The sequence below is a fragment of the Gorilla gorilla genome, chromosome X (assembly GCF_029281585.2).
Source record: "Gorilla gorilla gorilla isolate KB3781 chromosome X, NHGRI_mGorGor1-v2.1_pri, whole genome shotgun sequence".
NCBI classification, from domain to species: Eukaryota; Metazoa; Chordata; class Mammalia; order Primates; family Hominidae; genus Gorilla; species Gorilla gorilla.
The window spans coordinates 83,174,155-83,318,333 of NC_073247.2; the positions used below are offsets into that span (position 1 = coordinate 83,174,155).

A 144,179-nucleotide genomic window follows, 5' to 3' on the forward strand; every position below is an offset into this window, starting at 1 on the left:
CTACCTCTCATTGAATCTGCTTTTTCTCAAGCACAAGCATCCAAGAGACAATATGTTGTACTAAATAACTTTTTTTGAGGCAGAGTCTCGCTCTGTTGCCCAGGCTGGAGTGTGGTGGTGCGATCTCAGTTCACTGCCAACCTCCATCTCTTGGGTTCAAGCGATTCTCTTGCCTCAGCCTCCCGAGTCGCTGGGATTACAGGCGCCCACCACCGCATCCGGCTAATTTTTGTATTTTCAGTAGAGACGGGGTTTCACCATGTTGGCTAGGCCGGTCTCAAACTCCTGACTTCAGGTGATCTGCCCGCCTGGACCTCCCAAAGTGCTGGGATTACAGGAGTGAGCCACCGTGCCCAGCCTATTTTTATTTTTTAAAAACTTTTGGCCGGGCGCGGTGGCTCACGCCTGTAATCCCAGCACTTTGGGAGGCCGAGGCGGGCGGATCACGAGGTCAGGAGATCGAGACCATCCTGGCTAACACAGTGAAACCCCGTCTCTACTAAAAAATACAAAAAAATTAGCCGGGCGTGGTGGCGGGCGCCTGTAGTCCCAGCTACGTGGGAGGCTGAGGCAGGAGAATGGCGTGAACCCGGGAGGCGGAGCTTGCAGTGAGCCGAGATCGCGCCACTGCACTCCAGCCTGGGTGACAGAGCGAGACTCCGTCTCAAAAAAAAAAAAAAAAACTTTTTATTTTACTGTTTGGACCGAACAATGTGAATATATGAAACCATGTTTTGAATCAAGAATGGTATCTTTCGGCCGGGCGCGGTGGCTCACGCCTGTAATCCCAGCACTTTGGGAGGCCGAGGCGGGCAGATCACGAGGTCAGAAGATCGAGACCATCCTGGCTAACACGGTGAAACCCCGTCTCTACTAAAAATACAAAAATTAGCCGGATGCGGTGGTGGGCGCCTGTAGTCCCAGCGACTCGGGAGGCTGAGGCAGGAGAATGGCATGAGCCCGGAGGTCGGAGGTTGCAGTGAACCGAGATCACGCCACTGCACTCCAGCCTGGGCAACAGAGCGAGACTCCATCTCAAAAAAAAAAAAAAAGAATGGTATCTTTAGGTTAGGTGTGGTGGCTCATACCTGTAATCCCAACACTTTGGGAGGCCAAGGCGGGAGGATTGCTTGGGCTCAGGAGTTCAAGACCACCCTGGGCTACAATAGTGAGACCCTGTCTCTACAAAAAAAAAAAAAAAAAAAGTTATCTTTTATATTTATGGGACCTGAAGTCTCCTTCCACATCCTACAAGCCTCTACCTTTATTCAGTCTGCTTTTCCTCAAGCACAAGCATCCAAGAGACAATATATCGTACTAAATAACTTTTTTTTTTTTTTGAGACAGAGTCTCGCTCTGTTGCCCAGGCTGGAGTACAGTAGCGTGATCTCGGCTCACTGCAACCTCCACCTCCCGGGTTCAAGCAATTCTCCAGCCTCAGGCTCCCAAGTAGCTGGGGCTACAGATGTGCGCCACCGTGTCGGCTAATTTTTTTGTATTTTTAGTAAAGATACGGTTTCACCGTGTTGGCCAGCTTGGTCTCAAACTCCTGACCTCAGGTGATCTGTCCGCCTCGGCCTCCCAAAGTGCTGGGATTACAGCCGTGAGCCACTGTGCGCGCTGCTACATAACTATCATAAACTACATTAAAAAGCATTCCAGGCTGGGCGCGGTGGCTCATGCCTGTAATCCCAGCACTTTGGGAGGCCAAGGCGGGTGGATCACCTGAGGTCAGGAGTTTGAGACCAGCCTGGTTAACATGGTGAAACCCCGTGTCTACTAAAAATACAAAAATTCGGGTGTGGTGGTATGCTCCTATAGTCCCAGCTACTCAAGAGGCTGAGACTGGAGAATCGCTTGAACCCGGGAGAAGGAGGTCGGCACTGCACTCCACCCTGGGCAACAGAGTGAGACTTTCTCAAAAAAAAAAATAAGAAAAAGAAAGAAAGAAAGATCATCCTTTCGCATTCTCCCAATATAACTGATTTAGGCAAGGGACATCAATGAATGCTAAAACCACACTGGGTGCAAGGTCAATGGGGAAAAGAATATTCAGAATTTATTCTGCAGAAGGATGGGCTCAGTACCAAAAGACCGAAAAAAAAAAAGAATATTCACACAATCTCTAAGTATCTGTGGATTACTTAGTAATTACACAGGGTTGTACCTTTGTGATGGAGCAATCTGGTGGTGACTACTTTATCAAGGTGATGAAATTTAGCATCACCAATACTAGGACAACACTGTATTTGACAGTGTACCTTCTGATAGCTGATAAAATATTTAACCTGGGCCGGGCGCGGAGGCTCACTCCTGTAATTTCCAGCACTTGAGGCGGGCGGATCACGAGGTCAGGAGTTCGAGATCAGTGTGGCCAATATGGTGAAACCCTGTCTCTACTAATCATACAAAAATTAGCCGGGGGTGGTGGCGCCGAGATCGCACCACAGCACTTTATCCTGGGAGACAGAGCAACAGACTCCGTCTCAAAAAAAAAAAAAAAAAAAAAAAGGGCCGGGCGTGTGGTGGCTCACGCCTGTAATCCCAGCATTTTGGGAGGCCGAGGTGGGCGGATCACGAGGTCAGGAAATCAAGACCATCCTGGCTAACACAGTGAAACCCCGTCTCCACCAAAAATACAAAAATTAGCCAGGCTTGGTGGCGGGCGCCTGTAATCCCAGATACTTGGGAGGCTGAAGCAGGAGAATGGTGTGAACCCAGGAGGTGGAGCTTGCAATGAGCCGAGATAGCACCACTGCACTCCACCCTGGGCAACAGAGCGAGACTACGTCTCAAAAAAAAAAAAAAAAAAGAGGAAACAAGAGAAATTCGGATCATGGAATGTTTTCAAGACAACTTGCCTGGATTCTTCCAAATATTTAGTGTCATGAAAAACAAACAAGAAGGCAGGTGGATTCTGGACTAAAGGAAGATGACCAAATACAATGCATGAAACGTGAATGGATCCTAGTATTGGAAAAAAGGGAGAATGAGGAAGAGTGCTATGATGTGGTAAAGAAATTATTTCAGTCTATATTATCATAATATGTGAAAAAAGCAAGGTGAAAGCCGGGGTGGTGGCTCATGGCTGTTAATCCCAGCACTTTGGGAGGCTGAAACGGGCAGATTGCTTGAGCCCAGAAGTCTGAGACCAGCCTGTGCAACATGACGAAACCCCGTAAAATGTTCCAACTAGGACAACTGGGGAAATTTAAGTGCGGACTCTTCCTTAAATAATATTGACTTACTTCCTAAAGTTGTGATAAAGGTACTTTGGTTCCATAGTTAAGATGCTTATTTTTAGGAGTGAAGAACAAGATGCCCATAAATGGTTTAGAAAAACAAAAATCCTAGCAAAATGTTAACCATTGTGAGTCTAGGTGAGGGGTCAGCTGTTCATTTTACTAAACTTTCACATTTTCCAAAATAAAACGTTGGGGAAACAAGTATTTTTTTTGAGGCGGGGTGGAGTGCAGTGGCCCGATCACAGGTCACTGCAGACTCCAACTCCTGGCTCCCACCTCAGACCCCCCCAACAGCTGGGACTACAGGCACTGGCCACCACATCTGGCTAATTTTTTTGATTTTGTGTACGGATGGAGTCTCGCTTTCTTGTCCAGGCTGGCCTCATACTCGTGGGCTCAAGCGATCCTCCCACCTCGGCCTCTCAAAGTGCTGGAATTACAGGCGTAAGCCACCGCGTCCGGTCAAAAAATCAATTTCTAGGGAAAAATGTCAACTCAAAACAAGTAACCTGCATAGCTGGGGAATGCCTGTATAATTTACGTCAAGTCTCTCCTTGGGACGGAGCGGTGAAATCGCACGCAGCACAATGACCGGCTCTTACCCTTACTTCCGGGTATTGTGGTACAGGAACCCGAGGTTGCCTGAGCGTAAGCCACGTGACCCAAGCAGCTCCTTCTGATTGGAGGAAGAGCCACTGCTCTAATTCGGTGCCGTGAGAAAGCTCGCGCGCGGAGCAGTGGGAGCGGGCGGGACTGAATATTTTCTTTGACCAACCGCTTTCCACATATCCATCCTCCTGATCCCGTAGCGTCGAATCAAAAGCCGTTAGTAAAGTAGTTACTTCTTTCTCTTAGGATAGCCGGTCTTTCCGGGTTTTTCCCCCCCCTCTTCCCCCTCCCCTCCCCCTCTGTATTGAGCTTCCGGTAGAGGCTGGTAGGGTAAGGGAGCTCAGTAAGTCACTTCTGGGCGACTGTTGTTTTATTTCCGGTCTATGGGACCCGACTGCGATTTGCTGCTGCGGACAGCAGCTACTATCACTGCTACCGCCATCATGTCAGACACGGACAGCGACGAAGATTCCGCTGGAGGCGGCCCATTTTCTTTAGCGGGTTTCCTTTTCGGCAACATCAATGGAGCCGGGCAGCTGGAGGGGGAAAGCGTCTTGGATGATGTGAGGGGGTGGGCGTGGGGGTAGGGCTGGGGGGGTGCGGCTAAGCAGAGGAAGGAGGTGCGGGGAGGAAAGGAGAGGGTGCTCAGGCAGCGAGAACAGGGCGCAGCTAACGCCGGGGAGGAGGATTCCGTCCTCATGGGTGCGGGAGCAACGTGGCGTGGGAGTGATCGTTCTGGGGGAGAGTGGGCAGAAGAGAGCGCGAGGCGAGCCCGAGGCCAGGGGCGCAGGGAATAGTGGCTTTGGAGCTAGCGCTCTGCCGACCAGACAGTAGGACACATGCTGGTTTCGCCTACTGAGATGGCTTCCCACCCATAACCTGCTTGGAGATTCTTGACACTGCCTGCCCCTCTGACATCGCTGCCCTGAGATGGCTCTATAGAGCCAGAGGACTGGACAGGACCTGCCCCCCGCTCGTTTGGTTCCGGCCTCAGGCTTAGGACAATGGGGTGTTCCTAGCACCCGGGCGGGCCTCCTGGTCCCAGTGCGCCTTTTAGGTGGTTCTCCCAGCGTCTTCACTGACTTCCGTGAAATAGTGTCCTGCGCCCTAGTGAAACTACCCTGCCTTCATTTAGGCCCGTTTTCTTGAGGAGTGAAGCTGTCGGCCGCTGTGGCCCTTCTTGTGCCGCAGGCGCATGCGAAACAGGGACCGAACGAGCCCCGCCTTGACGCCTCCAATCCCACTGATCCCCCTGCCTCGGCCCTCGTTCCGAGAACGACCGTTCCATTCATTCAGTCTTGGCAGTAGTTATTTGATTCGTCTTCTTTTGTAGTATTATACTTTAAAGCGTGGGCGATGCAGTTGGCTGTGGTGCTTTAATAAAGATCTGATCGATGCGGAGTTTGGTAGATGTATATTACAGTTCTTGAACGTGTTGCTTGTTTTGGCACACTGCACAGTCATTTTTCATGTGGATTTGTGACTTTGTCGTGGACCAGGGAAATAAGTCCTGTGGTGTGGGAGTCGTAGGTTTAGTTGTTATCTTCGACTCGTGCTGTCCCTTTTTCAGGAATGTAAGAAGCACTTGGCAGGCTTGGGGGCTTTGGGGCTGGGCAGCCTGATCACTGAACTGACGGCAAATGAAGAATTGACCGGGACTGACGGTGCCTTGGTAAATGATGAAGGTGAAGTCTGGGTTGTGGGGAGTAGGCGGGGGAGGAGGCTAGCCACCTACTATGTATGTACTTTTTTGTGTGTGTAAGACGGAGTTTCGCTCTGTCTCCGAGGTTGGAGTGCAGTGGGGCGATCTGGGCTGACTGCAACCTCCGCCACCCGGGTTCAAGCATTTCTCCTGTCTCAGCCTCCTGAGTAGCTGGGACTACAGGCACGCACCACCACGCCCGCCTAATTTTTGTATTTTTAGTAGAGACAGGGTTTCATCATATTGGTCAGACTGGTCTTGAACTCCTGACCTGAGGTGATCCGTCTGCCTTGGCCTCTCAAAGTGCTGGAATTACAGGCGTGAGCCACGGCATCTAGCCTGTACATGTACTTTTAAATGGGAATTATCTGAGGGAGTGAGGGTCGCTTACTGTTGTTGCGATTCTCCCTGCTTTTTCATAGGGTGGGTTAGGAGTACAGAAGATGCTGTGGACTATTCAGACATCAACGAGGTGGCAGAAGATGAAAGCCGAAGATACCAGCAGACGATGGGGAGCTTGCAGCCCCTTTGCCACTCAGGTGATTCTTTGGTGTATTGGCTTGAACATTCCAGTGCATTATCCTGCTGTATAGTCCAGTTTGGGCTCTGGTTTCCATACCCGCTGTCTGCCATTGTTTCTGCTCTCTATGCCTTTGCTTTGGCTCCTCCACTCCCTTTGTCAGGTCAGTTCCAAGTAGCTGCTATCTTTTTTTGTGTTCTGGCCAGTCTTAATTCATGTGGTTATTCCTCACACTGTTCAGTCATGAATTCTTAATGACAAGTAGCTTTCTTGTCACCTGGTATTTGAATACCTACAGGGTTTGTGAGATACACTTCAAAGTTGGAAACTATGAAACAAATTCAGTTTTTGCCCTTAAGGAATGGATAGTTCAAGAAGGATACAACGTCATACATAAACAATGAACTAAGGCAGGACGTGGTGGCTCACCAGATTACCTGAGGTCGGGAGCTTGAGACAGCCTGACTAATATGGAGAAATCCCGTTTACTAAAAATAAAAAATTAGCCAGGCGTGGTGGCGCATGACTGTAATCCCAGGTACTCGGGAGGCTGAGGCAGGAGAATTGCTTCAAACCGGCAGGTGGAGGTTGCAGTGAGCTGAGATCGTGCCACTGCACTCCAGCCTGGGCAGCAAGAGTGAGACACTCCGTCTCAAAAAACAAAAAAACAACCCAATAAAAAACAACTTTTTTTTTTTCCGAGACGGAGTGTCTCACTTTCTTGCCCAGGTTGGAGTGCGGTGACACGATCTCGGCTCACTGCAATCTCCACCTCCTGGTTTGAAGCAATTCTCCTGCCTGAGCCTCCCAAGTAGCTGGGACTACAGGGGCCCGCCACCAAGCCCGGCTGTTTTTTTGTATTTTTAGTAGAGACAGGGTTTCACCGTGTTAGCCAGGATGGTCTCGATATCCTGACCTTGTGATCCACCGGCCTCGGCCTCCCAAAGTGCTGGGATTACAGGCATGAGCCACCGTGCCTGGCCTAGGCAGTGTGTTTCAAAGATAGTGAAGTCCGCTGGGTGTGGTGGCTCAGGCCTGTAAACCCAGCACTTTGGGGGGCCCAGGTGGGCAGATCACGTGAGGCCAGGAGTTCGAGACCAGCCTAGGCAACATGGAGAAACCCCGTCTCTACTAAAAATAAAAAAATTAGCTGGACATGGTGTCGTGCGCCTGTAGTCGCAGCTACTCAGGAGGCTGAGGCGTGAGAATGGCTTGAACCCAGGAGGGGCAGGTTGCAGTGAGCCGAAATGATGCTGCTGCATTCCAGCCTGGGCGGCAAGAGCTAAATGCTGTCTCAAAAGATAATGAAGTCCATTTTCTGATCTTGAGAAGTTCAATTTAGTGGTCTGGAATCTAGAGGTATTGGTCCATAGTTCATTTTTGGCACTGCCCTGTTCTACCTCTCACTGCTTGAGACTCCCCCACCCCACCCCACCTGACAGAGTCTCTCTCTGTCACCAAGGCTGGAGTGCAGTGGTGCGATCTCAGCTCACTGCAACTTCCACCTACCGGGTTCAAGTGATTCTTCCACCTCAGCCTCCCCAGTAGCTGGGACTACAGGCGTGTGCCACCACTCCCGGCTAATTTTTTTTGTATGTTTAGTAGAGGTGAGGTTTCGCCATCTTGGCCAGGCTGGTCTCGAACTCCTGACCTCAGGTAATCCACCCACCTTTGCCTCCCAAAGTGTTGGGATTACGGGTGTGAGCCACCCCGCCCGGCCTGCTTGAAACTTTTATGTGAAGTTGCTCGTTATTTATTCATTGTCCACCTCTTCGAACTAGATTTCAGGCTGCTGATAAATGTAGATAAAACCTTGGTAAATACTTGAACTTAGTTTTTTCGGGACAGCTTATGGATTTGAGTGCTACTTATATGAAAAGAATTAACTGTGTTGCATATACAAAAAGTAACCCACGAAAAATAGAAGATATAAGCCCTGCCTTTAAGGATATTGTTATCTTGTGGGGAAGATGACGTGAACAAATGCAGAACAATTATTCATAGTAAGACAAACCACCCATGAGATCATGTTTCTGTATATAGAGTGTTACATTTAGTTTTGATGGGCTGCAAGAATAGGTAAGTCAATAGCTGTCATTTTTGAGCACCCTGACTGGGGGGAGATGGTGGCAGTTATTTTCAGTAGAAGTTATAATTTCCAGGTTTGTGTTTGTTGTCTTGACTAGGGATGGAAGGAAAAGGCTGGGAGTTTCCCTAGGTGAGTTTTATGAGCTAACTTCCTATAAAAGGAGGATGCTACATTTGATAGAATCTCAGTACTCTGGGATGCTCATTTCTAAGTTCTCTTGTCCTCTAGGGGTGCCTTCACCTATACCCTTAGTTTTTTCCTTCCTTGGCATTGGCTCCTTTGCATGGCTTGGTTTACAAGGGTGCTTCTTTGGAATAATTGGAAGTGGGTGTAGATTGCTAATAAAGCTTTCATGGAGGTGAATTTTGAGTAAAATTTTGAAAGTGAGGCAAGGTTTGGTGGAGAAGGAGCAGCAGGGGATTTTGGTTTGGAAACACGGCTTGTCTAAAGGTTTGGAGATATTTAGAAATAAGCAAGTAATGTGTGTGGAGGGGGAATTAGCCAGTAGGTTTTCTTGAAAGGAGTAGAAAACATGCTGCCAAATAGCAAGAACCAAGGATAGAGCAATTTCACAGTACCTTTATGTATGCATTACTTGGGATTTGATGACATAAGGAATTGCAAACCAACATAGACTGTTGAGTGAGAGGCAGGATGGTATAATGAAAAGAAAAGGACTTTGGAGTCAGTGTCCTAGGCTTAGAGTGTCATAGATTCACATTCCAACTCCATATTTAGTGTGACCCCGAGCAGGTTGCTGAACCTCTGAGGCTTGGATTTCTCATTTGTAATAATCCCCCAGTTTTCTTGTCTGTAGTAAAGGTGATAATATTCATACTTTTGTGAGAACTGAAGTTCATTATCACATGATGTAAAAGCACATAGTATAATATTATGGTAAATGCTCTGTAAATATTAGTTGGCTTTCCTTTTTTTCTTCTTTGCTAGTTTACTGTCTTAGAGGCTTCCCTTTCTGAGACTTCAGAAGAGTGATACTTGTCGCTCTGGGGTTTTGATTAGTAAAAGAGTGAATGTCACACCAACTTGCAGGCTGTTCTTGCAGGCTAGAGATGTAAAGTTATTAAGGTCCGAAGTAGGGTGACAGTTGTAGAAAATGATACCTAGGGTCAGGCTGGGCGTGGTGGCTCACGCCTGTAATCCCAGCACTTCGGGAGGCTGAGGTGGACGGATAACTTGAGGTCAGGAGTTCGAGTCCAGCCTGACCAACATGGTGAAATGCTGTCTGTACTAAAAATGCAGAAATTAGCTGGGTGTGTTGGCACACATCTGTAGTCCCAGCTACTCGGGAAGCTGAGGCAGGAGAATCGCTTGAACCCGGGAGGCAGAGGTTGCAGTGAGCTGAGATCATGCCATGGCACTCCAGCCTGGGTGACAAGAGCGAAACTCTGCCTCAAAAAAAAAAAAAAAAAAAAGATAGCTAGGGTCAAACTTAGAAGATACTGATAAAGTATCGTAGGACTTGGTTGCCTATAGTCCCAGCTACTCAGGAGGCTGTGGCGGGAAGATAACTTGAGCCCAGGAGTTGGAGGTTGCAGTGAGCTATTATTGAGCTTCTGTGCTCTAGCCTGGGCAACAGAGCAAGACCCCTGTCTCAAAAAAAAAAAAAAATACAGGGCTTGGTGAGTGAGGAATTGTGTTGGAAAGAGTGTAGGCTTTGTTGTTAAACCAGGCTTGCATTCTGATTTTGTCACTTAAAATTCAGTCTCTTCCGTATCTCAGGATAATTCCTGTTTTGAAGTGTTATTGGGAGGATTATACATAAAACAGCTAGAAATGCCTGGCACATAATGGAAGTTTAGTAATAGGAAGTTGCTATACTTACTTTTTTTTGTTTGTTTGTTTGAGACAGAGTCTCGCTCTGTCACCCAGGCTGGAGTGCAGTGGCGCGGTCTCAGCTCACTGCAAGCTCCGCCTCCCAGGTTCACGCCATTATCCGGCCTCAGTCTCCGGAGTAGCTGGGACTACAGGCACCCACCACCAGGCCAGGCTAGTTTTTTGTATTTTTAGTAGAGACGGGGTTTCACAGTGTTAGCCAGGGTGGTCTCGATCTCCTGACCTCGTGATCCACCCGCCTCAGCCTCCCAAAGTGCTGGGATTACAGGCGTGAGCCTCTGCGCCTGGCCACTTTTTTTTTTTTTTTTGAGACAGAATCTTACTGTGTTGCCCAGGCTGGAGTGCAGTGGCGCAATCTCGGTTCACTGTAACCTCTGCCTCCCCGGTTCAAGCATTTCTCCTGCCTCAGCCTCCTGAGTAGCTGGGACTACAGGCCCGTGCCACCTCTCCCAGCTAATTTTTTGAATTTTAGTGGAGACTGGGTTGCACCATGTTGCCTAGGCTGGTCTTGAACTCCTGAGCTCAGGCAATCCGCTCGCCTCAGCCTCCCAAAGTGCTGGGATTACAGGTGTGAGCCACCTCACTGGCCCTATACTTACTATTTGTAATGATCAATTGGATAAATGTATATTGGGGGTTACGAGATTGATGAAGGAGACAGTGGACTAAAGCCATAAGCTGGGAAAATGCATATGGATGTGATGTTGATAGGGAATTTAAAAGAGATAAAGGATATTTCAGTGTTTTATAAGGTACAGCTGTTAAATATCTGAGTAGAAAGTTTCCTTAGGAAGCAGAAGAGTTGTGGAGTTGTAGAGGAGGTAAATTAGGGCCGCATATGTAGATTTGGGTTTAATCTAGGTGAAGGTGATTCTTGAGAAAGGGAATAGGGAACGTATAGGGGAATAAAAGCAGAGTCTTTAGGACGAATTCTTGAGTGATGCCAATGGTTAAGGGGCAGTGAAAAGAGTAATAAAATGCAGATGACAAATAGAAAAAGTGTGTCATCTCTCGTTTGAGAGATGAAAGACCAGTCTTATGGGAAACTGACAGAGGGAGAAGATTCCCAAAGTGCTGGGATTACAGGTGCGAGCCACTGTGCCTGGCCCAGTATGAAAATTCTAAAAAAGATATGGTCAGGAAAGGAGCAAAGGTTTCAAGCAGCTCTTGGAAACGCTTTCATATGTTGTATGATTTTTTCTTTTCTTTCTTTCTTTTTTTTTTTTTTGAGACAGTTTCACTGTGTCGCCCAGGCTGGAGTGCAGTGGCGCAATCTCGGCTTACTGCAATCTTCACCTCCCGGTTCAAGTGCTTCTTGTGCCTCAGCCTCCCAAGTAGCTGGGATTACAGGCACATGCCACCACTCCTGGCTAGTTTTTGTATTTTTGACAGAGATGGGGTTTTGTCATGTTGGCCAGGCTGGTCTCTGAACTCCTGACCTCAGGTGATCTGCCCGCCTCAGCCTCCCAGAGTGCTGGCGTGAGCCACCATGCCCAGCCATCATATCTTGTGTGAGATATTATACATGTTATAGCAATTGACTTGCACCGTGATGTCATCTCTTTCTGAAGGCTAAAGCTACGTTTCAGATAGATATGTAAAATATTTTGAGGCATGGTCTTGCTCTGTCACACGATTACTGCTCATCAAAGCCTTGACCTCCCGGGCTCAAACTGTCTCCCGACCTCAGCCTCCTGAGTAGTTGGTATTACAGGCGTGTGCCACCACGCCTAGCTAATTTTTGTATTTTTTGTAGAGGTGGGGTTTCTCCATGTTGTTTAGGCTGGTCTTGAAATTCTGGGCTCAAGTGATCTGCCCATCTTGGCCTCCCAAAGTGCTGGGATTACAGGCGTGAGCCATCATGCCTGGCCCTCACCTTGCTTTTTTCACTTGTGTGTTCTTAAGGGATATGCATAGTGCTTCATGTGGTGCTTTAAATTATTGAGTGGCCCTGTAATCCCAGCACTTTGGGAGGCTGAGGCAGGTGGATCACGAGGTCAGGAGTTCGAGACCAGCCCGACCGACATGGAGAAACCCCGTCTCTACTAAAAATACAAAAATTAGCTGGGCGTGGTGGCACATGCCTGTAATCCCAGCTACTCAGGAGGCTGAGGCAGGAGAACTCGGGAGGCGGAGGTTGCAGTCAGCTGAGATTGCGCCGCTGCACTCCAGCCTGGGCGACAGAGCGAGACTCTGTCTCAAAAAAAAAAAAAAAAAAAAAATTGAGTGGCAAGGAAGCTTAAGGCGGTTGTATAATATTTTGGATATTGAGGAGATCACGTTCTTGGTTTTATTAGATTATGATGAAGATGACTATGATGCTGATTGTGAAGACATTGATTGCAAGTTGATGCCTCCTCCACCTCCACCCCCGGGACCAATGAAGAAGGATAAGGACCAGGATGCTATTACCGGTGGTAAGTAGAGATTGTCTACTTTTGTCTTAGGAGCAAGTTTTCATTCATAAGTCCAGGCTTGTGGCACACACACATAAGGGACAAACTTAAGCTTATATGAAAGGACAAAACTTCTAGAAATAATTCATACAATCGCAAATTTTAGTATTAAAGGGAAGTTTTACTTTTAAAACATTTGGCAACAGTATTTTAACATGTGCTCAAGAAATAGTAGTTTAGTCAGTGGTTCTCAAATCTGGCTACTGATCAGAATCACTTAGAGTCTTTAAAAAAAAAAACAAATACCTGACTTTCACCCCTTGAGCCTGATTCAGAAGATCTTGGGTAGAGTCCAGGAATTTAATTAAATTAATCACAATTTTTTTGAGAAAGAGTCTTGCTGTGTTGTGCAGGTTGGAGTGCAGTAGCACGATCTTGGCTCACTGCAACCTCCGCCTCCCAGGTTCAAGTGATTCTCGTGCCTCAGCCTCCAGAGTAGGGGCTAGAACTCCTGACCTTAAATGATCCGCTCACCTTGGTCTTCCAAAGTGCTGGGATTACAGGTGTGAGCCACTGCTCCCTGCCGAACCCGGGAATCTTAAAGAGTTTCTTAAGTAATTTATGATACAACTGATCTGTATACTGGTATTTGGAAACTACTTGTTTAGATGGCTTTATTTTAAATGAAGTGGTTAAATTAGGAAGGTGCCCTGGAATGTTGATAAATCAGATAGTGTCAACTACCAGATATTCAGAGATTTCAAAGGCTGGTAGAGTCTTCAGTGTTTATCTTACCTATTCCTATAACAGTAACTGTCCTAGGCTTGAAAACTGGGGAAGAGCAGTGTTTTTGACCTCCTGTATTTTGAGGCTTGTATTAACCTAAATTCTTCCTGTTGGAGTTTTAAGCCATTTCTTTTAACAGTCTGCTAAATGTCAGCTGTTAACTTTGTTTTATAGATCTTATTTATGCCAAAGAACCTTAATGTTGTCCCGTGGGCTTAAAAAAATTCTCCAGCTCATGAGTCTCTGAACTAGGACTACCTGAGTGGTATAAAGTATTACATAGTTTTGCTATTGGTCACAACATTGGTTACAATATTGGTTACTTAACAGAAAGTAGGGCCAGGTGTGGTGGCTCACACCTGTAATCCGAGCACTTTGGGAGGTGGAGGCAGATGATTTGAGGTCAGGAGTTCAAGACCAGACTGGCCAAGATGGTGAAACCCCATCTCTACTAAAAATGCAAAAATTTAGCCAGCTGTGGTGGTGCATGACTGTAATCTCAGCTACTCAGGAGGCTGAGGCAGGAGAATCACTTGAACCCGAGAGATAGAGGTTTCAGTGAGCTGAGATCTCACCACTGCACTCCAGCCTGTGCGACAGAGCAAGACTCTTGTCTCAAAAAAAAAAAAACAACAACAAAAAATCGGAAAGTAGTAAACGTAGTAATAGTGTTTGTTTTCTCATCACAACCCTAGGGTACCAGGTACGTGGTGAGTTGGGGGATGATGGGAGATAACGAGTTAGAATGAGTTTTCTGGGTTGCATACTAGTATTATGATTTGGGTGCTTGGGCCTGTATCTCCTGGCATTGAGCCATGTGTATAGCCTAAAGTGGGTGTTTGCGGAATTCGAGGAAATATGTTCACAGTTACATGCCAAAGGGGTTTCTCTTCCTTGTTGCAGTGTCTGAAAATGGAGAAGGCATCATTTTACCCTCCATCATTGCCCCTTCCTCTTTGGCCTCAGAGAAAGTGGACTTCAGTAGTTCCTCTGACTCAGAATCTGAGATGGGACCTCAGGAAGCAACACAGGCAGAATCTGAGGATGGAAAGCTGACCCTTCCATTGGCTGGGATTATGCAGCATGATGCCACCAAGCTGTTGCCAAGTGTCACAGAACTTTTTCCAGAATTTCGACCTGGAAAGGTACATTCTGTGGAGAATGCTCAGATTGCAAACCACTGACCTCTTCCAAATAATGAGTTTTGTTGTTAAGATGCTGAGTATGGAATGGGGTTTCCTTACTCAGTGACATATTATTGGCTACATAAGAGCTCTTCACACTGTATTAGGTCTTTTTTTTAAAGTTGTATGTATTGATAGTAAATGTGATTTATGCTGTTCTCATTGGAAATTTCTCTGTTATCTTAAAAGAACTAGCCCAAATTATTAAGGAACGCTTCTTTACTTTCTTAGACGTTACAAGTCTGAATGCGACACTCCTTTGTTTCTCCCCCACATTTGAAGAGATCTCTCAAGGGAGTTTTCAGGCCCAGATGCTGCTGTTTTCCCATCTGACTTTGAGTCTGTGTCATAGTAATGTATTCTGTGTTCTAGGTGTTACGCTTTCTACGTCTTTTTGGACCAGGGAAGAATGTCCCATCTGTTTGGCGGAGTGCTCGGAGAAAGAGGAAGAAGAAGCACCGTGAGCTGATACAGGAAGAGCAGATCCAGGAGGTGGAGTGCTCAGTAGAATCAGAAGTCAGCCAGAAGTCTTTGTGGAACTACGACTACGCTCCACCACCACCTCCAGAGCAGTGTCTCTCTGATGATGAAGTAGGCAAAATAGAGACCTGAGATTAAGGCTTATGAGAGGAACAAATGAATTCAATGAGTTCTCCCTAATTTATGTCTGAATTGTAAATAACACCATAGCAGATAGAATTCTGTGCTAATTTTCAATGAGTAATCATGGGTTCAATCTCAGTGGCTGCCCCTTCCCTATTGTAAAAGAAAAATGTTTGGTGGGGTAGGCGGGGATGAGAGGGGTAGATGGTGATATGCTGCTGAATAAGAAGGTTTGATTGATAGGCGGAATGTGCTATGATACATCTCCATTGTTTACATTCTAACTCCAGGTAAATCATCCTCAGTTTCTCTAAGTTCCCCTCCTGACTGTTAACTCTCTATAGCCTTAGGACATCTGGGATCAGGAAATTCTCCCTGCTCTACTTCTTTCTTCTGTTACAGATCACGATGATGGCTCCTGTGGAGTCCAAATTTTCCCAATCAACTGGAGATATAGATAAAGTGACAGATACCAAACCAAGAGTGGCTGAGTGGCGTTATGGGCCTGCCCGACTGTGGTATGATATGCTGGGTGTCCCTGAAGATGGCAGTGGGTTTGACTATGGCTTCAAACTGAGAAAGACAGAACATGAACCTGTGATAAAATCTAGAATGATAGAGGTGAGCAACACTGGTATGTAAGAAAGGAATCAATGTACTCAGGTCCTATTACTTTTACTAACTTTACTTTTTAATTGGGGAGATACTGGGTGGTAGGGTTTCTTTGGTGGGAGATTGAGGTGTCTCAGCCTTTTATTTGGTATGGTGTATCACCCTGGTAGCTAGGTCCTATTCTAAGGATTCTGTTTGTGAAATGAGTGCTGTGCCAGACTAGGAGTGGGAAGAGGCAAATATTCCTCCGTTATCAGGTGGTTGTTTCAAGTAAAGGACCACTTACAATGTGTCTGATGTATCTCTAATGTGGAATTTGGAGTGGAAACCTTGACCAGTGACCAATCAAGGATGTGTTTTTTCTTCCCTACTTACACAGGAATTTAGGAAACTTGAGGAAAACAATGGCACTGATCTTCTGGCTGATGAAAACTTCCTGATGGTGACACAGCTGCATTGGGAGGATGATATCATCTGGGATGGGGAGGATGTCAAACACAAAGGGACAAAACCTCAGCGTGCAAGCCTGGCAGGCTGGCTTCCTTCTAGCATGACTAGGAATGCGATGGCTTACAATGTTCAGCAAGGTGTGCTTCTGTGCCAGCTGTGTCTAGCAGATACTGCCCTTAATCTTAGTCACCATAAGTGGGCTCAGCTGTGATTTTTGTTTTTTTTTTTTGTTTTTTTTTTTTTGGTGAGACAGAGTTTCGCTCTTGTTGCCCAGGATGGAGTGCAGTGGTGCAGTCTCGGCTCACTGCAACCTCCGCCTCCCCAGTTCAAGCGGTTCTTCTGCCTCAGCCTCCGGAGTGGCTGGGATTACAGGCGTGCACCACGATGCCCGACTAATTTTTGTATTTTTAGTAGAGACGGGGTTTCTCCATGTTGGTCAGGCTGGTCTCGAACTCCCGACCTCAGGTGATCACCCACCTCGGCCTCCCAAAGTGCTGGGATTACAGGTGTGAGCCACCACGCCCGGCTGGCTGTGATGTTCTGAGCTGCCAAGAGATAGTGAAATTTTTAGGATCTGAGGCCTAATTCTAGTCCCTGTAATTTTTATTTTATTTTTATGCTCAACCTGGAGGGAGATAGTCCATGTAATTTTTTGCCCTGTTAAGAAGCTAGGCCAGACTCAGGTTTCTTAAAAACATATGATAAAGATCTTTTTTTTTTTTTTTTTTTTTTTTGAGACAGAGTCTTGCTTGCTCTGTTGCCTGGGCCGGAGTGTAGTGGCGCAATCTCAGCTCACTGCAATCTCTCCCTCCTGGGCTCAGGCGATTCTCCTGCCTCAGCCTCCCGAGTAGCTGGGATTACAGGCATGCGCCACCACGCCCAGCTAATTTTGTATTTTTAGTAGCGATGGGGTTTCTCCATGTTGGTCAGGCTGGTCTCGAACTCCCGACCTCAGGTGATCTACCTGCCTCAGCCTCCCAAAGTGCTGGGATTACAGGCATGAGCCACCATGCCTGGCCTGAAGTTAAAGATGTTTCTGAACTATAACAGTACTTTATAGTATATTTTTGTTCCCAAGTCCGTTTGTATTTAGAATTCTAGTTTCCTTTTTTTCTCCTTAAATAGGTTTTTTTTTTAAGGTATGCCATGATTAATGTAAAAAACTTTGAAAATACAGTATAGTGTTAAAGTCACTGGTAATCTATCTGGAGATTATCAACTGTTAAGTTTTGGTGTATTTTCAGTGTTCTGTGTGTGTATGTAGTTGAGCTCATTTCCGTATGTACAGTTTTGCATACTGTGCTTTTCACTTACTAAATATTTTTCTCTCTTTCATTTTTTATTTTTTATTGTTGAGACAGGGCCTCACTTTGTTGCCCAGACTGGTTTCAAACTCCTAGACTCAAGCGATCTTCCTGCCTTGGCCTCCCAAAGTGCTGAGATTACAAGCAAGAGCCACCCCACCCAGCCACATAAATATTTTTGTGTCATTTAGAGTTCTTTATAAAAATGTTTAATGACATGGGAAACTCGTTCATTTTATTTTAATTATTATTTTTTGTAGAGGTAGAGTCTTGCTGTTGTTGGTCAGGCTGGACTCCTGGGCTCAGGCGATCCTCCTGCCTCAGCCTCCCGAGTAGCCAAGACTTCAGGGGCATGCCACCACGTCTGGCTTGAGAAACTCATTTTAAATGGAAAGAAAGAAGATATGAAACAACATATATGATATCCTATTAGTGTAAATGAAAAAAAGCAGACTATATAAACATAGAAAGCTGGATTACTTTTATATTTTGGAGGAAAAACAAAATTTTTTCTTTTTTGAGACAAGAGTCTCTGTCGCCCAGGGTGGAATGCGTTGGCACGATCTTGGCTCACTGCAACATCTGCCTCCCAGGTTGAACTGATTCTTGTGCCTCAGCCTCCCGAGTAGCTGGGATTATAGGCGTGCACCGCTGTGCCCAGCTAATTTTTGTATTTTTAGTAGAGACGGGGTTTCACCAAGTTGGCCAGGCTGGTCTTGAACTCCTGACCTCAAGTGATCTGCCTGCCTTGGCCTCCCAAAATGCTGGGATTACAGGCGTGAGCCACCACACCCGGATACAAAAATGTCTGATTTTTAAAACCTAAGAAATAGGTTTTTTCCCTTCCATTCTGCCCACTTTATGGGTTATATATTATTATTACGAATGTTTCATAATTTACCGATAACATGTTGCATTTGTTAATACAATTTATTACCATTTTTTTTTGTTAGCATACTTTACCATATCGTTTATTATCATAATTTAACCAATTCCTTCTTAAACGTTTAGGCTATTTAAATTTCAACTATTATAAACAGTATTGCAGTGGACATTTTTGACTGCAACATTATTTTTATTTATTTATTTTTTGAGACAGAATTTCACTCTTGTTGCCCAGGTTGGAGTGCAATGGCACGATCTCAGCTCACTGCAATCTCTGCCTCCTGGGCTCAGGTGATTCTCCTGCCTCAGCCTCCCGAGTAGCTGGGATTACAGGCATGTGCCACCACACCCAGCTAATTTTTGTATTTTTTGTAAAGATGGGGTTTCTCCATGTTGGTCAGGTTGGTCTTGAACTCCTGACCTGAAGTGATCCACCTGCCTCGGCCTCCCAAAATGCTGTGATTACAGGTGTGAGCCACCGTGCTGAGCCTGCAACATTATTTTAAAGTGAGAAATACACTGTGTAGGTTCCTTTTCAGTGGACACAAGAGTAACTCCACTAACTCACTCTACTAACATGAGTAACTCTTTTTATCTTTGCCAGAATCTTGATTGAAAGGGGCATAAATGTTTTCTCTGTTACTATTTCCTCCTTGCACTTTGACTAGGTTTTGCAGCCACTCTTGATGATGACAAACCTTGGTACTCCATTTTTCCCATTGACAATGAGGATCTGGTATATGGACGCTGGGAGGACAATATCATTTGGGATGCTCAGGCCATGCCCCGGCTGTTGGAACCTCCTGTTTTGACACTTGATCCCAATGATGAGAACCTCATTTTGGGTATATTACTGGCAGAGGCCAGTGTTTCTTCTCCTTTGACAACTTGCTGTTAATGTCAACGGGCAGGAGGAAATCAGAAGGATTGGAGATGATTAGGACTAGAAACCTGTAGGTAGCGGCTTGAGAGAGCGAAGTTTTGGCTGTTAGTTTATATTATTTGTGTATATGCTTAGGGAACACTCAGGTAGGAATGTTGGAAAGTTGCAACTTGAGATGTCAAGAGCATAGTTTGTTCCGTTAGTGAATCATGGACTGGAAACTTCTAGGTAGCAGTTTGAGAGAGCAAAGTTGTGGCTGTTAGTTTTTATTATTTGTGTATTCCCTAGGGAAAACTCATGTAGGCCTATCGGAAAGTAGTACCTTTGAGATGTCAAGCGTGTAGTTCAGTTAGTGAATCATGTACTAGAAGTGATTTGGGATGGGATGAAAAGATACAGGTGTAGTTCAGTTAGTAAATCGTGGACTAGAAGTTATCTGGGGTGGGATGAAAGGTCTAGTTAAGACCTTCATTGGAACATCCATCACCTTAAAGAAGAAAACTGGATACTTGTCTGTAGGAAAGGTGAATCTTCAGGGAGAGCAACTCAAGTGATTTTTGTTTTATTCTCAGAAATTCCTGATGAGAAGGAAGAGGCCACCTCTAACTCCCCCTCCAAGGAGAGTAAGAAGGAATCATCTCTGAAGAAGAGTCGAATTCTCTTAGGGAAAACAGGAGTCATCAAGGAGGAACCACAGCAGGTGTGTGAAGAAAAAAGGAGCTTGGTGTTTAGAAGAACAAAGAAAGGTAATAGAGAAGGATAGTCTGACCGAGATTTGTTTGATTATCTATCATTAGAACATGTCTCAGCCAGAAGTGAAAGATCCATGGAATCTCTCCAATGATGAGTATTATTATCCCAAGCAACAGGGTCTTCGAGGCACCTTTGGAGGGAATATTATCCAGGTACAAATAGTGTCTTTTCTGTGTTAGAGGAGAACCCCATGGCTTTGTTCTGACGGAGGATATGGGAAAATCTTGCTTAGGATGGAATTAGCTAATTTTAACCCTTCTATTTCCTGTTTTAGCATTCAATTCCTGCTGTGGAATTACGGCAGCCCTTCTTTCCCACCCACATGGGGCCCATCAAACTCCGGCAGTTCCATCGCCCACCTCTGAAAAAGTACTCATTTGGTGCACTCTCTCAGCCAGGTCCCCACTCAGTCCAACCTTTGCTAAAGCACATCAAAAAAAAGGCCAAGGTATAATTGAATTCTGGTTAGAAAACAGCTATAAAGGATATTGGGGTATAAATTAAGGGACTGTACCAGGTATTAGATTGTATTAGGGAATTGGTTATTTTCTCAGATGTGATAGAATGTTATTTTGGTTATTTAGGAGAATGTCTTTATTGTTAGGTGATGCATGTGAAAATATTTAAAGGTGAGGTGTCAGAATGACTGCATCTTTCAAAAACTGTCCAGCAAAGTCTATAGAAAGATAAAGGTTTAAAAAAATGGCGAAATATAAACAGCGACGTGGGATAATAAGTGTTCATAGTACAGTCGTCCTTAGGTATCTCTGGGAGATTGGTTCTAGGACCTTCTCTGGATACCAAAATCTTTAGATGTTCCAGTTTCTGATAAAATAGCATAATATTTGCACATAACCTATGCACATCCTCTCCTATAGTTTAAATCACCTCTAGATTACTTATAATACCTACTCCAATGTGAATGCTACGTGAATAGTTGTTAACACTGTTATTGTTAAGGGAATAATGACAAGAAAAGTCTGTACCTGTTCAGCACAGATGCACTTGTATTTTCTGAATATTTTCTATCTATGGTTGGTTGAAATCACGGATGCAGAACCCATACATGGATATGGAGGGCCGACTGTACTATTCTTTGAACTTTACAGTATGTTTGAAAATTTTGATTATGAAATTGAAAAATAGGTAAAATCTTTTTGGTGTGTTTGTCTCAGATTGAACAACGTCATTGTGTGTAGTAGTGTCCTGTCAGGAGCTAGATGGTATTTTCTTTGTTCTGGACAGATGAGAGAACAAGAGAGGCAAGCTTCAGGTGGTGGAGAGATGTTTTTTATGCGCACACCTCAGGACCTCACAGGCAAAGATGGTGATCTTATTCTTGCAGAATATAGTGAGGAAAATGGACCCTTAATGATGCAGGTTGGCATGGCAACCAAGATAAAGAACTATTATAAACGGGTGAGTCTCTGCTCAGAAAAAATTTTTTTCCCATACATAATTCTGCTTATGCTTCCATAAACTTTTATGTACAAACTTTTTGTTATTAACATAGCTGTAGTGAGACAAACTGCAAACTTACATACAAATTTTTTGTTATTAACGTAGCTGTAGTTAGAGATCTACTGGTAATCTGTGAACATATACCATAAATTTCTTGGGAGAAAGGAGTGGTACCTTTTTTTGTAGTTATAACATGTTGAGCATCTCAAATCTCAAAATTCGAAATCAAAATCCAAAACTTTTTTTTTTTTTTTTTTTTGAGACTGAATCTTGCTCTTTTGCCAGGCTGGAGTGCAGTGGCATGATCTCCACTCACTGCAACCTCCACCTCCTGGGTTTGGGCAATTCTTCTGCCTCAGCCTCCTGAGTAGCTGGACTACAGGCGTGTGCCACCACACCCAGCTAATTTTTGTATTTTTAGTAGAGACAGGGTTTCACCATGTTGGCCAGGATGGTCTCGATCTCTTAACCTCGTGATCTGCCCGTCTTGGCCTTCCAAAGTGCTGAGATACAGGCATGAGCCACCATGCCCGGCCAATCCTAAACTTTTTGAGCACTGTGATGATACTCAAATGCTCATTGGAGCATTTTGGATTTCCAGATTTGGGATGCCCAACTGGTAAGTATAATGCAACTATTCCAAAATCCGAAACACTTCTGGTCACAAGCATTTTGGATGAGGGATACTCAACCTGTATTAGTAAAGTGCTATGGTCATATTGTGTAGGATTATTGATATATTCTAAATAACTGGGTCTTCTGTGTTCCTTATAGAAACCTGGAAAAGATCCTGGAGCACCAGATTGTAAATATGGGGAAACTGTTTACTGCCATACATCTCCTTTCCTGGGTTCTCTCCATCCTGGCCAATTGCTGCAAGTGAGGAATTCTTTCCTGTTTTTACTGTTAACTAAGGAAATTGATAAATGAGGAACCAGTCAGCTCAGAAAGAACTATTATAATTCTAGTTGATTGAGATGCTTTAATTTTAAGTACAAAGAAAATAAGTATAATCCAAAAATGTTTTAAAGAAATCTTTTTCTTAAAACTGGCTGTGAATTGTGTTATTCTCAGGCTAAATGTAAAATAGGTTTTTAAAAATACACACTGGTAAGTTCAGTAACATCTGTGAAGCATAAGGAAGTCAACCTAGGATGAATTTACTATAAATTTACTATAATTTATGAATATTTAATTTTTGTGTATAAAATTGATAACATTTTGATCACATTAGCTGTGGTTATTGTGAATGTTGAACCACACCTGAACTGTGCCATCTACAGTCCCCAGCCATAGTGAAATGCTTTTTTTTCCCCTCCTTTGTTCTAATGGGTGTAAAGAGGCTCTCTTGTAACAGCTTTTATATATTCAAGGGGGGAAGTATGATGGTCCACAAATGATGTGGAAAATCTCTAGCATTCTCCCATCTTGTTTTTTTTCTCCATTTCATTTCTCTTGGCAATCTTAACCATTTGTCCTACTCTTATACCTAGTTTATTCTACTGTTGTTGTTGTTTATTCTCCTAAAGCATCTGCAAAGCTCAGTTTTTTTCTTTATCCTTTACATTCATAGTCTATTGCTAACTAGATCTTTAGTATCATCTTTGTATTGTTCTTCTCCTTTCCCTGGAACTTTCTGTTGAGGTTTTCTACCAATTCAGCCTCTTCTTTTGTGGCTACTTTTGTAGTCTCTTAAAGATCTTTTTCTGGCCGAGCGTGGTAGCTCACGCCTGTTAATCCCAGCACTTTGGGAGGCTGAGGTGGGTGAATCACCTGAGGTCAGGAGTTCGAGACCAGTCTGACCAACATGGAGAAACTCTGCCTCTACTCAAAATACAAAATTAACCGGGCATGGTGGCACATGCCTGTAATCCCAGCTACTCGGGAGGCCGAGGCAGGAGAATCACTTGAACCCGGGAGGTGGAGGTTGCAGTGAGCCAAGATCGCGCCATTGCACTCCAGCCTGGGCAACAAGAGCGAAACTCCATCTCAAAAAAAAAAAAAAAAAGATCTTTTTCTGTATTCTTCTGTAATTCTTTTTCTGCCTGTATTTCACATTTAGAATTTTCTTTCCACACTCAGTGATGGTCTTCCCTCTTTCTGTCTACTCTTCTGATTTTCGGGGAAGGCTTTCCTTAGACTCAGGCTTCTTGTGACAGTTTATCCCTATCTTGCCTCTACTTAAACTAGCTCAAATGTTTCTGTTCAGCTGTCCTCTGTCCTACTGTCTTGTGTTTTCCTTTTGTTTTTTCCCAGCCTATTCTGTCTAGCACTCTTTCTACCTCATTGGTTGTTTTATGATTTATTTGTTTGGAGGCAGGGTCTGGCTCTGTGACCCAGGCTGGAGTGCAGTGGCACGATCTTGGCTCACTGCAACTTCTGCCTCTTGGGCTCAAGCCATCCTCCTACCTCAGCCTCCCAAGTAGATGGGACAACAGGTGCACGCCACCACATCCAGCTAATTATTGTATTTTCTGTAGAGATGGGGTTTTGTCATGTTGCCGAGGCTGGTCTTGAACTCCTGAGGTAAAGTGATCTACCTACCTCGGCCTCCCAAAATGCTGAGATTACAGGCATGAGTCACTGTGCCCGGCGTTGTTATATTTTTTAATTAGTTTAATAATTTATTCAACAAATGTTACTCTCACACGTTGTGTGTTGGGCTACACTGGGGTCTAGGGTAGTAGTATAGTACTTGGTACATTACTACCAGTGATTTTCATATGTAATCTTCATAGCAGTCCTGTGAGGTATAGGCATTTTTAAGTATCTCTGTTTTGTAGATGAGGAAAACTAAACTTAGACATGTTAAATAGCTTAAATAGACATGTTAAATCATATAGTTAATGGCAGAGCTAGCATCATCTGAATTCACATCCTGTATTTTCTACCCTACTGACTCTGAAAGATAGTGGATGAAAAATTGTTTAGTCACAGTTGATAATCCATATTTTAATTTATTTGTATTACTGGATAGACCTTAGATGGCGTAATTAAGATGGAGAGCAATAAGCTTGGTATTTCTCAGCAGTTGACTGAATTTCCTAGGGCTACTCTGTATATAATTTTTGTGTTTTTACTTTTGTTAGGCATTTGAGAACAACCTTTTTCGTGCTCCAATTTATCTTCATAAGATGCCAGAAACTGATTTCTTGATCATTCGGACAAGACAGGGTTACTATATTCGGGAATTAGTGGATATTTTTGTGGTTGGCCAGCAGTGTCCCTTGTTTGAAGTTCCTGGGCCTAACTCCAAAAGGGCCAATACGCATATTCGAGACTTTCTACAGGTAAGAATGGGAGGACAGGGAGGGGATTGGGTTGTATACAGAAAGGGTATGTTGGGGCCGGGCGTGGCGGCTCACGGCTGTAATCCCAGCACTTTGGGAGGCCGAGGCGAATGGATCACTTGAGGTCAGGAGTTCGAGACCAGCCTGACCATCATGGTGAAACCCTGTCTCTACTAAAAATACAAAAATTAGCTGGGCGTGGTGGCTCACGCCTGCGATCCCAGCACTTTGGAAGGCCGAGGTGGGCGGATCACCTGAGGTTGGGAGTTTGAGACCAGCCTGACCAACATGGAGAAACCCCGTCTCTACTAAAAATACAAAATTAGCCAGGCGTGGTGGCACATGCCTGTAATCCCAGCTACTCGGGAGGCTGAGGCAGGAGAATCGCTTGAACCCAGGAGGCGGAGGTTGCAGTGAGCTGAGATCACACCACTGCACTCCAGCCTGGGCAACAAGAGTGAAACTCAGTCTCAAAAAAAAAAAAAAAATTTAGCCAGGCATGGTGGCGCACGCCCATGGTCCCAGCTACTCTGGAGGCTGAGGCAGGAAAATCACTGGAGCCCGGGAGGCAGAGGTTGCAGTGAGCTGAGATCAAGGCACTGAACTCTACTCTGGGTGACAGAGCGAGACTCCGTCTCAGAAAAAGTAGGCTGTGTGGGTTTGGGAGCACATCAGGAAAGATGAAAATACATTAGAGCTTAGCAAAGGAAGAGGCCCTAGTGAGGACTTTTATCCTTTTCTTTGCCAAATAAAATACACTTGGTTTGTTGGGCAGGTTTTTATTTACCGCCTTTTCTGGAAAAGTAAAGATCGGCCACGGAGGATACGAATGGAAGATATAAAAAAAGCCTTTCCTTCCCATTCAGAAAGCAGCATCCGGAAGAGGCTAAAGCTCTGCGCTGACTTCAAACGCACAGGTCATCTGTTGTGACTAGTTATTTGTCTGCCTTTTTCCAAGAAAAGAATTTTGATGGCTTTGAGTTAAAGGATAAGCATATAGTTAATAAAATAGAAATTGATGGCTGTTGAAAGGAGGTAGCAGATCTTCTAACACTCTGGTTGCTTTTTTGAATTTGGCTGCCAGGAAGTTTAATGTGATTGTTGGATATCTTCTATGAGTTGTAGGAAACTTAGCAGCTGGGGTTTTCTTGGCCAGTCATGCCAACTGTGGCTAGGCCTGTTACAGTTTTGGTTTGCTGTCCCTGTTGCTGTCAATAAATATCAGGGCCTTTGGAATTCAGAATGGTCTCATTCTCTATGTATATGTCTTTTCCAGGGATGGACTCAAACTGGTGGGTGCTTAAGTCTGATTTTCGTTTACCAACGGAAGAAGAGATCAGAGCTATGGTGTCACCAGAGCAGTGCTGTGCTTATTATAGCATGATAGCTGCAGAGCAACGACTGAAGGTGAACACCTTCCTCTTAGACACCACTTATGCCTGTGGTTTTTTGTTTTTTTTTTTCTTCCCCCCAGAGAGATGAGAGAGAAGATTCTTTCTCTCACTGGCTTAGGGAGGATGGTTTACTAGATTATTACCAATTACTAAAAAGTTCAATTTGTATAAAGTACTTCTACGTTCATCAGTTCTGGAGAAAAACTACAATGTAGCTAAGTATCAGTGGGAAGGCATAATGAACTTTGGGCATATTGTTTTGCTTTGAAAATGGTGACTGGGTGACTTTAATCTCTTCTTTGCAAGATAAGCATATAAGCAGGGAAAGTACTTGTCAGCCTCTCAGGTAGGCAGAGATGATGATGGTGCTGAATGTGTGGTTTAGAGAAGCACAGAATTCTTATAAGGCCAAAAGAGAAGAGGTCCAGCTGAGGTGTGACAGCACAGCTCTGTCCCACTGAGTTAATGAGACTCAGGTATTGAGCATCTCTGTTCAGCTTGCTTATGGGCTGTAACTATCTGTATATCAGCTAGTAAGCTCCTTGGCGTGTTGTAATGTATCTTATAGCTTAAGGATGTGCCGTGGTGTTAGATATAGTGAAGACTTTATGGAATCCATCTATGCAAAATAGGCTTTGGTATTCTGTACTTGTATTCAGTAAAAAAAAAAAACTTGTGCTTTGTGTTTTTTAACTGACTGATTTATGCATGGATCTGTCCTCTTCCAGGATGCTGGCTATGGTGAGAAATCCTTTTTTGCTCCAGAAGAAGAAAATGAGGAAGATTTCCAGATGAAGATTGATGATGAAGTAAGGCTTTATACTAGTTTGTATTAGTCATTAATACATCTCATTTATCCTTTTAAAAGAGACAGCTTTATTGAGATAACATAAAATAAACTGTACACATTTAAAGTATACTGTTTGATGTTCTTGCTTTATTCATGCCAGAAAAAATGATGGCGATATATCAAATATTATATTTTATATGATATGGGTTTGTTTTTGTTTGTTTGTTTGTTTTGTTTTTTGACAGAATCTTGCTCTGTCACCCAGGCTGGAGTGCATTGGTGGCATGACCTCGACTCACTGCAACATTCACCTACCGGGGTTCCTGCGATTCTCGCGATTCTCCTGCCTCAGCCTCCCGAGTAGCTGAAATTACAGTTGCACGCCACCATGCCCAGCTAATTTTTTGTATTTTTAGTAGAGATGGGGTTTCACCATGTTGGCCAGACTGGTCTTGAGCTCCTGACCTCAAGTGATCCTCGTGCCTTGGCCTCCCAAAGGGCTGGGATTACAGGCATGAGCCACTGCACCTGGCAGGATTTTCATTTCTTCTAGAAAAAAGACTTTGACCTGATTTATAGGACTTCACATGATTTGGGCCTTGCATATTAATCTGACCTCCTTTCATCTCCTGTCACTGCCTGTCTTATATTCTAAGCTCCAACCATACCGAAGTTCATTCAGTTTCCTAAATTTATCTTCCCTTTCAGAATTTTTCAGTTGTTATGTCCTCTGCTGAGATATTTTTTCTCCACTCCTCTGCCATTTGACTCTTGTCTACAAGTTATTTTCTCTGGGAAGCTTTCCTGGACTTTTCCCCTCATTCCACCCTGGATTTCGATTGGATGATAATTCTCCTTTCATTATGTACATATAGTACCCCTTTACTTTTTTCTTCCCCAAGATAGGGTCTTGCTCTGTTCCCCAGGCTGTACCGTGGTGAGATCACAGCTCACTGTAGCCTTGAACTCCTGGGCTCAGGCAGTCCTATCTCAGCCTCCCGAGTAGCTGGGACAAGCACACACCACCACACCCAGCTAATAGTTTAAATTTTTTGTAGAAATGTCTCACGGCCGGGCGTGGTGGCTCATGCCTGTAATCCCAACACTTTGGGAGGCCGAGGCGGGCAGATCACCTGAGGTCAGGAGTTCGAGACCAGCCTGGCCAACATGGTGAAACCCTGACTCTACTAAAAATACAAAATGAGCCGGGCGTGGTGGTGTGCGCCTGTAATCCCAGCTACTTGGGAGGCTGAGGCAGGAGAATCACTTGAACCTGGGAGGTGGAGGTTGCAGGGAGCTGAGACCACACCATTGTAGTCCAGCCTGGACTAAAAGAACGAATCTCCATCTCAAAAAAAAAAAAAAAGAAAGAAATGGGATCTTACTGTGTTGCCCAGGCTGATTTTGAACTCCTAGGCTCAAACGATCGTCCTGCCTTGGCCTTCTAAAGTGTTGGGATGATAGGCATGAACCACTGTGCCTGGCCTCTACTTTCTTCCCATGGCACTGATCACATAGTACTTAACTTGGTTGGCTGTTTTTCCCTCACTAACTTGAGGTTCATGAAAAAGTAGTATGGAGTAGTGTGTAGTTGGTATTCAATAAATATTTGTTAAATGAATTAAGTGATTATAAAATGAAGCAGAAAATGAGGCCACACAGAGTGAGTAAAGAATCGTTGTACTACTCTCTTGAGGTTGGAATGAAAAATGAGTGGATATCTAAGAATTTCAGAAATTAAGAATTCTATTGAGGCCAGGCGCAGTGGCTCAGGCCTGTAATCATAGCATTTGGGGAGGCCAAGGTGGGAGGGTTACTTGAGGCCAAGGGTTCAAGACCAACCTGGACAACATAGTGAGACCCTGTCTCTAAAAAAGAAAAACAATTGTTTTTAAATTAAAAATAAAAAAAGAATTCTGTTGAATGGCTTTCCAGATTGAACCTTAGAGAATTGGCCATTTTCTTGCTAATCATATATACTCTTTTTTTTTTTTTTTTTTTTTTGAGACAGAGTCTCACTCTGTCTCCCAGGCTGGAGTGCAGTGGTGCAGTCTGCTGACTGCAACCTCTGCCTGCTGGGTTCAAGCCATTCTCGTGCCTCAGCCTTCTGAGTAGCTGGGACTATAGGTGTGCGCCACCACGCCTGGCTAATTTTTGTACTTTTAGTAGAGATGGGGTTTCACCATGTTGGCCAGGCTGGTCTTGAACTCCTGGCCTCGAGATCTGCCCGCCTCAGCCTCCCAGAGTGTTGGGATTACAGGTGTGAGTCACCACACCTGGCCTCATGTACTCCTGACTGGTCTGTGTGGGCAGGCACATTCACCCCTTGGCTTAATTCTTTAAGAATCTTGCAGGGGTTGGTAAACACTATTCAGGGTCCCAGGAGAGGACAGACCTTTTTGACCAAACCAGTGGCAGAAATAGAATGGACTTTGGTTTAGTGTCACTGGAAAAGGGGGCCAATGCTTTGAAAGCAAGCATGTCAACTATTTCGAGAAAATAGGTTTCATTCTAAAACAGCTGTTTGAGCAATTGGACAATCAAATGTAGTCATTAGTCTAATTTTGAGCATCATGAGGGTGAGGGAAACACTGTCCTTAAGAATGTTTATTGAAGCCCAAGGGATAAGGGGCTGAAGGGATACCACTGTTCTTTATTTTTCTCCTTATCCTGCCTGAGCTCTTGACCTCTATTTAATATCATGTTGTAAGTATTGTACCATAGGATAGAAGAGAACTGAGTACTAGGTAGCTATATTTAACTGTTGATTTTTGTGGACAGTTTAAGAGAGCATGAACCCACAAAAATTAAACATTAGAAAAAAAGAACATGAAAATAGTTTGTAATTATTCTACTCTTGTAGATATTGGCTAGACATAGAACAAATGTTTCCCACTGCCCTGAGAATCTTTTTCTTTATCTCAGGTTCGCACTGCCCCTTGGAACACCACAAGGGCCTTCATTGCTGCCATGAAGGGCAAGTGTCTGCTAGAGGTGACTGGGGTGGCAGATCCCACGGGGTGTGGTGAAGGATTCTCCTATGTGAAGATTCCAAACAAACCAACACAGCAGAAGGTGAGACTGTGTTTATTTCTAGAATGAGAAAGTCAAGGGAGAAAGAAATGGGTGAGTGGAGGACTTGGAATGTAGTTAAGGTAGCAGAATGACTTAGATGCCTACTTAAAAGGAATTCAGGTTTTTAGGAGTCTCACTTTTTTTTGTTTGAGGTAGGATGATAAAGAACCGCAGCCAGTGAAGAAGACAGTGACAGGAACAGATGCAGACCTTCGTCGCCTTTCCCTGAAAAATGCCAAGCAACTTCTACGTAAATTTGGTGTGCCTGAGGAAGAGGTGAGTGTGGAAGTGGAAAATTTAGAGTATACTAGGGGCTTTGTATAGAGTTGGAATTGCTAGGAGGCAGATGTAAAGAACTATCTGGGGAACTTTATTGTAGTGTATAGTAAGCTAAGTCTTAGATATTGTTTTAGGAGTTATCTTTCTATGTAATCTGCTTTGGGGTGATTTTTCTTTTTTGGTCTAACTGTGTACGTTGGCTTGTCCTTTGAAATCCCTGAATGATTTTTGTGTGTGTGTGTGTGTATATTTATATTTGTGTGTGGCTATTTGTCTCGTAGATTAAAAAGTTGTCCCGCTGGGAAGTGATTGATGTGGTGCGCACAATGTCAACAGAACAGGCTCGTTCTGGAGAGGGGCCCATGAGTAAATTTGCCCGTGGATCAAGGTTTTCTGTGGCTGAGCATCAAGAGCGTTACAAAGAGGAATGTCAGCGCATCTTTGACCTACAGAACAAGTGGGTCGTTTTTAGTGCTGCAGAAAATCCAAGCTGGAAAAGGGGAGGAGTTCCAGGCACTATTTCATAATAAAGAGGAGGTCACCTAAAAGTTTGACTACCTAGGTAGTCAGATATCTGACATGTCAGGGTAGTATATGTTTGTAATCCCACCACCAGATTACCTATTCCCTTCAACCCAACTTGGCAAAATTTTTGAACAGAAGGAGATGCTAGTCTTGTGTTCTAGGTTCCATGACAACTTTTATGGCCTACTTGGGCCTAACAAACAGCACAATGGTAGCAGGTGGCAGGTAGGGCTTTTTTCTAAAGGTTTAGTTGTGAGAGGATGTTAATACACTATTAAAAATGACCAGTGTGCTGATTTATTTATCAAGTTGTCTCCAGGAATTCTGAAAGAGTTACTATAATTTTTCAAACTTATCTTGTTGACCAAATGTCTAGGAAAACTTTGTAAAGCTTTTCTGTTAAGGGCCCCATGTCTTAGTGGATTTTGAGTATGCCTTTTTAAGGTTGATTTCCCAATTTTTTACTTTTGCCTGCAACCATATTTCTTTAGTTCTTTCTGCACATTGCTTTTTCTCTTTTTAGGGTTCTGTCATCAACTGAAGTCTTATCAACTGACACAGACAGCAGCTCAGCTGAAGATAGTGACTTTGAAGAAATGGGAAAGAACATTGAGAACATGTTGCAGAACAAGAAAACCAGCTCTCAGCTGTCACGTGAACGGGAGGAACAGGAGCGGAAGGAACTACAGCGAATGCTACTGGGTGAGGATCTTGGCTTCACAGACAGATAAAAAAGAGAAGGGTTAAAAAAGGAGCCTACGTAACTGCAGACTGTAATTGAGGGAGATCTGGAGGCAGAAGATGTAAGGGATGCATGTAGAAAAGTCTGTGAATGAAGTAGAAAGCTTTTTACAAACTGGACTCTAGGATTGTCTGTGGAGGACCAATTGCAGAGATGATGCCACTCCACTACTGCCTCTGTCTGTATCAGGTGCCTGGCCAAGCCTGGGCTATTAGTGCTGTACTTCAAATGAGCTTTTTGTGCATTTATCCTAGAGGGTAAGAGTTTTTAATACAGAATTTGTAAATGAATTTAGGGAGTTATCTTTGAAACTTCTGAAATTACATGTAAATATGTAAATGTGAATTTTATTATTTTTTTATTTTGGAGACAGGGTTTCATTCTGTCACCCAGGCTGGAGTGCACTGGTGTGATCTTAGCTTACTGCAGCCCCCGCCTCCCAGGCTCAAACGATCCTCCTGCCTCAGCCTCCTGAGTAGCTGGGACTATAGGTGCATGCCACCATGCCTGGCTAATTTTTGTATTTTGTATTCCTCCTGCCTCAGCCTCCTGAGTAGCTGGGACTATAGGTGCGTGCCACCATGTCTGGCTAATTTTTGTGTTTTGTAGAAAATGTTGCCCAGGATGGTCTCGAACTCCTGAGCTCAAAGTGATCCGCCTGCCTCAGCCTCCCAAAGTGTTGGCATTACAGGCGTGAGCCACTGCGCCTGGCCTTAAATGTGCATTTTCTGAGAACATTCATGGCTTTCAGAAGACCCTCAGAAGGAGTCTTAGACCATAAAAAGAGTTTTAAAATTGTAGAAATTGAGGGTGGGAATAATAAAGACCTGAATTGGGTTGGGATATGGAGGGCATTAAGGATGAAAATCAAGGCAACCTTAAGATTTCACTCTGGGATTACTAGAAAGATGTTGGTACCATTGATTAAAGTAGTGAATTTCAAGGTCTGACATGCTGGCTCATGCCTGTAATGCTAGCACTTCGGGAGGTCGAAGTGAGAGGATCACATGAGCCCCGGAGTTTGAGACCAGCCTGGGCAACATGGTGAAACCCTGTTTCTACAGAAAATACAAAAATCAGATGTGGTGGCAGGCACCTATAATTCCAGCTACTCGGGAGGCTGAGGTGGGAGGATTGCTTGAGCCTGGGAGGCAGAGGTTGCAGTGAGCTGAGATTGCGCCACTGCATTCCAGCCTGGGTGACAGGAAGTCTCAAAAGAAGTTAGGAAGGGAATGTGTAATATGTGGAGTTTGAGGTCCCTTTGACACCCTTGAAGTATACATGTTAAAGAGGCAGTTGAAAACTTGGATGTTGATACTGCGAGAGAGGTTAAAGGCTGATGATGAAGATTTATATGGCTTCTCAGTCACAGTAGTCTTCCCTTTGTTTCCTCTTTTCTGTAAAAGTTTTGTGTAATTTCATTGTTTTGGGTCCTTTGTAAAAATGTGATATAGCCCTTCCACCAATGTGGTCATCTATGTTTTCTAGTGTAGTCCTGGAACACAGTATCTATATCATTTGGGAATTAGAAGTGTGGAATCTCAGGCCTCACTCCACATCTACTAAATTAGAATCTACATTTGCAGCCGGGTGTGGTGGCTCACACCTGTAATCCCAGCACTTTGGGAGGCTGAGGCGGGTGGATCACCTGAGGTCAGGAGTTTAAAACCATCTTGGCCAACATGGTGAAACCCCATTTCTACAAAAATTAGCTGGGCATGATGGTGGGTGCCTGTAATCCCAGCTACTTGGGAGGCTGAGGCAGGAGAATCGCTTGAACCCGGGAAGCAGAGGTTGCAGTGAGCTGAGAGTACGTCATTGAACTTTACCCTGGGCGACAGAGTGAAACTCCGTCTCAAAAAAAAAAAAATAACCTACATTTGAACAAGATCCCCAGGTGATTCCTGTTCATATTAATGTTTGAGAAGCTTATGTTAGGCTTTAAGACTTGGAACTTGTTTTTTGTAGTGCCATTTTTCCCCCTGAGTTGCGTGCTTGGGTACTTTTTTTTTTTTTTTTTGAAACAGGACCTCATTCTGTTGCCCAGGCTGGAGGGCAGTGGTGCAACCATTACTTGTTTACTGCAGCCTCAACCTCCTGGGCTCAAGGGATCCTCCCACCTCAGCCTCCTGAGTAGCTGGGACCACAGGTGTGTACCACCACACCTGGCTAGTTAAATTTGTAGAGACAGTGTCTTCTTTGTTGACCAGGCTGGTCTCAAACTCCTGGGCTCAAGTGATCCTCCCACCTTAGCCTCCCCAAATGCTGGGATTATAGGCATGAGCCACTGTACTCGGCCTTGTGTGCTTTCATCTGTAATGTGATCATCACCCACTTCCTACATGGTCTTTTCTCTTGCACTGTTGTTCAGAGGAATCTGCTTCTCTATCTCCTATAGCAAACATGTAGTTCTTTGAGGTTCTTTCAGAACTTTTTGTACTTACAAAAGTTGGGAAATTAGCCAGGCGTGTGGCTTAGGCCTGTAATCCCAGCATGTTGGGAGGCCAAGGCTGGCCTATCTCTTGAGCCCAGGAGTTAGAGACCAGCCTAGGCAATGTGACAAGACCCCGTCTCTACAAAAATTTAGCTGGGTGTGGTGGTACACACCTGTAGTCCCAGCTACTCAGGAGGCTGAGCTGGGAGGATGGATTGAGCCTGGGAGGTGGAGGTTGCAGTGAGCCGAGATTGCGCCACTGTACTCCAGCCTGGGCAACAGAGCGAGAGAGATCCTGTCTCAAAAAAAAAAAAAAAAAAAAAAAAGTGGGGAAATTGGCAGTGCCTAAAATGAAGTCAGGAAAGGACAAATCAGCATATTCTTGGGGCTGATGATGACTTTGATGCTTTTTGTAGAACCATAGTTTTGTGGCATGTTGAGCTTTGATAGCTCCACTCAATCCCAAGAAAATGATCATTTGGGAGATAAGGGGAACGTTTGGAAATCTTTTCTACCTACCTTGCAGCAGCAGGCTCAGCAGCATCCGGAAACAATCACAGAGATGATGACACAGCTTCCGTGACTAGCCTTAACTCTTCTGCCACTGGACGCTGTCTCAAGATTTATCGCACGTTTCGAGATGAAGAGGGGAAAGAGTATGTTCGCTGTGAGACAGTCCGAAAACCAGCTGTCATTGATGCCTATGTGCGCATACGGACTACAAAAGATGAGGAATTCATGTGAGTTTGATTTACCACTTCCTTTTTTTTCTTTGAGGACAGAGTCTTGCTCTGCAGCCCAGGTGGAGTGCAGCGGCGTGATCTTGGCTCATTGCAACCTCCATCTCTCGGGTTCAAGTGATTCTCGTACCTCAACTTCCAGAGTAGCTGGGATTACAGACATGCACCACCATGCCCAGCTAATTTTTGTATTTTTGGTAGAGATGGGGTTTTGCCATGTTGACCAGGCTGGTGTTGAACTCCTGGGCTCTAGCAATCTGCCTGCCTCAGCCTCCCAAAGTGCTGGGATTACAGGCATGAACCACGGCACCTGGCCTGATTCACCACTTTCGAGTGTGATAGGGAGAATAGTAATAATGGTGGGGAATGGTGATTGGGGTGGGTGCTTGAATTTTAGTGACAGGATTCTTCACAGTTATTTCTAGAACTCTGCTGTAATTGAGAACTATCTTGCCTTTAGATTGGGTTTGAATAGAGCCAAATTACAGGGAAAATTCTATTTGGTATTTGCCACGAGATGAAGGCATGTCTTGTTCCATTTTGGTCCTTTGCATTTTGATTGGTTGGTTTGCAAAAATCTTAGAGATTACTGGCCGGGCACGGTGGCTCACGCCTGTAGTCCCAGCACTTGGGGAGGCTGAGGCGGGCGGATCACGAGGTCAGGAGTTCGAGACCAGCCTGACCAACATGGTGAAACCCTGTCTCTACTGAAAGTACAAAAATTAGCTGGGTGTGGTGGCACGCACCTGTAATCCCAGCTACTCAGGAGGCTGAGGCAGGAGACTCGCTTGAACCTGGGAGGCAGAAGCTGCAGTGAGCCAAGATCTCGCCACTGCACTCCAGCCTGGGCGACAGAGGGAGACTCCGTATCAAGAAAGAAAAAAAAAAAACCTTAGAGATTACTCAGGACTTATTCTAAGAGAGTTACCTCTGCAAATGGAGGGCTGACTAGGGAGGGAGATGGGAATGGCATGTAGCCCCTTTTATCTTAGCCTGGATGGATTACTTTAGTCCTGAGATGTTAGCTATCACAATAGTCTTCTTGGTTAAGGTTTGCTTATGGTCCTGTGATTTTTCTTCCTTTGCTGCTCACACTGTTCAGTCGAAAATTTGCCCTTTTTGATGAACAACATCGGGAAGAGATGCGAAAAGAACGGCGGAGGATTCAAGAGCAACTGAGGCGGCTTAAGCGGAACCAGGAAAAGGAGAAGCTTAAGGGTCCTCCTGAGAAGAAGCCCAAGAAAATGAAGGAGCGTCCTGACCTAAAAGTAAGTATAATGTGGTGTGATTACAGCTAACGGAGCAAAGGAAGAATGTATACCTTTTCCTTTAGCTTTTGATATCCTCCTTTACTGGGAATGAGGGAAGTATATTGTGGAAAGCTGGTTTGAATTGATGTGACTACTTGGGGGTGTTCTCAATACTAATGTGAGTGGTATTGACAATTCCACACCAAATCTGGTGCTATTGTTCTCTCTCTCTTTTTTTTAGACAGGGTCTGGCTCTGTTGCCCAGGCTGGAGCGCACTGGCATGATCTCGGCTCACTGCAGCCTCTGCCTCCTGGGCTCAAGCCATCCTCCTACCTCTGCTTCCCAAGTAGCTGGGACTACAGGCACGTGCCACCACACCCAGATAATTTTTGTATTTTTTGTAGAGACCGGGTTTTGCCATGTTGCCCAGGCTAGTCTCAAACTCCTGAGCTCAAGTGATCCTCCCACCTTGGCTTCCCAAAGTGCTGGGATTGCAGGCGTGAGCCACCATGCCCGGCTTGTCATTTATTCTTTTTTTTTTGAGACAGAGTCTCACTCTATTGCCCAGGCTGGAGTGCAATGGCGCGATCTCAGCTCATTGCAACCTCCGCCTCCCGGGTTCAAGCGATTTTCCTGCCAGAGCCTCTCGAATAGCTGGGATTACAGATGTCTGCCACCATGCCTGGCTAATTTTTTGTATTTTTAGTAGAGACGAGGTTTCACCATTTTGGCCAGGCTGGTCTCGAACTCCTGACCTGGTGATCTACCAGCCTCCACCTCCCAAAGTGCTGGGATTACAGGCATAAGCCACCACGCCTGGCTTGTTATTTATTCTTTTTTTTTTTTTTTGAGACAGTGTCTCACTGTGTTACCCAGGCTGGAGTGCAATGGCGCAATCTCAGCTCATTGCAACCTCCACCTCCTGGGTTCCAGCGATTCTTGCGCCTCAGCCTCCCAAGTAGCTGTGCTACCAGGCATGTGCTACCATGCCCAGCTAATTTTTTTTTTTGAGACGGAGTTTCGCTCTTGTTGCTCAGGCTGGAGTGCAGTGGCGCCATCTCAGCTCCCTGCAACCTCCACCTTCCCGTTTCAAGCGGCTCTCCTGCCTCAGCCTCCCGAGTAGCTGGGATTACAGGCACCTGCCACCACACCCAGCTAATTTTTGTATTTTTAGTAGAGATGGGGTTTCACCATGTTGGCCAGGCTGGACTTGAACTCCTGACCTCAGGTGATCTGCCCACCTCGGCCTCCCAAAGTGCTGGGATTACAGGCATGAGCCACCATGCCTGGCTTTATTCTTTATCTGAAATATTTTCTAGGAGTTGAGATAGGTTTGGTAGGTTTTTTTTTTTTTGTTTGGTTTTTTTAGAGACAGAGTCTTGCTTAATTGCTCAGGCTGGAGTGCAATGGTGTGATCTCCACTTACTGCAACCTCTGGCTTCCGGGTTGAAGAGATTTTCGTGCCTCAGCCTCCCGAGTAGCTGGGATTACAGGTGTGCACCACCATGCCTGGCTAATTTTTTGTATTTTTAGTAAAGACAGGGTTTTACTATGTTGGCCAGGCTAATCTCAAACTCCTGGCTTCAAGTGATCCTCCCACCTTGGCCTCCCAAAGTTCTGGGATTGCACGCATGAGCCACTGCTTTTGGCCCAAGTTTGGTAGGTTTTTTAACATGTACTTTCATGTCTCTTGTCTGTGTGTATATATTTTTAAATATGTACCTTTAAAATATTGTACATATTAAAAGAAGCAACAAAAGTAAAACATACAAGTTGTTTTCCATAACTTAGGATCACAGATACTACTGTGATTGTAATAAGCATCCTAAGATGAGGCAGTTGTGGTACAGTGGAAAGAGCCATGAGCTTGGAAATGGAAGATCTGAATTCAGGTTCTGTTTCTGCCATTTAATAGGTCTGTGACCTTAACCTCTCCAAACTTGTTTTCTCTAATATCAAATGATATGTCCACAGTGTTGTTGTATTAAATGATATAATTCAGGGGAAGCACTTTATAAACTATAAAATATTCAACAAATGAAACTGTTCTTAATGCATACTGAGGTCATTAAGTGTTTTAATGTTCCTTTTTGTATGTAGCATTAGATAAGTGTGATACAGTATTGGCCCCATTTTGCAGATGAAACTGAGGTCTAGGATACCAGAGCTACTCATTTGCAAAACTGAGATGGAGACTTGGTGTCATCGAACCTTTTTCTTGTTTTGACTAGAGAATGGGAATACACCCAGCAGGCTGATGATGCTGCTGAATGTAGATGGGCTTCCAACAGCTTGTTTCCTGCGTATTTAATATTTTCATAGTTTACAACTTAAATTGGGAGTGGAAATCTTCTCTGTATTCTTCTTACCTGATTTTTAAAGCAATGTTTAGTCTCTGGATTTATTTTTTTTCCATGTGTCATTTCCATACATGCAGTTTTGTCTAGTGGCTTCTGGTTGATCAGTGCATAACAATTCTATTAGAGCAAAAGTTCGGAAGCTGACTTTGTTTTTCCCGTCTTGTATGTACAGTTGAGCTTTGAACAACATAGGTTTGAACTGCATGGTTCCATTTATGCGTGGATCGTGGTACGTGGAACCTGTGTATATGGAGGGCTGGCTTTTTGTATATATGGGCTTCACTATGTGTGGATTTTGGTATACTTGGGGGTCCTGGAACCAATCCCCTGCATGTACTGAGGGACTTTATTTCTTACCTACTTATCTCTGATATGTGTTTCAGCCTACTTACCTCTGACGTGTTTGATACTTTTCCTTTTGCAGCTGAAATGTGGGGCATGTGGTGCCATTGGACACATGAGGACTAACAAATTCTGCCCCCTCTATTATCAAACAAATGCGCCACCTTCCAACCCTGTTGCCATGACAGAAGAACAGGAGGAGGAGTTGGAAAAGACAGTCATTCATAATGATAATGAAGAACTTATCAAGGTTGAAGGGACCAAAATTGTCTTGGGGAAACAGCTAATTGAGAGGTAAGAGATACCAGGCAGGAAGTGCTATGGGACAGATTTATTTGAGGTTGGTTATATTGGTGGCTGGCAGGGGTAGATGTGATGTGTTCTCTGAAGTGGAACTGAAGGAACAGGAATTTTGATGGCGTTTCCTCAGTTATTGTTGCCAGTAATGAAAATTATAGCGCTGATTAGGTTGTACCACTTGTTTTGGAGCATGCTGCCTAACTTCTGAGTCTGTTTCCTTAGTTACAAAATAAAACCACCTTTACCAGGATAGTTAAGAAGATAAAATGAGACAGACTACAAAGCATACAGTACAGTGCCTGACATATAGTAGATGTCAGTTATCTCTTTTTGTTCTACTTCTAGACACTTATAATATTTGCAAGGTCCCTAATCTTGTTGTGTTTTTTTTGAGACAAAGTGTTGCTCTGTTTTCCAGGCTGGAGTGCAGTGGCTCACTGCCACCTCTGCCTCCTGGGTTCAAGCAATTCTCATGCCTCAGCCTCCTGAGTAGCTGGGATTACAGGCACACGCCACCACGCCCGGCTAATTTTTGTATTTTTGTAGAGATGGGGTTTCGTTATGTTGGCCAGGCTGGACTCAAAACTCCTGACCTCAAGTGATCCGCCTGCCTAGGCCTCCCAGAGTGCTGGGATTACAGGCGTGCTGGGATTACCATGCCCGGCCTAATTTTTGTATTAGTAGAGACAGGGTTTCGCCATGCTGGTCTCAAACTCTTGTCCTCAAGTGATTCTCCCACCTCGGCCTCCCCAAGCGTTGGGATTACAGGCGTGAGCCATCACTCCCGGCCTCGTAGTGTTCTAATAAAGGACCATCCCAAAAGATGGATGAGACATAGAAACTGTGCTTATACTTGTGTCTTGCCCTCAGAGAGTTTAATAGATAATAAAATGGAGAAGTTGTAAAGTTCTTTCCCCTAACTTTTTAGTTTGAAAATGGCAAAACCTACAGAAAAGTTGAAAGAATATAATATATGATTCCTCTAAATTCACTAATTGTTAACATTTTGTCACATTTGCTTCATCTTTATATACCTAAAACTTTTTTTTCCTAAATCATTTGGAACTAAGTTGCAGGCATCATATTTCACTCCTAAGAAAGTTAACATTAATGTAATAATATATAATATTCAGATCTCATTTAGTCTTCCCCAGTTGTCTCAGTGTCTTTTATTGCTTCCGTCCCCAGTTCTGGATTCAATCCCAGTTCAAACATTAAATATATTTTGAATCTCTCTTAATCTAGAATGATTTTCCCTACCTTTTATGTTTTCCTTTTCTTTTCTTTTCTTTCTTTTTTTTTTGAGATAGAGTCTGGTTTTGTTACCCAGGCTGGAGTGCAGGGGCATGATCTCAGCTCACTGCAACCTGCGCCTCCCAGGTTTAAGTTATCCTCTCACCTCAGCATCCAGAGTAGTTGGGACTACAGGTGTGCAGTACCACACCTGGCTAATTTTTGTATTTTTTGTAGAGACAGGATTTTGCCATGTTGCCCAGGCTGGTCTCAATCTCCTGGGCTCAAGCAATCCTCCTGCCTCAGCTTCCCAAAGTGCTGTGACTACAGGCATCAGCCACTGCACCCAGCCCCATTTATGTTTTTCATGACATTGAGTTTTTTGAAGATTCCAGGCCAATTGCCTCAAAATATTCCATATTCTGGAATTGTCTGTTCTCTCATTGATCAGATTCCAATTAAATGTTGTTGGCAAGACATTTAATGTCATATTTAGGTGATATACTTACTGTACTATATCAGCAAGCACATAATGTCAGGTTTTCCCACTGTTTTGATCATCTTGTTAAAGTGGTGATCCTCAGATCCTATAATAAAGTATGTTTTTTCTTTGTAATTAACATGTTGATGAATATCCTGTTCCCTGACAATCTTTTAATAGTTTTAGCATCAGTTGATGACCATTGCTTTATTCAGTTATTTCAGTGGGGGTTCCAAAATGGTAATTTTTCTAATTCTAGCATTTCTTCAACATTAGCTAACATTTTTCTATAAAAAAGAGCTTTCTGCTCTCCCTTTCCAAGTATTACTATGGATTCTGAAATTCTTTCCTTTGGAAATTTAATGTTTTATGATTCCTTAACATAATTAATTTTGATGCTCACATAGTGTCCCAAATTTGACTCCCTCAAGCCAGATCCTGTGTTTTTTTTTTCTTTTTTTCTTTTTTAATGACCCTATAAATATTTGAGAACTTCCTTGCTTTCTGGCACAAGATGTTTTTGTGTTTTTTCTCGAGACAGAGTCTTGCTCCTTTGCCCAGGCTGGAGTGCGGTGGCGCAATCTCGGCTCACTGAAACCTTTGCCTCCCGGGTTCAAGGGATTCTCCTGTCTCAGCCTCCCGAGTAGCTGGGATTACAGACCTGTGCCACCACACCCAGCTAATTTTTGTGTTTTTAGTAGAGATGGGTTTTCACCATGTTGGCCAGGCTGGTCTTGAACTTCTGACCTCGTGATCTGCCCGCCTGGGCCTCCCAAAGTGCTGGGATTACAGGCGTGAGCCACCGCGCCCAGCCTTCTGGCACAAGATGTTAAAAGCTCTCTTTCAAATTTTCCTATCCTATATACCTAGAGTCGGCCATTTCTCCAAAAGCCCAGGTTCCTTTTTCTTTTTGAGACGGAGTCTTGCTCTGTCACCCAGGCTGGAGTGTGGCACACTGTAACGTCTGCCTCCCCGGTTCAAGCAGTTCTCCTGCCTCAGCCTCCCGAGTAACTGGCACTACAGGCACGTGCCACCTTGCCCTGCTAATTTTGTATTTTTAGTAGAGACAGGGTTTCTCCATGTTGGTCAGGCTGGTCTCGAACTCCCGACCTCAGGTGATCTGCCCGCCTCCACCTCCCAAAGTGCTGAGATTATAGACATGAGCTACCACGCTCAGCTGGTATACATATATTTTAAATTACAACTTTATACTGATACCTCCAATTTAGTTTATAGATCTTTTTTTCTCGTCTTCCCTTATTTCATATTTGTATCCATTCTCAAGAAATAACTTAATTTCTGTATGTATTTACTTAGAAATCAATATATTTATTGAGAAATTTGCTCTGTCCTATGATATGTACAAAATAGTTTCAGAATTACTATAATAATACCACTACCACCAACAAACCCATAAAGTAGGTTCAAGATGGTTTTCGTAGTTTATTTTTCTTGGACTACATGCCACTGAGGTATAGTTAGGTTATTCCAGACTTTTTTTTTTTTTTTTTTTTTTTTTTTTTGAGACAGAGTCTTGCTCTGTCGCCCAGGCTGGAGTGCAATGGCGCAATCCCAGCTCACTGCAACCTCCGCCTCCCAGGTTCAAGAGATTTTCTTGCCTCAGCCTCCCGAGTAGCTGGGATTACAGGTGCCCGCCACCATGCCCAGCTAAGTTTTTTGTATTTTTAATAGAGACGGGGCTTCACCAGGTTACCCAGGCTGGTCTCGAACCCCTGACCTCAGGTGATCCACCTGCCTTGGCCTCCCAAAGTGCTGGGATTACAGGCGTGAGCCACCACACCCGGCCTTCCAAACATATTTGAATCACTTCTTTTTTTGTGTGTAATTTAAGAAATCAATTTGATACAGTTACAGTCATTTATTTCTGTTTGTTTTCAGTTTTGGGTTCCTTTTCCCATCCTTGTTGATTTATTTTATATGCACAGGCTGGAGTGCAGTGGTGCAATCTCAGTTGACTACAACCTCTGCCTCCTGGGTTCAAGTGATTCTCCTGCCTTAGCCTCCCAAGTAGCTGGGACTACAGGCACGTGCTGCCACGCCAGGCTAATTTTTGTATTTTTAGTAGAGATGGGGTTTCACCATGTTGGTCAGGCTGGTCTCGAACTTCTGAGCTCAGGCAATCCGCCTGCCTGGGCCTTCCAAAGTGCTGAAATTACAGGCGTGAGCCACTACACCCAGTCTCCATCCTTGTTGGTTTAATTATTAATATCTGTAATAGTCATTGTTTTTTGAAACACATTAGAAGAGGAAGATGGGCCGGACGTGGTGGCTCATGCCTATAATCCCAGCACTTTGGGAGGCTGAGGTGGGAGGATCACTTGAGCTCAGGAGTTCGAGACCAGCTTAGGCAATATAGTGAGACCCTGTCTCTATTACTGAAAAAACAGTTTTTAAATTTAAAAAATGAAGAAGAAAAACTGTGATACCATGGTCCCTTATAGTGGAAAAGAAGAAGGTGAATGAGCTTTAATGATTGAGGGAATCCCAAACTAGTTTGTTTTCTGTTTTCAAACCAGTTTTTAATTTCTTGTTTCCATTCTGAACCTAGCCTTTTAACATTTAAGATAGAATGTTGGGGCTGGGTTCGATGGCTCACACCTGTAATCCCAGCACTTTGGGATGCCAAGGTGGGTGGATCACCTGAGGTCAGGAGTTCGAGACCCGCCTGACCAACAGGGTGAGACCCTGTCTCTACTAAAAATACAAAAATTAGCTGTGCGTGGTGGTGGGCTTCTGTAATCCCAGCTACTTGGGAGGCTGAGGCAGGAGAATCACTTGAACCTGGGAGGTGGAGGTTGCAGTGAGCTGACATTGCGCCATTGCACTCCAGCCTGGGTAACGAGCGAACTACATCTCAAAAAAAAAAAAAAAAAAAAAAAAAGATAGAATGTTGGAACTGGAAGGATTCTTAAAATTCTTTAGTCTGGTTTCCTTATCTTCCCAATAGGAAACTGAGGTAAAGTTGTGACTTGCCTGGTTATTTATTAACTTGGAGAGCCTATGAGGGCTTGCCTGATCTGAACCTTAGAAGGTGGATGTTTGGCCTTTGGTTTGGCTTTTTCCTCCCTAGGCTCATGCTTAGGTACCTTGGACTTTTTTTTAATTATAGTTGCTTTTTTTCCCCCGGGAACTAGAAATAGGGGCTGTATCTTACTAAAGTGTTTTGATTTTAGTGCGGATGAGGTTCGCAGAAAATCTCTGGTTCTCAAGTTTCCTAAACAGCAGCTTCCTCCAAAGAAGAAACGGCGAGTTGGAACCACTGTTCACTGTGACTATTTGAATGTGAGTATGTGCATTGCTTCCTTCTGATTAGGTAGGTTATCATTGATTCCCCAGCCCTGTATGCCACAGCTCTGACAGCCTTAGATTCTCCATTTGCCTTGCCCTGAGAATTATTTGTACTGTTCATTATAAGATTTCTAAAATATGTTTGTCTAGTTAGAGAAAGTGGATTTTTTTTTTTTTTTTTTTGAGACGGAATCTCACTCTGTCGCCCAGGCTGGAGTGCAGTGGCACAGTCTCGGCTCACTGCAACCTCCACCTCCCAGGTTCAAGCAATTCTCCTGCCCCAGCCTCCCAAGTAGCTGGGATTACAGGCGCACACCACCACACCCAGCTAATTTTTTAATTTTTAGTACAGATGGGGTTTTGCCTTATTGACCAGGCTGGTCTTGAACTCCTAACCTCAGGTAATCCACTCGCTTTGGCCTCCCAAAGTGCTGGGATTACAGTGAGCCACCGTGCTCGGCAGATTTTTTTTTTTTTTGAGACAGAGTCTCGCTCTGTTACCCTTTGCCTCCCAGGTTCAAGTGATCCTCCCACCTCAGCCTCCTGAGTAGTTCAGATTACAGGCACATGCCACCACACCCAGCTAATTTTTGTATTTTTAGTAGAGACGGGGCTTCACCATGTTGCCCAGGCTGGTGTTGAACTCTTGGCCTCAAGTGGTCCACCCACCTCAGCCTCCCAAAGTGCTGGGATTACAGGTGTGAGCTACTGTGCTTGGACAGAATGGATTTTTTTTGGTCTGAGGAAGCATTCTGATTTCACGTTTCTCCTTAGAGACCTCACAAGTCCATCCACCGGCGCCGCACAGACCCTATGGTGACCCTGTCATCCATCTTGGAGTCTATCATCAATGACATGAGAGATCTTCCAAATGTGAGTTCATTGCATTGGATATCTATAGTAGGGATGTCAAGGCCTTTTGTTCTGTCTGTGATTTCCAATAGAGGGCAGTAATCTGTAGATTTAGGTAACTGGAATGCCTAATTTTTAGGGAGTTTTTTTTGTTTGTTTGTTTTTTTAAGCAGTTTAGTAGAGGAAACAGACCTGCTCCATCTAGAAAGATTCCTTTCAGTGTTGATAGCCAGGTAGATAGGTAAGATGTGAGAGTCTTCAGGAATTGGCTCTGGCAAGTGTTATTTGCTGATGTATGGTTCTGGCCCTTGTTTGCAGACATACCCTTTCCACACTCCAGTCAATGCAAAGGTTGTAAAGGACTACTACAAAATCATCACTCGGCCAATGGACCTACAAACACTCCGCGAAAACGTGCGTAAACGCCTCTACCCATCTCGGGAAGAGTTCAGAGAGCATCTGGAGCTAATTGTGAAAAATAGTGCAACCTACAATGGTAAGAATCAAATGTTCCGTGATTGCAAAGGTCACTGTTCAGATCCTTATTCCTTACTGGCCCTAAATTCAGACAAGATTGGACTGAGAGGACTACAGTGTATTTGTGCATTCATTTGTGGGTATGAAAATCAGGTAATGTACATTTTCAGTCATTTAATAAATATCACTTCTTTTTTTTTAAGGGGGGGGTTGGAGTCTCACTCTGTCATCCAGGCTGGAGTGCAGTGGCGCAATCTTGGCTCCCTGCAACCTCCGCCTCTCGGTTCAAGCGATTCTCCTGCCTCAGCCTCCCGAGTAGCTGGGATTACAGGCGTGCGCCACCATGCCTGGCTAATTTTTGTATTTTTAGTAGAGACTGGGTTTCACCATGTTGGTCAGGCTTGTCTCTAACTCCTGACTTCGTCATCCACCCGCCTCAGCCTCCCAGGATTACAGGTTTGAGCCACTGCGCCCGGCCTAATGTCACTTCTTTTTATTCCCACTGTTTAATTCTTATATTCTTTGGAGAATTTGGAGTCTATTCGTTGCAATGAAACAGTTCCATGGAAAGTAATGGAAGACGTGGTCCTAGGTTAGTACAAAAGAGAGACATTCGGCTGGGCGCGGTGGCTCACGCCTGTAATCCCAGCACTTTGGGAGGCCAAGGCGGGCGGATCACAAAGTCAGGAGATTGAGACCATGGTGAAACCCCCATCTCTACTAAAAATACAAAAAGTTATCTGGGCGTAGTGGCGGGCGCCTGTAGTCCCAGCCACTCGGGAGGCTGAGGCAGGAGAATGGCGTGAATGCAGGAGGCGGAGCTTGTAGTGAGCTGAGATCGTGCCACTGCACTCCAGTCTGGGCAACACAGCAAGACTCCTTCTCAAAAAAAAAAAAAAAAAAGAGAGAGACGTTCAGTGTGGATGGAACCTGTGTAGAGTATGCACTTGTGACCATATTTGCTGTGTCTGAATCTTCGATTTGGTCTACAAATTTGTTAGAGCTGCTGTTACATGTTCACTTTGCTCAAAAGCTGAGAAGACAAAGAGGAAGAAATCTGTTTTGTTTTTTTTTTCCCTTGTGAGACAGGGTTTCACTCCTGTTGCCCAGTAGCCTCCTGAGTAGCTGGGACTACAGGTGCTTTCCATCACACCCTGTTAATTTTTGTACTTTTTTGGTAGAGGTGGGGTTTCGCCATGTTGCCCAGGCTGGTCTCAAACTCTTGAGCTCAACCGATCTTGCCCACCTCGGCCTCCCAAAGTGCTAGGATTACAGGCATGAGCCATTGCGCCTGGCCTGTTGCTGTGTCTTAAAAAGAGGAAACAGTATAGCTTCTGCATGTAAAGGATAAGGTTTTCTGGTTTCCATTTGCATCCTTGAGCACAGATTCACAGATATAAATGTAGGGATTCGGAGTACAGATAGAGTGTAAATCATGGCTCTGGCACTTACTAATTGAGTTACCATAGACAAGTTATTTAACTTCTCATACCCTCCTCAGTTTTCTCATCTGTAAACATGGGATAGTAGTACTACGTGAATTTTAAAACCTTTCACAGGCAGGCCCAACCCATTTATCTACTTTCCATCTCCAATAACTGGCTCCCATACCCACTATCGACCCCTGCCACACTCAGCATTATATTTCACAAAATATCCCTTATCATTTCTTCATGACTTTGCAGTCTTTGCTCTCTCAGTCTTTGCTCTCTTTCTGGGATGCCTTTCTTTCCTATATTTCCAGACCAACTCATATTACCTCTTTTTATTTTATTTTTTTTTGAGATGGAGTCTTGCTCTGTCGCCCAGGCTGGAGTGCAGTGGCGCCATCTTGTCTCACTGCAACTTCCTCCTCCCAGGTTCCAGTGATTTTCCTGCCTCAGCCTCCCGAGTAGCTGGGATCACAGGCGCCCACCACCACACCTGGCTAATTTTTGTGTTTTTAGTAGAGACGGGATTTCTCCATGTTGGCCAGGCTGGTCTTGAACTCCTGACCTTGTGATCCACCCACCTCGGCCTCCCAAAATGCTAGGATTACAGGCATGAACCACCGCGCCCGGCCGCATTCTTTTCTTTATTTCACCATAAGAAATCTTTAAAATGGATACTGTTATAACCCTCATTTTCCAGATGAACATACAGGCCTGTAGTGTTTAAGTAGCTTAAAAAAATTTATTTTTTTTAATGATGAGGTGGTGATGGGTTGATGTGTGCAGCAAACCACCATGGCACACGTTTACCTATGTAACAAATCTGCACATCCTGCACATGTACTAAAAAAAAAAAAAAAGAGGAAGATGACTTTACCTTTAGGGGCATTTCTTTTTTTTTTTTTTTTTTTTTTTTGAGACGGAGTCTTGCTCTTTGACCCAGGCTGGAGTGCAGTGGCGCTATCTTGGCTCACTGCAAGCTCCGCCTCTCAGGTTCATGCTATTCTGCTGCTTCAGCCTCCCGAGTAGCTGGGACTACAGGCGCCAGCCACCACGCCTGGCTAATTTTTTGTATTTTTAGTAGAGACAGGGTTTCACCGTGTTAGCCAGGATGGTCTCGATCTCCTGACCTCGTGATCCACTCGCCTCGGCCTCCCAAAGTGCTGGGATTACAGGCATGAGACACCGCACCTGGCCTTTTAGGGGCATTTCTAATCTACATTTGTGATTTTCTTTTTTTGGAGATGGAGTCTTGCTGTGTCGCCCAGGCTGGAATGCAGTGCTGCGATCTTGGTTCACTGCAACCTCTGTCTCCTGTGTTCAAGCGATTCTCCTGCCTCAGCCTCCTGAGTAACTGGGATTATAGGCATACACCACCACACCGGGCTAATTTTTTTATTTTTAGTAGAGATGAGGTTTTGCCATGTTGGCCAGGCTGGTCTCGGACTCCAGACTTCAGGTGATCTGCCCTCTTCAGCCTCCCAAAGTGCTGGGATTACAGGCGTGAGCCACTACACCCGGCTGATTTTCTCTTTTGAGACAGTCTCACTCTGTCACCCAGGCTGGAGGAGTGTGGTGGTACGATCTTGGCTCACTGCAACTTCCTCCTTTTCTGGGATTCAAGCGATTCTCCTGCCTCAGCCTCCGAAGTAGCTGGAACTATAGCTGCGCCCCACCACGCCTGGCTAATTTTTGTATTTTTAGTAGAGACAGGGTTTCACCATGTTGGCCAGGCTGGTCTTGAACTCCTGGCCTCAAGCGATTCACTGACCTTGGCTTTTCAAAGTGGCGGGATTACAGGCATGAGCCACCACTAGGCTTAGGCATGAGAATCACTTGAATCTGGGAGGTGGAGGTTGAAGTGAACCAAGATCGCACCATGGCACTCCAGCCTGTGTGAGAGAGCGAGACTCTGTCTCAAAAAAAAAAAAAAAAAAAAGATAAAGTAGAGATGTTAATCCAGTTATATCTAACGTCAGAGCCTGTACTCTTAACCACCATGCTCCATATACTGTTCTCCACTTTTTCACTTACTGTTTATGCCTCACAACCCTGCACTTGTCTTCTGCTGAAGTACCAGCTACATCCTAATTGCTGGATCCACTGGCCACCTTTCAGAAATAACCTTTTATTTAAACACCTTTATTGAAATATAATTCACATACCATGCAGTTTAACCATTTAAAGTGGTCAGGTTTTTTTTGTTTGTTTGTTTGTTTGAGATGGTGTTTCGCTTTTGTTGCCCAGGCTGGAATGCAATAGCGTGATCTCAGCTCACTGCAACCTCCACCTCCTGGGTTCAAGCGATTCTCCTGCCTCCCCCTCCCAAGTACCTGGGATTATAGGCATGCGCCACCACTCCCGGCTAATTTTGTATTTTTAGTAGAGACGGGGTTTCTCCATGTTGGTTGGGCTGGTCTTGAACTCCCGACCTCAGGTGATCTGCCTGCCTCGGCCTCCCAAAGTGCTGGGATTAAATCAGGCATGAGCCACCATGCCTGGCTGGCTAAAGTGGTCAGTTTTAACATGTCATCCATATTGTAACATGTATCAGTACTTCATTCCTGGGTTTTTTTTTTTTTTTTTTGAGACAGGTTCTCACTGTGTTTTCCAGGCTAGAGTACAGTGGTACAGTCATAGCTCACTGCAGCCTCACCCTCTCGGGCTCAAGGAATCCTCCCGTCTTAGCATCTCAAGTAGCTGGGACCACAGGCACATGCCACCATGCCTGGCTAATTTTTATTCTTTATTTTGTAGAGACAAGAGTCTCACTGTGTTGCCCAGGCTGGCCTCAAACTCCTGGGCTCAAGCGATCTTCCTGACTTGGCCTCCCAAAGTGCTGGGATTACAGGCATGAGCCATTGTACCCAACCTCATTTTTTTTTTTATCATGTAATACTCCATTGTATGGATGCCCCACATTTTGTCTGTCAATTGATGGACCTTTAGATTGTTTATAATTTTGGCTAATGCAAATAATGCATCTGTGAACATTTTGTGAACATTTTTGTACAGACTTGTGTGTGGACATTTGGGATTTTTTTTGTTTTGGAGACAGAGTCTTGCTCTGTCGCCCAGGCCGGAGTGCAGTGGCACGATCTCCTCTCACTGCAACCTCCACCTCCTGGGTTCAGGCGATTCTCCTGCCTCAGCCTGCCAAGTAGCTAGGACTATAGGCGCGTGCCACCACGCCTGGCTAATTTTTTGTATTTTAAGTAGAGACAGGGTTTCACTGTGTTAGCCAGGTTGGTCTTGATCTCCTGGCCTTGTGATCCACCCGCTTGGGCTTCCCAAAGTTCCGCGATTACAGGCGTGAACCACACATTTGCTTTTTTTAATTTTATTTTTTTTTATTTGTCAGGCAAGTAAGACAGTTAAGGGACACTTGTTTTTATTTCTCTTGGGTATATAAAGATCGAGCATCCCAAATCCAAAAACTTGACATGCTCCAAAATCTTAAACTTTTTGAATGCCTGCTTGATGCTCTAAGGAAATCCTCATTGGAGCATTTGGATTTCTAATTTTCGGATTAGGGATGTTCACATATTTGCAGATATTCCAAAATATTTCAGATTCTTAAAAAACCTGAAATCTGAAACACTTGCGGTCCCAAGCATTTCAGATAAGGGATACTCAGTCTGTACCTAGGAGCCGAATTGCTGAGTCCACATGGTAACTCTTATGTTTAATTAGCTTTTTGAGGAACTGCCAAACTGTTTGCCAGAGCAGCTGCACCATTTTGTAATCCCACCAGCAGTGTATAAGGGTTCCAGTTTCTTCACATCCTTATCAACACTTGTTATTGTCTATCTTTTTCCTTCTAACCATCCTAGTGGGTGTAAAGTGGTATTTCATTGTAATTTTGATTTGCATTTCCCTATTGACTAATGATGCTGAAAATTTTTGCATATGGTTAGAAATACCATTCTTGAACTTTTGTGCATTTGCCACTATTGACCACTTTTTCCTCCTTGATACTGTCTTCTCCCTTTTCCAGAAATACTTTCTTGAATCATTTCCTTGCCTTTTCATTCTCATTACTTCAGCCATAATATATCTGTTAACATCACTGTCTCCAGCCCCATACCTCTCTTCAGGGCTCCATACCTGTGCTTCCAGTTGTCTGCCAGACATGTCCATTTTTCATTGCCCAACTGGCAACTTATTGTCTGATTGTCTATCTAGTTGTACATCCTAGAAATCATAGTCATAATTTATTCCATCTTCACTTCCCCACACTCATAGATAACCAAGTCCCATAAATTGGAAATTCTAAGTTGCCAGTGGAAAAACAAATAACAAAGATACTGGTCTGGGGTTAGGAGAGTGTTCGCAGTCATCATACTCCTTTTGGCCAGCAGTGTCCCACGTGTTCAGGCTAATGATTTGCCCATCCACAGATGTCTGGACGCTATAGTTGTCAAAGACAGTGGGGGGATATACTCCTCAGGAAAGACATTTGTTGTATAACTGATGAGGAGGCAGGTTTTACCTATAGCCTCATCTCCTACAACCACACATTTGATTGTCTGCATTCTTCCCTTGTAGTCCTATGTACAAGAGAGACAGAAAGAATATTCAGAGATGCTTGGTTAATGTAGGGAGCTATTCTAAACATTTCTCTCTGAGGAGAGGATGAGGAAGATAAGATGCCCCCCACACTCTCTATACCCTTAATGCCATACAAGAGTCAGCTACAAAGGGTTGTATAAGTCAAGAGTTCTTACCCTGGAGTCTGTGGACTACTAGAGGATGGGCTTCAGTAGGTCCTAGAAGCCTCTTCTGAAGTTGTGTACAATACTATGTATATGTGCATAAGTGAATTTTTCTGGAAAGAAGGTCCAGAGCTGTCACCAGTATCTCACAGAAGGCTTTTTAATCTTTGGGTGAGCTCAAAAAGATTAAAAACCATTCATCCACATAGGTATTTGTGTTACACTGTTATCATAAGGTCTGGATCTACTGTATCAAAGGTACTAAAATATTGTAGGTGCACAATAAATGGTTAGTAATTTTTAAAAATTATCATAGAAGGTTTCCAGGGTTGAATCAAGAAACATGGCTGTCACTTTGGGTCTCTGGCTATAGAGCCAGCAGAGGAACCTCCATTCCTGAAAAACAGAGACATCACAATACTGCAGAGAAAGGCAGACAAGTCACACTCAGCTAGAGAAATGGTTAAGAGGGCTAGGCGCGGTGGCTCACGCCTGTATTCCCAGCGCTTTAGGAGGCGGAGGCGGGCAGATCACCTGAGGTCAGGAGTTCGAGGCCGGCCTGGCCAACATGGCAAAACCCCATCTCTACTAAAAATACAAAAATTAGCCATACGCGGTGGCACATACCTGTAATTCCAGCTACTCAGGAGGCTGAGGCAGGAGAATCGCTTGAGCCCAGGAGGCAGAGGTTGCACTGAGCCAAGGTCACGCCATTGCATTCCAGCCTGGGTGACAGAGCAAGACTCTTGTCTCAAAAAAAAAAAAGAAAGAAAAAAGAAATGGTTAAGAGTCTGGGCTCTGAAGTCAGGAGGCAAAACCCAGTTCTCCCTCTAATCTTTGTGAACTTGGGAAAGTTTTGTCGTTTTTTGTTTTTTGTTTTTTGGCAGAGTCTTGCTCTGTCACCCGGGCTAGAGTGCAGGGGTGCATCTCAGCTTACTGCAGCCTCTGCCTCCTGGGTTCAAACGATTTTTGTGCCTCAGCCTCCCGAGTAGCTGGAATTATAGGCATGCGCCACCACGCCCAGCTAATTTTTGCGTTTTTAGTAGAGACAGGGTTTCACCGTGTTGACCAGGCTGATCTTGAACTCCTAGCCTCAAGTGATCCACCCGCCTCTGCCTCTCAAAGTGCTGGGATCACAGGCATGAGCCACCGCACCCAGCCAGAGAAAATTTTTAACCTGAGGGTTAAATGAAAGAAGGTATGCGTAGTACTTATTAGTCTCTCTCACATAGCCAGTACTCATTAAGTGTTAGAAGCTACTATGTCTTCTTAATAATTCTACTATTCTACTACTGGAGAAGGCTAAAATTCTGTAATATGGTTACAATGCTAGATAAACCAGGAGTCTCATCCCCTTCAACCTTATGTGAGTAAAACTACAGGTCTTAATGCCACCATACTCATCCATTTCTTCATGAATCAGTATTTCACAGTAAATGATATGGCAGAGATGATCTCCAAGAAGCTTGTTTATTATGAGTTCCTATATTTATACCCCCATATTAATACCCCATCAATGCCTTGCCCTCAATTTAGGTCCCGAAGTACTCTACTTTCTGTAGGTTCTTAACTACTGCCCTAATTTCAGACCTAATTCTTATAGCAGTACCTTCTTTAAGTGTCAGAGCACAGAGGAAAGGGCATTAAATAATCATATATATTTGGTTACAGAAAAAAAATTGAGAATCAATTTATTTCTCACCTTGAGGATTTGGGGAAATAGATACATCGCCCATTCTGTTGTCTCATTAGCTAAGGTCTACATTAGGCCCATATCATAGGCAAAAACAAACACAACACCTCATTTTGGTCAGAATAAAGAAAAGTGAGCTGGGTATGTGGCTCATGCCTGTAATCCCAGCATTTTGGGAGGCTGAGGTGGGAGGATTCCTTGAGCTCAGAAGTTTGAGGCCAGCCTGGGCAATATAGTGAGACTTCGTCTCACTAAAAATAAAAAAAATTAGCCAGGCGTGGTGGCACGTACCTGTCTGTAGTCCCAGCTACTTGGGATGCTGAGGTGGGAGGATTGCTTGAGCCTGGGAGATCGAGGCTGCAGTGAGCTATGATCACACCATTGGACTCCAGCCTGGATGACAGATGGAGACCCTGTCTCAGAAAAAAAAAAAAGAAGAAAAGTGGCTTTCAGAGTACGCTTTCCACAAGCCCACTAGGGGTTGCTCTCTGCCCACACAGAGCCAATTCTGAGTGGCGAGGCCTCTCACCTAGAAGTCTTCTTTAGCACAGGTTCCACAGCTAAAATAAGTCCAGAGCATAATTTAACTCTGGTAGGAAACCACCCCAGGGTATTCACTGACCATCAGCCGGTTCTTTTTCCATCTAGGAATAGGCATAAGGATCAAACACACAAGGTCGATAGAAAAGGGGCACAGTCATCACCACCTTCCTCGAGAATAGCCTTCTTTGACTTTCCTGATCTGGATAAATGTATTTCCCCTCTGAATTCCTACAACAATTACTGTCTGTGCAACTCATTTTCCCAACTTCCTCTAGGTATCATCCAGTGTCCAACACCTCTGCTCAAAGTGACTGCTTCCAGAACAACAGTGCAACTTAGGCAGTTGCTGAACCAGAGTAAAACTCTTAGGGACAGGCCGGGCACGGTGGCTCACGCCTGTAATCCCAGCAGTTTGGGAAGCTGAGGAGGGCAGATCACTTGAAGTCAGGAGTTCAAGACCAGCCTGGCCAACACTCCAACCTGAGTGACAGAGCCAGACCCTGTCTCAAAAAAAAAAAATTCATATTGAAACTTAATGCCCAAATGTGGCAGTATTGAGAGGTGGAGTTTTCAAAAAGTGACTGGATCTTGAGGACCCTGTCCTCATGAATGAATTAATCCATTCATGGATTAATAGATTAATGGGTTAATATGGGAGTGGAACTAGTGGCTTCATAAGAAGAGGAAAAGGGACCTGAGCAAGCAGCTCAGCCCCCTCACCATGGGATTCTCTGAGCCACCTCGGGACTCTGCAGAGTTTCCACTAGCAAAAAGGCTCTTACTAATTGTGGCCCCTCAACCATGGACTGCTCAGCCTCCATAATTATAAGAAATTTCTTGTTTTTTGTTTTTTGTTTTTGAGACAGAGTCTCACTCTGTTGCCCAGGCTGGAGTACAGTGGCATGATCACAGCGTAATGCAGTCTCAGTATCCCTGGGCTTGATGATTCTCCCACCTCAGCCTCCCGAGTAGCTGGGACCACAGGTGTGCTTCAGCACACCCAACTAGTTTTTGTATTTTTTTTTCTTGTAGAGACAGGGTTTCGTCACATTGCCCAGGCTGGTCTCGAACTCCTGGGCTCAAGCGATCTGTCCACCTCAGCATCCCAAAGTGCTGGGATTACAGGCGTGAGCAACCACCCCCGGCCCCAGTAAGCAGATTCAGTTGTTGTAAAACAACTTATAGCATACTGTGTTGTGCTGTCAGCAGTAAATGCATTTATGATGTTTTCCACTCATTATGTGTTTATTGGGATGTAACCCTATCGTAAGTCAAGGAGCAGCTGTATCTCATATGCAGCTCCTCCATAATTCATGGCAACCAATATATTCCTCTATTTATACTAATACTCTTTTTAAAAAAAATTATGGAAATTGTTAGACACATACAGAAATAAAAGAGGAAGTAAACTTCAGTGCTATTCAGTCAGTTCAACACTTTGTTAGCATATGGTCAATCTAGTATATATTTTCAGCTTTTGTATCATTTCATCCATAAATACTTAAAGCATTTATACTCGGTCTTGCAATAATTTATTTTCAAGTCATTTCTTTGACTAGACCAGCAACTATCTTTATTTTTTTGTTCTATTTTTTGAGATGGGGTCTCACTCTGTCACCTAGGCTGGAGTGCAGTGGCACAATCTTGGCTCACTGCAGCCTTGACCTCCTGGGCCGAAGCAATCCTCCTGTGTCAGCCTGCCGAGTAGCTGGGACTACAGGTGCATGCCATCACATCCAGCTAATTTTTGAATTTTTTTTTGTAGAGGTGAGGTCTTACTATGTTGCCCAGGCTGGTCTCAAACTCCTAGGCTGAAGCAATCCTCCTGCCTCAGTCTCACAAAGTGTTGAGATTACAGGCGTGAGCCACTGTGTCTGGCCTAAGCCAATAAGTCTCATAGGCAGGAAGTCTGTCTTATTTTTCCTTATATTCCCATCATTGAACACATTGTACACAGTCATTAAACATTTGTTAAATGAATAAACAAGTGAATGCTGAATTAAATAATAAGTGAGAATAGAACTGACGTTTTGGCTCTGGGGAGCACTAACACAAAAGGATAGACAGAGGAATACAATCTAGCAAAGGATATGTAAAAGAAGTAATTGGAATTACTTGCTAGATGAAAATATTTTAGCTGCTTTATGATGAGCTTAAATTAGGGCATTCATAAGTAGGGAGTGTAGGAGATAGGTCAGATAGTTCAAGGATTTTCTGAAGCTTCTGATAGGGATCAGTATGGAGATTTTTTTTTTTTTTTTTTTTTTTGAGATGGAGTTTCACTCTTGTTGCCCAGGCTGGGGTGCAATGGCACAGTCTTGGCTCACGCAACCTCCACCTCCCGGGTTCAAGTGATTCTCCTGCCTCAGCTTCCTGAGTAGCTGGGATTACAGGCATGCGCCACCATACCCAGCTAATTTTGTATTTTTAGTAGAGACGGGGTTTCTCCATGTTGGTCAGGCTGGTCTTGAGCTCCCAACCTCAGGTGATCCGCCTGCCTCGGCCTCCCAAAGTGCTAGGATTACAGGCGTGAGCCACCACGCCCAGCCCAGAGATTCTTTTTTAACACAGGCTTGTATTAACCCGATGTTATTAGAACACCACAAACCGTAAATCCTACAAACAAAAATTGCAATCACAAATTTTATATGTTAAGTGTGGGAAAATTACAAGTCACCCATCGGTCTCTTTAGGCATTCTTTTTCTTTTTATTGTATTTTCAAAAACAACTTTATTCATCGCACGTATTAAAAAAAAATTCCCACCCCTGGAAATGAGCTAAAAAAGTAAACAAAATCCACCTCCCACCTCCCTGTTCCCACTTCCTCCAATTCCCTCCAAATAAAAGGGAAAAAAGGCAAAGGGAAAAAAAACTGAAAAACAAAAACACCCCTAAACCCCCAAAATCAAGGTAGTGCATTTCCCCAGGGAGAAGGGGAATTTACACTGGAGCTGCTGGGGGAGGAACGGAGATCTTCCGGCTACAGAAACCTGCAAAGAAAGACACTCAAAACAGAAAAAGAAACACAAAAGGAAACAAAATAGATCACCAGGCAATCTGGAGGGGCAGGGAGCCGGAGAAGAGGGGTGGGGTGGGTGGTAGACCTGACTGGACAGGAGCTGGCAGGAGAGGACTGTGAAAGGTGAGAAGACGGAGGGAAGAACAGTTTGGTGTCCTTCCAGAGCCCTGGCTAAAAAATAAAAAAACCTCCTACCACCCACGCCCACCTACCCTTCAGCAGCCCCCAGAGGGGTGAAATGGGGCAGGGAAACATGGGGAGCAGCTTGTTAGTTGAGACGTGTCCATGGCGAATCCCCAGAGTGAATAAGCAGCCTCCTGCCCCACTCCCTGGGCCTTCCCCTGCTCCCTAAAGCAGGTCCCTCCTCAGCAGTTAGTTATGGGATTCTCCCCCCCCTTCCACAGTATATCTTTTTAAAAAAATACTTTTTTCCCATCAAGGTCATCTTCTGTTTTTTGTTTGTATTTTTTTTAATTCTTTTTTTTTTTTTTCCCCTTCTGTCCTCTTTTTTTCTTCTCTCTCCTCCTCATACTTTTTTTAGTAAGGGGAGTACCATGATGTCGCTCTAGCCTGGCCTCTGTAGACGTGACCCCGGGGCCTGCTGTTAAAACCACTGTGGAATCGAGAGAGGGAACTGTTGTAGTTGGTGGTCCGGGCACGGTAGCGGGCTCGTGGAAAACCCCGATCTGTTGTGCTGATTCCTGGTCTGTTGGTTCATTTTGGGATCACCTTGATTTGCCTTCCTCTAAATAGGGAGTCATCTAAGGCCAGGGAAGTCCTCACTGACTCTTTGTCTGAGAACTCTATATATGCAAACCCTTTGGGATGGCCACTAAATTTGTCACAGAGTATGGTAACACAGTTGACTAAACCACAGCCATGAAAGTGAGCTTCCAGCTCTTCTGCTGTTGCACCATAGTCAACATTGCCAACATAGACGGAACGGGCATCGGCCTCCATCTTCTCCTCGATGACATGATCATTGGGCCAGCATTTCCTGGAGGTGGACTCATACTCATCTGCTTCTCTACCTCGATCTGTAGCTCCTTTAGCTTCTCAGCTTCTTCCTCCATCTCCCTAACTCGAGCTTTGATAGCTTCCAGCTCCGGATCCTCAATGGCGCTGTCTTCCGGGTCACCCTCGACCAGTCATGGCTCCTCCTCCTCCTCTTGGCTGCCAGGGGCTCCCGAACCAGGCCCGGAGCTCCCGTGGGGGTAGGGGGCGCAAGGCCAGGGCGGCTCCTCTTCAGGCTTGGGCTCCGGCTCGGGGTCCAGTGGCAGCTCCTCAGGCTCCAGTTCCTCAGACTCCAGGCCGTTCCCGTAGTCCCCTACCCCCCCCCCCCCCGGGGCCCCCTCCCCGGCCTCCCTACCGGCCCCAGGCACAAGATGGTGCCACCGCCCTGACCCGGAGGCCCGACCGCCTGCAGCCCCAGCCGCCTGCTGCCGCCTGCTCACTCTTTAGGCATTCTTAAAGAAATTATTGCTCCCTTTCCATAGTATTATGTTTGAGGTATTAAAAGCAGCAGTAGTACTACTGTGTGTAGATACACACAAATTAAGGAAAGAGTTAAAGTTAGTTTATTCATTCATATTGTGTAACTGCTATGTTTTAGGTGCTGGAAAATGGACGTAAGTCTGGTATATCTGTCTACCCCATCAGTTAGCCTGGTGCCTGACACATTTTAGGTTCTTAAGTAAGTGCATTAAAAGGATAAAGAAGTGTTGGCAGCTTTTGCCTCCCATTATTAATGGTTTCATCTCTTTCTGTTCCTCTACAGGGCCAAAACACTCATTGACTCAGATCTCTCAATCCATGCTGGATCTCTGTGATGAAAAACTCAAAGAGGTAAGACAGAATGAGAGAAAGGCAGTGGAATTTGAAGGTGGGGGTGGGATATCAGGGTTTAGGAAGTAGGGAATTTAACAGAAGGAAAAATATATGCGGGAGTAGCAGATCTTTAGTATATGTGAAGGCTGGAAGGGACTTATAGAACTCATAGGCCAGTCCCTTTTGTAGATGGAAAAACTGGGCCCGTAGAAGGAAAGTATTTGCTCTGGACATCTTGACTATTAACAAAGTTAGAATTAAGATCCAGCACCTACATAACTCATTAGAAAGGGCAAAGGAAAGTGAGTTTCCAGGAAGTCAGCTGTAGCTAAGAGACCAGTCAATGTTTTAGGAAGAATTTTCATTTTTTCTTCATATTTTTAACCAACGAAGCAGCAAGTGCTAGAAGTTTTAATTTTTAAATGATAATCTATCTATATTCCCTCTTCTTACTGAAAACAATTAATGGTACTTTATAAACCTACAAAAGTGTAAGTGTGAAGTAGACATTTCACAAAAGAGGACAACTAGCCAGTAAACATGGAAAGATTCTCAACTTGATTGATTATTGAGGAGACGCAAATTTAAACCACGATGTCACTACATACCCACTGCAAAGGCTAAAATTAAAAAGACTGACAATACTAAATGTTGATGAGGATTTGGAGCAATAGGAATACAAACTTTTTCCTACTAGAGTCTAAAATGAATTTATTGGGTTAGGTCCCATTACGCAAAAGTCACTAATGAGTAATAATGTTTAGTGTTTTCAGCAGTAGTTTTACAGCAAAAACAGAGAGCATGATCTTAAAGCCTAAATTGCTAAAGATGTTTTTTTGTGTGTGTGGGGAGCTATGATGTTGACACTCAGGGAAGTATAAATTTTGGTGAACCAGAAGAATAGAATGTAGAGTACCTAAAGAAGTTGTTGACACATCCTTTTTGACCCTTTTACTGGAATTTTTTTTTTTTTTTTTGAGACAGGGTCTGGCTCTGTCACCTGGGCTGGAGTGCAGTGGGATGACCTTGGCTCACTGCAGCCTCCGCCTCCTGGGTTCAAGTGATTCTTGTGCCTTGGCCTCCCAAGTAGCTGGGACCACAGGCGTGTGCCACCACGCCCAGCTAATTTTTTTTTTTTTTTTTTTGTATTCTTAGTAGAGATGGGGTTTTGCCATGTTGGCCAGGCTGGTCTCGAGTTCCTGGCCTCATATGATCCACCTGCTCGGCCTCCCAGATTGCTGGGATTACAGGTGTGAGCCACTGTGCCCAGCCTTGGAATATCATTTATCTTGACTTTTTGTCATTCCGTAGGCAATTCAAAGTTACACCTTCTGGGGCAAGGGTAATAGATAGCTAGCTGAACCTTAAATTATCCTTAATTTATTTTTTATTTATTTATTTTTTTGAGATAGAGCTTCGCTCTGTCCACTCAGGCTGGAGTGCAGTGGTGCAATCTCGGCTTACTGCAAGCTCCACCTCCCAGATTCACGCCATTCTCCTGCCTCAGCCTCCTGAGTAGCTGGGACTATAGGTGCCCGCCACCACGCCCAGCTAGTTTTTTTTTGTATTTTTAGTAGAGACGGGGTTTCACCGTGTTAGCCAGGATGGTCTTGATCTCTTGACCTCGTGATCCGCCCGCCTCAGCCTCCCAAAGTGCTGGGATTACAGGCGTGAGCCACCACGCCCGGCAAATTGTCCTTAACTTTTCTATGGTGATCACACCTTAGGGAAACCTCTGTCTTGGCTTTGCTTTGTTTAATTTCAGAAAGAAGACAAATTAGCTCGCTTAGAGAAAGCTATCAACCCCTTGCTGGATGATGATGACCAAGTGGCGTTTTCTTTCATTCTGGACAACATTGTCACCCAGAAAATGATGGCAGTTCCAGATGTAAGCTGTCTCTGTGCCAAATACTGTGAGGATCGTGCAGGGGAAAGGAAAAATGTTTAGGGTGTACATGTGTGTGTATTTTGGAGAGTCTGAGTGGTGGTGTATGTCAGTTGTGACTGGTATGTGATTTTAAATATTGACCTTTTTGCTATATGGGTACATTATCTTTTTTTTTTAAGAGTACATTATCATTGAAATCAAAGAGGCCAGGAATCTTTGGATGTAGGGAGGTTTTTGCTTCCTGTTGTTGACATTCAGTATATGAGTGCTCCTGAACAGCTCTGTAGAGAGAGGATGCTAGCGAATGTGAGGCTTTTGATTTAGAGGTGCTTCTAAGCAAATGATGCTTTGATAATTAGACACCGTTGGTTGTCTTTTATTTCATTTTTATATTGTTATAGTGATCCTCCCCAGGAATTCTCAACAGAGTTTCCTTTTGTACTATAGGAATGTGTTCTGTGTGTGTAATGCTATAAAACTTCTGGATGGGACTAGGGAATAAGGAATTTTAATTATGACTATACAGCAAGTGTTTTTATCCTATCATGGCATAGAAATCCTTAAAGGAGTCTATGAACCCCTTACATTATAAACAGAAGTTTTGTATAATTATGTGTTTTTCTAGGAAAAGAGTCCATAGCTTTTTTTAGGAATATTTGTAACCCAACAAAGGTGGTGAAATTCTCATATGAAGAGTGGTTTCCATTTAATTTCTTATGCTTTCTATTTACTAGTCTTGGCCATTTCATCACCCAGTTAATAAGAAATTTGTTCCAGATTATTACAAAGTGATTGTCAATCCAATGGATTTAGAGACCATACGTAAGGTGAGTGAGTGATTTGATCTAAATGCCTTTTTGTAATCAAGTGACTGTGTGTGTGTGTATCTGAGTGCCTGATTCTTTTCATCACAGAACATCTCCAAGCACAAGTATCAGAGTCGGGAGAGCTTTCTAGATGATGTAAACCTTATTCTGGCCAACAGTGTTAAGTATAATGGTGGGTATTTCTCTTTATTTTTTTTCCATGAATCCGTCCATCTTCTATCCATCTAACATTACTTAGCATTATTAAAAAAATTTTTTTTGAGACAGGATCTTGCTCTGTTACCCAGGCTGGATGCTGTGGTGTGATCATAGTTCACTGAACCAGGCACACGCCACTGTGCCAGGCTCTTTTTTTTTTTTTTTTTTTTTTTTTTTTTTGGTAGAGACAGGGTTTTACTATTTTGCCCAGGCTGAGCTCAAGCAATCCTCCCACCTCGGCTTCCCAAAATGCTGGGATTACAGGTGTGAGCCAACACGCCTAACCAGTATTATTAAAATTTATGTGCGTAAAGCAACCTTGAGCAGTGATAGCAGAATCAATTGAGCGACCTAGTCTTTTTATTTATTTATTTATTTTGAGATGGAGTTTCACTCTTGTTGCCCAGGCAGGAGTGCAATGGCACGATCTGGGCTCACTGCAACCTCCACCTCTCCCAGGTTCAAGCAATTTTCTTGCCTCAGCCTCCTGAGTAGCTGGGATTGCAGGTGCCTGCCACCATGCCCAGCTAATTTTTGTATTTTTAGTAGAAACGGTTTCACTATGTTGGCCAGGCTGGTCTCGAATTCCTGACCTCAGGTGATCCACCTGCCTCAGCCTCCCAAAGTGCTGGGATTACAGGCGTGAGCCACTGCTCCCAGCCAGTCTTTTTTTTTAAAGCAAGCATATATTTTAGTGTGTATGTTCTATAAAGATTGCTATTAGCCGTTAATGATGAAAAAGTAGTATACGCTTACTTTTGGAATCTTGGAAAGCACAGAAAAATGAGGTGAGAATAAAAATCAAATGAATTTTTATCCATTTGGGCTCTGAGCTATCACTGCTTTTTCCTGGAATGTGAAAACTCACTTATGTCCCAGGCCCTTACATGGAGCTTAGGGAAATGGGTAGCTATAGACCATGGTGAGCTTCCTTGGTGCATGGAGTTTTGCTCAGTACATGAGTTGATTGAATAACATATGCCAGGCCCTGTGCTAGCTGCTTAATCTACTGATAAGAAAGACAGTCACTGTCCTCAAGTAATTCACAATCCAGTTGGCAGAAAGAGACAATTAAAATGCAGCTTGGAACCAGGCACGGTGGCTCATACCTGTAATCTCAACACTTTGGTAGGTTGAGGTGGGAGGATTGCTTGAGGCCAGGAGTTTGAGACCAGCCTGGGCACACATAGCAAGACCTTCCTTGTCTGTATAAAAAACTTATAAACAAAAGCTTAGTTAGGTGTGGTGGTGAGTGCCTGAAGTCTTAGATATTTGGGAGGCTAAGGCAAGAGGATCACTTGAACTCAGGATTTCAAGACTGCAGTGAGCTATGATCACGCCCCTGCACTACATCCTGGGCAACAGCAAGACCCTGTCTCTATAAATAAATAAAATAAATAAGTAAAGTGCAGCTTGACAAGAGCTATAATAGAAGTATGTGCAGATTGCATCAGACGAGAGCAAGGAGTAACCTGAGAGTTAGGGAAGGCTTGATAAACGAGCTAATATAGTTCAGTTTTTAATGACTCAATTTTTAAACATTGAGTACTTACATGTGCTGGCACTGATAGATGTTACTAATATCAAATTAGATATGGTCTCTGCCCCAAGTTAGTTTAGTTGGAGAAACAGAAAAGAAAAATTATAGTGCTTAAATTTTATTACTATAAGCATGCACAGAGTGTCACAGGACAGTATATCTAAATTAGAGTGGGGCTGGGTGTGGTAGCTCACACCTGTAATCCTAGTACCTTGGGAGGCCAAGGGGGGCGGATCATTTGAGCTCAGGAGTGCAAGACCAGCCTGGGCAACATAGTGAGACCCCATCTCAAAAAAAAAAGAGTGGGGTTAGAGGAAGCTTTCTGGAAGAGGGTTTTCTTTTTTCTTTTTCTTTTTTGTAAATAGAGATGGGGGTCTTGCTGTGTTGCCCAGTCTGGTCTGGAACTCCAGGGCTCAAGCCATCCTCCCATCTTGGCCTCCCAAAGTGTTAGGATTACAGGCATGAGCCACCACACCCATCCAGAAGAGAGTTTTCTTAAGCTGAGTTCTGAAAGATCAGTGGTGTTTACTTGGCAAAGAATGTGGAGGAGAAAATGTTCTAGGGTAGAGAGAACAGCGATATGTAAAGGCACAGAGGCCTGAAATTGCATGATAGGTTTAAGAAACAGGCTGGGTGTGGTGGATCACGCCTGTAATCCCAGCGCTTTGGGAGGCCGAGGCCGGCGGATCACCTGAAGTCGGGAGTTTGAGACCAGGCTGACCAACATGGAGAAACCCCGTCTCTACTAAAAGTACAAAATTAGCTGGGCATGGTGGTGCATGCCTGTGATCCCAGCTAGTCGGGAGGCTGAGGCAGGAGAATCGCTTGTACCCTGGAGGCGGAGGTTGCAGGGAGCCGAGATGCCGCCATTGCACTCCAGCCTGGGCAACAAGAGTGAAACTCCATCTCAAAAAAAAAAAAAAAAAAAGACAGTGTTGGGCTTGCAGTTCAAGTGTACATACTGGTAAATAACTGTTTTGAGAGGCAGGCAAGAGTCAAATCATAGAGGATTTTGTGTGCTATACTTGAGTTTGTACTTGATCCTAAATGGGAAAACATTGAAGGAATGAAGCAGGGAAACAATTTCTTATAATTCCTTAAGCAAATAGAAGAGGGAGCTAGGGACGTTTGAGAGAATTATCTGGCGTACTGAGGTTCTCAACTAAGAATCCACATGATTATAAAACTTTTCTCCTGTAATTTTTAGCAGTAAGTAGTACGGCTGTTAAGTTTGTCAGAAGGGGCAGAGAACTGGAGAGAAAAGGTGAAGGATTGGACAGTCAGAAAGACTGATGAAGAAATAAGCATTCTGGGCAGAGAACACAATGTTCTCAATATCATGGAAGAATGAAAGAGCAGGGCAAGTTCAGGGAACTATACGTAACTAGAACATGCATATATCGTTAAGGAGATGAGATTTTCATTTTTGTTCATTCTGGTTTGGGTTGAAAGAATGTACTTTCTCAGTTTGCTGTACTTATTACACATTGGAAACTGGAGAGTGGAAATGTCCCTTGTTGGGTCAATTATCCATTATTGTTTCATGAAAACACCTAATCACCCAGAATTCTGGCAGTGGAAGTGTTGGTAAGCTCACAGATGTCTAAAAAAGACTATGTATAGCAAGTGATAAGCAGGAGTGTTACAGAAAGGTACTTGACCTGGTGATGGCTGACTTAGGACATAGGGCAGACTTAACAAGGAGCTTATGTAAAACAGTAAGAAAAACCCAGAAGATACTAATAAAAAAGTAAGCAGAGGGCAGATGGACAAATCACAAAAGAGAAAAATTAAATAGCTAACAAACATGAATAAATATTCTGTTGCACTAGTAATCCAAGAAATGCAATTGGGCCAGGCGTGGTGGCTCATGCCTGTAATCCCAGCACTTTGGGAGGCTGAGGCAGATAGATCACCTTAGGTCAGGAGTTTGAGATCAGCCTGGCCAAGATGGTGAAATCCCATCTTTCCTAAAAATACAAAAATTAGCCGGGCGTGGAGGCGGGTGCCTGTAATCCCAGCTACTCAGGAGGCTGAGGCATGAGAATTGCTTGAACCTGGGAGGTAGAGGTTGCGGTGAGCCGAGATAGTGCCACTGCACTCCAGCCTGGGTGATAGAGTGAGACTTAGTCTAAGAAGGAAGAAAAAAAAAAAAAAAAGCAATTGAAAGAAAGAGATACTTTTTTTAAAACCTATTAGATTAGCTCAATTTTTTTTTTTTTTTTGAGATGGAGTCTTGCTCTGTCGCCCAGGCTAGAGTGCAGTGGCGCGATCTTGGCTCACTGCACCCTCCGCCTCCCGGGTTCAAGCAATTCTCCTGCCTCAGCCTCCCGAGTAGCTGAGATTACAGGCTCCCGCCACCGTGCCTGGCTAATTTTTGTATTTTTAGTAGAGATGGGGTTTCACCATCTTGGCCAGGCTGGTCTTGAACTTCTGACTTTGTGAGCCACTGCACCTGGCCAACTCAATTTTTTAGTAGACATAATGGTAGTGAGACAGGTGCTCTCACGTATTGCTGTTGGCAGTATAAAATTGTGTGAGATTTCTGGAAAGCTATTTGGCAACATTGAGAGACAAATAAATTGTTGAGTGAACAGACTTTATTGTCAAGTAGACTTGGATTTGAACATTGGCCCCACCACTTAATAGCAATGTGACTTTGAGCAAATAACTTAGTCTCTGCTTCTCCTATCTGTAAAATAAGAATAATAGTACCCCCCTTCAAGAGGGTTGTTGTGAGGATTAAATAAAATAGTGCATGTAAGTACTTACCATGTGGTAAGATTATAATCCTAATCAGAGATGTAGTCAAAGGTATTCATGATATTGTTAATTAATATTAGCAAGGATTTATTTAACCTGAATAGTTGACATAAAGGGGATGATGTTATAGTGCCATCTGTATAATTAATTATTAGGTACAGATTTACCTAATAAGCTCTTTTTTGGAAAACTTAATGACCAAAAAATGCTCACAATGTTAAGTGAGAAAAGCAGAGCGCAAAGATGTTTATTTTATCTCAGTCATGCTTTTTTAAAAAAGATGTATATACGTACAAAAAAGGCTGGAAGGAAACACACCAGAGTGATAATAGTGGTTATTTCTGTGACATGGGGTTAGGATTGTCTTTGTTTTCATCTTTTATATGTTTTCCGTGGTTTTTCCTCATATAGGAAGCAGGGAGGCCGGGCGCGGTGGCTCACGCCTGTAATCCCAGCACTTTGGGAGGCTGAGGTGGGCGGATCACAAGGTCAGGAGATCGAAACCATTCTGGCTAACACAGTGAAACCCCGTCTCTACTAAAAATACAAAAAATTAGCCGGGCGTGGTGGCGGGCGCCTGTAGTCCCGCCTACTCGGGAGGCTGAGGCAGGAGAATGGTGTGAACCTGGGAGGCGGAGCTTGCAGTGAGCCGAGATCGCGTCACTGCACTCCAGCCTGGGCGACAGAGCAAGACTCTGTCTCAAAAAAAAAAAAAAGCAGAAGGAAGCAGGAAACTCTCCTAAGAAGAAGTGACTTTTGAACTGAGTTTTGAAGAATGATGATGATAATAACTACTTATTGAGCACCTACTGTGCCAAAGAAATAGTCAAGTGGAAAATGGTGGGGGAGAAGTTCCTGGCAGATAGCACAAATGCAAAAGTAGATGAAGGTGTCTTGGATAGGGAAGTGCTGGTAGTTAAATATGACTAGGATGCATGGTGGAATTACGTTTGGTAGTGAGATACGAGATTTTAAAGGTAGAGGGGCCAAATCATGAAACGCCTAGTATGTTACACCAAACCTTTAGAAGGAGAAAGGGACATATCAGGTACTAGTACCTGAATGTATCATTCTGAAACCCATCTGAAGAATGGATTGGAGGAGGAGAATAAGATAGAGACCAGTAAAGAAACTATTGACAGCATTCCCAGTTAAAAATACTGACGGCCTGAACTAAGGTCAGTATCAATAAGAGTAAAAAAATGAAGATGGGGTGTAGAGATACTTAGGAGGTAGAATTGATATTTCATAAATGGCTAGAAGTTGGGGGCACGGGTAAAGGATGGAGATTTTAAGATGGTATCAAGCACTCATGCTCTTGGTGGAAACATAAATTAGTACAAACGTTTTAGAGGACTATAAATGTTCATTTCCATTGGCTAAGAAACTTCACTTCTAGGAACTACAGAAGTTTATAAATATGGTACATGTACAAATGTTCTTTGCAGCATTGCTTGTAATTGCAAAAACATGGAGCATTCTAAATATCCAACAATAGGAAATTGTTTAAAAAATGGCACATCTAGGCCGGGCACGGTGGCTCACGCCTGTAATCCCAGCACTTTGGGAGGCTGAGGTGGGCGGATCACGAGGTCAGGAGATTGAGATCATCCTGGCTAACACAGGTGAAACCCCGTCTCTACTAAAAATGTAAAAAATGAGCCGGGCGTGGTGGCGAGCACCTGTAGTCCCAGCTACTGGGGAGGCTGAGGCAGGAGAATGGCGGGAGGAACCCGGGAGGCCGAGCTTGCTGTGAGCCGAGATCGTGCTACTGCACTCCAGCCTGGGCAACAGAGCGAGACTCCGTCTCACAAAATAAAAAAAAAAGGCACATCTATATGATGAAATACTGCTAAGCTATCAAAATGGTAGACTTAGCTAACAAATTAGGTGTATCTGTATATGCTCATATGAAAAGATATTCAAATTGCATTATTGAGAACCATATTACTCAACAGTATTTAAAAAAGGGGGTCACAAATTTGGATTCTATGGACAGGTAATATAAATGAGTGAAATGGGCTATGTTGTGGGGGCCAATGAACTGGTGAGCACGTATCCCATCTAGGAGTCAGTCACTATTTAGCTCAGTTGTTGCCATGGAATTGAATTACCAAAGGGAGAAATGGAGAATAGTTTTTACTTTAGACTTGTTTGTACTTAGGTATTTGAGTTTTTTAGTGAGCACATAGTACTTTTGAAATTAAGATAAATTTCCATTTTTGGAAGGATGGATAAATCAAATGACCTCCAAAATTCTGACTTGGGCAACAGGTGGTGCCATTGACTAATATGGGAAATACAGGAAGAGTGGTTTGGAGAAAAGATAGCAGAGTTCAACTTGCTATGTTGTATTGGGGTGGGACATCTAAGTGAAGACTTTTAATAGGTAGTTAGCTGTGTACAGGTCCAAAGCTCAGAAGATTTTTTTTTTTTTTTTTGAGACAGAGTCTTGCTCTGTCGCCCAGGCTGGAGTGCAGTGGTGCGATCTCAGCCCATGGCAACCTTCGCCGCCCAGGTTCAAGTGATTTGCCTGCCTCAGCCTCCCAAGTAGCTGGGATTACAGGCACATGTCACCACACCCAGCTAATTTTTGTATTTTTAGCAGAGACGGGGTTTCACCGTGTTGGCCAGGCTGGTCTCAAACTCCTGACCTCAAATGCTCCACCTCGGCCTCCCAAAGTGCTGGGATTATAGGCGTGAGCTTTTGCACCTGGCCTCAGAAGAGAATTTATACTGTAAATATGGTTACTTTTCAGATTATCAGCATATAAAAATATAAGTAGATGAGCTCAAACAGGGAGTAGGGTACATTCCTTGAACCCTCTGATGTTGTATGTAAAATATGATTGTATATTTTACTGAGTAGAAAGACCATAGATTTTATCAGATTGTCAAAGTGTGTGACCCCAAAAAACATAAGAGTCACTGTTTAGAGGATGTGGGATAAGAATAGACCTGACAAATTCCAATATTTAAGATAACAGGTGAGGCCCGGGATGGTGGCTCACGCCTGTAATCCCAGCACTTTGGGAGGCCGAGGCTGGTGGATCATGAGGTCAAGAGATCGAGACCATCCTGGCCAACATAGTGAAACGCTGCCTCTATTAAAAATACAAAATTAAATTAAATTAAAAATACAAAAAATTAGCTGGGCATGGTGGCCCGGTGGACCGGTAGTCCCAGCTACTCCGGAGGCTGAGGCAGGAGAATCACTTGAACCCGGGAGGTGGAGGTTGCAGTGAGCCGAGATTGCACCGCTGTACTCCAGCCTGGCAACAGAGTGAGACTCCGTCTCAAAAAAAAAAAAAAAAAAAAAATGAAGGAGTGGCCAGAATGAAAGAAGAAAAACTAGGAGAGAATAATATACTGCAAACCAAGAGAAGAGGACTTCAAAGAGGGAAAATTACCAACAGGTCAGGTGTTAGAGAGAAGACCAAAGAGGATGGTTATTAGAAGTTATTAGAGGATGGTTATTGAAGTGGTAGGATAAAAAGCCAGACTGTAGGGGTTATGAATGAATGGGAAGTAAGAAAGTAGAGATTGAGAGTTGATTGTGAAGGGAGGAAGGAAGTAGACAATATGTTGAGGGGATGAAGGCAGTTGGGCAGAGGAGAACTTCGTATAGGTCAAAGGAGAAGAAAATTAAGGATATGAAATGCCTATGGAGGTGGGAAGATAGACATTGAGAAAGTTTCTGCCTAAGTAACATCTTATTTCTCTGTAAAGTAGGAAACAGCATATTTTTTTGCTGAGATTAAAGTGGGAGAAGGAATTTGAAGAAAAATATCAATAAGCGAATTATTTTTGTGGGAAATTGGAAAAGGAGCTGATTTAGGGACATTTCAGAAGAACGCTGTTGAGCAACTTTTGAAGGTCCAGCTGAAGATGGAGACTTTTTTTTTTTTTGGCAGTATCAGTTGGCACAGTTCTGTAATTTTTGTCAGTGCTCATCAAATCAAGTTAGGAAACTGAGAAGGCAGGTGATAAAATTGATTCAGGATTGAGATTTTGTTTTGTGGATGTGCTGGAAAGATTGGGAATTGAGGGTATTAGCAAAAAAAAAAAATTATTGAAGTTCGGGCATCTCAAACCTTGTCACTCTTTAGTGATGCTTTATTGCAGAGGACTGTGACTATATAGTCTCCAGTTTGGGGGAATATCTCAGAGCAGCTCCACAAAAGCTTGAAATTTCTTTGGCAATTTGTGTTTTATCTTAAAAATGTGTGCAAATTTTCCGTTAGGCTTATCTGTACTTTAACTTCCTTCAAATTTCTTACCAAATTACTTTATATCCCCTCTCCAATCTTCAAGTAAAATTGCTGATTCAGGAAGTTATACAACAATGATCCCATAGCTTAGTTTGGTATATTCTTCTGCATTACCTTAGTTTTTAAAACATGGGGCTGATTATACATTAAAGTAATGCCAGGAGAGGCTTAATATGTTGAGAGATAGAAATTAATGGGCCTGGCAGTTTTCTTGAAGTAAGAGAAAGAATGAAAAAACTGGACAGATACAAGGCTGTGATAAGAAAGTAGAATATTTGGAGTTGAAAGTTCCAGAGGTGAAGCAGTTTTCAGTAGATAGCATTCTGGGTATAGCCATGGATGTGTTTGGCTGGAGCAAAGGTGCAAACTATTGGCACAAAGATTTGCAGGGATTTGGATAGGTTGTACATGTGAACAATAAAGTAACTCACTATGATGGGAGAGATTTGGAGCCGAGAGAATGATTGTGCCAGGTGCATAAGTCTTTGTGAATGAGAATCAGTTAATAATGGTGACCAAAGGTGAAGAACACAGATTTCAAACTCAAGTGTCCTGCAGGGGCCAGGCAAGTAATGTGAATGACTAAGGTGGGCTAGGTGGGATTTTGCTAAACTAGAAAAGTGCATATTCCATCTAAAGCAGCATGTCCTTCTTCTGATTGTTGTCCTAAGGAAATGAGTATCCAGTGTTGCTAGATAACTGAGTTTTTCAAGAGAAGCTGAAAATCTGGACTTTTTATGTGACATTTCTCAAATTTTTATGTATTTGCAAAGAGTTTAAATATTTTTTTACTCCTTTGGCCAAATAAAAACATCTATCTGCAGGCCAAATCTGGCTCCAAGTCTTCAACCTCTGGCATAGTAAAAAACAGGCCTTAGAGTAGGAGAGATTTTTTTTTTCTCCCCAAGAAGAAGTAAATAATGTCTGGGTAGTAGCAGTGGACAGCCTAGAAGGCTGACTTTCCCCCCTCCTTAACCAGTGGATGAGAGTATAGGAAACTTCTGAATAGGGCTATAAGGGTTAGTGGTGCCATGTGATATGAAATGGTGACATCTAGAAAGACACCATAAAGACATTGAGGAGTGAAAGGCACATGAAATATTTCCTACTATCAGGTGATATACACGAAATAATATTTCTGTTTAAAACGTTGTTGGTTCAGCCAAATATGATCCTGCCTCTGTTTTTAATTAATAGTAACAAAGTCCAGGCTGGGTGCAGCGGCTCACTCCTGTAATCCTAATGCTTTGGGAGGCCAAGGCAGGAGGATCTCTTGAGGCCAGAAGTTCAAGATCAGCCCTGGCAAGAGACCCTGTCTCTCAAAAAATTTTTTAAATTAGCTGGGCATGGCAGTGTGTGCCTGTTGCTGAGCCTGTCTCAAAAAACAAAAAATAAAAATAGTAACAGAGTCCATGTGGACTTTATTCTCTACTTTAAAATTTTTATTTTGTAAAATTTTGTTAGTATTAAAGTTAATCTAAATTAGTAGAATGATATCTCTAGTTAACATTATTTTGACTCTATATTCAGATCCTTCACACATAATATACTGCATATGAGCATATTTCTGTAACATTTTACACTGACTTCTTTGACTTACCCTTTATTAGTCACGTATTTAGCCCGTGAACTATATTGTATATAGCCAGAATACTTAGCACTAAGATTAGGGTCATTAGGCAAAAACCAGAAGATAAGTAACACTCCATATAAAACACATCTGGACATAAACAGCATGTATCAGAGGAATTAGTCTTGTCCTTAAGTGATGACAGTGGACTGGACGCTAATTATAGAGTTATGCCATTGTACCTTCCAGCTGCCACGTAAGTACTAGATCAGTCTCAGAACCTCTGTTCATGTTTAAATAGCATTTGAAAAGAACATTAATAATCAGGAAAGCCCACAACTTTAAGTGGTTGGAGTTATTTGCACCAGTCCCAAAAGGACCGCAACAGTTAAAGGAGAGAGTCATACAGATAAGTCCCTTCTGAAAAATACAACCCAAACTTTTTGCCAGACTTAACAAAATTGGCAGAGGCCTTACTACTTAATGTTTAGTTAAATTTGAAATGAGCTACATAATCTGTGGCTATATCACCCTAAATGTGCCTGATCTCATTTGAAATGAGCTACATAGTCTGAACCAATAGGTGATGCTGAGCTAGTCATGATGAGATTCCTCTTTCCCAAAGATTTCATAGCAAGTTTCTCCTCTAGTGCTCTTAAAACCAAAATCAACTCCAGTAAGAAGCCATCTTTGGGATGGACATAGGTAGAACATGTGTCATGAAACCTGAGAGCCCGAAGTTTTAGAATGCTCAGTTGGACCCCACAATCTAGATATAAATTTACAAAGAAAAACTGAGAAATCTCCCCTTGTCCCCAACTTTTGAGTATCTCCCAACCTTTTGTGGGCTCTGATAGTTGTTCAGGTTATAGGACCTTTGCCTGACATTCTGGAGTCTCATCCTATGCCTGTGCAGCTTAGTAGTTATTCAGCCAAAGACTAAACGGAGCCCTTGCAGATCTTGTTATTTTTCTATGGAGCACCCTCTTCTCCAGTTGTGCCTTGCAATTTCCAGCTGTCTTAACCTCCTCAGACTCCAATATGTCTCCACAGCTCAGGAAGACTGCTGTAATTGGCTTGCCTTCAGCAGAAAGCCAGGGACAATTGTAGGGCTCACTTCATTTCCCTTTCCTTCTTACAAGGATCACACAATCTTATACTACTAGTTGCTCAGTGTCTGAAAACAGTTGTTTCATTTTTTTTTTTCTAGTTTTCTGGTTATAGTAGGAGGACTAATCCAATAGCATTTATTCTATTATGCCCAGAATGTCTTTTAATGTTTAGTTTTATGGTATTTCTGACATACGGAAACTTCATATGCATACATTTGTATTTATCAGTCTTTTCCTATATGATTCTTATTTTTGGTATTATAACTGTTCAAAAGATCTTCCCTACCCCCAAGATAGCAAACCATATTTTCTTCTAATACATACAATATTTTAAATATTTAAATGTTTATCTACTTTTTAGAATAAAATCTTAAGTAGAAGGTAAATATTTAACTTTCTTTCCCAAATGACTAGCCAAAGTGCCCAAGTCCCATTTATGGAACAGTCTAACCTTTCCTACTAATTGAAATGCTACCTCCTTTTTTTTTTTTTTTTTTTTTTTTTGAAACAAGGTCTTGCTCTGTTGCCCAGGCTGGAGTGCAGTAGTGTGATCATGGGTCATTGCAGCCTCCACCTCCTGGGCTCAAGCTATCCTCCCACCTCAGCCTCCCAAGAAGCTGGGACTACAGGCACACATCTCCAAGCCCGGCTAATTTTTTTTTTTTTTTTGAGACAGAGTCTTGCTCTGTCACCCAGGCTGGAGTGCAGTGGCGCGATCTCGGCTCACTGCAAGCTCCACCTCCCAGTTTCATGCCATTCTCCTGCCTCAGCCTCCCGAGTAGCTGGGACTACAGGCGACCGCCACCACGCCCGGCTAATTTTTTATATTTTTAGTAGAGACGGGGTTTCACTATGTTAGCCAGGATGGTCTCTATCTCCTGACCTCGTGATCCGCCTGCCTCGGCTTCCCAAAGTGTTTACAGGCATGAGCCACCGCGCCTGGCCTAATTTTTGTGTTTTTTTGTAGAGATGGGGTTTCACCATGTTGCCCAGGCTGGTCTTGGACTCATGGGCTCAAATGGTCCACCTGCCTCAACCTCCTTAAGTGCTGGGATTACAGGCATAAGCCAATGCACCTGGCCAAAATGCTACCTTTATAATATACTAAATTCTTATATATTCTTGAACCTATTTGAGAGCTTTCTATTCTGCTTCATTGATCTATTTGTCTAGTCTGGTGCTATTATCACCAGATAATTGTTTTATCACAAAGGCTTTAAAATTTTAAATTCCTTGACTGTGCTTGCCTAATTATCCTAAATAAACTCTAAGGTCATTTTTGTTAGATTCTACCTTGTCCTCGAATAAATAAACATGATTGAGACCTTATTTAATTTATAGATTAATTTGGAGAAACTGTATATCTTTATAATTCTCCATTTTTCCACCTGGGAGCTTATGTTTCTTCATTTATTCACATTTTCTTTTATGTCCCCCAATAATGGCTTCTAGTTTTCTTCATACAGTTTCTAGGCATGTTTTGTTTGATTTATTTAATTTTATAGTTTTTGTTGCTTTTGAATTTCTCATTGTCGAGTTTATTCCTAGGTAATTTAAAAGTTTTTATTTTGTTTATTTATTTTTCATTGTCGATATTCAACATAAAATTTAAAAGCTTTGCTGCCATTGTGCTTGTGCTCTTTTTTTCCTAACTGGTTATTAAGTCTAAAGGTTTCAATTTGAAGAATATGAATAGATGATTCAGTATTGTTCATAGGTTAAATATAATGCTTAAAGTATTTCCATAATACTAGTTTCTAAGTCTTTGTTATGAGGGTACTACTCTGTAAGTTTGGCCACTCATGAATAATAAGGGTCTTTTTTTTCCATCAGTGATTGGGACCCAAGGTATAAGTATTTCTGACCAGGCTTGGTGGCTCACAACAGTAATCCCAGCACTTTGGGAGGCCGAGGCAGGTGGATCACTTGAGGCCAGGAGTTCAAGACCAGCCTGGCCAACATGGCGAAACCCCATCTCTACTAAAAATACAAAAATTAGCCGGGACTGGTGCTGGTGGCACGCACCTGGAGCTGAGATCGTGCCACTGTACCCCAGCCTGGGCGACAGAATGAGACTCTGTCTCCAAAAAAAACAAAAAGAAAAAGAGAAATATTTCCATATGAAAGTTAAGTCCTTCATGTCATTGAAGAGAAGAAAAACTTCCCCCAATCCTGCTTGGGTCTCTTGCTGCCATCTTGTCTCTTTCTCTTTCCGTACAGACTTTTTTATTATGGTAAAATATACATAATATAAAAATTTGTCATTTTAACTATTTTTTTTTTGAGACGGAGTCTCATTCTGTTTCCTAGGCTGGAGTGCAGTGGCGCGATCTTGGCTTACTGCAACCTCCGCTTCGTGGGTTCAAACGTTTCTCCTGCCTCAGCCTCCAGAGTAGCTGGGATTACAGGCGTGCACCACCACGCCCGGGTAATTTTTGTATTTTTAGTAGAGACGGGGTTTCACCATGTTGGCCAGGCTGGTCTCAAACTCCTGACCTCAGGTGATCCACCTCCCCTCAGCCTTCCAAAGTGCTGGGATTACAGGTATGAGCCATCATGCCCAGCCGTCATTTTAACTATTTTTAAGTGTACAAATCAGTGGCATTAAGTTCAATCTCAGTGTAGTGCAACCATTACCACTGTGTATTTCCAGAACTTTCTTATTATTCCAAACAGAAACTCTATACCCCTTACATGGTAACTCCCCTTCTTCCCAGCTCCTGGTAACCTCTATTCTAGTTTCTCTCTCTATGAAATTGCCTATTCTAGGTATGTCATATAAGTAAATCATACATTATATACAATATTCTTCCTTTTGTGTCTGGTTTGTTTTACTTACCATGTTTTCAAGGTTCATCCATGTTATAGCATGTATCAGAGTTTCATTCTTTTTTATGACAGCCAGACTTCTTTTATGAATATGTAACGTCTCTCACTATTTTCTTTGTCTTCCAGTAATGCCTCGCTTAGCTTTAAGCTGGCTTCCTCCCTATCCAGTCTACCAAGTAAACAGGATCACATAGTTATCAGATATAGTGGGCACTTTTCTGTCCTTATCTTGACCTCACCCTAGTATTTGACATCATTGACCATTCTTTCCTCACAACGGTATTGTGATTGGCTTCCATGACAATTTTTAGCTCTGGCCGGGGGAGGCCGAGGTGGGTGGATCACCTGAGGTCAGGAGTTCGAGACCAGCCTGGCCAACATGGTGAAACCCCGTCTTCACTAAAAATACAAAAAAATTAGCCAGGCGTGGTGGCATGTGATATGAGAATGCACTCAGCGTTCTTGGGAGGCTGAGGCAGGAGAATCACTTGAACCTGGGAGGCAGAGGTTGCAGTGAGCCAAGATCATGACACGGCACTTCAGCCTGGGTGACAGAGCAAGACTCCAAAAATAAAAAAGCCGTTATTTTCCTCCCACCTCTTAAACTATTTCTTTTTAAACTATTTCTTTTTAATCTCCTTTGCTGAATGTTCTGCCCACTCCTGTAACTTCAGTTGCCACCTCTTTCCTGATGACTCTATTGTAGACAAAGCCACTTGCCAAACATTTCCTCTTGGATGTCTCAATGGAACTTAAAACATACCTCAAGCTGAATGTATTATTGTTTCCTCCTATCCTTCTTTATTCCAACTTTCTCCCTCTCTCCTTCTTTACTTGAATCACTCATTTACAATTTCCAATCTGGGTTTAATGGGGCATTAACATTACCCAGTAGCTACGTCTAGGAAACTCTTTTTTTTAATTCTTCACTTTGAATAAGTTCCAACATCCAGTATGTCACTAAAGTTCACATTACATTTTGCCTAGTCGCCTGGTGAATGTCCCAGCCTTTACATTTATCTCCTTCTAACCTATCATCTACATTTCTGTCAGGTAGACCTTTTAAAAAACAAAAAAGCAAAATCTCTTATAAAAAGATCAAATAATCTAGAAATATATAAAATTAAAAGTTAAAGCCTCTGCCTGCCCTCCCACTGCTGTCTCCCATATTTTCATTTCCCCAGAGATAACAGCTTGGTCTATAGTCTTAGGTACTTTTTTCTATGCTTAGACAAAACGTGTTTACTTATTACGCTGCTCTCAGCACACTACCTATAGGGTAGCCCTGTTCCGCAAGAGCAGTCAAAAAGAAAATTACATGTAGGTTTTCAAGTTTTTGTTTTATTCTGTAATTTGCTCTTTTTTGCTCATGAATGTATTCTGATCCTTTTTATTTTGAGATAATTATAGATTCAGGAAGTTGGAAGAAATGGTACAGAGTCCTGTGGGCTTCTCACTCAGCTTCCTTCAATGGCGATATCTTACATAGCTGTACTTCAATATCAAAACCAGGAAATTTATATTGGTACATTACTTTTAAATAAATTACAAAACTTAGTTTTCACCATTTTAAAAATCTATTAATTTGTGCATGTGTGCAATTTCGTGCCATATATATGTTCCTGTAACCACCACCACAATCAAGACTTAGAACTGTTACCATAAAGGAACTCCCTGTTCTTTGTATCTGCACCCCCCACACACACACGCCCACCACCACACCCACCACTGTTCCTGTTCCACTTATCCGTTCTCCATCTCTCTAGTTTTGACATTTGAGCATGTTATATAAATGGAATAGTATAATATGTAACCATTTGAGATTGACTTTTTTCGCAAAGCATAATTCCCTTGAGGTCCATCTAAATTGTTGTATCAGTAGTTCATTTTTTAAATTGTTGAGTGTTCCATTGTGTGGTTGTACCAGCATTTGTTCAAACATTTACTCATTGAAGGACATTCAGATTTTCACTATTTTGCCATTGTGAGTAAAGCTGCTGTGAGCAATCATAGACAGGGTTTTGGATGAGTTTAATTTTTCATTTCTTTGGGATAAATGCCCAAGAATAGAATGGTATATGTTTAGTTTTACAAGACACGGCACTATTTCATTTTTTTTTCCACATCAGATGTGGAAAAAAAATGTACTGGCATTGTAATAAGGCTTGAGGGAGGCACATCTCACACATGAACGTGAAAACCCAATGTCGTCACACTTACGTCATCATAAGCTTATGAACTACAAAAAGATTGTGCCACACTTTTGGAGTGTCTGTACCATTTTACATTCCCACCAGCAATGTATGTGATCCAGTTTCTCTGCAGCATTCACTATTACCACTTTTTAAAATTTTAGCTTTTCTTCTATTGTGATTTTACTTGGCATTTTTCTTTTTTTAAATTAAAAACATTTTCTTGCTCTTGGTCTTAAAATTATTTCCTCACATACATTGTGTTTTTCTAATGGCTAATGATGTTGGGCATCTTTTCATGTGCCATCTGTGTCTTCTCCTCCTCCCTTCTTCTTTCTCCTTCTTTCTCCCTTCTTCCTTCTTTCTTCTTCTTGTTATCTTTGCTCACTGCAACCTCCACTTCCTGGGTTCAAGCAATTCTTGTGCCTCAGCCTCCTGAGTAGCAGGGATTACAGGCACGCAACATCATGCCCAGCTAATTTTTGTATTTTTAATAGAGACAGGGTTTCATGATGTTGGCCAGGTTGGTCTCGAACTCCTGGCTTCAAGTGATCCTCCCACCTCAGCCTCCCAAAGCCATGGTGCCAAGCCCCGTCTGTATATTTTCTTTGGTGAAGTGACTGTTCATTTCTTTGGCCCAGTTTTTTTTTTCTTTATTTTTATTGTTTGGAATTCAGTGCAAATTTTATTAGACTACAAAAACATATCATAGTTATTTTAGATATATGAAGTCATAAAAGCTATGATTTTTGAAAAACAGCATAAGAAATTTTTTTAATTTGTTATATAAATAAATTAACTTTAGTGTGTTAAGGATTCAATGATACAGTTTTTAAATTTTTTAAATTGACAGCAATTATACATATTCTTGAGGGCACATAATTATATTTCCATACATATAATTTATAGTTATCAGATCAGGGTAATTAGCACATCCACCATCTCAAATGTTTATCATTTCTTTGTGTTGAGAATGTGCAATATCCTTCTAGCTATTTGAAACTATATATTGTATTATTATTAACTATAGTCATTCTATGGCGCTATAGAACACTAGAACTTATTTCTCCTATCTAGCTATAATTTTGTATCTTTTTTTTTTCTAGGGTACATGTGCACAACGTGCAGGTTTGTTAAATATGTATACATGTGCCATGTTGGTGTGCTGCACCCATTAACTTGTCATTTACATTAGATATTTCTCCTAATGCTATCCCTCCCCCAGCCCCCCACCCCACAACAGGCCCCAGTATGTGATGTTCCCCACCTTGTGTCCAGGTGTTCTCATTGATCAATTCCCACCTATGAGTGAGAACATGTGGTGTTTGGTTTTCTGTCCTTGTGATAGTTTGCTCAGAATGATGGTTTCCAGCTTCATCCATGTCCCTACAAAGGACATGAACTCATCCTTTTTTATGGCTGCATAGTATTCCGTGGTGTATATGTGCCACATTTTCTTAATCCAGTCTATCATTGATGGACATTTGGGTTGGTTCCAAGTCTTTGCTATTGTGAATAGTGCCGCAATAAACATATGTGTGCATGTGTCTTTATAGCAGCATGATTTATAATCCTTTGAGTACCCAGTAATGGGATGGCTGGGTCAAATGGTATTTCTAGTTCTAGATCCTTGAGGAATCACCACACTGTCTTCCACAGTGATTGAACTGGTTTACATTCCCACCAACAGTGTAAAAGTGTTCCTGTTTCTCCACATCCTCTCCAGCACCTGTTGTTTCCTGACTTCTTAACGATTGCCATTCTAACTGGTATGAGATAGTATCTCATTGTGGTTTTGATTTGCATTTCTCTGATGGCCAGTGATGATGAGCATTTTTTCATGTGTTTGTTGGCTGCATGAATTTCTTCTTTTGAAAGTGTCCATATCATTTGCCCACTTTTTGATGGGGTTGTTTGATTTTTTCTTGTAAATGTAAGTTTTTTGTAGATTCTGGATAGTAGCTCTTTGTCAGATGGGTAGATTGCAAAAATTTTCTCCCATTCTGTAGGTTGCCTGTTCACTCTGATGGTAGTTTCTTTTGCTGTGCAGAAGCTCTTAAGTTTAATTAGATCTCATTTGTCAATTTTGGCTTTTGTTGCCATTGGTTTTGGTGTTTTAGTCATGAAGTCCTTGCCCATGCCTATGTCCTGAATGGTATTGCCTAGGTTTTCTTCTAGGGTTTTTATGGTTTTAGGTCTAACATTTAAGTCTTTAATCCATCTTGAATTAATTTTTGTATAAGGTGTAAGGAAGGGATCCAGTTTCAGCTTTCTACATATGGCTAGACAGTTTTCCCAGCACCATTTATTAAATTAGGGAATCCTTTCCCCATTTCTTGTTTTTGTCAGGTTTGTCAAAGGTCAAATGGTTGTAGATGTGTGGTATTATTTCTGAGGCCTCTGTTCTGTTCCATTGGTCTGTATCTTTTGGTACCAGTACCATGCTGTTTTGGTTACTGTAGCCTTGTATTATAGTTTGAGGTCAGGTAGCATGATGCCTCCAGCTTTGTTCTCTTGGCTTAGGATTGTCTTGGCAATGTGGGCTCTTTTTTGGTTCCATATGAACTTCGAAGTAGTTTTTTCCAATTCTGTGAAGAAAGTCATTGGTAGCTTGATGAGGATGGCATTGAATCTGTAAATTACCTTGGGCAGTATGGCCATTTTCACGATATTGATTCTTCCTATCCATGAGCATGGAATCTTCTTCCATTTGTTTGTGTCCTCTTTTATTTCCTTGAGCAGTGGTTTGTAGTTCTCCTTGAAGAGGTCCTTCACATCGCTTGTAAGTTGGATTCCTAGGTATTTTATTATCTTTGTAGTAATTGTGAATGGGAGTTCACTCATGATTTGGCTCTCTGTTTGTCTGTTATTGGTGTATAGGAATGCTTGTGATTTTTGCACATTGATTTTTATATCCTGAGACTTTGCTGAAGTTGCTTATCAGCTTAAGGAGATTTTGGGCTGAGATGATGGGGTTTTCTAGATATACAATCATGTCATCTGCAAACAGGGACAATTTGGCTTCCTCTTTTCCTAACCAAATATCCTTTATTTCTTTCTCTTGCCTGAGTGCCCTGTCTTTGGCCTAGTTTTAATTGTGTGTTTTTTTGTTTGTTTTGTTTTGTTTTGTTTTTGAGACAGAGTCTCACACTGTCACCCAGGCTGAGCGCGATCTCAGCTCACTGCAGTCTCTGCCTCCCAGGTTCAAGTGATCCTCCTGCTGCGGCCTCCTGAGAATCTGGGATTATAGGCGTCCGCCCCAATGCCCGGCTAATTTTTTTGTATTTTTAGTAGAGACGGGGTTTCACCATGTTGGCCAGGCTGGTTTCGAATGCCTGAATTCCAGTGATCTGCCTGCCTCAGCCTCCCAAAGTGTTGAGATTACAGGCCATGACCCACCACGCCCAGCCTGTGTTTTCTTTTTGAGACGGAGTCTTGCTCTGTCGCCCAGGCTGGAGTACAGTGGCGCAGTCTCGGCTCACTGTAACCTTCACCTCCCGGGTTTGAGTGATTTTCCTGCCTCAGCCTCCCAAGTAGCTGGGATTACAGGCGCCTGCTATTACGCCTGGCTAATTTTTGTATTTTTAGTAGAGACGGGGTCTTGCCATGTTGGCCAGACTGGTCTCGAACTTCTGACCTCAAGTGATCTGCCTTCCTCAGCCTCCCAAAGTGTTAGGACTACAGTCGTGAGCCACCTCGCTCAGCCTGTTTTCTTAATGGGTTTTGAGGGTTGTTTATATATTCTAGGTACAAGACCTTTATTACATATATGATTTGCAGAGATTTTCTCCCCAGTCTGTGCCTTACTTTTTCAGTCCCTTAATAGTATCTTTCAGGCTAGGCACAGTGGCTCACACCTGTAATCCCAGTGCTTTCAGAGGCCAAGGTGGGAAGACTGCTTGAACCCAGCAGTTTGAGACCAGCCTACGCAATATAGTGAGATCCCATCTCTACAAAAAATTTTTAAAATTTGTGTTTGGTGGTGCATGCCCGTAGTCCCAGCTACTCGGGAGGCTGAGATGGGAGGATTGCTTGAGCCCGGGAGGTCAAGGCTTTGGTCAAGGCTGACCCAGGAGGTCAAGGCGAAGTACTGGGATTACAGGTGTTTGAGTCCCCAGGTGTGGCCAGTGTTTGTATCTCTCTCTCTTTTTTTTTCTTTTTTTGAGACAAGGAGTCTCCGCTGTGTCACCCAGGCTGGAACAGCTCACTGCCAGCTCCGCCTCCCGAGTTCATGCCATTCTCCTGCCTCAGCCTCCTGAGTAGCTGGGACTACAGTTGCCCGCCACCACACCTGGCTGATTTTTTCTATTTTTAGTAGAGATGGGATCACCATAGCCAGGATGGTCTCGATCTCCTGACCTCGTGATCTGCCCGCCTCAGCCTCCCAATGTGCTGGGATTACAGGCATGAGCCACTGCGCCCAGCCCAGTGTTTGTATCTCTTTAAGAAGTCGGCAGAGCAAGACGGGTGGGTTGCTTCAGGTCAGGAGTTTGAGACCAGCCTGGTCAACATGGTGAAACCCGTCTCTACTAAAAATACAAAAAAAAAATTAGGTGGGTGTGGTGGTGCACATTTGTAATCCTAGCTACTCAGGAGGCTGAGGCACGAGAATTGGTTGAACCTGGGAGGTGGAGGTTGCGGTGAGTTGAGATCACGTCACTGCACTCCAACCTGGACGACAGAGTGAGACTCATCTCAAAAAAAAAAAAAAAAAAAGTCTTTCCCAGTTCAGATCACAAAGGTTTTCTCTTATGTTTTTTCCTAAAATTTTACAGTTGTAGCCTTTTACACTTAAGTCCATGATCCGTTGTTAATTACTTTTTGTGCACAGTTTGAAGTTTAGGTTGAAGTACTTTTTTTGCCTATGGATGTCCAGTTTTTCGTCATTTATTGAAAAAACTGTCCTTCCTCCATTGAATTGCCCTGTATGTACACCTTTATCAAAAATCAGTTGAGTGTGTTGGCTTATTTCTAGAAGTCTTACTATTAGGTAGAGTGATTCCTCTCACTCTTTTTCAAAACTGTTTTATTTTCTAGTTCTTTTACCATTCCACTAAATTTAGAAGGGGCTTGTCTATATGTACAAAAACATCTTACTGGGATTTGGGTAAGAATTGTGTTAAAACCCATAGATCAATTTGGAGAGAATTGACATATTTACTGATTCTCTTTTCATGTTAGTACATATAGATTTCTACATTCTTTTAAACTTATTTCTTAGCATGGATGTATGTATCATAATTTATTTAACCATTCTCCTATTGATAGGCATTTAAAGTATTTCCATAATGCTGGCTTGCAGACAGTTGTTCACTATTTTTTTTTTTTTTTTTTTTTTTGAGACCAAGTCTCTGTCACCCAGGTTGGAGTGTGGTGGCATGATCTCGGCTCACTGTAACCTCTGCCTCCCGGATTGAAGCGATTCTTGTGCCTCAGCCTCCCAAATAACTGGGATTACAGGTGTGCATCACCATGCCTGGCCAATTTTTGTATTTTTAGTAGAGATGGGGTTTCCCCATGTTTCCCAGGCTGGTCCCGAACTCCTGACCTCAGGTGACCCACCTGCCTCAGGCTCCCAAAGTGCTGGGATTACAGGTGTGAGCCACTGTGCCCGGCCTAGTTGTTCACTATTTTATATTTTATTGATGTGTGCTTGTGCAAAATTTCTGTAGGAAATCTTGATATTTTGAAATTGTGTTCCAAAAGGCTATACCTGTTTGTAGTCAAAATAACAGTGAAGGAAAATATCTGTTTCCCTACAACCTCTTTAACGCTGGGAATAATCAATGCTTTAAAAATTATTCCTGTAAAATTAAAGTATATAACTTAAAATTTTATAAAAATTACATACATGTTCATTGAAGAAATGAAACAGCATAGAATTGTATAAAGTGAAAAGGAAAAATCTTGTTCTTCCCTTCCTACCATCCCATTAGTAGCCAGTATTAGATTTGGTGTGAAGTATTATAAATTTTACTGTATAGGAAAAGGTGTTTTGAGGTGTTTTCTAGTTGTAGAGATAATGAGGATATATTTTTAGCCAAAGCTATCTGTTCATTTATATATTTTTAAGTTGCTAAATGGAATGGTGTTTCATTTTTGAGAAAAAAAAAAAAATTTTTCAGGGTCTTTGGGCTTTTCATCAAATAGGCCCTTGACCAGTGAGATTTATTACCCCAGTTCCCTCTGGATGGTTTCTGCCTTCTTGAATTTCTAGTTTAGATTCTGAGTGAGATTATGTCACTTTGGTTTAAGAGACTGAACCTCTTAATCTTGGAAACTAAACATCCTAATTTACATTTGATCCTCATTCTACATAAGGTAAGGAGCCTAGCTATACTGTGAAAGATTAGATTCACTTCTCTTTAATTTTCACTTGTTTTGGATCTAGTTTGAAGATAAATATCTAAGAATTGCAAAGTCAGAGCTCATCTCTTTGGGATCTGGACTATGTGTAGTTGCATTTAGTAATTCTAATTTCTTTAGGAATTTAGTATGCAGATTTTTCTTTTTATATCTGGCACTGATCTTTTTTTTTTAACTTTCTACTTCTACTGAGCTTTTATTTTTTAATTTTAATGGTTCACATTGGAACAAATGCATATCCTCACACCATCCACTGTCAAGATAATAATTTATGCTGTTTTGACAGAGTACTCATTTTCTTAGGGAGGAATTATTTTTAGTATTTGTGGAAGAGTTCTCAAGGGAAACATGAGCCTAGGAGTGATCACAAATCCCCTCTTCTCCTTGGTGCCCAGGGGTGCTTGCCAACTTGACTGGTGTTTTTCTCTGAATCTTTTCAGAAAGTTAGCAGCAATAGGTTGGGCGTGGTGGCTCACGCCTGTAATCCCAGCACTTTGGGAGGCCGAGGCAGGTAGATCACTGGAGGTCAGGAGTTCGAGACCAGCCTGGCCAACATCGTGAAACTCTGTCTCTGCTAAAAAATTAGATGGGTGTGGTGGTGCACACCTGTAATTCCAGCTACTTGGGGAGGCTGAGGCAGGAGAAGTACTTGAACCTGGGAGACGGAGGTTGCAGTGAGCAGAGATCGCGCCACTGTACTCCAGCCTGGGTGACAGAGCGAGACACTGTGTCAAAAAAAAAAAAATAGCAATAATGCTTGCTTTCCCCCCTTACTGGAACCATGAAGCTTGTGACTTGCGTTTCTTCTCACACCACCATACAGAAGGAAATTAACTTATAAACCAGAAAAGGAATTTTCTTGGTGGAATATCAACTTTCCAAAGCTGTCATTGGCATTATCTCTATTTAAGGACATTAGAATTCGAATTGTATGTGATTCTGTAGACCCTACCGCTCCTTATTTGGTATGAGGCAAAGTATAAATAAATAACGTTTCTCCAACGTGACATGTAGAGTTGCTTCAGCCATGATTTAACAAGAAGAGAAAAAGCAAAATATACTCAGAAAAAACATTCCTTTTCATGAGTGGGTAGCTTATTCTTACAGTGACAAGTCACAGATTATCTTTCATTCATTTTGGTGTCATTCTAGAAATTCTTTATAACTGAATTCTAGTTTTCTGTGTAGTAACCCTTTAGGGACTGGGAATTGGAGTTCAATTCTGTTTAATCTTCTTCCCAGCCCCCCTACAGTAGCTTCAGCACCTTTACTATTCCTGTAGAGGCTCTATTGTCTTTGTCTCTTTACTTGGATTCCTCATTTCTTCCTAAGCTACAAAACCTATAGCTGATCATCCTACTTTTAGTAAGCTCCTGATTGCTCCAGAATGTAGAACGATATTTTTAGATTTTTGGAGATGGTTATGGATCTCTTTGAAAATCCGATGAAAAACTAAGGCTGTTCTGCTCTCAAAAATGTATATTACATACAGAATTTTGTTTATAGTTCTAAGGGATTCATAGCTCTGTCTCTCATAAGAACTCCTGGTATAGGTAGGGATAAGAAAACATCACAGTGGATATTTTTATCCACAATTTAACAGTGGTTTGCCAGTTCCACCAGCATATTTCATTAGAAAGACTTAAATGCTCCTTTGCTTATAATAGTGTAATAGAGTCTAATAGCTGAAGCTCTTGTAACTATTGAGAACATGGACTGTCTAAAACTGACACAAACAGCTAATATCAAACACATAAGTGTATCAGCTATGCAAGTAAGTGTGGGGTTTTTTTTTTTTTAATATTCTAGAGGTATTAGTGGATATTTCTTTTTCTTTTTCTTTTTCTTTTTTTTTTTTTTTTTTTTGAGATGGAGTTTCGCTCTTGTTGCCCAGGCTAGAGTACAATGGTGTGATCTCGGCTCACCACAACCTCTGCCTCCTGGGTTCAAGTGATTCTCCTGCCTCAGCCTCCCGAGTAGCTGGGACTACAGGCATGTGCCACCACGCCTGGCTAATTTGTATTTTTATTTATTTTTTTGTTTTGTTTTGAGAGCTCTTGTTGCCCAGGCTGGAGTGCAATGGCGCGATCTCGGCTCACCGCAACCTCTGCCTCCCGGGTTCAAGCAATTCTCCTGCCTCAGCCTCCCGAGTAGCTGGGATTACAGGCATGTGCCACCACGCCTGGCTAATTTTGTACTTTTAGCAGAGACGGGGTTTCTCCATGTTGGTCAGGCTGGTCTCGAACTCCCAATCTCAGGTGATCCGTCCACCTGGGCCTCCCAAAGTGCTGGAATTACAGGCGTGAGCCACCGTGCCTGGCCTAATTTTGTATTTTTAGTAGAGACGGGGTTTCTCCATGTTGGTCAGGCTGGTCTCAAACTCCTGACCTCAGGTGATTGCCTGCTTCAGCCTCCAAAAGTGCTGGGATTACAGGCATGAGCCACTGCGCCCAGCCATTAGTGGATATTTCTTAGAGTGATGTGTTGCAAAGAAAATGGGTAAGGAAGAGGTCCCATTTTCAAAATGGATTGAAGTAAGAAACTTCATGAATGTATAAAACTAATTTTTCCTTGTATTATAAAGTGAGGGAATTGAGATATTGAGAGGTTGGTTCATGTTTAAGTTTCGAAACTAAAGTAGAATAAAGGCTGAATTCCTAATTTATAGGCTGGGGTTTTAGCCATGAGGCAGGTCCCTATAGGTAGAAGAGCCTATACTGTAAGGAACTACCGTTGTACAGGCTTGGTGAAGGAGGCCTGTAACCTGTATGCAGCCTATTTTCTCCAGCAACATTTCTGTTTTCTTTTTTTGTTTTTTTGAGATGGAGTCTTGCTGTGTCACTGAGGCTGGAGTGCAGTGGCGTGATCATGGCTCACTGCAGCCTCAACCTCCTGGGCTCAACTGATCCCCTCGCCTCAGCCTCCTGAGTAGCTGGGACTACAGGTGCACACCACAACGCCCAGCTAATTTTTACGTTATTTGTATAGACAGAGTTTCGCCATATTTCCCAGGCTGGTCTTGAACTCCTGAGCTCAAGTGATCATCCTGCCCAGCCTCCCAAAGTGCTGGGATTACAGGCATGAGCCACCACACCCGGCTCTAAATATCTTGACAATTGACTTTTCTTTTTTGTTTGTGTTTGGCACAGGCAGTTTCTGTGAGGATACAACTTTATTTTACATATTTTAAAGAATAAATGACCTATACTTGTAAGACGTTTTACCTGGAAGAGACTTTTTTTTTTTTGAGACAGAGTCTTGCTCTGTCACCCAGGCTGGAGTGCAGTGGCATGATCTTGCCTCACTGCAACCTCTGCCTCCCGGGTTCAAGTGATTCTCATGCCTCAGCCACCCGAGTAGCTGGGATTACAGGCATGCACCACCATGCCCAGCTAATTTTTATATTATTAGTAGAGACGGGGTTTGGCCATGCTGGCCAGGCTGGTCTCGAACTTCTGGCCTCAAGTGATCTCTCCACCTCGGCCTCCCAAAGTGCTGAGATTACAGGCTTGAGCCATTGCGCCTGGCCTGTGGTATATTTTTTATCCTTTATATCCTGATAAAACAGTAGGTTCAATTTAGGGATCACCTCTTGTGAAGGCTTTCTTAATTCCTCTTCCCCTCTTACCTCCCAGAATCAGCCACTTCCTTCTTTGTGCCACTATTTTTCCATTGCATTATATTGCCCTATTTGTTTACAGTCTATCTCACTGTACTAGACTATAAACTTCTTGAGGATATGACCTGTATCTCACTCATTTCTATCATCTCCAATGCCTGGCACACAAAAAGTATTAAGAAAATGTCTTATGAATAAATAAGTGAATGATCAGTATATTAAAAGAACATTTTAAGTATTTAAGGCAGGGACTGAAAACTCAAATGCCTTCAGCGTCTAGGCAGAAGATAAGCAGACCTGGGAGGGACTTTGATAACCTGGAGAACACATACTTTATCTAAGAGGAACAGCTGCTACTCAGCCCCAGCCCATTGGTGCCTTGTGGGAATGCTGACCCTGTCTTGGCCACATCTTTAAATTTTCTAAAAGAAGCCAGACAATTTAGGTTTTTATGTGAAATCTCCCAGCTGTTAAATGTTATCAACTAAGTTTTTTTCAAAAAAGCCTTCTATTGAAATATAACTTAGATACAGAAAAGTGTTTTATGTATTATGGGTATATAGCTTAATCCATTTTTACAAACTGAACTAATTTTTTATGTGAGCCAAACAAAACTACAAGCCACCAGTTTGCAACTTGTAACTAAGGCCATATGGGGACCCATATAGTTAAGAATCATCTTATAGGTAAAAATGTCTTAAGGAGACACATCAGCCAAATGCAATGTATGGACCTTTCTTGGGTTATGATTCAAAGAAATAAATGTAAAAGAGTGTTTATAAAGTAATTTGGGAAATTTGACTCTTGGCTGGCTATTTGATAATATTAAAGAATTATTGTTCATTATTTTAGATGTGATATAGTTGGTTTGTTTTTAGAGCAGCTTTAGTTCATGGCAAAATTGAGCAGAAGTTACAGAGAGTTCCCATATACTCCCTGCCCTCACATACATACAGCCTCCTCAGTTATCAACATCTTGCACCAGGCTGGGCGTTGTGGCTCACGCCTGTAATCCCAGCACTTTGGGAAGCCAAGGTGAGAGGATCTCTTTAGGCCAGGAGTTCAAGACCAGCCTGTGCAACATAGTGAGACCCCCCCGCCCACCCCCAATCTCTACAAACAAAGAAAAATGGGCATGGTGGTGCATGCCTGCACCCAGGAGTTCAGGGCTGCAGTGAGCCATGATCATGTCACTGCATTCCAGCCTGGGTGACGTAGCGAAACTCTGTCTCAAAATAAAAACAACAGCCTGCACCAGAGTGTTATATTAATTGTGTTAGTTGGTGAACCTATATTGACATATCATTATCACCCCAAGTCCATGGTTCATTCTTGGTGGTGGTATACATTGTATGGGTTTTGAAAAATGTATAATGACATGTATCCACCATTATATTATCAGACATAATTGTTTATTAAAAGCATCCTTAGGATGGGCACAGTGGCTCATGTCTGTAATCCCAGCACTTGGGGAGGCTGAGGGGGGCGGATCACTTAAGGCCAGGAGTTCAAGAGCAGCCTGGCCAACATGGTGAAACCTAGCAACACATACTGAACAATTTTTAGAGGAAAATTGTTATGATGCTGGAATTTGCTTCAAAACAATTTGAGAAGAGTCTGAAAATTGAAGTAAATGAAACAAGATTGACTGTGTGTTAATCATTGAACCTGGCTAGTGAGTACATGGGAGTTCATTATGTTAGTGTTGTATTGGATATGTTTGGAATTTTCTGCCTCTGAAAGTAGAACAAGAGTCCAAGTTAAAGCTGAGGCATGGTTTTTCTAGGTCTAGGATAATGGGACACACTGCTGATGACAGAATGTAAAATTCTGGAACAAGTCTGCAAAGATAATGGCACTTTCTTATTTTATTTATAGGACCTGAGAGTCAGTATACTAAGACTGCCCAGGAGATTGTGAACGTCTGTTACCAGACATTGACTGAGGTAGGTGGTAAAGATGGAGGTCCTAAGCCTGGGCAACATAAGGAGACCCCATCTTTACAAAAAAAGATTTAAAAATTAGTGGGGTCTGGTGGTACACATGCGTGTGGTCCCAGCTACTTGTCTGAGGTAGGAGAATCATTTGAGCCTGGGAGGTCAAGGCTGCAGTGAGTCATGACCATATCTCTGCATTCCAGCCTGGGCAACAGCAAAACCCTGTCTCAAAAAATAAAAGAGGTCCCCTTGGGATCTAGCTTTTTGAAATCCTGTTCCCTTGAATGAGGAGCTTTCCCTGATTATCCTATTTTAAAATGTGGTATTCCCTACCCCCCAACTCCGCATCCCCTATTTCCTTCCCTGCTTAATTTATTTTGATTATTATCTGTGTCCTGCCACTAGAATATAAGCTCCATGAAGATAGATATTTTTGTCTTTTGTTTACTTTTGTATCCCCAGTACTTAAAATACATGTTGAATGAATTTATTTTCTTTGTTTCTCAGTATGATGAACATTTGACTCAACTTGAGAAGGATATTTGTACTGCTAAAGAAGCAGCTTTGGAGGAAGCAGAATTAGAAAGCCTGGACCCAATGACCCCAGGGCCCTACACGCCTCAGGTGAGTCTGAGGACTAAGTACTTCCTCATATAGTTTTCTTATTGGTTTGGGAAATTGGGAGCATGTTAACAAATCCGTTTACTGAGATACCATTCTTCTCTGTCCTTCCTCTTCATATGCCTTTCGTGTGCTTTCTTGTCTTCTCAAAGGCTAAGGTGAGTGAGGGCCATGGGTCTTGGTGGCCTTGAATCCAGAAAAGGCAGCTGTGGGATGAATGAATGGGGTGGGGCCTTAGTTGTTTAGGCAGTGTTTGGGAATATCAGATCCCTGACCCAGCCATCCTCTGGGTCTCGGGAATTTTCTTGTCCATGAATTCTGGGACTCTAGAACATCCCTAGAGTGTAGACTTCTCAGTTACAGACATGGGCATATTGTTCCTGTGCCTTACAGACACTTGATTACTCATTCCCTCAGAGATATCTCAGTGTAGCTCAGAAGTCACCCAGTTTCCTGGATTGACTCCTAGTAAATGAAGAAAGGTAGTATTAATAATGTTCTTAAGTGTTCATGTCAAAAGAATGAGAGAGCAGGATAAATAAGAAATTTTTAGTCTTCCTGGTCTAACTGAACCCTTGAAATACACTGAGTATATTTCCTCCATACTGTACTCTTAGAGGGTTGGCATATTTGAAGAATAGGACTTAACAGAATATCACTGGTGCTTGGTTTCTGTATTGGAGGCACTGTGGTAGGGTGGAAAGTACATAAGAATTGACATAAAGCAGGCCTGGGTTTGAGTCTTAGTTCTCCTGCTGTCTAGCTTTGTAATCTTGGAAAGTTAACCTCTCTCACTTAGTTTCCTTTTCTGAAATCTTTTCAAGATTGTTGTAAACATTAAATGAATTAATTTAATTTGCCTGACACATCTTTATCTGTTCTCTGAGACTCTTTCAAATTTAATCAAATATTTTAATGCAGAACTCTGCCAATTCCCACAGGAAAATTTTTTTTCATTCTATCCAGGTTTCCCTCTGAACTGATAATGCAACCTATGTGACCTCTGTTGGATTGTTGCTGTCTCTGTATCTCGTTCATGCACTATCCCTATCTATCTTTTACTCTGTCTTTCATCTCACAACCTAGGTTACTGAGGGGCCAGGTATAAAAGAACCCTCAGATACTTCTTCAAGGTCCAGAACAAGGAAAGGCTCTTGGAGTGTGTGGGCAGATTGGGTCAAGGGGGCTTGGGTGAGTGATGTTGCCCAGGAAGGCCCTATTTGCTAATAGGCTCACAGCTTCCACAAGGTACTTTCTGGTAAGTTAAAGCCTGGGTATTAGCCATCATTCCCCAGGAGAGTCTAGCCATTGAATGGCACATGGTTTGCTCATTTCTAGGGCAGCCTAAGCCTAGTCCTTTGGTGAGTCAAAGCCTTAGACCCCAAAGTCACCTTCCTTTCTTCACTACGTCTCCCAGACTACCTCAAATGGCTAAGGACAACCTGTTAGCTATTTCTCTCTTGAGCATTAGCTGTCGTTTGGTGCAATTAGAGGGTTTCCTGTGAAGAGTAGGATTAGATAGTACTGCTTCATTATTCCAGTTCACCTTTTCATCATTCCCTTCACTCACAAACAGTTTAAGATAGTAACCAACTCATTATCTCTTAACCTGAGGAAGGTGTACATGAGTGACTGTCCTTACTTTACTTACATTACTACTCTCAAACTCAAATGTTATTAGAGTGTGTTTGCAAAAGTGTAACCTGCCTTAATACAATTTTGGTTGTAAGAAGCATGATAGTAATCATACCTTTCAACTTCTAAATGGTGGTGGTCAATAATGTATTTTCTTTTTTTTTTTTTTTTTTGAGACCGAGTTTTGCTCTTGTCACCCAGGCTGGAGTGCAATGGCGCAATCTCGGCTCACCGCAACCTTCGCCTCCCGGGTTCAAGTGATTCTCCTGCCTCAGCCTCCCGAGTAGCTGGTTTTACAGGCATGGGCCATTACGCCTGGCTAATTTTGTATTTTTAGTAGAGACAGGGTTTCTCCATGTTGGTCAGGCTGGTCTCGAACTCCCGACCTCAGGCCCACCTCGGCCTCCCAAAGTGCTGGGATTACAGGCGTGAGCCACCGCGCCCAGCCCAATAATGTATTTTCACTCAACTATTTCCACCTAACTTGGATTGCATCATCTGTTCAGCTTAACACCTTATCTAAAACTGTTGACTTTGCAGTTTTCTGCACTGTGCCGTAGGGTTTTGCAGAAATTTCATCCCCTTATTTTTCCTTTCTTCTGTTCCACATTGATTTACCTGCTCTGTAATGCTTTGAATTTTGTTTTGCCTCTGTTTCTCCAAAACCCTCTTCTGAATCAGTTTTGTTTCCTTTTTTAAAAAACACAATGTAACACATATCTGTTTTATCTGTTGATAAAAGTAACATGTTCGTTAGAGAAAACTGGAAAATAAAAACAAGAAATAAGTTACCTGTTGTAATCACTTCCACCACTCAGAAGCAACATCAACCAGTGTGAATATTTTTATTTCTTTCATATCTGTAGCGTATGTATTTGTGTTTATAGACACACTTTTAAAATGAAATTGATCAATATGGTTTTGTGTCTTAACTCTTTTCACTTTACATTATTTTGTGAGCACTTTATCTAGTCCTTCTTGCCCTCCTGTCACTGAATAGTCCATTTGCTGAATCCCTGTTCTTTCCAGGGTAGAAAACAGGGAAGGGATCTATAATATATTGAGTACCAGGCATGGGTAAGGAACTTACACATCTCTTAATTCTCACAACAACCCTGTGAGCTAGACATTATCATCCATGTTTTATAGTTGAGTTAATCAAGGCTTAGAGATGTTAAATAATTTGTTACTCACTAGCAAGTGTTGGGGCCAGGACTCAAACCCAGGACATTTTACTCCAAGGCCTATGATTTTTCACCATGCCATTTTGCTTCGTAGCATCCTCTGATGGGCTCATAAACTATCAAAGCATTCTATGCTCTTGTTGGAATTGAAATTCCTTTATCTCATTTCCTCTTAGATGTCTCCAAATCAAGCAATCAAAATAGCACTGATATGAAGCCTTGGGCCTAAAAACTGAAAGACAAGGCTTAGAAAAAAACTAGGTTATTGACCAGAAAGGCTGTTAGGACATAAAATTGTCCCATAGCTTTGGTGCATTTCTGCTTCAGGCTTCTGATTACGTGCATCAGGCACCTGTCTACTAGAATAGGCAACATTTATAAGAGTCCCAAAAACTTGTCTGTAAAGCTGTGTCAAACTATGTTTCTCTTTAACTGAATTGCTCTGCATGATCTTTTTCTCCAGTAAATGCCTTAAAGGGGAGTTACCTGTATTTATTTTCCCTTTCCTAGATAGAAGCTAAGTTGTATGTTTTGTGCCACAGCCTCCTGATTTGTATGATACCAACACATCCCTCAGTATGTCTCGAGATGCCTCTGTATTTCAAGATGAGAGCAATATGTCTGTCTTGGATATTCCCACTGCCACTCCAGAAAAGCAGGTAACACAGGTAGGATGTTCTTTTTCTGTTTATAAGATTGGTATTGTGCCTGCAGGTGGGGCTAGGGGAATGGTGATGGTGATGGTGATATGTGATATATGTCAAGAATGACTGGGCCCTTTGGCCCTGGGAATGAAAGCTTAGAAATGGGATTTCAAGTTGGGATGGCAGCAGGTCGTGTGACTGGTGTTATATTCTCTCTGTCCCCATGGGTAGAGTCAGGCACAGCAGAACTTCAGGGAAGACACAAGTATGAAAAAAGGGTGTGAAGCATCAGAGTAGCCTGACGGGTGACTAGAGCGACCAACTGCACTCAGACAGTTCAAAATAATTGGCCTACTTTATGTGTATTATAATTTAAATTAAAATTATTTATAAAATTAAATTTTAAAAATTGGCCTTTTCTAGAGGTATCAGAAATATCTACAGCTTTTCTACAGCTCTTCTCAGTCAGGGTTCCACTGGAAAGTGTAAAACCCAGGAGGGTTTTTCTATCCCAAAGAGTTCAACACAAGCTATAAGGAAAGTTTGGGTTAGAAAGGAAGAGTCTCTTTGTAATAATACAGTAAGAGTAGACTAAGAGCCTTTCCTGTTCTTTGGGTTTTTTTACTCTGGCTGTGATTTCCAAAGAATGGGGGAAAATGCGCATGCCTTGAGCTGTCTAAACAGCCCCCACTAGCAGTGGGATTGGCTGGGATATCAGGGAGGAGCATCCACCCTGGGTGAGAGCCCTTGGTTAACTCCTCCTACAGGCACGTCCCTCAATGATGTGCTATTTGTGTTCCTTACTCAGATGCGCCAGGGCCGAGGTAGGCTGGGCGAGGAAGACTCTGATGTAGATATTGAAGGGTATGATGATGAGGAGGAGGATGGGAAACCTAAGACTCCAGCCCCAGTGAGTATGCTTATAGAAAGCTTATGGTTACGTTATTCCCTTATATGATAGGAGCCCCATCAGTACAGGCCAGGCCAAATCCTAAGATGATATCAGGGGGTCTCCTTAGTGAGCCCCAATCTGACTTTAATCCTTGGGACCAACTAAACAGTCTATCCACCAAAAATAATTACTTCTTGTGAGGCAGCAAGTGGAGGGATGGGCGGCGCGGGGAGGGGGGGTGTGCCTGGTGGTGGCTTCTGGTCTCTTACTTGGTCAGTTGATAGGACTTTGACCCCCAACTGGTCTCATTCAGGAAGGTGAAGATGGAGATGGTGATCTTGCAGATGAAGAGGAAGGAACTGTACAACAGCCTCAAGCCAGTGTCCTGTATGAGGATTTGCTTATGTCTGAAGGAGAAGATGATGAGGAAGATGCTGGGAGTGATGAAGAAGGAGACAATCCTTTCTCTGGTAGGCCTCCACCATTGCTTCTATTCCTTTATAACTCACTACAGCACCCTCAGGACTGGACTGGATAGGCGCTCTTGGCCACATATGCTTTTATTGGAAGCTGCCTCTTTTATTGAATTCCTATTAATAGACCTGAGAGTACTGAGCACTCAGGCGTAGGATGATCATATTCATTAGCAGGAGGTACAAAAGACAACAGTGGAAAAGACAGTGCCTAAGTAACAGCTTTGATCTGGATACTTGTTAAAGGCTGGGCACAGTGGCTCATGCCTGTAATCCCAGCACTTTGGGAAGCCAAGGTAGGAGGAACACTTGAGACCAGGAGTTTGAGACCAGCCTAGGCAACATAGCGAGACCCTGTCTCTACAAAAAGTAAATAAATAAAAATTAGCTGGGTGTGGTGGCGAGTGCTTGTAGTTCTAGTTAGGAGGCTGAGGCAGGAGGATCGCTTGAGCCCAGGACTTCAAGGCTGTAGTGAGCCATGATCATACCATTGCACTACAGCCTAGGCAACATAGTGAGACTCTGTCTCCAAAGAAAAAGAAAAAAAGATGAGAACAGAATGATCAAGTGTTATATGTGGCAACAGGGAAGGAAAATTAAGAAAAATCCTGTTTGGGGATATTTTGTGGATTAATGGCAATGGCCGAGGAAAAGTATGGGAGTAGATGGTAGAAAAAATACAGATAGGTTGGCATGAGATGGAAAAGGAAATTGTTATTTGGATTCAGATTCTAAACTACAAACCTTGCTGCTGTTGACCCTAGGCAGTTATAAGAGGCATTTGAGGAGAGGCGTATAGGCCAGATACCTGTGTAGATGTGTGAGAGTTACTAGTTTGGGAAGATCAAGCCAAAGATCAAGTTAAATCTGTCAAGCTTAACTCTTGATGACCCAGAATCTGTCTCTTTTTACAGCTATCCAGCTGAGTGAAAGTGGAAGTGACTCTGATGTGGGATCTGGTGGAATAAGACCCAAACAACCCCGCATGCTTCAGGAGAACACAAGGATGGACATGGAAAATGAAGAAAGCATGATGTCCTATGAGGGAGACGGTGGGGAGGCTTCCCATGGTTTGGAGGATAGCAACATCAGGTAATCGGCAGCAACATGCTACAGGGCTGTGGCATCAGTGCCCAGCTATGATGTTGAGGGGCCCAACATCAGATTACTTTTCATCCATCAAACATTTCCTGGGCACCTACTAGGGCCAGGCACCTGTGCTAGGCCCTGGGGATACACAGAGGAGCAAAACATATCCTGCCCTTGAGGAGCCCACAGCCTAGTGGAAAAGACTGACACAAACAAATTATTACAAATACAATGTGATAAGTGCTATAGCGTAAGTAAGACAAAGTGCCAAGGCACCACTGAGAAGGGAGTGTCTCAGTCTGCTTGGAGTTATCAGGGAAAGTTTCACAGACAAGGGAACATTTGAATTGGGCCTTAAAAGATTAATAGGAGTTTACTAAGTAGGTACTATGGCAGGGGTGGGGAGAACTTTATAGGTGGAACAATGTGTTCAAAGACACAGAAGTAGAACACAAAGTATGTTCCAGAGCAAATGGAAGTTGTTGGGGAGTTGAGGCTCCAGAAGTGTAGCAAGGGGGATTATATTGTGAAGGACTTTAAAAGGCATGCTAAGACCTTTGGACCTTAACCTGCAGGTAATAGGAGTCATCAGTTTAAGGAAAAGGAAGTAACATCAAGTTTGTATAACTTAGAACAATGTGGGACAGATGATGAGGATATCAACAGGGACTTGTCAGGAGTGGGGAAAATAAAGGGACATAAAGAGGTAAGGAGGTTAGATGAATAATGAATGGAGATGTCTGGTAGAGGAAAGAGGAAGAATACATATTAGATGGGGCAGGAAAGGAGGAAAAAATGGATTTGGATTTGGCTTTGGACAAGTTAAATTTAATGTATCTATGATACATCTAACCAGCAAGCAGATAATATGCAATAACATTGTAAACAAATTAAAATTTTTTACTTCAGCAAATATTTATCGTAAGTACAAAAACAACTAAGATATGGTCCCTTCCTTCAAGGAGATCAGTCTAGTAGGAAACCTAAAACAGGTAAAACAGGCAAAACAGGCAATCATAGTGTAATATGAAAAGTGCTATGCTAGGCAACCGCAGGGTTTTTCTAGGACTTGGGTAGAGGTGGGGAGGGAGGAGAGCTGGCTAGAGAAGGAAATTGAGCCTAATATGAATAGGAATTAGCTAAATGAATAAGAAAGCAATGGGCATTCCAGAGACTAGGAAGAGCCTATATGAAGACACAGGCATGAAACACTTTACAGGCATGAAACGCTTTCAGAGAACACACGTAGCTCAGTGTGACTGGAGATTTTTTGATTGATCCATGTAAGATCTATAATTCATGTGATAGAAATGACTTAAAGAGGTAGGTAAATACCAAATCATGAAGGGCCTGAAAGTTCTGGGCAGTCATTGAATGAGAATAGTATGACCAGATTTACATTTTAGAAAGATTGTCCTGTGCCCCAAAAGAAAAATGGGCAAAGGCATGAACTAATTTACAAAAGAAATGTAAATGGCCAATATATCATATGAAAAAATAACTTCCAGCTGGGCGCGGTGGCTCATGCCTATAATCCCAGCACTCTGGGAGGCCGAGGCAGGCAGATCACAAGGTCAAGAGATCTAGACCATCCTGGCCAACATGGTGAAACCCTGTCTCTACTAAAAATACAAAAATTAGCTGGGCCTGGTCACACCTGTAGTCCCAGCTACTCAGGAGGCTGAGGCAGGAGAATCGCTTGAACCCAGGAGGCAGAGGTTGCAGTGAGCCGAGATCGTGCCACTGTACTCCGTCCAGCCTGGCGACAGAGCAAGACTCAGTCTCAAAATGATAATAATAATAATAACAACAACAATAGTAACTCCCCTAATAAAGAAACGCAGTAAAACCATGAAGTGCAATTTTTTTACCTATCATATTGGTGATTAAAGTGAATGATAATGCCTAGTGTTTGGAAAGGCTGTGAGGAAAAAGACATTCTCAAACTACTGGTGGTAATGTCGATTGATAAAAATGGGGTGGTTTGGAGAGAGGCTTATTTATTTATCATCATAAATAAAAACATTTAAAAACATGCATCCCCTTTGGCCCAAAAAATGCACATCTAGGAAATTATTTTATGGGAATAATTAACACACCATCAAGATGTTTGTGTAAGGATGTTTTATGACAGCATTGTTTCTAATAGTGGAATAATTGGAGACAGCTTAAATGTCCTAGTGAGAGACTGTTAAGTCATGTTACAGCCATGTGTGGAATACCATGTAGCTATTAAAATTATGCTATAGACGTTATGTTTATTGACATGGAAAGATGTTCATTATAATCATTAGTGAAGAGGGCAGATTTCCTGGAGAGTATGTAGAGTATCCCAATTTTGTAAATTAAAAAAAATGTTTAAGCATCTAAAGTTCACAAAAAATTTTGGAAGGTAATATACCAAAAGATTATCTCTGGATGATGGAGTTATTGATTTTTTAAAAATTTTTTCTGGTGTATATTCTAATTTTTTTAACCAGTGAACGTGCATTACTTGTGTGATTTTTTTTTTTCAAGTAAAATTAAGAATAAACAAACAAACAAAAAAATAAAGAGCACTCTGGCAGAAGTGTGAAGAAGTAATTGGAGGAGAGCAAGACTGGCGGCATGACGACTTATTTCAGTAGTGCAGGCCAGAGATAACAAAGGACTAAGTCAAGGCAGGCAGAGTAGGGATGGAAGGGAGGGGATAGAGACAAGATATATTGAAGAGAGAATCTTCAGGACTATTGACTAATTGGATACTGTAAGTGGTAGATGAAACCATGAGGCTGTCAGAGCATTTATGGTCATGTAAGATGGCAGTGTGTTGTTCAGGTGTAAGGGAGTTTCTTCCATTCAGGTTCTTGTGTATATGACGTTGGCAAGTTGATGTTTTTGAACAGGGTCATTTTTCTCTCAGGGACATGTAGAATAGTCCAGAACCAGTCACTTTAGTGTCCAGGGGAGGTGAGATGGGCTGATCCTTTGGTGGCACTGAGAATGGGAATGGTCAGGTAGAGGATGGTGTCCGAGCTTGAGAGATGACATGTTTCTCTTCTCAGTTATGGGAGCTATGAGGAGCCTGATCCCAAGTCGAACACCCAAGACACAAGCTTCAGCAGCATCGGTGGGTATGAGGTATCAGAGGAGGAAGAAGATGAGGAGGAGGAAGAGCAGCGCTCTGGGCCGAGCGTACTAAGCCAGGTCCACCTGTCAGAGGACGAGGAGGACAGTGAGGATTTCCACTCCATTGCTGGGGACAGTGACTTGGACTCTGATGAATGAGGCTTCCTTTGGGCCTCCTTGGTCAGCCTTCCCTGTTCTCCAGCCTAGGTGGTTCACCTTTCCCCAATTTGTTCATATTTGTACAGTATCTGATCCTGAAATCATGAAATTAACTAACACCTGAGCCTTTTTAAAAGTAGTAAGTAAATGATAATAAATCACCTCTCCTAATCTTCCTGGGGCAATGTCACCCTTTGATTTAAAACAAAGCAACCCCCTTTCCCCTACCACTACGAAAAAGAGCAAGCTCATTTTTCCGTGTCCTCCTTTATTTAACTCCATTTATTGCTTTTGGTATAATTTTTCCCTGGGGAAGGAGGGGAAATTATGAAAGAACTAGTAACTTTATGTCCTCTTGATGTATTAGGAAATTTCCGGCCGGGCGTGGTGGCTCACACCTGTAATCTCAGCACTCTGGGAGGCCGAGGCGGGCAGATCACCTGAGGTCAGAAGTTTCAGACCAGCTTGGCCAACCTCATCTCTACTAAAATACAAAAATACAAAATTAGCCAGGTGTGGTGGCGTATGCCTGTTAATCCTAGCTACTCGGGAGGCTGAGGCAGGAGAATTACTTGAACCCGGGAGGCAGAGGTTGCAGTGAGTGGAGGTCACGCCACTGCACTCCAGCCTGGGCGAAAGAGTGAGATTCAGTCTCAAAAACAAACAAACAAAAAAAAATTTCCAAGCATGGTATCATCTCACTTTTCTAATTTACAGGCTGGAGCAGATGAGAGCCCTCCTGCTGGGACAGAGAATTGGGTTCTAGTGGACTCTGTGCTACACTTAAACCTGTGAGACAAACCGCCCATTATTTTATTATTTAATTATGCAATGCCTAGTTCCTAAATGGATTGGAGGCAAATTACCGTAAATTTTGAAACAGCCTATATGTCAGAAATGATAATGTTGCCACCTAAATGTTTTCTGTCCCCCCCACCCTCCCCAGGGGAAATGGTAGGAAAATGGTAAGTTTCTTAGGGCAAAGACTGTGTCTTCTGTTTCTTTTCATGCTTAGGATATGGTTCTGTGCATAGTAGGTACTCAGTAAATGTTCCTAGAATCATAAAATCCTCAACAGATATGTTACTGAGCATCTGCTTTTCATGATAAGCACTCTATCAGATCCTTGGGATGCAAAGGTAAATAAGACAAATCCCTTTTACCCAAAGAGCTCACCATCAAGTTGGGGGAGGGAAAGTGGAATTCAAAACATGTTAATAAATCATCATAGTACTGTGAGATAAGTGCAATTAAGAAGCTAGTTATAAAGTATAGGGGAAATAGAGGAGTAATCATGTCTGAAAAGTCAGGGAAGTCTTCCTAGAGGTAATTTTTAAGCTGATTGTTTTAGAATTAGTAGAAGCTTGCCAGATGGAAAAGTCCAGGCAAAGTGTAACATGAATGGGAAAGGCCACAGTCTAGAAATGGCAGAGTGTGTTCCTAGTTTGTTTGTTTGTTTGTTTGTACCTGCCTTGTTCCAGGAAGGATTTAATGTGGTTTATATTCCAGTCCTTTAATGCTGGAAGGGCTGAGATGAGACTGAAAGATGGGCAGGAAGTATATCATCACAAGCTTTGTGTTTGATGTTAATGTGTTTGATTTTTATATTATGGGAAATAAGCTCTTAGAGGAGTGATATAATCAGGTTTGTGTTTTAGAAATCTGTGTAATGAATGAATGAAGAAAGAAATTGAAGAATCATGTAACATATGTGATCCCATTTTTGTAAAAGAACCATGTGTGTTTATTTATATGTGTTTATATATATACTTGTGTATGCAAAGGTAAAAGTCTGAAAGGATATATGCTAACTGTTCACAATGATAACCCCCCAGGAATGGGATTGGAGGGGAGGGGGTTTCTGTGTTTGTTATGTATGCTGGGTGGGATATTGTGCTTTTATTTCTGTATTGTTTGAATTTTTTTACAGTATGTATTATTTTTGTAATAAAAATTTTAAAAAATTCCAGCAGTAGTGTGGAGAATGGTTTGGATGGATCTAGTTCAAGTAAGAGAGAATGGAGCCCAAACTGGTGCTATGGCATTGGGATGGGGAGGAGGGGGATGGATTTCAGAGATCTTTAGGGAGTAGGACTTGGCATTTGGGGGTAGAGAAGGAGGAATGGAAGGTGGCTTCCAGAATTTTGGTTGGGGTGATTGGGTGAGTACATGGTATTCATTGGTTCATTTCAACATTTATCATGCCACCTATTTTTGTTTTGTTTTTTTAGATGGAGTCTCCCTCTGTTGCCCAGGCTGGAGTGCAGTGGTGTGATCTCGGCTCACTGCAACCTCCACCTCCCGGGTTCAAGCGATTTTCCTGCTTCAGCCTCCTGAGTAACTGGGATTACAGGCACGCATCACCACACCAGGCTGATTTTTGTAGGCTGGAGTGCAGTGGTACGATCTCAGCTCACTGCAACATCCGCCTCCCGGGTTCAAGCGATTCTTGTGCCTCAGCCTCCTCAGTAGCTAGGATTACAGGCGCCTGCCATCATGCCCAGCTAATTTTTGTATTTTTAGTAGAGACGGAGTTTCGCCATGTTGGCCAGGCTGGTTTCAAACTCCTGACCTCAGAGGATCCGCCCGCCTTGGCCTCTCAAAGTGCTGGGATTACAGGCGTGAGCCACCGCGCCCAGCCGAGACGGGGCTTTACCATGTTGGCCAGGCTGGTCTTGAACTCTTGACCTCAAGCAATCCACCTACCTTGTCCTCCCAAAGTGCTGGGATTACAGGCATGAGCCACTGTGCCTGGCCAAGCCACTTGTTTTTATAAGCAGCCTGCCAGATGCTGATAGAGAAGTAAGATATAGTCCCTGATTGCAAGGAACTTCAGGTCTAGAATGAGAGGGAGATATGTAAATAAACAAGTTTAATAAAAAGTGATCATTGCAATAAATATTTACAAGAATCCGTGGTGAGAGGAAAAAGTTCTTGACTCTTTACGAAGTAGGAACAAGAATGCTTCACAGAGGAGACCCTTAAAAAAAACCATGAAGAGCGGAAAGGAATTTACCAGATATTCATAGGGGTGGGATGGGAGGGCATTCTTTTTTTTTTTTTTTTTATAATTTATTGATGATTCTTGGGTGTTTCTCGGAGAGGGGGATGTGGCAGGGTCATAGGATAATAATGGAGAGAAGGTGGGCAGATAAACACGTGAACAAAGGTCTCTGGTTTTCCTAGGCAGAGGTCCCTGCGGCCTTCTGCAGTGTTTGTGTCCCTGGGTACTTGAGATTAGGGAGTGGTGATGACTCTTAAGGAGCATGCTGCCTTCAAGCATCTGTTTAACAAAGCACATCTTGCACCGCCCTTAATCCATTTAACCCTGAGTGGACACAGCACATGTTTCAGAGAGCACGGGGTTGGGGGTAAGGTTATAGATTAACAGCATCCCAAGGCAGAAGAATTTTTCTTAGTACAGAACAAAATGGAGTCTCCTATGTCTACTTCTTTCTACACAGACACAGTAACAATCTGATCTCTCTCTTTTCCCCACATTTCCCCCTTCTCTTTTCAACAAAACCACCATTGTCATCATGGCCCATTCTCGATGGTCGCTGTCTCTTCGGAGCTGTTGGGTACGCCTGCAGAAAGGCTGTCACTTCACACTTGGAAGATTGCACAGCGGCCAGGCAGAGGCGCTCCTCACTTCCCAGACAGGGTGGCCGGGCAGAGGCGCAATGGGAGGGCATTCTAAGCAGAGGGAACAGAATGCTTAGGAGCATGAAGCAACATGTTCATAGAAATACATATAGGGAACCTATGTAGTATAGTGATCACAAGCTCAGGATCAAATGCTCATTTTAAAGCAATCACTCTGGCAGCAGTATGAAAATAGAGTGGAGAACGGGTGGTGCCAGATAAGAGACGCTGGAGACCTAAACTGTGACTGGGGCATTGACAGCAGGGATGGAATGAGTGGTATATCTTAGTGACTGACTGGATAATAGAAGATACGGGAGTGGAACCTAGGTTTCTGATTTGGGTGACTGGATAAATGGTGATGCCATTTACTGAATTTCATGGTGCGTCCGTGTGAAGAGACCACCAAACAGGCTTTGTGTGAGCAACATGGTTGTTTATTTCACCTGGGTGCAGGTGGGCTGAGTCCGAAAAGAGTCAGCAAAGGGAGATAGGGGTGGGGCCGTTTTATAGCATTTGGGAAGGTAATGGAAAATTACAGTCAAAGGGGGTTCTCTGGTGGGCAGGGGTGGATCTCACAAAGTACATTCTCAAGGGTGGGGAGAATTACAAAGAACCTTCTTAAGGGTAGGGGAGATTACAAAGTACATTGATCAGTTAGGGTGGGGCAGGAACAAATCACAATGGTGGAATGTCATCAGTTAAGGCTGTTTTTACTTCTTTTGTGGATCTTCAGTTACTTCAGGCCATCTGGATGTATACATGCAAGTCACAGGGGATGCGATGGCCTGGCCTGGGCTCAGAGGCCTGACGTTCCTGCCTTCTTATATTAATAAGACAAATAAAATAGTGTTGAAGTGTTGGGGCGGCGAAAGTTTTTGGGGGGTGGTATGGAGAGAGAATGGGCGATGTTTCTCAGGGCTGCTTCAAGCGGGATTAGGGGTGGCGTGGGAACCTAGAGTGGGAGAGATTAAGCTGAAGGGAGGTCTTGTGGTAAGGGGTGATATTGTGGGGATGTTAGAGGAAACATTTGTCATATAGAATGATTGGTGATGGCCTGAATACGGTTTTGGATGAATTGAAAAACTAAATGGAATAAGAGAAGGAGAAAAACAGGTATAAAAGGACCAAGAATTGGGAGGACCTAGGACATCTAATTAGAGAGTGCCTAAGGAGATTCAGCATAGTCCTGCCAGCAAAGATTATTTATTTACTTCAAGAGTTTAGAGTGGCAGTTTGGGGATAGCACCAGGAGATATCAGCTGTGATGGCTTGGAGAAACAGTGTAAACCGGTAGTGTAAACAAGAGCAGGGCATGTATGAATAGTTGAGAACGGTGAATAGGAGTATGACTAACAGATGATGAAATTTGGGCTTGACTGAAGTAATGGGGGCTGTCTGTGAAGCCTTGTGGCAGTACAGCCCAGGTAATTTGCTGAGCCTAATGGGTGTCAGGGTCAGTCTAAGTGAAGGTAAAGAGAGGCTGGGATGAAGGGTGCAAAGGAATAGTAAAGAAAGCATGTTTGAGATCCAGAACAGAATAATGGGTAGTAAAGGGAGGTATTGAGGATAGGAGAGTATATGGGTTTGGCACCACGGGGTGGATAGGCAAAACAATTTGGTTGATAAGGCGCAGATTCTGAACTAACTTGTAAGCCTTGTCTGGTTTTAGGACAGGTAAAATGGGGGAATGGTAAGGAGAGTTTATAGGTTTTAGAAGCCCATGCTGTAGCAGGCGAGTGATAACAGGCTTTAATCCTTTTAAAGTATGCTGTGGGATGGGATATTGGCGTTGAGCGGGGTAAGGGTGATTAGGTTTTAATGGGATGGTAATGGGCATGTGATCAGTTGCCAGGGAAGGAGTAGAGATGTTCCATACTTCTGGGTTAAGGTGGGGGGATATGAGAGGAAGACGTGAAGGAGGCTTTGGGTTGGGGAGAAGGGCGGCAATGAGATGCGGCTGTAGTCCAGGAATAGTCAGGGAAGCAGATAATTTAGTTAAAGTGTCTCAGCCTAATAAGGGAACTGGGCAGGTAGGGATAACTAAAAAGGAGTGCTTAAAAGAGTATTGTCTAAGTTGGCACCAGAGTTGGGGAGTTTTAAGAGGTTTAGAAGCCTGGCCGTCAATACCCACAACAGTTATGGAGGCAAGGGAAACAGGCCCTTGAAAAGCAGGTAATGTGGAGTGGGTAGCCTCCGCATTGATTAAGAAGGGGACGGGCTTACCTTCCACTGTGAGAGTTACCGGAAGCTTGGCGTCCGTGATGGTCTAGGGGGCTTCCGAGGCGATCGGGCACTGTCAGTCTTCAGCCGCTAAGCCAAGAAGATCTGGGAAGGAGTCAGAGAGCCTTGGGCCAGAGTTCCAGGGGCTCTGGGAGTGGCTGCCAGGTGAGTTGAACAGTCCGATTTTCAGTGGGGTCCCACAGAGATGGGACGCGGCTTAAGAGGAATCCTGGGCTGCGGGCATTTCTTGGCCCAGTGGCCAGATTTCCGACACGTGTAGCAAGCTCCTGGGGGAGGAGGTTCTGGAGGAACACCTGGCTGCTGCGGTTGAGGCGTTTGGAAGTTCTTGTGTGCTGGAGATGTGGCTGGGGTTTGTCTCACAGTGGAGGCAAGGAATTGCAACTTTTTTCTGTTATTGTACACCTTGAAGGCGAGGTTAATTAAATGCTGTTGTGGGGTTTGAGGGCTGGAATTTAATTTTTGGAGTTTTATTTAATGTCGGGAGCAGATTGGGTAATAAAATGTATATTGAGAATAAGATGGCCTTTTGACCTTTTAGGGTCTAGGGCTGTAAAGCGTCTCAGGGTTGCTGCCGAACGAGCCATGAACTGGGTTTTTATATTTGATGAAAAAGAGCCTAAACGCTATCTGATTTGGGATAAAGTAAAACGAGCATTAACCTTGACTATGCCTTTGGCTCCAGCCACCTTTTTAAGAGTAAATTGCTGGGCAGGTGGGGGAGGGCTAGTCACAGAACGAAACTGTAAGCCAGACCAGGTGTGAGGAGGGGAGGCGATAAAAAGATTACAGGGTGGAGGAGCGGAGCCTGAGGAAGAATTGGGACCTAGCTTGGGCTGGCAAGGAGGGGAGAGGTCAGATGGGTCTGTAGAAAAGGAAGATTAGAAAGACTCAGCGACGCTTGGGGTTGGGACTGAGGTGAGGTACAGGCGGGAGGGAAAGAAGGAAGATTTGGGACGAGTTGCACTGGGCACAGAGACTAGGAAGGGACTGATGTGTAAAAGAATGCCTGGACTTCAGGCACCTCAGACCATTTGCCCATTTTACGACAAGAATTATTTAGATCTTGTAGGATGGAAAAATTGAAAGTGCCATTTTCCGGCTATTTGGAACCACTGTCGAGCTTGTATTGGAGTCAGGCGGCATTGCAGAAGAAAATAAGGCATTTAGGTTTTAGGTCAGGTGAGAGTTGAAGAGGTTTTAAGTTTTTGAGAACACAGGCTAAGGGAGAAGAAGGAGGAATGGAAGGTGGAAGCTTACCCATAGTGAAGGAGGCAAGCCCAGAAAAAGTAGAGACACGGAGAAGGGGTGGGGGGTTCTTGCCCTCCAGAAAAGCAGAGAAGGGGTTGGGGCATGGAAATAAGGGATTGGGGCACAGAGATAAGAGGTCAGGGTGAGGAAATAAGGGATTGGGGCACAGAGATAAGAGGTTGGGGTGCGGAAATAAGCAATTGGGGGTTTCTTGCCCCCTAGGAAAGCGGGACTTGCCGCTAAGGGTGAAGGAGAAGGGGTTGAGGGATACTTGCCCCTGCCCCAGGAAAGCGGGACTTGCCGCTAAGGATGAAGGAGAAGGGGTGGAGGGGTACTTGCCCCTGCCCCAGGAAAGCACAGAAGGGGTAGAGACAAGGAGAGAAGGGGTTGGGGTACTTGACCTTTCCCCAGAAAAGCAGAGAAGGGGTAGAGACAAGGAGAGAAGGGGTTGGGGTACTTGCCCCTTCCCCAGAAAAGCAGAGAAGGGGTAGAGACAAGGAGAGAAGGGGTTGGGGTACTTGCCCCTTCCCCAGAAAAGCGGGACTTGCCGCTAAGGGTTAAGGACCAAGGCAGGCGTCCCTGCGTGGTCTGACACCCTTGAAACGTGGGTGTATAATCAGAGAGGTGTCCCTGCAATGATTAAACAGCCACGGAAGGCTGCCTTCCCAGTCCGTGACCGGTGCCGGAGTTTTGGGTCCACGGATAAAACGTGTCTCTTTTGTCTCTACCAGAAAATGAAAGGAATTGAAATTAAGAGAAGGGAGAGATTGAAGTGTAGCGCCAAGATTGAAAGGAGAAAGTGGTTGAGGGATAGTGAGGGAAGTTGGAGAAGAGAGTAAAAAGAGGCTGCTTACCGGATTTGAAATTGGTGAGATGTTTCTTGGGCTGGTCGGTCTGAGGACCTGAGGTCGTAGGTGGATCTTTCTCACGGAGCAAAGAGCAGGAGGACGGGGGATTGATCTCCCAAGGGAGGTCCCCCGATCTGAGTCACGGCACCAAATTTCATACGCGTCCGTGTGAAGAGACCACCAAACAGGCTTTGTGTGAGCGACATGGCTGTTTATTTCACCTGGGTGCAAGGCGAGATGAGTCCGAAAAGAGTCAGCGAAGGGAGATAGGGGCGGGGCCATTTTATAGGATTTGGGAAGGTAATGGAAAATTAAGTCAAAGGGGGTTGTTCTCTGGTGGGCAGGGGTGGATCTCACAAAGTACATTCTCAAGGGTGGGGAGAATTACAAAGAACCTTCCTAAGGGTGGGGGAGACTACAAAGTACCTTCTCAAGGGTGGGGGAGATTACAAAGTACATTGATCAGTTAGGGTGGGGCAGGAACAAATCACAATGGTGGAATGTCATCAGTTAAGGCTGTTTTTACTTCTTTTGTGGATCTTCAGTTACTTCAGGCCATCTGGATGTATACATGCAAGTCACAGGGGATGCGATGGCCTGGCCTGGGCTCAGAGGCCTGACACTGAACAGGTTGAGAGTGGAAGGTAGGGGAAACAGCTAAGCTTAGTTTTGAAGCATGTAAGTTTGAAGTATGGTATGTATAAAGTTTAGGATTTGTACAATTCTGGAAGTAGGTGAGATCACCCAGGAAGCATGTGTAGAGTCAGAGTATGGAGGATAGACTCCTGGTGAAGACCAGTATTTAGGGGTGGTCAGAAATAGAAAACCTGAAGAATAATATTTCTCAAACCAAGGAAGGGATTTAAGGAAGAGAAAAAGACAGCATATTTATCACAGAAAAGTAAAGTTAGACGCAAGAAGGAGCATTTGGATTTGGCAACTAGGATGGTGACCTGAGCAATCAAAAGCAGTTTTTACAGAGTAGTGAGATTGTAATCTCACCAGCAGTGGGGCAGGGAACAAATGGGAGGTGAGGAAGTGATTACAGAGATAATAGACTACTCTTTCAAGAAGCTAGGGAGATGGACAGTCTTAAAATGGAAGATAAATAAGTATACCTATGTAGGCTTAGGGAAAGAAAGCAAGAGAGGATAATTGTTAGAAGGACCTGTGAAAACAGGAGAGGATGTTAGCTAACATAGGTAGAGATATTGCCTTAAGAGGAGAGATCTCTTCTCCTGAGATAAAGAAAAGAATGGATGTAGTTATATATTATTGTGTAGATAGGGAGATGGGAAATTGAGTTCATGCTTCATAGCTTCAGCTTCCTCTGTGAAACTAAGATCATCCTGTGACAAAAGTGAAAATGGGAATGAGAGCTGGAATACTATCCTACTATAAGGGATAATGAGAAACTGGAAACAAGCTAAATGTCCAGTAGCAGAGAGGTTGAATTACGGTATATCCATTCAGTGAAAAAGTATGCAGCTGTTAAAGGAAAATTGGCTGGGCGCAGTGGCTCACGCCTGTAATCCCAGCACTTTGGGAGGCCGATGTGGGTGGATCACTTGAGGTCAGGAGTTTGAGACCAGCCTGACCAACATGGTGAAACCCCATCTCCACTACCAAAAAAAAAAGGCATGGCGGCATGTGCCTGTAATCCCAGCTACCCGGGAGGCTGAGGCAGGAGAATTGCTTGAACCTGGGAGGCAGAGGTTGCAGTGAGCCAAGATTGTGTCATTGCACTCCAGCCTGGGCAACAAGAGTGGAACTCGGTCTCAAAAAAAGGAAAATCTATATGTGCTAGTGTGAAAAGATATTCTTGAAAAAACTGGTAGGGTTTGATTTCATTTGTTTGGAGAGCAAAGGGGAATAAATCCATGTTTGTATACCCACAGAAAAGATTGGGCAAGATGCACTTCAGACTGTTAACACCTCTAAGAGTGAGGTGGAATTGGGAGTGGGGGTTCATTTTTTTCACTTCAAACCTTTCTAAATAAGTCTAGGCAGGCCTGGCACAGTGGCTCATGCCTATAATCACAGCACTTTGTGGGGCTGAGGCAGCTTCATCACCTGAGGTCAGGATTTCTAGACCAGTCTGGCCAACATGGCGAAACCCCATGTCTACTAAAAATACAAAAATCAGCTGGGTGTAGTAGCACGTACCTATAAGTCCCAGTTACTCAGGAGACTGAGACAGGAGAACTGCTTGAACCTGGAAGGCGGAGGTTGCAGTGAGCCAGGATCGTGCCACTGCTCTCCAGCCTGGGGTGACAGAGCAAGACTCCATCTCAAAAAAAATAAGTCTAAGCATTTTTGTTTTTAATCTTATAGTCACTGATGAAAATGGGAGCTGGAGCTGACTAGGGATCCATGAAAGGATTACTGGATGCTTAATGTACAAGCAAGGTTGAAGACTTAATTTAAAATGGTACCAACTTATTATGGTGTGATTTTTTCCCTTTATTTTATTTTTATTTTTATTTTTTTGAGACAGAGACTTGCTCTGTTGCCCAGGCTGGAGTGCAGTGACGTGATCTCGGCTCACTGCAACCTCCGCCTCCTGGGTTCAAGTGATTCTCCTGCCTCAGCCTCCTGAGTAGCTGGGATTACAGACACATGCCACCACGCCTAGCTAATTTTTTTGTATTTTTAGTAGAAATGGGGTTTCACCGTGTTAGCCGGGATGGTCCTGATCTCCTGACCTTGTGATCCGCTCACCTCGGCCTTCCAAAGTGCTGGGATTACAGGCATGAGCCACCGCGCCTGGCCTGTTTTTCCTTTAAAGGTACTTAGCAACACAACTGGTCAGGGTGTAGAAGCACAGATAGTAAAGCAGTCTGGGGTGAAGACCTGGTTATAAGGAATAGATTGGTGAATTTCATTTCATTTCAGTAACGCTTTCTTGACTACTTTATACCAAGCACTGTGCTAGGTGCTGTGAATACCGCTCACAGTCTAGTGTTAGACAAGTCCATGCAAGAGTGTGATAAGTGAAATGATAAAATACCTACGGTGTACTTTGAAGGTACAGAGTAACCCCAACTCTGGATCTAAGGGAAACCTTTCCAGAGATTACTAGCTTGAATTAGGCAAAGAAAGCAATGGGGGTAGGGAATGGATATCATTCCAGGCAGAAAAAATAGCATGTGCAAGGAGCATGTGACTAAAAAATTAGAAATGGTTAGAGCATGGTGCACATGGAAGGGCTGGGAAGAACTGAAACTGAGGAATTAGCCAGTGTCCAGATCTGGAGAGCTCTGTACGCTTTGCTAAAGAATTTGAACTTTATCCTAAAGGCAGTGGGGATCTGTTGAAGGACTGGGATCATTTCAACAGCAATTCAGAATGTGGATGGTAGAAGAGCAGGACTGGAAATGGTTATGGCAGTCATTAGGTGAGACACGAATCAGCTGTAAGGCCGGAACAGTGGTCAGAGATTTGAGAGAATTTAGGAGGTAGAATCTATATAAGATTTGATGACTGATTAGATGTGGATTAGTCAGTCAATATTCATTAAGTCTAATGGATACCAGGCATTATTCTAGATCAGGAGTGTCCAATCTTTTGGCTTCCCTGGGCCACATTGAAAGAATTGTCTTGGCCCACACATAAAATACACTAACGATAGCTGACGAGCTTTTTAAAAAAAAGTCCACATAAATGTAAATTTTTTTTTTTTTTCCAGAGCTAGCTGAGGTTTTATTTTGGACCAAAAAAAAAAAAAAAAAAGGCAGTTGAATTGTTTCGTAGCTGGAGGCATGGGCAAAGGGGGGTCCCCAGGCAGTAAACTCCCCCGCGGGTGGGCTGAGGGCTAGGGCTGAGCCTCAGGTGGGTCTCCCATTCCCTGTGCTCCCTTGCACAGCGGCCTCCCTCCTGGGCTCTATGGAAGCCGCAGGAGGGGCAGGCTGGGAGGGGCTGCCGCAGCTGTTCACTTGGGCGGGACATCAGAGGACTCAGACACCAGCTTCCCATCGCGGGTCTCGATCTTCTTCACAACCATGGCCCTGGTGGAGCTGGTGCGGCTGAAGAAGCTGGAGCCCGTGCCAGAGCCAAAGCTGGAGCCCAGGCCATAGCTGAGGCAGGGGCTTGTGAGGCCCCCATAGGTCAAGCTCAGACCACCTGCATAGCCACTGGTGGTCTTCATATGGATACTCATGTTCTGCATCCCAGACTCCAGCCGGTTCTCCTCGCCCTCCAGCAGCTTCCTGTAGGTGGCGATCTCGATGTCCAGGGCCAGCTTGACGTTCATCAGCTCCGGGTACTCAGGCAGCTGCCACGCCAGGTCCTGTTTGGCCTGCTGCAGGGCTGCCTCCAGCTCGGACAGCTTGGTGTTGGCATCCTTAACAGCCAGCTCCCCAGGCTGCTTGGCATCTGTGATGGCGGCCTCCAGGGAAGCCCTCTGGCCTTTGAGACCGTCAATCTCAGCCTGGAACCGGCTGATGTTCCAGTTCGTCTCAGAGTTCTCAGTCTTTGTACACCACAGGTCAAACCCGTGCTTCTCAGCCAGCGTCTGCAGCTCCTCATACTTGATCTGGTACATGCTTTCACCTCAGCCTGGCTGTGGTTGGCAATCTTCTCGTAATGCGCCTTGACCTCAGCGATGTCCAGGGAGTGGCTTTTGTCCATGGACAGCACCACAGATGTGTCCGAGATCTGGGACTGCAGCTCCCAGATCTCCTCTTCATACAGCTGCCTGAGGAAGTTGATCTCGTCAGTCAGCCCTTCCAGGCGAGACTCCAGCTCTACTTTGTTCATGTAAGCTTCATCCACATCCTTCTTGATGAGGACAAATTCATTCTCCATCTCTGTACGCTTATTGAGCTCATCCTCATACTTGTTCTTGAAGTCCTCCACCAGCCCCTGCATGTTGCCAAGCTCTGCTTCCAGCTTCAGCTTCTCCTGGCCCAGAGTCTCCAGCTGCCACCTAAGGTTGTTGATGTAGCTCTTCAACATGTTGTCCATGTTGCTCCAAGCCATCTTCTGCTGCTGCAGGAGGCTCCGCTTGGTCTCCAGCATCTTGTTCTGCTGCTCTAGGAACTGTACCTTGTCTATGAAGGAGGCAAACTTGTTGTCGAAGGTCTTGATCTGCTCCTTCTCCTGGGTGTGCACGGCCTGGATATTGGGGTCCACCACCAGGTTAAGGGGGCTCAGCAGGCTCTGGTTGACCATGACGGCGGTGATGCCTCCATGCCGCTGGCCCCACCATAGCCTCCGCCCAGGCCACCCTGGAAGCTGCTGCTGCCCACTTGGGAGAAGCTCAAGGAGCTGATGCAGGCACCGGGCCCACTCATGTAGGAGTGGCTGCTGAAGCCCCAGGGGCCAGAGGTGGACACCTTGTAGGACTTCTGGGTCACCCTGATGGACATGGTGGAGGCAGAAGTGGAAGCAGGTGGGCTGAACCAGGCGGAGATCCCAGAAGGAGCAGAGAACTTGCTTCTTGGTCCTCATAATGTTTTAAGAAAGTTTATGAATTTGCATTGAGCCGCATTCAAAGCCATCCTGGGCCGCATGTGGCCTGTGGGCCACAGGCTGGACAAGCTTGTTCTAGATACAGCAATGAATAAAACAGCCCCTTCCCTCAAAGAGCTTAGAATTTAGTGAAGGAAGGAGACAATAACAAATAAGAGTGAGAAGCAGTATTCAGAAAATAAAAATGATGTGAGAGGGTGTGGGTGAGGGTGCTAGTTTTTTGTTTTGTTTTGTTTTGTTTTTTTGAGACAGTCTCACTCTGTCACCCAGGCTGAGTGCAGTGGCCCTATCACAGCTTGCTGCAGCCTCAATCTCCTAGGCTTACGTGATCCTCCCACCTCAGCCTCCTGAGAAGCTGGGACTACAGTCACTTGCCACCACACTCGGCTAATTATTTTTTGTATTTTTTGTAGAGACAGAGTCTTGCTATGTTGCCTAGGCTGGTCTTGAACTCCTGGATGCAAGCAGTCCCTCCTGCCTTAACCTCCCAAAGTGCTGGGATTACTGGCGTGAGCCACTGCACCCGATCAAGGGTGCTAATTTAATGGTCAGGGAAGACCTTGCTGAGAAATTGTCATTGGCATACAAATATACATGTATTATTTTGGTAAAGTTAAAACATTTTTTTAAGTGTGAAAAGGCAAGCAATAAAAGAACCTCAAAAGATACTTTGAAACACTGTCCAGAAAAATATGTAGAAACCAGGATATACTGTTTGGAGGGAAGCCAAAGAAGGAGAGTTTCAAAGGATGGAGTGGTCAGCAGTGTCCAGTACTTGCAGAAAGGTCAGTCAGGTAAGGACTGAAATTTGTCATTTGGATTTGGCATTTCGTGAGCCTGGTGAAAACAGTGCTGAAATCAGATGGCAAGTAGGTTGAAGAATTGAATGAGAAGAAGTAGCAACAGTTTCTAGGAGCTTGATTTGATTAAAAGCTATCATTCATTGTGCCAGCCCCTCCGCAGAGAGTACCTGACCTCATTTAATCCTGAACCATCTATGAGATAGGTATTATTCCCATTTTACAAATGAGGGAACTTGTTCAGGGTCATACAAATAGAGAGATTAGTCTTGGACTGGAGAAGGACTCTCTTTAAGGCCGGAAAGATGCATATATATGCAGTAGGAAGGGGGCAAAACCATGCCCCTGGGCATTGTAGGCCCTGTTGAGAAGTTTTGTCAGCCTGGCCCAGTGGCTCACGCCTGTAATCCCAGCATTTTGGGAGCCTGAGGCAGGAGGATCACATGATCCCAGAAGTTTGAGACCAGTCTGGGCAACATAGGGAGACCTTGTCTCTAAAAAAACAAAGAAGTTTTGTTTTTATCCTAAGAGTTATGGGAAACTTTTCAGTGGGAATGGGGTAGAACCTGGGAAGATGACCTCAGGTTTGTGCTTCCAAATCAGTGTGAAAATAGACAAAAAAATTTTTTTTTTTGAGACGAAGTCTTGCTCTTGTCACCCACGCTGGAGTGCAGTGGTGCCAACTCAGCTCACTGCAACCTCCACCTCCTGGGTTCAAGCGATTCTCCTGCCTCAACCTCCCGAGTAGCTGGGATTACAGGTGCCTACCACCAGTCCCTGCTAATTTTTGTATTTTTAGTAGAGACGGGGTTTCACTATGTTGGCCATGCTGGTCTCGAACTCCTGACCTCAGGTGATCCGCCGCCTTGGCTTCCCACAAGTGCTAGGATTACAGGAGTGAGGCACCGCGCCCAGCCTTTTTTTTTTTTTTTTGATACTACGGAGTCTTGCTCTGTCGCCAGGCTGGAGTGCAGTGGCACGATCTCGGCTCACTGCAACCTCCGCCTCCCGGGTTCAAGCGATTCTCCTGCCTCAGCCTCTCAAGTAGCTGCGACTACAGGTGCGCACCATCACGCCCAGCTAATTTTTGTATTTTTAGTAGAAACGGGGTTTCACCATGTTGGCCAAGATAGTCTCTCCATCTCTTGACCTCGTGATCCACCCGCCTCAGCCTCCCAAAGTGCTGGGATTACAGGCGTGAGCCACCACGCCCGGCCTCTTTTTTTTTTTTTTTGAGACAGAGTTTTGCTCTTGTTGCCCAGGCTGGAGTGCAATGGCACAATCTCGGCTCACTGCAACCTCCACCTCCTCGGTTCAAGCGATTTTCCTGCCTCCGCCTCCCGAGTAATTGGGATTACAGGCATGCTCTATGAAGCCCAGCTAACTTTTGTGTTTTTAGTAGAGACGGGGTTTCACCATGTTGTTCAGGCTGGTCTCGAACTTCTGACATCTGGTGATCCACCTGCCTTGGCCTCCCAAAGTGCTGGGATTATAGGCATGAGCCACTGCACCTGGCTATCCAAAAAAAAATTTTTTTCCTATGGGTAGTTTAAGCTTCATTTGCAGATCTAGGGTCTTGGGAATTACAGTACAATTTTTGCTAAATATAATAATCTTTTTCCCTTCCCCCAACTTTGAAAATAAGCAACTGGCATACTTGTTAAAAAAAAAAAAAAAAAAAAAAAAAAAAAAAAAACACTGATTCTAGGCCCCAGTTCAGCCCTCTTGAGTCAGAATATCTAGTGGAGAAGAGGTGGTAGTCTGCATATTTTATAGATGGCCTAAGTGATTCTTACTTGAGAAGTTTGGGAAACTCTGATCCAGCAACATTCCCAAATTAATGTTATTCTCTATATTAGCTGTTCTTAAACTAGCGTGCATCAAAATGGAGTAGGGATCGCTTATTGTGAAATTTCAATTCCTGGGCTTGGAATGTGCATTTATAATATGCACACCTGTAATTCTGATGCAGATAGTCCCTAAAACAATAGCGACATTATTAATAATAATCCTTTGGTAAATGCAAGTACTTTAGAAGAAATATAGTCATAATTTAAAAAATTACTAGGTATATCATATTGCAGATTTATTCTGTGCTTTTTGGTTAATAACTTAATAGTCAAGTTTTTTTTTTTTTTTTTTTTTTTTGAGATGGAGTCTCCATCTGTCATCCAGGCTGGAGTGCAGTGGCGCCATCTCGGCTCACTGCAAACTCTGCCTCCGGGGTTCACGCCATTCTCCCGCCTCAGCCTCCGGAGTAGCTGGGACTACAGGCACCCGCCACCACACTCGGCTAATTTTGTTTTTGTATTTTTAGTAGAGACGGGGTTTTGCCGTGTTAGCCAGGATGGTCTCGATCTCCTGACCTTGTGATCCGCCCACCTCAGCCTCCCAAAGTGTTGGGATTACAGGCGTGAGCCACCGTGCCCGGCCAATAGTCGAGGTTTTTTAAGTAATAAATTGCTCTTAACATTTTATATTTCATCCGTCATGCATAAATTGTGATGATTAGAATTACATATAAATTCTACAAGTTGGTTTAAATGGATATAAAAGTTTGAAAATCGTTTATTTTAAATTTTGCCTATATAGGTTTGGATTTTCCACATTTTGGGGACTCGGAATCCAGTGTTTTCAGTCAACTCCATGTTACAACGTTTCATCTTGTTTATCCATTCTTCCTGATTTACAATAAAATTAAAATGTGTACTTATATCTTGTGTTTGTGACTCAATTACTTATGTAGTACATAAGACCTTCCATTAACCAGAAATTTGACTCAGTTATCCTACAGTATATGTAAGAAGTGGTCAAATAGAGTAAGCAGTTAACTTACATTTGAATAGTTGGAGGGCATGTTATATCAGTGATCACAAAATTACTCTCTCCTTGTGTTTTCTTCTTCCTATGAAATCAGGAATGCTTTAAAGAAAAGGCTGTAGTGGGAAATTGGAAACATAAATAGTCAAAACTAGAGAAGTAGTATCCCCTTGGCTGTAAATCAGTGCCTTGGTGAGCCATTATTACAGATGAAAATGTATAAAGGACCAGCCTGGGCAACATAGCAAGACCCTGTCTCTTAAAAAAAAAAAAAGAAAGAAAATTTATAAAGGTAGGAGAAAAGCTTCAGAACCACTTACTGACTTCGTCTCCCATTTCTGACAGGGCTAGAAAGCAACCTTTTCAACTTACTTGACTCTCCGTTATTTAAAATAAACTCTTTATGACACAGTCAAATGAAAGCAAAACAAATACTTGAGAGCTCTAGACAGCTCCAAGTACTATAATACAATTTCTTGATATAGTTCCAAAATTCAAATTTAGAATAAAAATTGGCAGTTTTAAAAGGTTTGCTTCTCATTTCGTTTTCTCTTCATTTTTTTTTTAACTTTAGAATTAAATTCTAAGTCAACATTTAACTCTTAAGATGACCAAGTAAGTATGGGTTCTCCTAACTTTAAGCAACAAATATCGGACTGGAGGCCGGGCGCGGTGGCTCACGCCTATAATTCCAGCACTTTGGGAGGCTGAGGCGGGTGGATCATGAGGTCAGGAGATCAAGCCCATCCTGGCTAACACAGTGAAACCCCATCCCTACTAAAAATACAGAAAATTAGCCGGGCGTGGTGGCGGGCACCTGTAGTCCCAGCTACTCGGGAGGCTGAGGCAGGAGAATGGCGTGAATCCGGGAGGCGGAACTTGCAGTGAGCCGAGATAGCGCCACTGCACTCCAGCCTGGGTGACAGAGCAAGACTCCTTCTCAAAAAAAAAAAAAGAGAAAAGAAAAGAAAAGAAAAAAAAATTGGGCTGGGCAGAATTTGTTTACCAGAAAGTGTAATATAAATTTTTTAAAAGGTAAGACAAATTTCTTACAATACGGCTGGGCATGGTGGCTCACACCTGTAATCCCAACACTTTGGGAGGCTGAGGTGGGAGGATCTCTTGAGGCCAGGAGTTTGAGACCAGTGTGGCAATGTAGGGAGACTCCCCCTCACCGTCTCTACAAATAATTTTTTTTTATTAGCTGGGCATTGTGGTGCATGCTTGTGGTACCAGCTACTCCGGAGGCTGAGGAAGGATCGTTTAAGCCCCAAGAGATTGAGGCTGCAGTGAGCCATGATCATGCCACTGTACTCCAGCCTGGGTGACACAGTGAGACCCTGTCCCAAAGTTTCTTGCAATTAAACCAGAAGGTGTTCTCTTTAACTCAATTCTGGCATGATTGGCGATTCCTCAGGGATCTAGAACTAGAAATACCATTTGACCCAGCCATCCCATTACTGGGTATATACCCAAAGGACTATAAATCATGCTGCTATAAAGACACATGCACACGTATGTTTATTGCGGCATTATTCACAATAGCAAAGACTTGGAACCAACCCAAATGTCCAACAATGATAGACTGGATTAAGAAAATGTGGCACATATACACCATGGAATACTATGCAGCCATAAAAAATGATGAGTTCATGTCCTTTGTAGGGACACGGATGAAATTGGAAACCATCATTCTCAGTAAACTATCGCAAGAACAAAAAACCAAACACCGCATATTCTCACTCATAGGTGGGAATTGAACAATGAGATCACATGGACACAGTAAGGGGAATATCACACTCTGGGGACTGTGGTGGGGTGGGGGGAGGGGGGAGGGATAGCATTGGGAGATATACCTAATGCTAGATGACGAGTTAGTGGGTGCAGCGCACCAGCATGGCACATGTATACATATGTAACTAACCTGCACAATGTGCACATGTACCCTAAAACTTAACGTATAATAATAAAAAATAAATAAAAAAAGGAAAAGAAAAAAAAGTTATTACATAGTAAATACATCCATTCCATTAAAATACATTTTTACATCCCAGTGTAGCCAATTGACCTAATTTCAAGGCCTCTTCATCTTATGACATAAATTCTAGGTTTTTCTGTGCAAACATGTAATTATTAAAGTTTCAAGCAATTAGAGTGCTTTTGCTATCAGTTGGAGCTGTGTAAAGAGGACTGCCTGGAGTTATCCCTAGACGTCAAATCTTACCATAGATAATGCCCTGAAATGTCAAAGATAGTCTCTCAATATATATGTAAGTGGCCAGCTATGGTGGCTGACGCCTGTAATCACAGCACTTTGGGAGGCTGAGGCAGGAGGATTGCTTGAGTCCAGGAGCTGGTGACAAGCCTGGGCAAGATGGTAAGACCCCATCACTACAAAAAATACAAAAAATTAGCCAGGCATGGTGGCATGTACCTGTGGTCCCAGCTACTCGGGAGGCTTGGGTGGATCGCTTGAGCCCAGGAGATAGAGGTTGCAGTGAGCCAAGATCGCGCCAATGCACTCCAGCCTGGACAAGAGAGTAACACCTTGAATCAAAAAATATATATATATGTGTGTGTGTGTGTGTGTGTGTGTGTATAAGAGAGGCTATGCTGTCCTGTCCCCTCCCTCCAATATTCATTACAAAATAACTGCAAATTCCCATTAACTCACTTTTTTTCTCCAACATAAGCTAATCTTGTGCATTTTGCCAGGGATGTATTTGCTTGCTCAGTTTGTAGTACGCTGCTTGAGACTGGTTCAGAGACGCTCGGGTCCGTTATTTACAAAATAAACTAAGTGACTGGTGACATTGTTCTCAAATTAAGATAGTATTAGCACCTAAGAACATGGCTTTGAAGTCAAACTCCTGCACTTAAACTCAGATTCTTTAGGCAAGTCCCCTGAGCCTTAGTTTCCTCATCTGTAAATATAGGATACTAGGATGGTTGTAAAGATTAACTGAAATAATTTATTGTAAAGTGCTTAGAATAATGTCTGGCACATAGTAACTACTCAATAAGTGTTATTTTATTACATATAATAAATAATAATGATGAATGTAGGAGAAGGGAGGTGGATCTTCCAATAATAATGAATGTCGGAGAAGGGAAGTGCATCTTCCCTTGTTCTAATTCCACAGCTCAAGCTTCCAGTGTTACAGTTCAAGTAGAAGAGCACAGCATGCTGGTAAAATAGTGAATGCAAAACTGTTGAGAGTATGTCCTCTCAGAGAAGACCATTGACCATCCAGTTAGTTGACCACTGATAGCATTCATCATGGTTCGTGTTTTCAAGTCTCACCAATCGGAAGGTGTGTCCGAACCTTAAACTGATTTCTAAACATTTACTAATTTATTAAGAATCTACAACGAAAAATTTAACAAATAGGCAAATACTGATGTTTGTTGATCGGCACATTCTCTCCTGGTTGACAAATCTACATGTCAGAAGACTTTTTTTTTTTTGAGAGTTTCCCTGTCACCCAGGCTGGAGTGCAGTGGCACAATCTCGGCTCAGTGCAACCTCTGCCTCCCGGGTTCAAGCGATTCTTGTGCCTTAGCCTCCCAAGTAGCTGGGATTACAGGCACGTGCCACCACGCCTGGCTAATTTTTATATTTTTAGTAGAGACAGGGTTTCACTATGTTGGCCAGGCTGGTCTCGAACTCCTGACCTCAAGTGATCTGCCCTCCTTGGCCTCCCAAAGTACTGGGATTACAGTCGTGAGCCACCGCACCCGGCTGACAGAAAATATTTTATTTTATTTTATTTTATTATTATTATTATTGTTATTTTTGAGATGGAGTCTCACTCTGTTGCCTAGGCTGGAGTGCAGTGGCAAGATCTTGGCTCATTGCAACCTCTGCCTCCTGGGTTTCAGCGATTCTCCTGCCTCAGGCACCCGAGTAGCTGGGATTACAGGCGCCCACAACTATGCCCAGCTAATTTTTTGTATTTTTAGTGGAGACCAGGTTTCACCATGTTGACCACGCTGGTCTCGAACTCCTGACCTCGTGATTCGCCCGCCTCTGCCTCCCAAAGTGCTAGGATTACAGGCGTGAGCCACCGCGCCCAGCCCAGAAGACATTTTAATCAGAATGTTGCTCAGTGAGAAATCAGAACCAGGCAGTGAGTTGGATTTTATTTTTAACTTTTTGCTATGGAAAATTTTAAACATACTTAAAGGTAGAAAGAATATAATGGGCCGGATGTGGTGGCTCATGCCTGTAATCCCAGCACTTTGGGAGGCCGAGGCCGGCAGATCATGAGGTCAGGAGTTCAAGACCAGCCTGGCCAATATGGTGAAACCCCATCTCTACTAAAAATACAAAAATTAGCCGGGCATGGTGGCACGTGCCTGTAGTCCCAGCTACTCAGGAGGCTGAGGCAGAAGAATCACTTGAACCCGGGAGGTGGAGATTGCAGTGAGCCGAGATCACGCCACTGCCCTCCAGCCTGGGTGACAGAGTGAGACTCCGTCTCAAAAAAAAAAAAAAAAAAAAAAAAAAAGAAAGAATATAATGAACCTTCAAGAGTATAGTGAACCCTTATCAAGCTTTAACAATTAACAACATTTTGCCAGTCTTCTTTCATCTATCCGGCCCCCACCCTTTTTTAGAAAGATGCTGTGGTATCTTAAAACAAATCCCAGACATTTTATTTTACCAGTAAATTCTTCAGTATCTCTTACAGATAAAAACTTCTAAAACTGATAACTCTTCCGGCCAGGCACAGTGGCTCATGCCTGTAATCCCAACACTTTGGAAGGCTGAGGCAAGAGGATAGCTTGAGCCCAGGAGTTTGAGACCAGCCTGGGCAACATAGCGAGACCTCCATCTCTACAAAAAAATAAATAATAATAATAATAAAATGGGCTGGCCTAGTGGCGCATGCCTGTAATCCTAGCTACTTGGGAGGCTTAGGCAGGAGGATCACTTGAGTCCAGGAGTTCAAGGCTGCAGTGAGCTATGATCACACACACCATTGCACTCCAGCTTAGGCAACAGAATGAGACCCTATCTCTAAAACAAAATGAAACAAGAAACAAGCCTCCCCAAAATGCTTCCACCATTATAACACTTATCAAATAGTAATAATAATCCCCTAATACAATCTAATACCGAATCTATGTTCAAAGTTCCCCATTGTCTCAAAAAATGTCTTTATACATTTGGCTTGTCGAAATCAGGATTTAGACACTGTCTTTGAAGTCTTTTATAATCTTTAAGAGTTCAGGCCAGGGGAGGTGGCTCGGGCCTGTAGTTCCAGCACCTTGGGAGGCCGAGGCGGGCAGATCGCTTGAGGTCAGGAATTCTAGAACAGCCTGGGCAACATGGTGAAACCCCATCTCTACAAAACACACACAAATTAGTCAGTCATGGTGTCATGTGCTGTAAGTCCCAGCTACTCGGGAGGGTGAGGCAGGAGGATCGCTTGAGCCTGGAGGCAGAGGCTGCAGTGAGCCATGATCCCACCACTGCACTCCACACTCCAGCCTGGGCGACAGAGTGAGACCCTGTCTCCACACACAGACACACACCAAAAAAAAAAAGTTCCACCAATCTTTTTCTTTCTTTCATGAACTAATTATGCAGGAATTTTTTTAAATGGCATTTATTTTTCTTTTCTTTTCTTTTTTATTTTATTTTTATTTTATTTTATTTTATTTTGAGACAGAGTCTCCCTCTGTTGGCCAGGCTGGAGTGCAGTGGCACAATCTCAGCTCACTGCAACCTCCGCTTGCCAGGTTCAAGCAATTCTCCCGCCTCAGCCTCCCGAGTAGCTGGGATTACAGGCACCTGCCACCATGCCCAGCTAATTTTTGTATTTTTGGTAGAGACGGGGTTTCACCATGTTGGCCATGGTTGGCCAGGCTGGTCTCGAACTCCTGACCTCAGGTGATTTCCCCCGCCTTGGCCTCCTAAAGTGCTGGGATTACAGGGGTGAGCCACCTTGCCCAGCCTAAAAATGGCATTTATTTCTTGAGGAAACCAGGTGATTTTGAATTTCTCACGGTATGGCTGATTGTATCCCCAGTATTTTTCTGTACTATCAATGGACATTTAGACCATCAATCCAGTAGGCTGGATTAGACTCAGGTAAAAAATGATTTTATTTTTGTGGATCAGGGAGTAGCAAGGTGCTTTGTAAGCAATGGCGTATGCTATTGTATCACATGAGAAGGCATATGATGTCTAGTTGTTGCGTTCAACGATTTTAATGCCTGGTTATCATCAAGCACTCATTTTCTCTATAGGGATGGATTTCTACCAGAACACTCCCCGCTTCCAGATAGTGCTGGTGAATATTGATGAATTTGGCCTGTATTCTGCACTCTCATCTGATGACTTGCTTACTATCCTTATTCTGTTAATACATCATTTCATCAGATAGAGCTCAGGGTAGTTGCTGAAATAGAAGCATCTTACCTACCGGCACAGCCAATCCTGTGCTTATTCCAAATCAACTTAATTGACTTTAGAGTGTTAAAAATCTCAAAGGTCCCTTCCAAGGATGGCTTATTTTAGAAGCCTTACATTTTTCCTTTATTATTTATTAAGAAAGGAAAATATAATTATTATTTTTATTTTTTACAGACAGAGTCTCACTCTCCACCCAGGCTGGAGTGCAGTGGCACAATCACAGCTCACTGCATCGTTGAATTCCTGGGCTAACGGATCCTCTCACTTCAGCCTTCTGAGTAGCAGGGACTACAGGCGTGTGCCATCACACCTGGCTAATTAATTTTTTTTGTAGAGACGCGGGTCTCACTATGTTGCCCAGGCTGGTCTCAGACTCCTGGGCTGAAGCAATCCTCCTGCCTTGGTCTCCCAAAGTGCTGGGATTACAGGTGTGAACCACCACTCCCAGCCTTGTTTTTTAAATTATGAAATAGTTCATGTGTAGAATAATATAGGATAAAAAAGTCCTAAGTAATTATCCTAAAATATTATCCTAAAGTAATATAGGATATATTAGATATGGAGAATAATAAAATCATTAAATGTGTACCTGCCACCTAGCTTAAGAAATCACATTTTTTGGCTGGGCTCGGTGGCTCACGCCTGTAATCCCAGCACTTTGGGAGGCCAAGGCAGGCGGATCACCTGAGGTCGGGAGTTTGAGACCAGCCTGATCAACATGGAGAAACCTTGTCTCTACTAAAAATACAAAATTAGCCAGGCGTGGTGGCGCATGCCTGTAATCCCAGCTACTCGGGAGGCTGAGGCAGGAGAATCGCTTGAACCCGGAAGGCGGAGGTTGCAGTGAGCCGAGACTGTGCCATTGCACTCCAGCCTGGGCAACAAGAGCGAAACTCCGTCTCAAAAAAAAAGAAAGAAATCACATTTTTCCTTCAATACTTTTATTTTGAACTAATTTTAGATTTATAGAAAAGAGTTTCCATATACCCTTTACCTGGCTTCCCCTAATGTTAACATATTACTAAAGGCACATTTATTAAAACTAAATTATTAGAATTGGTATAGTTCTTTAAACTATAGACTTTATTCAAATTTTACTAGTTTTTTCACTCACATCCTTTTTTCCTTCTAGGATCTGATTCAGGATACCACGTTGCATTTGGTCATCATGTATCTTTTTGTTTGTTTGTTTGTTTTTTATCTTTCTGTGGTATTCAGTTAGGATTTCAATGTGGAACATCGTGTCTCTTTAGTCTTCTCCAATCTGTGAATCTTCTCAGTCTTTCCTTCTTTCATGACGTTTCGGAAGAGTACTGGCCAGCTAGTTGTAGAATGTGTTTCAATTTGGGTTTGTCTGACGTTTTTCTCATTATTAGACTGGGTAATGTATTTTTGGGCAGAATACCACAGAGATGAAGTACATCTGCATCATATCAGGTGGTACACATAACACCAACATAACTTACTATTGGTGATATTAACACTGATCACTTGGTTAAGGAGCTGTCTGCCAAGTTTCTCCACTTGATCTTAACCAAAAGGCTGAGAAGCAATGCCAGGTTTCTCCACTATAAAGTTACTGTTGGCTGGGCCCTGATGGCTCACGCCTGTAATCCAAACGCTTTGGGAGGTCAAAGCAGGAGGATCACTTGAGGCCAGGAGTTTGAGACCAGCCTAGGGAACATAGGGAATAGGGAGACCAACACACCCCCCTACTGTGTCTACAAAACAATTTTTTTGGCGGGTGTTGGGGGAGACAGAGTCTCACTCTGTCGCTCAGGCTGGAGTGCAGTGGCGCAATCTTGGCTCACTGCAACCTCCACCTCCCGGGTTCAAGTGATTCTTGTGCCTCAGCCTCCAGAGTGGCTGGTTCTACAAGTGCACACCACCATGCCAGGCTAATTTTTTGTATTTTTTAGTAGAGATGGGGTTTCACCATGTTGGCCAGGCTGGTCTCAAACTCCTGTCCTCAAGTGATCTGCCCACCTCAGCTTCCCAAAGTGCTGGGATTACAGGCGTGAGCCACCGAGCCCAGCCGCATACACTAATCTTTAGAAGCAAGTCACTAAGTCCAGCTCACTCAAGAGCCAGGGAAATTAAGTTCCACTTTGCAGAGGAAGATATATCCAAGAAGTTGTGGACACATGTTAAAACCACCATAGTAATTAATAAATTTTTGATAGGTCCCTTACATTTTGACTCATCCTAATTTTGTTATCATTACCAATATTGCCTGTACTATCATCCACCTCATATTTCCTCAACCATGAGGTTATTGCGAGTTTGCCTTCTTGAAAGCCATAAGGTACAGCAGTTTCCCAGACTTGTCTGGTTATCATAATCACTTGGGTTACATGTTTAACTATTGGTTTCCAAGCCCCTCCTCCAGAGTCAGATTCAGTGTGTCTGGGGTATGAGCTTGGAAACTAGCTTTAAAAGCAACTCAGCTGATTCTTACTGTTAACCCAAATTTGAGAAGCACTGGCTTATGCATTTCTCTTTTCTCTCTGTTTTCCATTAGCTAACCATGGACATACACCTCACTATTCTTTTTTATTTTTTTATTTTGAGACAGAGTCTCGCTCTGCTGTCACGCTGGAGTGCAGTGGTGCGATCTCGGCTCACTGAAACCTCCACCTCCCAGGTTCAAGTGATTCTCCTGCCTCAGCCTCCCCAGTAGCTGGGACTACAGGCGGGCACCACCATGCCCAGCTAATTTTTGTATTTTTAGTAGAGACGGGGTTTCACCATGTTGGCCAGGATGGTCTTGGTCTTGATATCTTGACCTCGTGATCCGCTGTCTTGGCCTCCCAAAGTGCTGGGATTACAGGTGTGAGCCACGGCGCCTGGCCTTATACCTCATTATTCTATAGTTTGTGATCCTCCCACCTCAGCCTCCCAAGTAGCTGGGACTACAGGTGCATGCCACCGTACCCGACTAATTTATACAATTTTTATTGTAGAGACAGGGTCTCACTTCATTGCCCAGGCTGGTCTCGAACTCCTGGGCTCAAGTGATCTTGCCACCTCAGCCTCCCAAAGTGCTGAGCCATTGCACCCAGCCTATAGTTTCCTTATTTATGTAGTTTATAGTTCCATTATTTTCCTTTTTGAGATTTAGGAAATTTGCACTTTCCCATCTTCCATAAAGTAAGGATATTATTTAGACCGGACACGGTGGCTCACACCTGTAATCCTAATACTTTAGGAAGACAAGGCAGGAGGATTGCTTGAGCTCAGGAGTTCAAGACCAGCCTGGGCAACATAGAGAGACCCAGCTCCACTAAAAATAAAAACAAATTAGCCAGGTGTGGTAGCACTTGTCAGTAATCCCAGCTACTTGGGAGGCTGAGGCAGAAGGATCTCTTGAGCCCAAGAGATTAAGGCTACAGTGAGCTATGATAACACAACTGTACTCCAGCCTGGGTGACAGAGCAAGACTGTCTAAAACAAACAAACAACAACAAAAAACAGAAGTAAGGATAGTAACATGTAAACTACAAGAGAGATTTATAGATGGGAAGGGGAAGGTGATCTCCAACTGTTTCCCCATAGTTTTTGTGTGTGTGTGTGTGTGTGTGTGTGTGCATGTTTTTTTTTTTTTTTTTTTGACACAGTCTCCCTCTATCGCCCAGGCTGGAGTGCAGTGGCACGATCTCTGCTCACTGCAGCCTCTGCCTCCCGGGTTCAAGTGATTCTCCTGCCTTAGCCTTCCGAGTAGCTACAGGTGTGTGCCACCACACCTAGTTAATTTTTGTATTTTTAGTAGAGATGGGGGTTTCGCCACGTTAGCCAGGCTGGTCTCGAACTCCTGACCTCAGATGATCTGCCCGCCTCGGCCTCCCAAAGTGCGGGATTACAAGTGTGAGCCACTGCGCCCAGCCTCCCCATAGTTTTGATCTCTACTTCCTTGAGGCTTCCTTCCCTCCCTCCCTCCCTCCCTTCCTTTCCTCCCTCCCTCCCTCCTTTCTCTCTTTCTTTCTTTTTCTCTTTTTTTTTTTCAGGGTCTCGCTGTGTTGCCCAGGCTGGATTACAGTGGCTTTTCACAGCGGTGATCTTACTACTGATCAGCCCATGAGTTTTGACCTGCTTGGTTTCCGACCTGGGCTGGTTCACCTCTTCTTAGGTAACCTGGTGGTCCCCTACTCCCAAGAGGTCACCATATTGATGCCAAGCTTAGTGCAGACACCCAGTCATCATAACCCAGAACTTCTGGGCTCAAGCAATCTTCCCACCTCAGCTTCCCAAGTAGTAGGGACTACAGGTACATGCCACCACTCCTGGCTTCCAATCCTTTTCTAAAGAGGCCAGTTTTTCTTGAGTTTATCTGTGCTTATTTCTTCTAAGTTTGGGAGGTTTCAGTAAGGATGCCATTCACTTTTATCATCCCACTTCCATGATAGTAATTTCTATATCTACCATTTATTGATCACATAATATTCCAGATCACATAACATGCTTTATGTATTAGGTTTAACCATATGAAAAACATTTTTGTAGGTCAAAAAGAATAAATATTGGCAGTTTCACATGTTTCAATCTAGTTTGTAGTCTCCCTTAATCCTCACAATAACCTTGAGGGTAGGTGGTAGTATGCCTATTTTTACAGATGACAAATCTGAAGATTAGAAGGATTAAATGACATTCCTAACATCACTAAGTGGTAGAGCCAGGATTTGAACATGGGACTACCGGTTTTCAAAACATGTTTTTAAACACAGTATACCTTTAAAGAAAATATTATGATGAGAATGTGGTAAACCAGGCCCTGAAACACTGCTTGGGAGTGTAACTCAGTACAACTTTGCTGAAAGCTATTTGACACCGTGCATCAAGAGCATTAAGTATTTTCAGGCTGGGCACAGTGGCTCGCACCTGTTAATTCCAGCACTTTTGAGAGGTCAAGGTGGGTGAATCGCTTGAGCCTGGGAGTTCAAGACCAGCCTGGGCAACATGGTGAAAACCCATCTTTACTAAAAATACAAAAATTAGCCGGGCATGGTGGCACACACCTGTAGTCCCAGCTACTTAGGAGGCTGAGGTGGGAGGATCGCTTGAGCCCGGGAGATCGAGGCTGCAGTGAGCCATGATAGTGCCACTGCACTCCAGCCTGGGCAACAGAGACCCTGTCAAAAAAAAGAGAAAAAAGAATTTTCATACCCTTGCATCTAGTAATGTCATTTCTAGAAAATTATCCTAAGGAAATAATCAGAGATGAGCATGAAGATCCATGTAAAATATGCCCATCAAAGCATTATATTTTTAATATTAAAAATTGGAAACAGAGGCCGGGTGCTGTGGCTCACGCCTGTAATCCCAGCACTTTGGGAGGCTGGCGTGGGCGGATCACAAGGTCAGGAGTTTGAGACCAGCCTGGCCAACATGGTGAAACCCTGTCTCTACTAAAAATACAAAAATTAGCTGGGTGTGGTGGTACATACCTGTAATCCCAGCTACTCAGGAGGCTGAGGCAGGAGAATCGCTTGAACCTGGGAGGCGGAGGTTGCAGTGAACCAAGATCGCGCCAACGCACTCCAGCCTGGGCGACAAAGTGAGACTCCCTCTCAAAAAAAAAAAAAAAAAATTGAAACAGGCTGGGTCTGCTGGCTCACACCTTTAATCCCAGCATTTTGGGAGGCCAAGGTGGGCAGGTCACTTGAGCCCAGGAGTTCAAGACCAGTCTGGGCAGCATGGTAAAACCCTATCTCTACCAAAAAAAAAAAAAAAAAAAGGGGCAAGCATAGTGGTGCGAGCCTATGGTCCCAGCTACTTGGGAGGCTGAGGCAGGAGGAACGCTTGGGACTGAGGTCAAGGCTACGGTGAGCCATGATTGTGCCACTGCACTCCAGCCTGGGCAACAGAGGGAGACCCTATGTCAAAACAAAACAAAACAAAACAAAACAAAACAAAATGGAGGCTGGGTGCGGTGGCTCACGCCTGTAATCCCAGCAATTTGGAAGGCCAAGGCGGGAGGATGGCTTGAGCCCAGGAGTTTGAGGTCAGCCTGAGCAACATAGCAAGACCTTGTCTCTACTAAAATAAAAAAACAATTAGCTGGGCGTGGTGGCATGTGCTTGTAGTCCCAGCTACTCAGGAGGATCCCTTGAGCCCAGGAGTTTAAGGCTGCAGTGAGCTATGATCACACCACTGTACTCCAGCTTGGGTGACAAAGAAAAAGGGTATGGCCACAAGATGAACATGGGAAATGGGGAAAAGCTCATAACATAATAAGTGAGACAATATACAAAATTAAGTATGACCACTTTTTTTGTTAAGTGTAGAAAAGGTCTGGAAAATAATAATGGTGGCTGGGCACAGTGACTCATACCTGTAATCCCAACACTTTGAGCGGCCGAGGAGGGAGGCTTGATTGAGTCCAGGAGTTCAAGACCAACCTAGCAACATAGGGAGACCTCCTCTCTACAAATAATGAAAAAATTAGTAGCCAGGCATGGTGGTGCACATCTGTAGTCCCAGCTACTCAGGAGGCTCGGGTGGGAGGATCATTTGAGCCTGAGGTGTTGAGGCTCAAGTGATCCTCCCACCTCAAGTATCTCCAGAACAAATACGTTAATAATACAGTTTTATTTTTTATTTTATTTTATTTTATTTTGAGACGGAGTTTCGCTCTTGTTGTCCAGGCTGGAGTGCAATGGAGTGATCTTGGCTCACCACAACCTCTACCTCCCCGGTTCAAGCGATTCTCCTGCCTCAGCTTCCTGAGTACCTGGGACTAAAGGCATGCGCCACCATGCCCGGCTAATTTTGTATTTCTAGTAGAGATGGGATTTCTCCATGTTGATCAGGCTGGTCTTGAACTCCCAACCTCAGGTGATCCGCCCTCCTTGGCCTCCCAAAATGCTGGGATTACAGGCGTGAGCCACCGTGCCTGGCCTAAAGTTTTAAAACAAAGCATTATATAAAGTGTTATGTGCAACTATGATCTAGTTTTGAAAACTTATATACATCATATACACACAGCTGTGTAAGAACAAACCTGGAAGCTAGCTATAGACAAACAAGTTAACAGAGGTTCTCTCTAGACTGTGGGATTACAGGTTTATATCACTTCTTTTTGTTTATATTGTCTAATTTCCTATAAAGAGTAATAATATTGTAAAATAATAATTTATAAAAGTTTAAAAAACATGTTTTGTACACCATGACTGCTATCAGGTAATATTACACAATTGAGGGAACAAAGACGGAGAGGTGATATTCAAAAATGAAAATTGTTTCAGTAATGAGATTATAGGTGACATTTCTTTTACCACAATATTTTCTGTGTGTCTATATATATGTATACACATGTGTTATGTGCATATATATATATATGTCCGTGTTAGCCAGGATGGTCTCTATCTCCTGACCTCGTGATCTACCTGCCTCGGCCTCCCAAAGTGCTGGGATTACAGGTGTGAGCCACCACGCCCAGCCCAATTTTTGTATTTTTACTAGAGACGGGGTTTCTCCATGTTGGCCAGGCTGGTCTTGAACTCCTGACCTCAAGTGATCCGCCCACCTCAGCCCCCCAAAGTGCTTGGATTACACGCTTGAGCCACTGTGCCCAAGCCCTTCCATTCATATTTTAAAAAAAGAATGTATAGGCCAGGTGTGGTGGCTCATGCCTGTAATCCCAGCACTTTGGGAGGCTGAGGTGAGAGGATCACTTGAGGCCAGGAGTTAGAGATCAGCCTGGCAACAAAGGGAGAACCAGTGTCTAAAAATAACACAAAATAAAATAAAATAAAATAAAATAAAATAAATAAAATAGAATAAATAAAAACAGGTGGCATGCACCTGTGGTTCCAATTCCTGGGGAGGCTGAGGTGGGAGGATTGCTTAAGCCCAGGAGGTCGAAGCTACAGTGAGTGGTGATCATTGCTACTGCAGTCCAGCCTGGACAACAGAGAAAGACCATGTCTCAAAAATATATATACATGGCCAGGCGCTGTGGCTCACGCCTATAATCCTAGCACTTTGGGAGGCCGAGGCGGGAGAATCACGATGTCAAGAGATTGAGAGCATCCTGGCCAACATGGTGAAACCCCGTCTCTACTAAAAATACAAAAAAATTAGCTGGGCATGGTGACACATGCCTGTAGTCCCAGCTACTCGGGAGGCTGAGGCAGGAGAATCACTTGAACCCAGGAGGCAGGGGTTGCAGTGAACCGAGATCACACCACTGCACTCCACCAGCCTGGTGACAGAGCGAAACTCCGTCTAAAAAAAAAAAATATATATATATATATATATATATATACATACACACATGTATATATATATACACACACACACACACATACACACACACACATATGAATGGAACCCAGATATATATTATGCTTTCTAAACATTATGTCATAAATTGTCTTCCATGTTTCTACATAGTTTATGAAATGGTCACTTTTTTTTTTTTTTTTTTTTTTTTGTGACAGGGTCTCCCTCTGTCGCCCAGGCTGGAGTGCAGTGGTGCAATCATGGCTCACTGAAACCTTGACTTCCTGGGCTCAGGTGATCCTCCCATCTTGTTACTGGTGGAGGGTGTCCAGGTTCTTGGCATTTTGAACAAAGAATTGGACAAAAGGCACAAAGCAAGGAAAGAATGAAGCAACAGCACAGCAGAGATTTATTGAAAACGAAAGTACACTCCACAGGGTGGGAAGCGGGCCTGAGCAGCCGCTCAAGGGCCCCAACACAGAATATTCTCAGGTCCAAATACCCCCTAGACGTTTCCCATTGGCTACTTGGTGTTCACCCCATGTAAATGAAGTGGTGGCCCACAATCAGTCTGATTGGTTGTGGACAGCAACCAATCTGAGGCTGAAGTGACATTACAAAGTTACACTCCTATGCAAACCTCTGATTAGTTGAGGTACTTTCAATTTCCCAACTGCCAGGCAGAAAAGGAGGGGGTTTGCAAAGGGCATAGCCTCTGGTCCTTTTGTTACTTAGACATGGAAACTTAGACTTTTCCTTTCAATTTAGTTCTAGGAAGTCAGCGTGAAACGGCCTTAGGTTCCTACCTCCAGACCCTATTCTCCTGCCTCAACCTCAGCCTCCCAAGTAGCTGGGACTACAGGCATGTGCCACCACGCCTGGCTAACTTTTTGTATTTTTTTAATAGATAAAAGGTTTTGCACAGGCTAGTCTCGAACTCCTGGGCTCAAGCAATCTGCCCACCTTGGCTTAATAGTTCATTGAATTAATTTATCCTTATTTACTTAGCCATTTCCCTATTGTTAGTTTGTTCTAAGATTTCAGAATTTTCGATAATACAATGAACATTTCATCCGTATAGCTTTTACTTCTGTCTCATTGCTTCTCTTGCATCAGTTCTTGAGTATAGAATTATTAAGCCAAAGGTCAAAAACAATTCTTTGAAATTGTTATTGGCCAGGTGTGGTGGCTCACGCCTGTAATCCCAGCACAGGGGAGGCTGAGGTGGGCGAATCTCTTGAGGTCAGGAGTCTGAGACCAGCCTGGCCAACATGGTGAAACCCTGTCTCTACTAAAAATACAAAAACCAGCCGGGCGTGGTGGCACACGCCTGTAATCCCAGCTACTTGGGGAGGCTGAGGTAGAAGAATCGCTTGAACTTGGGAGGCAGAGGTTGCAGTGAGCTGAGATCTCGCCATTGCACTCCAGCCTGGGTGACAGTGAGACTGCGTCTCAAAAAAATAAATAAAATAAAATAAAATAAAATAGTTATCTATGTTAAAACACAGTTAAAAATCAGAACAGCTCAGAATGAATAGCAAGTTCCCTTCCCTACCCCTTCCGTTTTCTCCTCTGCTCACTTTCTCCAGAGGTGACCACTTTTATCTGTTACAAAGATATTTAAGAGTTTTGATATGTAGTGTCATATTGCTTTTCAAAAGTTTGTATTTGTTTATCTTGCCAGAAGTCCTATGTAAACATACTAACTTCACTACAACTTTGACAACTTTAGATATTATTTAGAAAGGGTTTTTTTTGTTGCTCATTTTCACTTGTTCAATAAACATTCCAGCACTTAGTACATGTGACAACTGAGAATATGAAGAATGAGATACAGCATTTGCCCTCAAGTGTCACAGGTAGTCAGATAGACACAATAAGCACAAACCTGAGAGTAGGGTGTGGCTGATGCAGCAGAAGTACATGAGAGGAAGGGGGAAATTTGGGAGGAAAAGGAAATCAACTTTGCAGGGTATAGGCAGGTTGGGTGAGTGTGAGGAAAAGCTTTACAGTACAAAAGACCTTTAAGCTGAATCTGAATGGATAACAGGGGGTTGGCAGGTGAGGTGGGGTGAGGATATTCCAGACAGATAGTACCATATCCAAAAGCCAGAGCCATGGCCAGGTGCAGTGACTCTTGCCTGTAATACTGGCGATTTAGAGGCTGAGGCGGGATGATCACTTAAGGCCATGAGTTTGAGACGTTGCCATAGTGAGAATACATCTCTTAAAAAAAAAATTTTTTTTCAATTTTTTAATTAGTCGGGCATGGTGGTGTGCACCTCTAGTCCTAGCTACTTGGGAGGCTGAAGTGGGAGAATCACTTTACCCTAGGAGTTCGAGAAGGCTACAGTGAGCCGTGAGCCACTACATGGAGCCACTACATTCCAGCCTGGGCAACAGAGCATGATACCCCCGATTCTTAAAAACAACAATAACAACAACAACAACAACAAAACCAGAGACATGAACTACCATGAAATGTTTGGACAGCTATGAGTAGCCCAGTATAATTGGAGCATTGGGTATATAGGGAAGGAAGGTGAGGGTTGGGGAAAGGTGAAGAAGGCAGGGCAGATTACGAAACAGGTCCTCTGGCTGGGCGCGGTGGCTCATGCCTATAATCCCACTAGTTTGGGAGGCCAAGGAGGGTGATCACCTGAAGTCAAGAGTTCGAGACCAGTGTAGGCAACATGGTGAAACTATGTCTCTATTAAAAGTACAAAAATTAGCTGGGCGTGGTGTCGGGCGCCTGTAATCCCAGCTACTCAGGAGGCTGAGGTATGAGAATCGCTTGAAACCGGGAAGCAGAGGTTGTAGTGAGCCAAGATCGCACCACTGCACTCCAGTCTGGGTGACAAGAGCAAAACTCTGAAGAAAAAAAGAAAGAGAGAGAGAGAGCAAGCAAGCAAGCAAGAGTCCTCAAAGGATTTATGGGCCATGGTAAGGAGTTTGGACTTGATCGTGATTGACAATGCAGAATTTTACGCAGGTGAAGGATGTGATTAGATTTAGTTTGGTCGCAGAGAGATTAGCCCTGGTTTCAGAGTATGTATATATTTAATGTAGTGAATGTATTAGGGAAGGAGCCAGGCTTGGGGAAAAAGCACCTGTTATAAGACTATAAGGTGAGAGGTGATGAGTGCTTCAATTAAAGCAATGACTGGGTTGGAGAATATGGGCTAGATTTGGGAGATGTTTAGGAGGTAGACTCAACTGCATTTGGTGACTGACTATTATTGGCAGACAAGGAATAAGGAGGCATATAGGATTCATTCATCCAGTCAATAAATATAGTGTACCCACCATGCACCTGACACTGTTCTAGGCTCTGGCAATATAGCATGGAAAACATGGATATACATCCTATTCTCACGGAGCTTGCATTCCAGTGGAAAAGAACAGACAATAAACAAGTAAACACAAACTGTGAGAAGTAAAAGAAGGTGATGCATTGAAGTAATTGTGGCTGGGTTGGAGTAGAGGCCATCCTACTTTAGATAGGTAGACAGAGAAGGTGTCTAATAACGAGGTGGCATTTTAGCTGAGACTTGAAGATGAGAAAGAGCCATCCGTGCATTGAGCAAGGGGAAGATCATTCTAGGTAGAAGGAATAGTAAGATCAAAGGCTCTGAGGCAAAAAAGAGGTTGGTGTATTTGAGGAACTGAGATATTGCTAGAGTTTCTGGGAGTCTAACAGGCAAAAGGGAGAGTGGAATTCTTCCAGGTTTTTGTCTTAGGAAATCAGGGATGGGGGTGGGACATGATTGTGGAAGAACTTAAGGAATAGGTTTTGGGTTGAAGATGGTAATGAATTAAGTGTCAAATTTGGTGAGTGAGATGTCTGGGAGACATCTAAGTGGAGATGTTCAGTAAGTAGCTGGAAATAGTGGAGCTCAGGAGAAAGGCTGGGTTGTTATGTCATTAGCTAATGGACAGAATGTAAAGTTACGGAGATGAGATCAGGCCCAAGGGGAGAACTTGGGAAAAGACCCAATGTTCAGTGGGAGGGCAAAGGTAGAAGAAGCTAGAGGGGTCAGGCGCAGTGGCTCACGCCTGTAATCCCAGCACTTTGGGAGGCTGAGGCGGGCGGATCACGAGATCAGGAGTTTGAGACCAGCCTGGCCAATATGGTGAAACCCCGTCTCTACTAAAAATACAAAAAATTAGCCAGGCATGGTGGCAGGAGCCTGTAGTCCCAGTTACTCAGGAGGCTGAGGCAGGAGAATCACTTGAGCCCGGGAGGTGGAGGTTACAGTGAGCCGAGATCGCGCCACTGCACTCCAGCCTGGGTGACAGAGCGAGACTCCGTTTCAAAAAAAAAAAGGATAAATCTAAATAAAAGATTTTCAAGACCTTTATGAAGAAAATAATGAAATTTTACTGAAAGATATTAAAGACTTAAATAAGTGGAGAGACAGTCTAGATTCATGAATAGCAAGACTCAATATAGTAAACATGTTGATATGGTTTGATGTTTGTCCTCTACAAGTCTCAGGTTGAAAGGTGATCCCCAGTGTTGGAAGTGAGGCATGGTGTGAGGTGTTTGGGTCATGGGGGCAGATCCCTCATGAATGGCTTAGCATCATCCCCTTGGTGATGAGTGAGTTCTCTATTAGTTCACTGAGATCTGGTTGTTTGAAAGAATGTGGCACCTCCCCCTTCTCTGTCTTGCTCCTGCTTTCACCATGTAACATGCTGGCTCCCCTTCAGCTTCTGCCATGATTGTAAGCTTCCTGAGACCTGCTCAGAAGCAGATGCCAGCACCACGCTGCCTGTAAAGCCTACAGAGAACCGTGAGCCAATTAAACCTCTTTTCTTTATAAATTATCTAGCCTCACATATTTCTTTATAGTGACACAAACGGACTAACACAGATGAAAAGATATCTTAAATTGATCTATGAATTCCAAGGCAGTTTCATCAAAATTCCAATAAGGTTTTTCATAGAATTTGACAAAATGATTCGACACTTTATATGGAAGAGGAACTGACCAAAAATAACTAAGGAGACAAACAGGGTGAGGGAACTGGAACTTGCCCTTTCAGATATCAAGGCTTATTTTAGGCTGGGTGTGGTGGCTCATGCTTGTAATTTTAGCAATTTGGGAAGGGGAGGTGGGAGGATCGCTTGAGTCCAGGGGTTCAAGATCAGCCTGGGCAACATGATGAAACCCCATCTCTACAAAAAACACACACAAAAAAATTTAGCCAGGCATGGTGGTACACGCCTGTGGTCCCAGCTACTTCAGAGGTTGAGGTTGGAGGATCGCTTGAGCCCAGGAGTTTGAGGTTGTAGTGAGCCATGATTATGCCACTGCACTCCAGCCTGGGCAACAGAGTGAGACCCTCTCTCTCTTTCTCTCTCCCTCAAAAAAAAAAAAAAAAAAGACTTATTTTAAAGCAACAGTTAAGAGTTTGGGATTGGCACAGGAATAGGCAAATGTAGCAATGGAATAGAGTAGAGAACTTAGAAGCGGACCTGAACACATATGGAAACTTGGTAAATATCAAGGTAGCATTGCAGATTATTCAATAAACAGTGCTAGATCAGTTGGTTATCTATATAGGAAAAAAATGAAATGGGATCCCTACCTCGTACATCACGCAAAAATCAATCTAGATGGATAAAAGACTTAGATGTGCAAGGCAAAAATTTTAGACTTTTTTTTTTTTTTTTGAGACTGAGTCTTGCTCTGTTGCCCAAGCTGGAGTGCAGTAGTGTAATCTTGGCTCCCTACAACCTCCGCCTCCCAGGTTCAAGTGATTCTCCTGTCTCAGCCTCCCGAGTAGCTGGGATTACCGGTGCCTGCCACCATGCCTAGCTAATTTTTGTATTTTTAGTACAGATGGGATTTCACCATGTTGGCTAGGCTGGTCTTGAACTCCTGACCTCAAGTGATCCACCTGCCTCAGCCTCCCAAAGTGCTGGGATTACAGGCATGAGCCACTGTGCCTGGCCAAAATTTTAGATCTTTTAGGAGAAATAAAAGATAATTTAAAAAATTTTTTTTATTTTAATTTTTTTTTTTTTTGAGACAGAGTCTCACTCTGTCACCCAGGCTGCAGTGCAATAGTGCAATCACAGCTCACTGCAGCCTCAACCTTCTGGGCCCAATTGATCCTCCCATCTCAGCCTCCTGAATAGCTGGGTCTATAGGCACATGACACCTGCCTGGCTAATTTTTGTACTTTTTATGGAGACAGGGTCTCACTATGTTGCCCAGGCGAGTCCCAAACTCCTGGCCTCAATCGATGCTCCTACCTCAGCCTTCCAAAGTGCTAAGTTCTGGGATCATAGGTGTGAGTCACTGTGCCCACCAAGAATATTTCTATAGCCTTGGTATACAAAAGGATTTCTTAGACAATAACATAAAGGGCAAATCATAAAATAAAATTTGGATGCATTTAACTGTGTTAAAAAATATAAACTTTTGAAGCCGGGCACGGTGGCATACGCCTGTAATTCCAGCACTTTGGGAGGCTGAGGCAGGTGGATCACTCGAGGTCAGGAGTTCGAGACCAGCCTGACCAACATGGTGAAACCCCATCTCTACTAAAAATACAAAAATTAGCTGGGCATGGTAGCACATACATGTAATCCCAGCTTCTCGGGAAGCTAAGGCAGGAGACTCACTTGAGCGCAGGAGGCAAAGGCTACAGTGAGCCGAGATCACACCATTGCCCTCCAGCCTGGGTGACAGAGCAAGACTCTGTTTCTAAATAAATAAATAAACTTTTGTTCATCATAAGACATCATTTTAAAAGGTGATGGGCTGGCAGAAGATGTTTCCAATTCATATAACTGATAAAGAATAACTATCCTGGGCCAGGCATGGTGGCTGAGGCCAGCGGATCACCTGAGGTCAGGAGTTCGAGACTAGCCCAGCCAACATGGTGAAACCCTATCTCTACAAAAAATACAAAAAAATTAGCTGGGCGTGGTGGTGGGTGCCTGTAATCCCAGCTACTTGGGAGGCTGAGGCAGGAGAATTGCTTGAATTCGGGCGGTGGAGGTTGCAGTGAGCCAAGATCACACCACTGCACTCCAGCCTGGGCAACAAGAGTGAACCCCCTTCTCAAAAAAAAAAAAAAAAAAAAAAAAAGAATAACTATCCTGGCCAACTGCAGTGGCTCATGCCTGTAATCTCAATGCTTTGGGGGCCGAGGTAGGAGGATCACTTGAGCCCAGGAGTTCGAGGCTGCAGTGAGCTATGATCATACCACTGCACTCCTCCAGCCTAGGTGATAGAGCAAGACCTTGTCACAAACAAACAAACAAACAAACAAACAAAAACAAGAGAATCCTGGCCAAGCGCGATGGCTCACACCTGTAATCCCAGCATCCCAGAACTTTGACAGGCAGAGATGGGAGGATTGCTTGAGTCCACAAGTTTGAGACCAGACTGGGTAACATAGGGAGGTCTATCTTTAGCAAAAATTCTTTTTAAATTCTGAAAAAAAATATGTAAGACTATATATCGGTAAGAAAAAGACAAGCCATCCCATGAAAACTGACCAAAAAACATAAAGCAGCATTTCACAGAAGAGAAAACAGGAATAGCCAATAAACGTGAAAATGTTGGCCAGGCTGGTCTTGAACTCCTGACCTCAGGTGATCCGCCCGCCTTGGCCTCCCAAAGTGCTGGGATTACAGGTGTGAGCCACCGCACCTAGCTGACTTAATCAGCAATTCTACTCTTAGGTATATACGCTAGAAAAATTCTTGCACCACCGTACCAGAAGACATGTACAAGAATTCAAGAGTGTTAATAGCTGCACTGATCTTTATAGCAAAAAGTTGAAAATAGCTCAAATGTTCTTCAATAAGAGAATGGTTTAGTAAATTATGGTATTATTATAAAAGGGAAAACTATACATTGGTAAAAATACCTACAGATACAAATATCAACATAGATGAGTCCCACAAACATAATGTGGAAGGAAAGTTCAGAAAAATTCATATGATATGGTTCTATGTATATAAGGTTCAAAAACACGGGTGAGAAAGCCATAAAGAAAAGTATAATTACTGGCCAGGCATGATGGCTCATGCCTGTAATCCCAGCACTTTGGAAGGCCAAGGCAGGAGGATCACTTGAGGCCAGGAGTTCAAGATCAGCCTGGGCAACATGGCAAAGCCCAATTGCTACTAAAAATACAAAAATTAGCCGGGCGTGGTGGCGCATGCCTGCAGTCCTAGCTACTTGGGAGGCTGAGACAGGAGAATCTCTTGAACCCGGGAGGTGGAGGTTGCAGTGAACTGAGATCACGCCACTCCACTCCAGTCTGGGTGATGGAGTGAGACTCCGTCTCAAAAAATAAATAAACGAAAAGAAAAAAAAGTACAATTCCTAATAGCAGTTATATCTTGCAGGGAAGGAAAGGAATGCAATTCAGAAGGGTATCCAGAGAGCTTCAGAGGCTCTGGTAATGTTCTGGTTTGTAAGCTGATTGGTGGGCACTTAGATGTTCATTTTCTTATTCTTTAAATTATATATGAGATTTTTATCTACCATGAATGTCAGATATACTTTTGTATTTGTGATATATTTCATAAAAGTTTTTAAGCTGAAAAAAAAGTGACTGGAAGGTGAGAAAGCAGCTAGGCTATCAGGGGAAGGAGAATGATAGTAATAGCTAAAGGGAGAAATGGGATAACCAGAAAATTTTTAAAAGACCTATGAGGCCGGCTGTGGTGGCTCATGCCTGTAATCCCAGCACTTTGGGAGGCCCAGGTGGGAGGATCTCTTGAGCCCAGGAATTTTAGACCAGCCTGGGCAACATAGCGAGACCATGTCTCTGTGAAAAATCAAAAAATTATCTGGGCATGGTGGTGTGCACCTGCAGTCCTAGCTACTTGGGAGGCTGATGTGGGAGGATCACTTGAGCCCAGGAGTTTGAGGCTGCAGTGAACCATGATTGTATCACTGCACTCCAGCCTGGCAACAGACTGAGACTGTCTCAAAAAACAAAACCAAAAACAAAACTAGCCAGACATGGTGGCATATACCTGTAGTCCCAGCTACTTGGGAGGCTGAGGCAAGAGGATCCTTTGAGCCCAGGAGTTCGAGGTTGCAGTGGGCTATGATCGCACCACTGCACCCCACCATGGATCCTGTCTCTTAAAAAAGAGAAAGACTTATGAGCATGTTTACAGCCTTGATTCATTCAACAAACATTTATTGAATTCCCACTATGTACCCGGTAGTATGCTGGGCCTTGGGGTACAGAGATATATTTATTCAATTATGTAGTTACCCATTCTTCTAAAAGCCAGAAATAATTCATATATTCATTCAATAAATATTTATTAAGTGAATACTACGTACCAAGATTAATCTAAGTGCTGGAAATACAGCATTGAACAAAAGTCCTTTCATGGAGGTGGAGAGAGGCAATAAATATCTGTGAGGTGGTGATAAGTACTATAAAGAACACTAAAGTAATATAATGGTATAAAGAGAATGTGTATGTGTTAAGGAGGAGAGAGTTGCTATTTTAGATAAGGTGATCAGGAAAGGCCTTTCAGAGAAGGTGACATCTGAACACAGAAATTAATGAAGTGAAGGAATAAATTATGTGGCTATCTGGGGGAAGATCATTCCAGGCAAAGAGAAAACACATGCAAGGGGTACTTAGGAGGCTATTGTAGTAATCTAGGCAGGAGATGATGGTGGCTTGGTTGAGGTTGATAGTAATGGAGATGGTGAAAAGTGTTTAGAGAAGGGACAGGATGGGCTGGGCGCGGTGGCTCACGCCTGTAATCCCAGCATTTTGGGAGTCCGAGGCCGGCGGATCACCTGAGGTCAGGAGTTCAAGACCAGCCTGGCCAACATGGCGAAACCCCATCTCTACTAAAAATACAAAAAGTAGCCAGACGTGGTGGTGCATGCCTGTGATCCCAGCTACTCGGGAGGCTGAGGCAGGAGAATCACTTGAACCCGGGAGGGGGAGGTTGCAGTGAGCCGAGATCGTGCCATTGCACTCCAGCCTGGGCAACAAGAGTGAAACTCCATCTCACACACACACACATACACACACAAAAAGTAACCATTGGACTGATATTTGACAGATAAAAAGAGTTATTTAATTGTACAAATCATGAAGGCATTCCACAGAAAACCACATATCTATAGGTATGGATGCTTAAGAATATATTTCATAATGGATCTTTGATTTGGAATATCTGAGATAACGGTAGAAGATGCAGCTGGAAAGGAGACCAGAGTCAAATCTTGATGGAAACTATATGTCATTCCGTGAGGAATGGGCTCTACCCTGAAATTGATGTTTTTTGTTTTCGTTTTTGTTTTTTGAGACAGAGTCTCGCTCTGTTGCCCAGGCTGGAGTGCAGTGGCATGATCTCGGCTCACTGCAACCTCCGCCTCCCAGGTTCAAGTGATTCTCCTGCCTCAGCCTCCTGAGTAGCTGGGAATACAGGTGCATGCCACCATGCCCGGCTAATTTTTTGTATTTTTAGTAGAGGCGGGGTTTCACCGTGTTAGCCAGGATGGTCTCGATCTCCTGACCCCATGATCCACCTGCCTCGGCCTCCCAAAGTGCTGGGATTACAGGCATGAGCCGCTGCGCCCGGCCTATTGATGGGTTTTCAGTAGGAAAATGACATGATGCCATTTGTGTGGTTATAAGTAACAAAAAACTTGACTTAAGTAAGTAGGTATTTGTTTTTCTCATATAAGAAGTCCAGAGATAGGTAGTTGTTGGCTTTGGTTCAAAGGCTTAGCAATGGCATCAAGAATTCAATCTCCATCTGTCTGCTTAACCCTCCTTAGCAGGTTGGCTTTCGGCCTTCGTGCTTGTTGCCTTATGGTCACAGGATGGCTGCTTTAGTTCTAGTAATCACATTCATGTTTGGGGAAGGAAACTGGAGAAAGTAGTGGCACTATGGCTGTCCCTTATATCATGAAAGCACAAGCTTTCTCCCACTATCAACACACTTCCCTTTATCTCATGGCCAATACTGGACAATATGGCAACTTGCAGCTTTAAGGTTGTACAATTGTGAATCTCACAAATGGAAACAGGTTTAGACAAGGCATGATTCATATTGGGGTTGGGCATATTTCTTCCCTGCACATATATGGGTTCTTTTGGCAAATAAGAAGTGGAGGGGGTGGCTCTTGAGTGGACAATTAACAACACAAGCATACCTCAGAGATATTGTGGGTTCAGTTCCAGACCACTGCAATAAAGTACATATCACAATAAAGTGAGTCACAGGGATTTTTTTGTTTCCCAGTGCATATAAGATATGTTTACACTATATTGTAGTCTATTAAATGTGCAATAGCACGTCTAAAAATACTTTATCGCTAAAAAAATGCTAATGATCATCTGAGCCTTCAGCGAGTGGTAATATTTTTGCTGGTGGAGGGTCTTGGCTTGATACTGATGGCTGATGACTGATCAGGGTGGTGGTTGCTGAAGGTTGGGGTGGCTGTGGCAATTTTTAAAAAGAAGACAGAAGTGAAATTTGCTGCATCAATTCACTCTTCCTTTCACAAAGGATTTCTCTGTAGCATGTGATGCTGTTTGACAGCATTTTACCCACAGTAGAACTTCTTTCAAAATGGGAAACTCGCCAACTCTGCCAGTGTGTTATCAACTAGGTTTATGTAATATTTTAAACGCTTGTTGTCATTTCCATATTGCTCATAGCATCTTCACCAGGAGTAGATTTCACCTCAAGAAGCACTTTTTTTTTTCCTCTTTTGAGACAGGGTCTCGCTCTGTCACCCAGGCTGGAGTGCAGTGTCATGATCATGGCTCATGCCGCCTGGGCTCAAGTGATTCTCCCAACTCAGCCTCTCTAGCAGTTGGGGCTATAAACATGTGCCACCATGACTGGCTTTTTTTTTTTTTCCTTTTCTTTTTTTTTTTTTTTGTAGAGATGGGGTCTCACTGTGTTGCCCAGGGTGATCTTGAACTCCTGGGCTCAAGTGATCTTCCTGCCTCAGCCTCCCAAAGTGCTGGGACTACAGGTGTGAGCCACCATGCCTGGCCAAGAAACCACTTTTCTTTGCTCATCCATAAGAAGCAACTACTCATCCATTCAAATTTTACTATGAGATTATAGCAATTCAGCCACATCTTCAGGATTCACTTCTAATTCCAGTTCTCTTGCTATTTCCATAACATCTTTTTTTTTTTTTTTTTTTCCCCTTTGAGACAGAGTCTCGCTCTGTCACCCAGGCTGGAGTGCAGTGGTGTGATCTCGGCTCACTGCAACCTCCGCCTCCCAGGTTCAAGCAATTCTCCGGCCTTAGCCTCCCAAGTAGCTGGGATTACAGGCGTGTGCCGCCATACCCGGTTAATTTTTGTATTTTTAGTAGAGACGGGGTTTCACCATGTTGGCCAGGCTGGTCTCAAACTCCTGACCTCGTGATCTGCCTGCCTTGGCCTCCCAAAGTGCTGGGATCATAGGCGTGAGCCACCGTGCCTGGCCTATTTCCACAACATCTTTAGTGACTTCCTCCATTGAAGTCTTGCACCCCTCAGAGTCATCCATGAAAGATAGAATCAACTTCTTCCAAACTCCTGTTAATGTTGATATTTTGACCTGTTTCCATGAATTACAAATGTTCTTAATGGCATCTAGAATGGTGAATCCTTTCCAGAAGGTTTTCAATTTATTTTGCCCAGATCCGTCAGAGCAATCACTATCTGTGGCAGCTATAGCCTTACAAAATGTGCTTCTTAAATAATAAGACTTGAAAGTCTAAATTCCTCCCTGATCTGTGGGCTGTAGAATGGGTGTTGTGTTACAGGCAGGAAAACAGCATTAATCTCTTGGTGTATCTCCATCAGAGTTCTTGGATTACTAGGTGCATTGTCAATGAGCAGTCATCTTTTGAAAGGAATCTTTTTTTTTTTTCTGAGCAGTAGATCTCAACAGTGGGCTTAAAATAGTATTATTATTTTTTTTGAGACCGAGTCTTGCTCTGTTGCTCAGGCTGGAGTGCAGTGGCGCGATCTCGGCTCACTGCAACCTCCGCCTCCTGGGTTCAAGCAATTCTCATGCCTCAGCCTCCTGAGTAGCTGGGATTACAGGTGCCCGCCACCCCGCCCAGCTAATTTTT

The 144,179-nt window shown here is 43.5% G+C and overlaps 1 protein-coding gene and 3 pseudogenes across 7 annotated transcripts; 1 reads left to right on the forward strand and 3 right to left on the reverse strand.

Annotated features, from left to right (window-relative positions):
- The first annotated feature begins 3,942 nt into the window (after positions 1–3,942).
- On the forward strand, positions 3,943–102,285 carry TAF1 (TATA-box binding protein associated factor 1). Of its 7 annotated transcripts, none has more exons than XM_055376163.2 (39): positions 4,149–4,417; positions 5,425–5,539; positions 5,979–6,095; positions 12,317–12,436; positions 14,105–14,346; positions 14,758–14,976; positions 15,391–15,609; positions 15,980–16,187; positions 18,908–19,084; positions 19,695–19,822; positions 19,920–20,027; positions 20,150–20,323; positions 21,121–21,294; positions 22,111–22,215; positions 24,426–24,626; positions 25,402–25,543; positions 25,903–26,033; positions 26,749–26,829; positions 29,736–29,885; positions 30,042–30,161; positions 30,446–30,621; positions 31,213–31,391; positions 34,392–34,605; positions 35,708–35,873; positions 38,641–38,852; positions 43,767–43,875; positions 44,656–44,754; positions 45,052–45,229; positions 58,389–58,456; positions 60,204–60,326; positions 61,061–61,153; positions 61,241–61,325; positions 89,492–89,559; positions 90,058–90,174; positions 93,533–93,658; positions 94,443–94,544; positions 94,840–94,996; positions 95,914–96,091; positions 99,133–101,324. In XM_055376163.2, the coding sequence occupies exons 1-39, from the start codon at positions 4,238–4,240 to the stop codon at positions 99,353–99,355; spliced, it is 5,784 nt and encodes a 1,927-aa protein (XP_055232138.1). In that variant the 5' UTR covers positions 4,149–4,237; the 3' UTR covers positions 99,356–101,324. The 7 variants fall into 7 exon arrangements, with proteins under 7 accessions (XP_055232142.1, XP_018875088.2, XP_055232138.1 ...); XM_055376164.2 differs by having other exon boundaries at positions 4,158–4,417; positions 34,395–34,605; XM_055376166.2 differs by lacking the exon at positions 99,133–101,324 and adding an exon at positions 101,587–102,285 and having other exon boundaries at positions 4,161–4,417.
- Positions 57,149–58,267, reverse strand: LOC109024639 (polyadenylate-binding protein 2-like; annotated as a pseudogene).
- Positions 77,560–77,687, reverse strand: LOC115932574 (uncharacterized; annotated as a pseudogene).
- An 8,986-nt stretch (positions 102,286–111,271) lies between the features above and the next one.
- LOC115932185 (keratin, type II cytoskeletal 8-like) lies at positions 111,272–112,724 on the reverse strand (annotated as a pseudogene).
- Between the last annotated feature and the right edge of the window lie 31,455 nt (positions 112,725–144,179).

Bases quoted from the DNA above. Each gene is read 5' to 3' on its own strand.
- TAF1 (XM_055376163.2), top strand. From the start codon at position 4,238: ATGGGACCCGACTGCGATTTGCTGCTGCGGACAGCAGCTACTATCACT. The intron at 26,034-26,748 runs GTGAACACCTTC...GTCCTCTTCCAG, and splicing joins CTGCAGAGCAACGACTGAAG to GATGCTGGCTATGGTGAGAA. The intron at 94,545-94,839 runs GTGAGTATGCTT...GGTCTCATTCAG, and splicing joins AACCTAAGACTCCAGCCCCA to GAAGGTGAAGATGGAGATGG.